The sequence below is a fragment of the Homo sapiens genome, chromosome 1 (assembly GCF_000001405.40).
Source record: "Homo sapiens chromosome 1, GRCh38.p14 Primary Assembly".
Classification (NCBI taxonomy): Eukaryota; Metazoa; Chordata; class Mammalia; order Primates; family Hominidae; genus Homo; species Homo sapiens.
Genome location: NC_000001.11, coordinates 90,214,538 through 90,347,735, shown reverse-complemented (window position 1 = coordinate 90,347,735; position 133,198 = coordinate 90,214,538). Strand labels below are relative to the sequence as shown.

The 133,198-nt window shown below is 39.1% G+C and overlaps 2 long non-coding RNA genes and 1 pseudogene across 5 annotated transcripts, besides 2 other annotated features; 2 read left to right on the top strand and 1 right to left on the bottom strand.

Moving 5' to 3' along the window:
• The first annotated feature begins 46,828 nt into the window (after positions 1 to 46,828).
• On the top strand, positions 46,829 to 69,120 carry LOC107985088 (uncharacterized). 3 transcript variants are annotated; one of them, XR_001738146.3, is made up of 6 exons: positions 46,829 to 50,796; positions 60,474 to 60,648; positions 62,407 to 62,511; positions 65,300 to 65,613; positions 65,887 to 66,114; positions 69,032 to 69,120. It is a non-coding gene; the product is annotated as an uncharacterized LOC107985088 (long non-coding RNA). The 3 variants fall into 3 exon arrangements; XR_001738143.3 differs by having other exon boundaries at positions 46,829 to 60,648; positions 69,032 to 69,108; XR_007066217.1 differs by lacking the exons at positions 62,407 to 62,511; positions 69,032 to 69,120 and having other exon boundaries at positions 46,829 to 60,648; positions 65,887 to 66,052.
• On the bottom strand, positions 62,506 to 128,311 carry LOC105378849 (uncharacterized). 2 transcript variants are annotated; one of them, XR_947588.4, is made up of 5 exons: positions 127,878 to 128,120; positions 83,002 to 83,054; positions 66,046 to 66,175; positions 65,389 to 65,516; positions 62,506 to 63,930 (listed from the first exon to the last, which is right to left on the bottom strand). It is a non-coding gene; the product is annotated as an uncharacterized LOC105378849 (long non-coding RNA). The 2 variants fall into 2 exon arrangements; XR_007066216.1 differs by lacking the exon at positions 65,389 to 65,516 and having other exon boundaries at positions 127,878 to 128,311.
• Positions 71,427 to 72,001: an enhancer, noted in NCBI's record as "NANOG hESC enhancer chr1:90741293-90741867 (GRCh37/hg19 assembly coordinates)". NCBI's record gives its function as "activates a minimal SCP1, AML or CMV promoter by ChIP-STARR-seq in naive H9 embryonic stem cells {active_cell/tissue: H9 hESC(naive)}" and the evidence as "EXISTENCE:reporter gene assay evidence [ECO:0000049][PMID:30033119]".
• Positions 73,420 to 73,921: an enhancer, noted in NCBI's record as "NANOG hESC enhancer chr1:90739373-90739874 (GRCh37/hg19 assembly coordinates)". NCBI's record gives its function as "activates a minimal SCP1, AML or CMV promoter by ChIP-STARR-seq in primed H9 embryonic stem cells {active_cell/tissue: H9 hESC(primed)}" and the evidence as "EXISTENCE:reporter gene assay evidence [ECO:0000049][PMID:30033119]".
• On the top strand, positions 94,177 to 94,280 carry RNU6-695P (RNA, U6 small nuclear 695, pseudogene; annotated as a pseudogene).
• Positions 128,312 to 133,198: the final 4,887 nt, after the last annotated feature.

Sequence of the window (133,198 nt, the reverse complement as noted above, 5' to 3'; positions counted from 1 at the left end):
ATATTTTCCCTCTAAGCACTCCCATATTTATCTAAGTATTATAAGTGAATGTTCCACAGACATTTGTTGAATGAATGAAGAGTGAATGCTCTTGAGCTCTTTCTTTCGGCCTAATAAAACACCACTGGGTGGGGCTGAGAGTGTGTTGCACAACCCAGAGTGAGATATCTGTGCACCTTGAGTTGTTCTCAAGGATGGTGGCCTTGCAAACAGGAAGTCACTGAAATCACTTTAATACCCTATTGCATAAGACAGGAGAAAGTAAACTAAGTGAAAAAGAAAGAGCTTGGCATCTGGCAAAATCAGTGTGTGATTAACAAAAGAAGAACTGCTCTGTGGTTGATTGGAGAATTGGAGTTATTCCTAGTTGTCTGCTATGAAAGAGCCTTTCTGTGGAGACAATGGAGTAATAAAATATTTTTATTTCTGGGCCAATATTCTGGTCTGAAAAAATATATTCGGGAAAAAATGTTATATTGGTACATTTGAGTACCTATCATCTATATAGTCCCAATATGTAACACATTAAATTTTAATAGGATTTTATATTTTTATTATTTCCAAGCATTTCACTTTGATTATTTTGCAGCAACTCTCAAGAGTAGACAGGCAAGTACAGGGGTGGTAGCCACCAATCACATTGTCTGCCCAACCTCCTTGACCTCTTTTGGGGATTTGTTCTCTCTTATGTTATAGAATATCCCTGGCACCCAATCTTAAGATTTGAGAGGGTTTCCCAAACATAGAACTTCATCTCCCTGGCCACAAAAGGGCACATAATACAAGATGGGCCAGTCAAAGCTCGTCTGTAGGTTGGCTCCCGTGGAAATAAGAAAAGAGAGAAATTTTCTATCTGGTGGTAGAGCTGGAATAAAGAAGCACTGGATTTGCCTGTGGTTATGTATCTCATCTCATGGGGCACTCCACTTGGAGAGAAGGAAGCCAACATATTGAGAGAAGCCAAGGCAAGCAATGTTTTGAAGATTCAGCTCTCTTTTGGTTGTAAGCTACAGAACCTCAACTTACTTTAAACAGCTTAGGAAAATACGGGAGCTCATTGGCTTATTTTACAAACTGCAGAAAAGTTTTTGGTATAATTGAGTTTTAGAAATGACTGAAACTGTTAGGACTGTCTATTTCCCAGATATAACTACTGAGGCTCAGAGAAGTTAAATGTGTTATTCCAGTTAGAAAAGAGGAAGTGGAAATTACAGTTTATGAACACTTACTATATGCCAGGCAATAGATTTTATGCTTTATATATTTTCTTATCTTACACTGGAAATAGAAGTCACATAGCTAATACTGGCAGAGCTGGAATTTGAACCCAAGCCTGTCTGGCCCCAAAGGCTATGATTTATCCCTGTACCAGAATGTCTGTGTGTGCCTTGTTAAGAAGTAACAAAGCCAAATATTTTAAGTGTTGAGCAAGTCTTCTTTCCACCATATTATGCTGCCTATCCTCAGATCTTTGAGGCAAAAGTCTAGAAGGAGATTCATAATTTACCTATGTGTTAAAACATATTATCTAACCTTCATCCTTTTTTATAATACAAGAATATACTTTGTTCTTCTGTAATCAGTCCTTACCTGTCTAAATACTTTCCTGACTAACAGGACTACATGTCATATTCCTGAATCAGGGATTGGCTGCAAGTGGTGTTGATTCTTGAATAGAAACCAAACTTGCCATTCCTGTGCGCTGTCAAATATGATAAAAATGTAATATCACTAAAAGCTTGATTTTGCACCTTGGCTAAGCCTTCAGCAGAAGTGCTGTGAGACCACATGTTCCCTGAGGAAGTCTTCTAGTGTAAACAAACCAGCAAGAAGGGAAGAATGAGGAGTGAAAGAGAACCCCAAAGGAAAAGACAGATCAACATGAAGAATAGAAGTAACAATGTGAAGAAGAATGGCCAAAAGAGGTTATGATCCAAGCAGTAAGTGAAATAAACAGAGGATACGGGCATGAAGAATGGACAACTGGAACAAAGGAGGGGCTGAACAAAACCAGGGATAACTCTAAAGAAGAAGAGGAAAGGTGAGCAGACAGAAGAGTCCAAGAATAGTGAAATATGGAGCCAATCACTGGTACTCACCAACAGAGAAGAAAATCCTAAAGAGAAGACAATGACCAAATCATTTGCACACTGCTTTGGAATGCAGTTTTCCCTTGGAGAAGAGGATTCTGGGAAAGCTGATAGACACTCCAATGTGCTTCATTGTGCTTGCATTTCCCAGCACATAGGGCCAGGTGGAGGCAGGAAGTGGGACACACTTCACAGAATTACTTCTGATTACATTCCAGTGACTCCACAAAGTTGATAAAGAATCTGCAGAAAACTTACCATGAGCTATACAAAGAAGGTAAACAAAATATTTCTCAAGTAGGTTGTGAATGAGTACATAAAAATGGAAGAAAAATGGAGAATAATATCTAAGAAAACAAAGTAAGAACCATGAGAGAAAATAAAATGAAGGAAATACAAAGAGATATTTAGCAACTGAAGGTGAGCTTTGTAAGTGAGAATTGAAACGAAACCCTTTTGGGGTATGAAAGTCTGAAAACAGGAAAGCCCCATGAACTGGAATTGGGCCCCACAAAAAGATAGGGGCAGACCAGGCAGAACCCCAAAGTCACTGTTAAGGATTTTAATGCACAGTCTAAGATCAGTAGAAAACTATTACTAATCCTAGGGGAAGGGAGGAATAATGAGAAGAAGGGGTAACATAACCACATTTGCATTTTGAAGATTGCTCTAGCTAGAATGTGGGGAACGGATTGGAAGAGGGCTAGATTAGATGCCAGGAGACCAGAGAAAAGGTTATCTCAAACGGTCTAGATAAGAGATCATGGCAAGTTAGGCTAAATTGATGCTAGTGACGATGGAGGGAAGTGGGAAGATTTGAGAAATGATTTAAGCAATGAAATTAGACAAGGCTTCACAGGGCATTAGACATGGAGAGTGAGAGAGAAGAAGGTGGCAAAGATGAAATATCAATAAGACTTTATTAGAATAGTTTTGTCATCCTGTATTAATCAGGACTCTTTAGGTTACAATGGACAGAGTCCAACTTAAACTTGCTTATACATAGCTAATACTGGCAGAGCTGGAATTTGAATCCAAGCCTGTCTGGCCCCAAAGGCTATGATTTATCCCTGTACCAGAATGTCTGCGTGTGCCTTGCTAATAAGTAACAAAGCACACAAATGTTTAAAGAAACATTTGTTTCTTTAACTGAAAAGTCCAGAGGTGGATCTAAATTCATGTGCCACTTGATCTGGGGGCTCAAATAATGTTACAGGATCCCACCTTTTCCTAGTTCTTGTCTCTGCTCCCCTCCACATCAGCTTCATTCTCAGAAACCCCATGTGGTGGCAAAGTGGCTGTCAGTAGTTCCATATCGACAAGTCCAAAGACAAAGAGAAAGGTTCTCTTCACAGGAGATCCCACATAGGCCTGGATCAACAGGAAAAGTGTTGCAGGAGAGAGGATGGGAGTCTTTATTCCTTTATTTCCTTTGAGAATTTCTCAAAGGAAATTCAGGATACTACCATCAAAGCGAGGAGAAACAGATGCTGGTGGCCAAAACACAGTGGCCACTCATGACACATTTCCAGTAAGGCCATAGCAGTCTAGACAGATGCTTCCCTCTTTGAAATCACAAATTAAGTTATAAACATGCACATGTTCTCTTGACTAAAAACTGATACAGTTTATAGCCAGGTCAATGCATCACATAATACAAGACTACTTAACATTTTCAAACTGTCTGACATTGTGAAATTATTGGTGGATTTAATCACTTGCTCAGAACCAAAGTATAATCTTGTAATCTATTTGTAGCTCTGAATAAGTAAAATCTTTTGTGTGGTAGACACACCTGATAGCAATAACTTAAGCGTACTCTGAGAATGACCCTGTATTGCAAACATACCTGAATGCATGTTCTGAGCTAGGGAATCCAGAAGTGGCCAATCCAGAGATTAGTTACTTGTCTATAAAGAACACCTGAGCCTCTCTCCCATCCCATGAAATACAGGGGAGCAAGGCCCTGAGTTTGGGGTTGAATGAGAGTTACCAGGTGGAGATTGTTAGGGAAAGCATGCTAAGTGAAAATGCTACATAAATTCATACCTTTTGCAAATGGTTGTGGTTCTCCTGCAGCCTGCTGCCCCTGGACTATATGTAAAGTAAGTCTCCTGTCCAGTCTGCTATACTGGACTCTCTCTCCTGTGTATGTAAACCCCCAATAAAACCCCATGACTTATTTGCTGGCTCTGGGTCTCTTCTTCAGCTTCTCGAATCTCGTGCCATTTCCACTGAAGTTGATGGGGGTTTGGCACAACATCTGGGAAATGATTTTGAGGCATCACTTTATTCTTGGTAAGAAATAGTTACAAAACAAACGCAAAGTATGTTTGCTCCTTAAAATATTTGGTAGTTGTAGTGTGGGACTATGCAGGCAAAAAAGCTGAGAACAAAGGATTCATGTAGTCAGTAAGCAGACCTGTTTTAGATCATAGCTAGGTTGTTGATTACTTATGGCTGTTGGTTCCTTACAGATTATAGGTTGATTGCAGACAACAGATAACAACTGTTGATTACTTACAACACATGTTTTCATTGCGTAGTGGTAGCAGTGCAGGCTGCCTGGCTCACATCTTGCTTTTGACACTCACTGGCTGTGTGACCTAGATCAGGTAATTTAACCTCTCTGTGCTTCAGTTTCCTTATCTGTAAAATAGAAATAACAATAGTACTGCTTTAAATGGTTATTATCAAGATGAAATGAATTTACTTATTGTAAAATGCTTACAACAGTGCCTGGTACATAATAGCTGCTATATATGTATTTGTTTAATAAACTTGAGAGTTTTTATTTCACCTTTCTGAGTCTCGATTTCCTGATCCACAAAATAAACATCATACTACCTGCAACTTCTCAAGATTGCTCTGTGGTTTAAATGAGATAATTGTACATGAAGTTCCTCATACAGAGTTTTCCACAAAGCATTCAATAAATACAGTCTCCTTTCCCCTTTCAAACACTAGAAAACTCTTTATATTAATAAGCATTCAAATGGATCTAAGCCTCAACCCTACCTAGTTATTCTCTATTTCTGCACCCTTCCATATTTCTTCATGGCCCTCCCACTAGACGATAAACTCCAGAGGCAATTAGCATGCCTGAATTGTGCACAGTGTTCACAATGGATGTGCACATCGATAGGCACATGGCAGATGCTCAGTAAACAGTTACTAAACAAATGCATGATTATTCATTGCTTCATTTCAATGCACTTTGTCCACTTATTAGTTGTACTCAGATACTTGAAGACAGACTCAGCAAAATGAACAACTCATGATCCAGACCTTTTTTTTTCTTGCTGTGTAAAAATTCCATCTATATAAAAATAACTGTGCAGGGCTGTAACCAGCTGTCACTTCATGTAGACATGTGCAAGCACAAAGCCCTGTGTGATGGGCATAGTTCTTGAGTTGTGCCGTGTTACACTCCGTCAGATGGAATATGTTAGGGAAGCAAGCGTTAGTCCATAACTTTAAAATTAGGAGGAGGTATTTTGCAGATAGAAAAATAAGGAATTTGAGAGATGTGTACTTAACAAACAAACAACTATTTGCTTCCAAAGTTTTAACTTAAGATAGGCCTGATCTTAGTCCAAAACATTGTAATAGAAGAAACTTCAGGATGGTTTCTCATCATTTGGATCCTTTTCCATTATTTCTATTGTCCTGGGCAATAAATTTCAGTATTTGATCAAATAATGGCAGATTCCATGCAATCCCATTCAGGTATCCCCAGTTTATCTATAATGATTTTCCTCTTGTCAGCTCATTTCTTAAATCTTTGTTGAATCTGGTTTCAATGGTACTATAAACAATCATCATTGCATTGTAAAACTAGAAACCCTCCACTAAAATAGTGTTTTGATCTGGGTTGCCATAGTAATAAGTGTATGCTCCCCTCTTTGGAGGCCTTGTTATATGAAGTATCTGTGATTTGCTCAGAATGGCCCCAGTTCATCTGTCAAAATGGGTTTTTCCTTTTTTAAAATAATGATCTAGAAAATCCCACAGTGGCCACAAATATTTCACAACCATAACGAGGAGCATTGGAGTAGTCAAGCTTTATAAATCTATGCCATTATTACATTAGAATAAATCATGTTTCTTAGGTATGTTACATAGGCCTTTGTAAGCCTAATTTTAGATCGGCTGTTCAACAAAGGTGCGGTTGTTTATTATGAAAAGAGAATTATTAAGTGTGACTTCAAAAATGCATCATATGTCAGTTCATGTAGAGGGACCCTGGAGCAAAAAAATGGAAATTACTTCTTATTTCTATCAAAATACTGCAAATAGCTATTCAGGTTCAAACTTAGTTACAATTAGAATGTGATGAACAATGATTTTTTATAACAGCATGAAATCATACATTCCATTCACGTTTGGGTTCAAGTTATTCATTGGTAGGAGGGGATAAAATGAGAAATACTGCAAATTTATCAGTGTCACCATGAAGAAAATAATGATGTACATTATTTAAAATAAAAATGTTCTAGTCAGTTACAGTAATTTGATACAAGAACTATGATATTTTTTCCTGCAGGAATGAGAGTAAACAAACACTATATCAACAAACCAGCAATAGAATCCACAAAGGGGTGGAAGATTATTTTTCATCTAAGACAAATGGTGAAGTTGGTTACTTTCTGTAAGTCACTATCAGCTACAGGGTTATTTTGTATACTGCTGGCTACTGCCTCATAATATCTGATGTGGGAATATTAACAATATCAGTGGGCAAAAGAACAGGAAGAATCCATCTGTATTCAATGAATTCTAATTAAAAAGTAATTACGGCACAATGAGGTTGCTGCCAGTTTTATTGCCTCTTCCTGACCGCAAACCACACACATGAAGTGTTAGTCTTCTGCTATTTGTATCCTGCTAAACAACCAGAAAGGCAGGCAGGAACCAGACCCACATTTCCTTCCATTTTTCAGGTGACTTAGTTTTAAATAACTGCAGCCCCAGAAGACATTCAGGGGCAAGAGGTGGTGCACATCTTCTGTTATAATTGACCTGGGCTTTGAGATTTCTCTGTCATGATGTATCCCAGAATGTTGCATGATGGGAAGACCCTTGTTATTCCTCCACCAGCCGAGCCAAACGGACAAGATCAAGTAGGCCTGGGACTTGGGAAAAAAGGGAAGAAATATTGACAGATAAGTAACCACTCCAGGAAATGACAGGCAGCTGGAGCAGTGTGGGTACTCTTCGGATTCAGATGTAATCCTTTAACCTCATGCTCAAACTCTGTAATCTTTCAATGAGATGGAAGAGAAAAAGGAAAAAAGCAAATTGCTTAATCAAAGCCCTTAATGTGTGACCAGGATTAGTAACTAAGTCAGAATGACAACCTGCAGGTATAAAAAGTCTTCATAAGATGGCCTCAGTACTAATGAAGTCGTATCTGCAGGGCTGAAAATAAAGAAGAATAAGCTGGCATTTCAGTTGGCATAGACAATTTTCTCTACCTGAAAACAGGCATACAAAACTGATTTCCTGATCAGCAATTTTTCTTTAACCACTACAAGGAAGGGCTACAGCCTGCATTCTTTCTGGTTGGCAAACTTCCCACTTCACCCACATTCTATAAAATTGTCTTTATCTAATAGACAACATAACAGGTGTCAGTTGGGTTTCTGTTTAAAGAGGAAGAATAGACTCTGGCATAAGTCATTTGCTGCTGAGGGCACTAAAAGACGTCGGGGTTCTTTCTTGGAAAGGAAGTGCTAACAGACTAAAGTGGCTGTCAATTCACATTAAAAATGGAAAGTGATAGCCCACTAGATTTATACAGCATCCTTTGAGGCAACCATCCATGTTATACTGAGTTTTTGTGTCAACCCTCAGAAATGGTGGGAAGTGCGCATTAGTTACCCTGTCCTACAACAGGCCGTTCTGAGGTCCTGATGAGCGATTCATTATCACCATGATAGTAGTTATGTTGCAAGAGCAGTCTTATCAAGAACAACGTATTTCAGCCATTTGGCCCACCTTCTCCCCAATCCATTACCAATCTTCCACAAAATAAACAATCACGAATGCTTTATGCCTCTGTAACAGTCTGGTCTGGCTTAGCCCATGGAAGAGTAAGTCTGTGGGGTCTACAATTGTCCCCCATTGCCTCTTCTCTAGTTTTGTATCAGTTTTCTATTGCTGTATAACAAATATCTCCAAAACTTAGCTGCTTAAAACAATAAGATTTTGTTATCTCACAGTGTCTGAGTGTCACAAATCTGAGAATGACTTACTTGGGTGGACCTGGTTCAGAGTCTCTCGTGAGGCTGTATCACCGAAAGTTACACTATATAACTGAAAATCTGCAGTACATACTCTGGTGAAGCTAAAATAATTTAAGTGACACGACCCCTGTCTCATCAAAGCCACATATGCAAGGAACAACCTAGCAGATACCCTGGGTTCATTGAATTCATTGCTGAACCAGTTTTCAATATATCCATGTCTTTGTCTCTGACTCTCTGCTTTATAACCCTACTATATATCAATCACTTTTCTCCTCTTCTGCCCCACAATGAGCAGACTTCTGAGGTTTTACCCCATCTGTTCTACTTTTTAGACTTTGACTAAGACTTTCTCCTTCCTGGTGTAGCACCTACTTGGAGAGATATCATTGGAGCAGATCTTCTTAGAATGGCCTGTTTGTGAGCTAGATTAATAGATCACTAATGAAAGAACCATATTCCAGTCTTCTTTTTACCTCCAATGCCTAGTACAGCCTCTGGCATATAGAAAGCCCTTAGTAAATGTTTGAATTGAGTTGAATCATTGCTCTAGTCTTAGCTTGTCACAAACACCATTTAACACTGAAGCACAGCCTTAACAGGAAATTTTTACTAATATCCTAACTATAGATTGGTGAAGAAATCACTCATTTCTTAAGTATTCAATTTGAGCACCTACTATTTAACTATTGAAAGACTACTAGTGGCAATGCACTACACGTTAATTTTGCAGTGATGTGCAAACCCACAGGACATTTGATCTCATGAAACTTAGAATCTAGTTTATTCAATAGGTGCTTAGTAAATGTTGGTAGCTGATAGAGTAATATATGATAGTGACCTTCAAATATGTAAAGGACTGTCTCATAAGGAAGAGGCTAAACTGGCCAGGCACGGTGGCTCACACCTGTAATCCCAGCACTTTGGCAGGCCGAGGCAGGTGGATCACTTGAGATCAGGAGTTCGAGACCAGCCTGGCCAACATGGTGAAACCCCCATCTCTACTAAAAATACAAAAATTTGGGTTCCATGAGTTACCAGGATGTGAATTTCAACTGAATTTAAATAATGACATTCTAGTACAGGAGTTGTTGAACACTGGGGAGGAATAGCCTTTGGGATTAAGGAGCGTCCCAGCACTAAGAGGCTAGATGAGCATCAATTAGGGGATACTGCATTAACAATGATAACAGCAATAATAATAGAGGCTAACATTGATAAGGTGCTTACTATATGCCAGGCATTGTGCAACACTCTATAAAGGAGGTGCCACTACCATCATCATTTTGTAGATGAAGAAAGTGAGGCCCAAATAGGTCCAGAAATCAAATACAGGTAGTCCGACTCCAAAGCCTGTGTGCTTAGCACTTACTCCTCCCACTCGCTAATGAAAGAATCCTCCAGCAAGTGGAAAGTAGGCAACACTGAGATTTTTCTGTTGCTGTATTTCTCTCTATGGGCACCTATGAAACCAGGACCCAGGATTTGTGGTTGCATTGAATAATGGCAGAGATATGAAGAAAGCCCTACTGCAATTCTCCCTCTCTCCCCAACTCAGGAGAAGCACCAACAGACTGGTTTCTGCAGTCTACCTACACGAGACCATGACTTTTTAAATTAAACTAAAACCTTTGTTTAATCACAAAGCCTTGGGCCGGATCATACTTTAAGCTGGTGAAAGGTCAAGAAACTGTATCACAGAAGGAAATGTTGAAAGAACTGGATCTGCTTTGGCTAAAAGACAAAAGAAAAGGAGAGATATGTCTTTAAATATTTGAAGAATTGTCACTTAGAGAAGGAAGTCGACTTATTTTTGTTTTTGTCAAAGGCCCAATGGGAATCAGTAGTGAAAGGTGTCCCATGACTGCTTTCTCTATGACATTAAGAAAGAACTTCCTAATGGTTAGCACTGCCCAATAATGGAATGGACTTCCTTGGGATGTTGTGAGTACCCCTTTATTAGAAGATTTTTGCAGGGATACTGAAGAAGAGATTCCTCTACTTTTAAGAGTTTTCAATCCTAAATTACATACCTCTTTGGTTAGTAATCTATACTTTTGTACAGGCATTAATAGCTATATTTCTGTGATTTCAAAAATTTATTTAAAAATATTAAAAATACAACATAAAGTAAAAATCATCCATAATCTCACGACTTAAAGGATAATCAAGGAAAGAGGCAAAGACTTCAGCAACTCTAATTCTCCCCGCCATTGTTCACAGCTTGACTAAATTCAAGACAAAAGAATTCAATTGCTAATATTAATGAGAGTTAATAATTAATAATTAAGTAGGTGACATGGTATGGGTTGACATATATGTGTGTGTATGTGTATATACTTTTGTCCTAAATATATGCATTTACATATATACACAAATACATTTTTAGGGTTGACTTATTAAAATTGTGCTTTGAACTGCATTTGAGCCGGCTTTAAGGATGGAAATTGGCTTTTAAAACTAAAGCTTTATTTTTATTTCTTTCTTCACCTAAAGGCTAAATATTGTTGAGGGTTTTCCAGTCTGGGGATTGTCTTGTTTTCTCTGGCTTCAAAGTAAAATGAGGCAGAGTGTGTGTGCATGCGAGTGCACCCACTGCGGAGGAGTCAGTGGTGCGTTTACCCCCAGGACACACGGGGGAGCTGCAAGAGTGCTCCCAGAGGTATTTTTCCCTATAAGCCTGTTCGTCTTGTCTTCCTTTATCTCAGAAAAAGGTGCTGTCCACTCATCTGTGCAGGCCAAAAACATAGGAGTTGGCCTAAATTTATCTCTTTCCCTCACTCTCTACTTCCAGCCCATCAGCAAGTCCTGCCTCCAAATTTATCCCAAATCTGACCACCTCACTATCCTTACCCAAGCAACTGGCAGTCCTACTTGGGATTCTTTTAGAGTGCCCCTGCTTCTAGTCTTGTTCTCTATAATCCTTCTGCACATAGCATCCAGAGGGACTTCTTTATTAAACATAAATTCATCCTCTGCTTAAAACTCTCCAGTGGCTTCCCATCACATTTAGGAGACATTCAAACTCTTTACTCTGACCATAAAGCCTCACTGACCTGACCCTGCCTACTTCTTCTGTGGCTTCTCCAGACCTTTGGTCTGGTCCTCATAGATACCATACTTGTGCCCACCAGGGAGCCTCCATAGCAGTGGCCCTCTGAGGAGTGTCACTCCCCCCTAACTTTGCATGTCCATCTCTGTTTGATTCAGAGCTCAGCTCAGATATCACCTCATGGACAGGTGTCCCCTGACCCCCTCATCTGTCAAAGTAACTTTACATCGCATGGCCGTCTTTTAATTCTCTGTGTACCTCTTACAAGCTTGGGTTTATTTCTATCTCTTGTCTTTCCCATTTTCTCTCTCTTTTAATTTCTTGTCTGTCTCCCTGACCAAAACACAAGATCCCCTTGTTAACTGCTAAATCCTCAGCTCCTAGAACAAAGCCTGATGTCCAATAAGTATCCAGTAAATATTTGTTGAATAAACAAAAGTGCGACTGATTAATGGTGCCAGACAATGAACATCCATTCCACTGATTGTTTTTTCTCTTGTACCTCAGCTCTCCTGTTAGTAACTGGATAATGTTAGGCTTTTCATGCCGTGGTAATGAGACCAGCTCTGAGGTCTCGTAGCCTCTGAATGAAAAGCCCAACTCTTGGGACACATTTGTGAACATGTGTGAAATCAAGCATGAAAAAGAATCCAAGGCATTCTTATGTGGTTCTAACTTGTGAAGATAACTGCTAAAAAACTAAAAAAGGTTGGAAGGAAACTTCAGGATCAGGCAATTCCCCATTTGCTCTCAACACCATTAGCTCTCTGTCCATTAAAGCATTGTCACTGATAGAGGCAGCCAGAGTCAGAAAACTTGGGTTCAACTTTTGTAAATTAACACTGTGAGTGCCTTATGTTCTTGTGGTGGTCATGACTTGTAATGGTCATGACCTCCACATTGATTGGCACCTGGTTAGAAGGATGAATTGATCTTTTTTCCCCTGAAGTCACTGTCCTGAATAAAACTCCAAAATAATTCTTATTGAATCAAATCTTCCAGTGAACTGTTTATTAAGTATCTACAATACACACACAAATTCCAGTTCTATGAATGCCTAACTCTATGTCTGCATGTGTGTGGTGCATATATATATATACACACACACGCATACATTCATACATTCATTCCACTGACTGTATATAAATATATGCACAATATGTATATATGTGTATATACAATTATATACAACATATACACAATATGTATATACAACATATACACAATATGTATATATAATATATGCACTATATATACACAATATGTGTATATATAATATATGCATATATACAACAGGTATATAAATATATACATAATATGTATATATAATGTATACATAATATGTATGTATAATATACACATACTGTGTATATATTATTGTATATATTATGTATACATATTATACATTTTATATATAATTATATGCAATAATATATATTAATGATGTATACAATTATATATTACATAATATGTAATTATTTGTGTATAATATATACATATTATGTAATATATACACGTACAATACGTGTATATAACATATATTGTATATATACAATATGTATGACCACTACGTGTGTGTATATATATGTATGTGTATATATATATGTATGTGTGTATATATATGTATGTATGTGTGTGTATATATATATTTATATATATATATGCAAACACACATATACACACATACAGCTGGGCATTCACAGAATTGGAATTCAAACCTGGCCTCTTAGCTATTAAGTTTTCACTTCCCTTGCGTTTTTCCCATTCACAATCATTAAGCAACCAGTAGGGTGTAATTCTCAGTGTAAACGACTCATTTTGCATTCTGTTGTGGACAGCAACCTCTGGAGTGTCTGGTCAGTGGAGAGTAACCCCAAGAAATCAATCACTTCCAAGGACAATGATGCTTAGGAACTTCTGGACAGACAAAGCTGAAGACCAGGCCTCCTGATGCTTCCTTCCCACAGGTGCCCTGCCCTAGTGGCCCCCTAGCCTTCTGAGGTGACAAAACCCGCATTGCAGACTGGTTTTCACTGCTAAGCCACTCGCACCACTTCTCACCCCGGCAGTCAATGAATGTCTGCTCTTACGAAGAAACCTTCACTCATCTTTTCTTCTTAAACCAGTTCCACAGTTAAAAAAAAAACAAAAATGAGGAAGTGTTTTTAAAATATAACTTGCCAAATATTATTATTATTATTTTCTCAATGCCTCTTCCTTTTGAGACTAAGGTAGTGTCCTCTGTTAGACAGGAGAGAGGGGGTAAAGAGAGGAGAGAGTCCTGTGGGTCAGGCATCTGGTACTGTGACAGGGCCTGAGAACAGGAGACCTACCGATGCGGCTGCACCTTCCCAGGCCCACCATCCCCACAGTCCCCCAGAGAAGACAGTGAGTGTAAAGTATGTACAGAAGAGAAGGGCTCGAATGTTCTTAACATTATTTTATTAATTTTATCCTGTATCAACACACACTCCACGTGGACCTTTGGCAGTTGGCAGAAACTGCTTTTTTTTTTTTTTTTTTTTTGAGATGGAGTCTCGCCCTGTTACCAGGCTGGAGTGCAGTGGCATGATCTCGGCTCACTGCAACCTCTGACTCCCTGGTTCAAGTGATTCTCCTGCCTCAGCCTCCCGAGTATCTGGGATTACCAGCACACGCCACCATGCCCAGCTAAATTTTGTATTTTTAGTAGAGATGGGGTTTCACTTCGTTGGCCAGGATGGTCTTGATCTCCTGACCTCGTGATCTGCCCACCTTGGCCTCCCAAAGTGCTGGGATTACAGGCATGAGCCACCGCGCACAACCTGAAACTGCATTTTTAAAAGTAGACTTTTCCCACAACGGCAGACAAAAGCCCATCACCTTCCATACAACAGAGGAAAAAATAATCTCCTGTTCACAATTATGGAAATATCAATGAGCTCAAAGGCAGTTTTACAGTTCATTCAAACACTGATAAGTCATAATAGTTTTAAAAATTGATGACCATGGAGAGAGGATTTTAATGACAGGAAATATTGTTAAATGAAAGGGTTTTAATTGTGCAACACAAATTATTCCTTAAGATTTTTTTATATGAATCATCAAGCTGTATTCACTAAAGCATTTTAATAGAAAAGGTCATACTTTTTACTTCTTGGCTAAAGTTTTAAGCTTTCATTACCTAAAATAAAATGGCCAAGTTCTATACAGAATTGATTTTAAAGATAAGTTAATTCAACAAAGTGTGTTGTAGTTAGCATAAGGCACTTAGATGTAACAGTTGATTTTAACAAACACTCTGTAAAAAGCCAATAATTTAACTGGCTCTATCTTCTATTTTAAAACGTTTTCTCATTTTTAATTTTTGCGGGTACATAGTAGCTGCATATATTTATGGGGTACATTAAATATTTTGATACAGGCCTACAAAGCATAATAATCACATCAGGGTAAACAGGGTATCCATCACCTCAAGCACTTAACCTTTCTTTGTGTTACAAACTATCCAATTATAGCCTTTTAGTTATTTTTAAATATTCAGTAAATTATTATTGACCGTAATCAACCTGTTGTGCTACTAAATACTAGATATTATTCCTCTTATTAAACTGTATTTTTGTACCCATTAACAATCCGCATTTCCTCCACCCTCCACACTATCCTTCACAGCCTCGGTAGCCATCATTCTACTCTCTATCTCCCTGAGTTCAACTGTTTTGATTTTTTGGCTCCCATAAATAAGTAAGAACATGCAAAGTTTCTCTTTCTGTGCCTGACTTATTTCACTTAACATAGTGACCTCCAGTTCCATCCATGTTGTTGCAAATGACAGAGTCTCATTCTTTTTTTATGCCTCAATAGTACTCCATTGTATATATGTACCACATGTTCTTTATCCATTCATCTGTTGATGAACACTTAGGTTGCTTCCAAATCTTGGCTATTGTGAATAGTACTGCAATAAACATGGGAGGGCAGATATATCTTCAATATGTTGCTTTCTTTACTTTTAGGTATATACCCAGTAGTGGGATTGCTGGATCGTATGGTAGCTCTATTTTTAGTTTCGTGAGGAACCTCCAAACTGTTCTCCAAAGTAGTTGCACTAATTAACATTCCCATCGACAGTATATGAGGGTTCCCTTTTCTCCACATCCTTGCCAGCATTTGTGATTGCCTGTCTTTGGCAAAAAGTTAAAAAGCTATTTTAACTGGGGTAAGTTGACATCTTATTGTAGTTTTGATTTGAATTTATCTGCTAATCCATGATATTAAACATCTTTTCATACATCTGTTTTCCATTTGCAAGTTTTCTTTTGAGAAATGTCTATTCAGTTCTTTTTCCCACTTTAAAAATCAGAGTTCTAGATTTTCCCCCATCGTGTTTGAGCTACTTCTATGTGCTGGTTATTAATCCCTTATTGGATGGGTAGTTTGCAAATATTTTCTCCCATTCTGTGTGTTGTCTCTTTACTTTGTTGATTGCTTCCTTTGCTGTGCAGAAGATGTTTAACTTGATGTGATCCCATTTGTCCATTTTTGCTTTGGTTGCCTCTGCTTGTGGGGTATTACTCAAGAAATCTTTGCCCACTCCAATGTCCTGGAGAGTTTCCTGAATGTTTTCTTTTAGGGGCTTCAGAGTTTGAGGTCTTAGACTTAAGTCTTTAATCCATTTTGCTTTGATTTTTGTATATAACAAGATACGGGGTCTAGTTTTATTTGTCTGCATATGGATATCCAGTTTTCCCAGCATCATTTATTGAAGACACTGTGCTTTCCCCAGTGTACGTTCTTGCACCTTTGTTGAAAATGAGTTCACTGTAGATTTACGGATTTGCTTCTGGGTTCTCTATTCTGTGCCATTGGTCTATGTATCTGTTGTTATGCCAGTACCATGCTGTTTTGGTTACTATAGCTGTAGTATAATTTGAAGCCAGGTAGTCTTATGCCTCCAGTTTTGTTCTTTTTGCTCAGGACAGCTTTGTGGGTCTATATAAATTTCAGAATCTTTTTTTATTTCTGTGAAGAATGTCATTGGTATTTTGATAGAGATTGCATTGAATCTGTACATTGCTTGAAGTAGTAAGATCATTTTAACAATATTGAGTCTTCTAATCTGTAAACATGGAATATCTTTCCATTTTTTGTGTTCCCTTCCATTTTTTACATCACTATTTTATAGTTTTCATTATAGAGGTCTTTTGTTTCTTTGGAAAGTTTATTTCTACATATTTTATTTTATTTATAGTACATGGGATTACTTTCTTGATTTTTTTTCAGATTGTTCACTATTGGCACATAGAAATACTACTGATTTTTGCATGCTGATTTTGTATACTTCTACTTTTTATAGTACATGTTGTACATGGGATTACTTTCTTGATTTTTTTTTCAGATTGTTCACTGTTGGCATATAGAAGTGCTACTGATTTTTGCATGCTGATTTTGTATACTTTGCCTTTAATGAATGTGTTTATCAACTCTAATAGTTTTTTTCTGGAAGCTTTAGGTTTTTCCAAGTGTATGATTATATCATCTACAAACAAGGATAATTTGACTTCTTCCTTTCCAATTTGGATGCCATTTGTTTCCTTCTCTTTTCTGATTGCTCTAGCTAGGACTTCCAGTACTATGATTAATAACAGTGGAAAAGTGGGCATTCTTATCTTATTCCAGATCTTAGAGGAAAGTCTTTCAGTTTTTCCCCATTTAGTATTATACTAACTATGGGTCTATCATATGCGGTTTTTATTGTGTTGCCGTATGTTCCTTCTATACTCAGTTTTTTTCAGGATTTTCTCCTGAAGGGTTGTTAAATTTTATCCAATGTTTTTCAGCGTCAATTGAAATGATCATATGGTTTTTGTCCTTCATTCTGTTGATATGATGTATCACATTAGTTGATTTGCATATGTTGAATCATCCTTGCATCCCTGGGAAAAATCCCACTTGGTCAAAGTGAATAGTCTTTCTAATGTGTTGTTTAATTCAGTTTGTTAGTATTTCATTGAGGATTTTTGCATCAATGTCCATCAGGGATATCGGCCAGCAGTTTTCTTTTTTTGATGTGTCTTTGTCTGCTTATATTATGCCATTCTTGCATTGCTATAAATACTTGAGACTAGGTAATTTATAAGAAAAGAAGTTTAACTGGCTCACTGTTCTGCAGGCTGTACAGGAAGCATAGCTCTCGCATCTGCTTCTGTGGAGGCCTCAGGAAGCTTTTACTCAGACTGAAGACAAAGCAGGGACAGGCATATCACATGGCCAGGGCAGGAGCAAAAGAGAGAGTTGGGGAGGAGGTGCCACACACTTTTAAACAACCAGATCTCATGAGAACTCACTCACTATTGTGAAGAAGGCACCAGGACATGAGAAATCCACCCTCATGACCCAAACATTTCCCATCAGCCCCCACCTCCAGCATTGAGGATTACAATTCAACATGAGATGTGGGTGGGGACAACTGTACAAACCACATCAACAGCTATTTTGAATTCTGTGTATGAAAGATCACATATCTTTTTTCCTTCGGGATTGATCCTTGGTCTCTGGTGCCTTGTTTAGTTCATTTGGTGAGGTCATGATTTCCTGGATGGTGTTGATGTTTGTGCATGTTTGCTGTTATTGGGCACTGGAGAGTTAGTTATTTATTGTAGTCTTTGCAGTCTGAGCTTGTTTGTACCCATCCTTCTCAGAAAGTCTTTCTGGGTACTCACAGGGACTTGGACATTATATTAGTCTCTAGAGGGACCAAACTAGTAGTATAGATGTATATATAAAGGGGAGTTTATTAAGGAATACTGACTCACACGATCACAAGGTGAAGTCCCACAATAGGCTGTCTGCAAGCTGAGGAGTAAGGAAGCCAGTTGAGTCCCCAAACCTCAAAAGTAGGGAAGCCGTCAGTGCAGCCTTCAGTCTGTAGCTGAAGGCCTGACAGCCCCTGGCAAACCACTGGTGTAGGTCCAGGAGTCCAAAAGTTGAAGAACTTGGAGTCCAATGTTCAAGGGCAGGAAGCATCCAGCACGGGAGAAAGACTAAGGCCAGAACACTCAGCAGCAAGTCAAGTCCTTACACGTTCTCCTGGCTGATTTAGTCTAGCTGTGCTGGCAGCTGATTAGATGGTGCCCACCCATATTGAGGATGCGTCTGCCTCTCCCAGTCCACTGACTCAAATGTTCATCTGCTTTGGCAACCCCCTCACAGACACACCCAGGAACAATACTTTGCATCCTTCAATCAAGTTGACGCTCAATATTAACCATCACAGGTATTTTGATCTAAGTCTCAATTACTGCAGCCATATCTGCTTTAGGGGGCACCCCAAGCCCGGTAATCCCATGGTTTTTGCATACTCATAGAGGTATCTTCTTGGTGGTCTTGGGTAAGGTCTGGAAGAATTCCCTGGAGTAACAGGCAGAGACCCTTGTTCTCGTCCCTTACTTACTCCCAAACAAGTAGAGTCCCTCTCTCTGTGCTGAGCTGCCTGGAGGGGGGACACAAGCACCCCTGCAGCCACCACCACTGGGACTGTGCGAGGGTCAGACCCAAAGCTGGCACAGCACTGAGTCTTGCCCAAGATCCACAATGACCACTGCCTGGCTATTGCCTATGTTCACTCAAGGCCCAAGGGCTCTACAATCAGCAGGCAGCAAACCCAGCCAGGCTTATGTCCTTCCCTTCAGGACAGTGAGCTCCCCTGGCCTTGGGCAGGTCTAGGGATGCCATCCAGGAGCCAGGGCCTGGAGTTGAAAACCTCAGGCATCTATCTGGTGCTCCATTCTACTGCAGCTGAGCTGGCACCCAAGCCAAAAGACAAAGGCCTTTCTACTCTTCCAATCCCTTTTCTCAAGCAGAGGAGTCTCCCCCAAAGGCCACCACCACCCCAGGCCTGCATGAGAACTGCCTGGCTATCACCAATGTTCACTCAAGGCCCAAGGCTCTTCAGTCAGCTTGTGGTGAATGCTGACAGGCCTGAATCTCTCTCTTCAGAGCCACAGGCTCCATTCTGACCTATGGCAGGTCCAGAAATGCCATCCAGGAGCCAAGGCCTGGAAATGGGGACTGTAGGAAGTTTGCTTGAGTTTGCTTGGTGCTCTACCCCTTGTGGCCAAGCTGGTACCCAAGCTACAAGACAAAGCCTACTTTACTCTTCCTCTCCTTTCCTCAAGCATAAGGGGTGTCCCTCCACAGCCACCACAGCCGAGAATGTGCTGGGTCACACCTGAAGCCAATACAGCTCAGTCTTACCCAACACCCATGGCAAGTACTGCCTGGCTGCCACTGCTTATTATTTAGGGCTCAAGGGTTCCTTAGTCAACCAGTGATGAATTCTGCCAGATCTGGGTCCTTCTTTTCAAGGCAACAGGTTCCCTTCTGGCCCAGGGTGTGTCTAGAAATGCCATCCAGGAGGTTCCAACCACTGGGATGGGTGCTTCTCCTTTGACTAGGGCTGGTCTAAATGCTTTCTCCATGGGCGTTGGCAAAGTTCTTCCCTATATTGCTTTCAACAGTGACAGGACAGCACTGAGTTCCAATGCAAAGTCCCACAATCACTGCATTCTCCCTCCCTCAAGCACACGGATTCTCTTTCCATACCACATGGCTGCTGCCAGGAATGAGGGAGGGGTGGTGTAGGCAATTCGAGACTGTCTTTTCTATCCTCATCAGTGCCTCTTTCTTTAATATGATGTTAAAACTGGGTATTCTGGTTGCTCAACTGATGTTGGTGTTTTGTTTTGTTTTTTTGAGACACAGTCTCACTGGTCTCCCTCAGTCTGGGTTGCAGTGGTGCGATCTCAGCTCACCACAACCTCAACCTCCCAGGTTCAAATGATCCTGGTGCATCAGCCCCCCAAGTAGCTGGGACTACAGGCGTGCACCAGCACGCCCAGCTAATTTTTGTATTTTTTGTAGAGACAGGGTTTTGCCATGATGCCCAGGCTGGTCTCAAATTCTGGGCTCAAGAGATCCGCCCACCTTGGCCTCCCAAAGTGCTAGGACTACAGGCATGAGCCACCACACCCGGTCTGATTTTTGGTTCTTGTGAAGGTGCTTTTTTATATGGATAGTTGTTCAATTTGGGGTTCCTGCAGGGAGGACACTTGCTAGAGGCTTCTATTTGGCAATCCTTCTCTACCTCCCAGCGCATTGTCTGTTTTTAAAAATAGTAAGAATCAAGCTCGTGAATTCTGCTGTCCCCCAGGAAGGGGTGGTGTTTGATTTTCATCAGGTAGAACACAGATGAGGGGAATAAGTTCAGTATCATCTCCTCCAACAGAAATTCATATAAGCTGGCTTATAAAAGGAATCACTTCAAATTGCTCATTGGATTTCACAAAACCCATCTGTTGGCCCCTACTATTTTCCAGAGTATCCAGGAAAACAGACAGAAAATGGACATGGAGAAAATGATCCCAGGACATTACTGAAGGCATTGCTTCTTGTTTGAGTCCAACGCTGGTTTCCTTCTAGTGCTATCCAAGCCAGTTACAAAATCAAAATTTGTTTAAAATAAAGAAGTACAGAAAGAAAATAATGAGCAAGGTACTGATTGAATGGAGTAGAAATTAACAATGCAAAATGTTTTTGAAACTAGAGGGAGGAAATAAGCCTTAAACAGGGTGTTTCTGTTGCAAACAAACTTGCTTAAAAGTGTTAGCATTTAAATGGTCACACCTCAGTTTTGAACTTAACACTCCATTAAGCGGCTGAGGGAGCTCACACCTCTGTCTGTGGCACCTTTCACTCTTGTTGAAGCCCACGGAAGGAGAAGGGGAGAAGAGAGAAGGGTAAGGAAGAAGAGTAGCTACAAATGGAGCAATGACAAAGGTGACAGTCCTGGTTAAGCCTGCTGCCCTGGTGCAATTAATTATTAACATTGCTTTCACTCCCCAAAGTGTCCTGATTTGGATGATAAATTATGTGGCCACTCAAATAAGGTATAGGATGTCTGAATGGTAGTGACAAGGTAATAGTCATTTACTTTCGTAAATAAAAATGGAAATAACATTTGTTCCTTGGAAGCGACACTTTGGTTTAGAAAATTCTGTGACATTTCACATGCTAAGGCTAAGTGTTCATGACTGCAAGATTAAAAATCAAAGAATTAAAGTATCTTAGAGACTCAAGAGGATCTATTGTTGTAATTTTGAAAATGAGAAACTGAGACTCAAAGAGATTGACTTGCCTAAGGCCAAGTTAATGGAGAAGTTGGGAATAGGACCCAAGTCTCCTAAATGTAAATTATATATTTTTAATGTGTCAAAATCTTAAGAAATGTAAATAATGTTCTCAAGAATGGAGAAATAAAGTACAGCCGTTGTGATGAATCGTGCAGCTGCCTTCACTAGGTCAGTGGGCTCAGAGATCAGTGGGAGGGGTCGGGGGACACAGCGCAAGTACTCTCTTGAGGTAAAGTTTCTGATGTTCACTGATGATTTCATCTGATGATTTCTGACATTCACTGATGATTTCAGCTGAATTCAGGAGACCAAGAATTTTCTCAGGATAAGCAAAATCCAGGAATCCAATTGGTTTATGGTCTTAAAATTTAATAGCTGAATGACCTTGGCCAAAGTTATTGAATGTCTTTAAAACTCCCATTTCCTCATCTATAAAATGAGAATAAAATTAATATTCATCTCAGATGACTGTTGCAAAGATTAAATAGGAGCGTATATGCAAAGCCCTGGCCCAATGCATGGCACATAGCTATATGTTCAGCAAACATTAGCTATCATCATTATCACCATCATCTTCATCATTAGCAACAGGAACAGCAGCATTTTTCCTTCTCCACTCCTAACATGACCTGCTTTGGATAGTCAGCCGATTTCACAATGCATTTCACCCTTTTTGCTTATAGAATGTCTTCTCTAAATCTCATTTAGTTCCACGTAGCTCATAGAGATAAATATTATAGTTCCTTTTTTAACAGATCAGGAAACAGACTCAGACGGATTAAGTAATTTGTTCAAGGTCACATAACCAGTAAGTGAAAAAAGCAGAACTCAAATCTAATTCTTCTTGTTTTTTTCAATCTGTCTGTCTCTGATGAGAAATTACAGGGCAGGGTGCTGAGATGAGAGTAAGAAGGGGAGAATGACAACTGGAAGTTGGCCCTGCCTAGAGGTGGGTGAGTTGGTTGGGAAGGTGACTGTGTGAGGAGCATTCTTTACTGCACTGTTCTGCAGATGTTGCCCACATACAATTGAGTTATCCTCTACATAGTCAATCAAGTGATGTGAGCTTAAGTTCTGGAGGGAGCTTTGTCTCAGCATTCAGAATCAGAAGAAATGCTATTTGTCTCCTCAACAGAAAGCCCTGATGAGACCCAAAAAAGAAAGTCAAGCTGAGACAAAATCCCCAGTGTCCCTGGAGTCAGTACCTATACAGAAGATAGGACTCAACCAAGTAAGGAGACTTGGGCAGCGAGAAGTCCCTGGTACACTCTGCTCTTTCCAAACTCTTCACTTGGATGGAAACCACGTCAGGGATGCAACTTCTCTGTGGTTCATGTTTCTTTGTCATTTATTGAGATATTCAGGATTAATTTGGTCACCATTATGACCCCTCCTGTGAAATGATCTTTTGTGTCATCACAATTCATTGATTTGGAGTTATTTCTAATCACACAATTTGGACTTTCAGTGAGGAGCAAAGAAATTCTACTAGGAAAAACAAATTAGTAAACACACAAGCCAAATAGAGGCTAAACAAAGTGACAGAGATCCTTCTGTATTCCCACACCTCAGAATACTCATAATGGATTGACCGAGAGTCTTCACACTCCTGGGAACCCCCTTCCTGCAGAGTTCTCTGGTTGTGGCTTCATATGACTGTGACTTCCAGTAATTCAGCAATTACGAGGGCATGCTTTGAAGTCAAACTTGAGTTTGAAGTTTGTCCCCACCTACCTCTTCCAACCTGTGACACCATACAGGTAATTTAATTTCTCTAACTCATTATTTCCTCACATATAAAATGGTGATGGTAATACTAACCTCATAATGTACATAATGCACTTAGTTCTTCCTGGTATGTAATACATGTCCAGCAAGTGGCAGCCATCCTATTCTGCTAACATCCTTGCTGAGAAGTGACAGAGTATACCTCTTCATAATTCTCTCATTCCTTGTGGCCACATCCCTCTTTGGGGTATAGCTAATGACTTAGCCCTTGGCTCCTTGTAGCTTTAGGATTAGTAAGCAGGTAACATCCTCACTCTTCCTACTACCCTGAAGCTCCTTTCCTTGACCCTATCCGGATTGTCAGTTGTATCAATTAAGTCTTGGAAACTGTTCATCAAATCTGCAAAGTATACCAAGCCAAGAGAAATGGCAAACACGTTCAATGAAAGAATTTGGACCAAAAAACCTCCACAGGTTTTCAGAATGAATAGAATCTAATATGATACAATGAGTATAGGAAGAAGTATAAGGTCCTTCATTTGAGTTCAAATGAATACCAGGTGCAAGGGGGTCACACTATTCTGAGAAAAAAACAGACAAAAAACAAACAAAAAAAACCCCATGGACTTTCTATTTGAAGGTAGACTCAATTTCATTCAAAATATAATATTTCTACCAGAAGAATGGAAGTACATATGCCTAATATGTAGATACATGGCCTGGAGCCTAGAATTTAGTCTGCCTGCTATGGTTTGGATATGGCTAGTTTGGTCCAGCAAGTCTTGTGTTAAAATATGATCCCCTGAGGTCAGGAGATCGAGACCATCCTGGCCAATATGGTGAAACCCCGTCTCTACTAAAAATACAAAAATTAGTCAGGCGTGGTTGCACATGCCTGTAATCCCAGCTACTCGGGAGGCTGAGGCTGGAGAATCGCTTGAACCCGGGAGGCGGAGGTTGCAGTGAGCTAAGATGGCGCCTCTGCACTCCAGCCTGGTGACAGAGCGAGACTCCGTCTCAAAAAAAAAAAAAAAAAAATACTGTGATCCCCAGTGTTGGAGGTGGGGCCTGGTAGGAGGTGTTTGGATTGTGATGGCTGATCCCTCACGAATGGCTTGGTGCCATTCTTGCAGGAGTGGATTCTCACTCTTAGTTCCCACAAGAACTGGTTGTTGAGAAGAGCCTGGCACCTCCTCCTCTCTGTCTTTCTCTCCTGCCATGTGACCTGCACACGCTGACTCCCCTTCAACTTCCACCATGAATTAAAGCACCCTGAGTCCCTTGCCAGAAGCAGATGCTGACACCATACTTCTTGAATAGCCTACAAAACCATGAGCCAAATAAACTTCTTTATAAAGTACCCAGCCTCAGGTATTCCTCTATAGCAACACAAAACAGATGAAGACATTGTTTATTTGGTATTGTTTGATGAAGCAGACAACAGGATCTGGCACAAAGTGACATATTTTAGCCTTTTATCCCTCTGTCAAGAATGAAAGGAGATACTATATTCCATAGCACTAGGGTTGTGCAAGCATTAGATGAATGAATATATGGTTGGGCCATTCTCTGTTAAGGAGACTCAAGTATCAGATGAATGTTTGTATCAGGTGCCATTAAGTTCTCTTTAAACCAGAAAGCATATTCCTGGTAGTTTGTACCATGTCATAGGGCCATGAATCTTATCGGAGCACACATTCAATCTTTTTATATAATTTCTAAAGAAAGTAAGAAAATAGATAAAAGGACATAGATTTAGGTTTCTTTGTAATTTTGAGTATCAAGCTTTCCTGAACCTGACTACTCCCATTACCACGAGTTAGTTCCCAAGAGGAGGTATGAGCTGGCTTCTCTAGACCCTGCACCAATCTTAGTCATTTCTTCCTGTGGGCCTGTGGTCAGCGACCCCTGCCCTTTAGAATGTCCCACCATCTTCTCTCTACCAATCCATCATCTCCTTCAAAATCTGGCTCCATGCTAGCCTCCTTCTAAGAAGTCTTCCTGGCTTCTCATATTCTTCTAAGCTCCTCAAGGGCTCTCTGTAGCACACCCACACTTGCTTACATATTGCTTGCAAATCATTCTCCCGTTGTTTCATGTTTCTGTGACTCTCCAAGTTAACTCTAAACTCCTAAAGGGCAGTGAATCTCTGCCAGTGGAGATGAAAAGGAGAAGAGCTCTGGATTTTCCTAATGATTATACAACACTGGGCACAAAGCAACCACTGGGGGCCTAGGACCCATCAAACCGCAGTGAAATTCTACTAGGATTAAGGTTAGATGGGGCAATCCAAGTTTTGGAAGATCAGAGACATTTACATTCTGTTCTTAGTAGTTCAACAGTCCTTCCAAATCACCAGGACTGCAGACATAAAAGTTTCATCTAGCCACCAGCTCTAGCTGAACATATCCCAGGTTACTTAAAGTGCAATTTATTTTTAATAGAAAAATTGATTCTGGAATGAAACATGAAGTAGCCTCTTTTTTTCTTTTTTTGGTAGTCGACTAACCTTTTAAAGAATAGCATTCTTGCCCTAGAGAGGGGCATAAAAGTTTAAAAGGTTATTTTCCACATTACACGTAACCCGCATGCTCACCTTTCCTATCTCTTTGCTGGATCTGCGCACAGGGTGCCTGTGGCGTTAACTCACTGAAAATATCGGCTCCATTAATGCATGATTTACTTCTCTTTACTTGGCAAAGTACAGACCTCATATTTCAAAGCAAATTCTAGCTTTTGTAATTCATTATCTACTCCATGAGATGTGATGGCATGAAATTTTCTCTCTTCAAAACTCAAAAGAGCAAAGCAAATGCTGAAGAGAAGTCTTCCCTGACCCACCCAGAGTTAGCTGCTCCCTGATGTGAGTTCCTATGGCACTTTTAACTTATTGCTCTCGTTAAACTTATCATAGTTAATCATAACTATTTGTTTACATGTCTGTCTCTCCAACTGCCAACTCCCAAGGAGCAGAAATTCTGTCCTATTCATCCCTTTGCAGCCTCATGTTGTGGGTGCCATAATGCACAACCCAGATCCTTTTCAGAACAAGTATCCCATTTCCCCAGCTGCTAGAATTGCTGCCTGCTGTCAGCTCACAGCTGAATCTCTTTATTGAAATTTCACACAGCTAAGGGCAAGTGTTATCCCTCTTCCAATGACTGGCCAATGCAAGGGTATAAAGGCTCAGCCCCTTTGCCTCAATTCAGGATAGCTCTGAAGGGCCATCCCAGCTCCAGATCTCTGTGCTATCAGCTGAGTCCACATTTGCAACTGCAGTGCAGCTTAGCTTCCCTTCGGTCCAGCTCTGCTTCTCCCACTGTCTCCCAGGTGTTTCTGGGAGGTGATAGCCCTCTCCAACAAATCTCCTGCACACAAGTCTCCATCTCAAAGTGTGTTTCCCAGGGAAACCAACTTAAGACACTCCAGACCCTAGTATGGTTCTAGTTCATACTAGATATGTCATTAATATTTGGTAAAAGAATGAGTGAATAAAGTACACAGGAAATTAATAAATAAAAACAATTAAACAATTGGAATATCCAATATTTTACTTCCACTGCTCTCCCCACCCCTTCCTCTTAGGGTTGTGGTCCTTAGCTGTCAACATAGACAAATATTAACTGAGCTTCTATTTGTTAGGCAGTGTGCTAAGCTCTAGGGAATCAGAAACAACTCTCCTTGTCAGCACCTGTAGCTGGAAGGAGATTGTTTCACACACAGCACAGCCAGGTTCCGTGTTCCTTGCAGACATTGTAGTAGTGATTCCATTTACATCTGAGATATAGAATTGCATCCCTAAACATTTTATCTGTACTTCTAGCTTTGCCTAGACATCATCTCATGGATACTTTGAGACTTGGAGAATGGAATGACGATGATACTTCACTTTAGAACTGGATAATTGATCCTAATTAGCACTTTAGCAAATGACTTTTTAAGAAGGGGAGAGGCCAACATAGTAGTCTAAGAAAGGAGACTACATTTGGCACACAGAGAAGCAGGGTAAGCTATTCCAGAGCTTCCAGGGATAATGTGACCCTATTAGAGTCAGGGACTAGAAAAATACAAAAATCCAAATATCATAGTTGAGAAGTGCTAAATGTAGAAGACAGAGTATTTGGGGACTAAAGCAGGCCCCAAAGTCCCAAAAAGTCTAACCAAGGCATAACTAAGGATGAAAAAAGGTTTGCTTAATCAATGATGTTAACACACATGAAATAAAAATATGAAAACAAGAGGGGAAAAGTCTGCACTGAAACAAGAGTCAGTGAACTGGAAAACAGAACAATAGAAATTACTCAATCACTACAACAGAGAGAGAATTGACTGAAAACAAAGGAACAGTGCCTCAGGGACATGTGGGATAATAACAAAAAAATCTAACAGTTGTGTCATCAGAGTCCCAGAAGCAGACTCTTTTTAGAGTCTAACAACTTCGATGAAATGGGCCAATTCCTCCAAAAACAAACACAAAATAATGTCAAATAAATCTTTGAATAGCCCTGTAACTGTTAAGAAAATTAAATTCATAATTTAAAAACTCTCAAAAAAATGAATTTTCAAACCCAGATAATTTCACTGTATAATTTAACCAAATATTTAAAGGAGGACTAATACCAATTCTATGTAATCTCTTCCAGAAAATGGAAGAGGAAGGAAGACTTCCCAAATCATTTTATGAAATTAGTATTACCCCCATACTAAAACCAGACAAAAAGTATTTAAAAAGAAAACTCTAGAGTAATATCCCTCATGAATATAGGCTAAAAAACCCTTCACAAAAAAAATTAGTAAGTAAAATTCAGCAATACTTATCATAAAAAGAGTTATAAACCATGACCAATGGAGTTTATTCTAGGGATGCAAGGCTGGTTCAGCATTTGAAACTCAATCAATGTAAACTAGTATATTAACAGTCTAGAGAAAAAAATAACATGATGATATCAACTGGTACAGAAAAAGCATTTGACAAAATTCCACACCCTTTCATAATAAAAACTCTCAGAAAAATAGGAATAGATAGAAACTTCCTCAACTTGCAAAGAAGAATCTATAAAAACTTTAGAGCTAACATTATACTCAATGGTGAAAGGCTGCATGCTTTCCCTCTATGATCAAGAACAAGAATGTTCATCTCACTGCTTTTGTTTAAAATATTGGTGGAAAGTGCAATAAGTCTAAAGTGCAATAAGTGAAAAAAAAGAAATCGTAGGCATATGTGTCAGAAAGGAAGAAATAAAACTGTTCATATTTGCAGATGGCACGGTGTCTTCCTAAAAAATCCCAAAGAATCTATCAAAAAAGAAAACTCCTAGGACTGATAAGTTCAGCAAAACTGCAGGCCACAAAATAAGCATACAAAAGTCAATTGCACTCCTATATACTAGCAAAGACCGTGTGTACAAGATTAAAAGTACAATACCATTTATGTTCACTCAAAAAAATTGAAATACTTAGATGCAAATTTAACATGCACGGTATTTGTATGCAAAAAAACTACAAAATGCTCATTGAAGAAATCAAAGGAGATTAAAATACATGGAGATATGCTTTTCTTCATGAGTTAAAAGACTCAACATGGTAAAGATATCAATTTTCCCCAAAATGATATACAAGTTTAACTGAATTTTTATAAAAATACCAGCAAGAGTTTTTCTAGTCACAGACAAGATTATTCTAAAATTTATGTTTAAAGGCAAAAAAAAAAAAACCTTGAATACGCAAAACTATTTTTTAAAAAAATAAAGTGGGAGCAATCATCCATACTCGATTCCAAGACTCATTGTAGAGCTACAGTAATCAGTTTTATGGTTCTGGCAGAGAGACAGACACAGACTCATGAGACAGAACAGAAGACTTAAAGTAGACTCATCCACAAAAATATGTCCACTGATATTTGAGAACTATGCAAAAAGAATTCAATAGAGAAAGAAGATTGTCTTTTCAAAAAATGGTACTGGATCAATTAGACGTCCATAAGCAAAAAAAAAAAAAAACGCCTCAAACTGAGTCTCGGACTTTACACAAAAATCAACTAACATGGATTATTGACTTAAATGTAAAATTTTAAACTATAAAACTCTTAGAAAAAATAGAATATTTTCAGAAACTAGGGCTAGGCAAAGAGTTCTTAGACTTAATACCAAAAGTGTGATTCTTAAAAGGAAATGATAAATTTAACTTCATTGATATTAAAAATGTTTGCTCGGTGGAAGATCCTGTTAAGTGGATGAAAAGACAAGCTATACATTGGAAGAAGATATTTGCAAACCACATATCCAACAAAGGACTAGTACCTAGCATATACTGTAGAAGGCACTCTGGAAATCAAAAGTAAAAATAAATAAATAAATAAATTCAAATAGAAAATGGACAAAAGACATGCACAGATATTTCACTGAAGCTGATATATATATGGCAAATAAGCACGTGAAATGATGTTAAATATCATTAGCCAGGTGGGAAATACAAATTAAATTCACAATGAGGTATTACTGCACACCTATCTGGGTGGTTATAAATGTTGGCAAGTATGAGGAGATATTGGATTAATCATACATTGCCAATAGGAAAGCAAAATAGTACAGGCTTCGGGCAATGTTTTAAAATGCTAGACATGCAGTTATCATATGATGCAACAATCACACTCCTTGGCATTTATCCCAGAGAAATAAAAACTTATGTTCACACAAACCTGTACATTAATATGTATAACAGCTCATAATCATCAGAGCGAAAAACTGGAACCAACTCAGATTTCCTTCAGCGGATGAATGGTTAATGAACCTAGCACAGACATACCATGGAACAAAACTCAGCAATAAAAAAATCAACTAATAATATATGCCATAACTGGGACTGATATTCAGAGAATTATGCTGAGTGGCAAAAGCCAATCCCCAAAATTATATACTGTATGATTGACTTTATATAATCTTCTTGAAAGGACAAAAATAGAAAGGGAGAATGGATTAGTGGTTGCCAAGGACTGAGGAGGGGTAGGTGTAGGAGGAAACTGGGTGTGGCTATAAAAGGGCAACAGTGGGGAACCTCATGCTGGTAGAAACGCTCTGCATCTTTACTGTATCAATGCCGATATCCTGATTGTGTATTGTACTACAGTTTAGCAAGATGTTGCCATTGGGGGAAAACACTGGATCCCTCTACTATTTTTTTATTCTATTTTACTTTAAGTTCTGGGATACACGTGCAGAATGTGCAGATTTTTTACATAGGTATATATTTGCCATGGTGGTTTGCTTCATCTATCAATCTGTCATCTTGGTTTTAAGCCCTACATGCATTAGGTATTTGTCCTAATGCTCTCCCTCCCCTAGCCCCCAACCTCCAGACAGGCCCCAGTGTGTGATGTTCCCCTCCCCATGTCCATGTGTTCTCATTGTTCAACTCCCACTTATGAATGAGAACATGCAGTGTTTGGTTTTCTGTTCCTGTGTTAGTTTGCTGAGAATCATGGCTTCCAGCTTCATCCATGTCCCTGCAAAGGACACGAACTCATTCTTTTTATGGCTGCATAGTATTCCATGGTGTATATGTGCCACATTTTCTTTATCCAGTCTATCATTGATGGGCATTTGGGTTGGTTCCAAGTCTTTGCTATTTAAATAGTGCTGCAATAAATATACGTGTGCATGTGTCTTTATAGTAGAGTGATTTATCTGATTAAACTAAAGAGGTTCTGCAAGGCAAAAGAAACTATCATCAGAGTGAACAGGCAACCTACAGAATGGGAGAAAATTTTTGCAATCTACCCATCTGACAAAGGGCTAATATCCAGAATCGATCTATAAGGAACTTAAACAAATTTACAAGAAAAAAACAACCCCATCAAAAAGTGGGTGAAGGATATGAACAGACACTTCTCAAAAGAAGACATTTATGTGGCCAACAAACATACAAAAAAAAGCTAATCATCACTGGTTATTAGAGAAATGCAAATCAAAACCACAATGGGATACCATTTCATGCCAGTTAGAATGCCGATCATTAAAAAGTCAGGAAACAACAGATGCTGGCAAGGCTGTGGAGAAATAGGAACGCTTTTACACTGTTGGGGGGAGAGTAAATTAGTTCAACCATTGTGGAAGACAGTGTGGCGATTCCTCAAGGATCTAGAACCAGAAATACCATTTGACCCAACAATCCCATTACTGGGTGTATACCCAAAGGATTATAAACCTCTCTACTATTTTTTATAACTGTGTGTGAACCTACAATTATGTGACATTAAAATGTTTAATTGTTAAAAAGGAGGATATGATTGGATTTGGCAATAATTTCTTGGATACAACACCAAACGGATAGGCAACAAAAGAAAAAATAGACAAATTACACTTCATGGAAAGTTAAAAATTGTATGCATCAAAAGACACTATCAACATAGTGAAAGGGCAACTCACAGAATGGGAGAAAATATTTGCAAATTACATATCTGATAAGGGACTAATATGCAGAATATATAGCGAACTCCTGAAACTCGTCAGCCAAAAAGCAAGCAACCTGATTCAAAGATGAGTGAAGAACCTGAACAGACATTTCTCCAAAGAAGATATGTAAAATGGACAATAAGCTCAACATTACTAGTCATCAGGGAAATACAAAACAAAACTATGAGACACCACTTCACATCCATTAGAATGGCTACTGTTAAAAAAAAAAAAATACACACACAGCATTTGGAGCCCTTGTGCACTATTGATGGGAATGTAAATGGTACAGCTACTGTAGAAAACAGTATGGCCATCTCCCAAGAAACTAAAAATAGAATTAGCGTATGATTCAGCAAATCCACTTCTGGGTATATACACAAAAGAATTGAAAGCAGGATCTTGTACACCCACATTCATAGCAACAATATTCACAATAGCCAGAATGTGAAAGCAATCCAGGTGTTCCCTCAAAATTCCTGTTGAAATCCTAACCCCCAGTGTGATGGGTATTAGGAGATGGGGTCTTTGGGAGGTGATTTGGTCATGAGGGTTCCACACTCATGAACGAGATTAGTGCCCTTATAAAAGGGATCCTAGAGAGCTCTCTCACTCTCTTTCTGCCATGTGAGGGTACAATGAGAAGTCGGCAGTCTGCAACCTGGAAGAAGAACTGAACCATGCTGGCATCCTGAGCTTGGACTTGCAAGGCCCCTAAAACTGTGAGAAATCAATTTCTGTTTATAAGCCACCCAGTCCATGGTACTTGTTACAGCAGTCTGAACTGACTAAGACCAATGGTAAACTTTATGTTACATGTATTTTACCACAATTAAAAAAAAAAGTTTGAAAAAAGTAGGCAAAAGGGTGGGGGCAACCACAGACTTTATTAGTGCTTAATCAGAGCTATCCAGACATGGAAGAAAAGAAAAAATGTACTAGCATATACTTGATTAAAACTGGGATATGTTGCCAGGCTTTTCCAGAGTCTTAGTGAATTGCCCTGCAAGACCATCCCACTTCCTTTGCTCTCCATCTACGCTCACCATGCAGCTTTCTGATGTTCATTGGACCCTCAGCTGCACTGTCCACAGGGAGGAGAATCTGCGGAGACCAGAGTGGTCTAGGTTTGTTAGCATTTCTGAGTTCGTTGCAAGTAAATATCGGGCACTGTAGTTCACACAGCAGCCCCTGTGAGCACAGCTGAAGCCCCATTGTGCCCGCTGCCTCCCAGGTGCCCGGTGGAGCTAGGGTGCAGAGCCAAAGCAGAGGCCTGGCCTGGACTGCTGCACCTTCACCACGTGCTGCCACCCCATGTTCCTCTGCACAGCCTGCCAGCCTCGCTCCCTGCCATTCCATCCTGGCATTTGGCTTCAACTGAGACAAAACTGAGGAAGGCTGGCTCTGAGGGAGCACTGCAGCCTATGTCCTTTATCCCAAAAACAGAGAAATCTGCCTTTGAGATAAGAGCTCACAGTCCATGGCCTGCCTATTCATGATTTGTGAATTCTTTACCGCAGTTACCGCTTTTCCCTTCTAGGTTGCCTGGCAGCCAACATTATGTCTAACATATACACATGCATCTATTATATATACCAATATAACATATTTTCTTATTTCTTTCTTTTTCTCTTTCCACCTATTCCTGACACATAAAGATTCTTCATCCAATTCTGCTCACATCTTGCCAATTAAGACTCTTCCTGTGTCATTCATTGCTCTCCCAGTCTATATGTTACTTTAAGTTCAAACCTGGCAACCCTCCTCCTTGACACTACTGATGGGTAAGTGGCTCACATGGCACCAGGGAGAAAGGTGGGTTTCCCAGTGGCACAGGCATTTAATCCTACCCCACCCAGGAGCATGGGCTAGGCAGGCACTCCAGGGCCTGGGGACTGACTCACAGACCAAGGCCTTCTGGGATTTTAGAATTTTCTTACCCAGAAAATAGGATCAACACCACTGCCATCATGAATTATTCAACACCTGCCAGGGCTATTCCTTCATGAACAATGAAATAATGGAAGCTGACAAAATTGATTTCTGGTGAATTTTTAGTGACGTCAAGTTCATAGCAAGTGAGCAGGGGCTGGCAAAGCTCAGAGGAACTTGACCACAAGAACGGTCAGCCTGCAGTTTCCCTGGGAACATTGCCATTTGGTCAACAGTGCGGCTGAGCTGGGTGTCCTTTGTGAGGGTCCTTTTCCTCTCAGGGTTTGAGGGACATAAATGTACTGAAAAAACATAGTCACTTGGGCTTACCAAGCCAGTTCCCAGCCAGGAGGATGGGAGAGACTCTTGAAGCATTTCATGAAGCATTTGAATTGCTAGATAATTAGAAGATCAATAACATAATTTCAGCTGCTTAGCAGAGCGCTAAGAAAGAAAGGCTTCAACTCAGCATATTTTGAATTTTGCATTAGGGTTTCACTAATTAAAAGGAAAAAAATATTGGCAGCATGTCTAATCCTTCCATTAATCTCCCTCAACATATATTCTGCTGCTTGTTATTGTATAATCATTAAATGTAAAATATTAAACTGGACATTTGACTTTATTGATCACTTTATGGACTAAAGATACAGCAAGTAATTATCTGCCATGACAGATTTATTGATTGAGCTGTCATTGGAACAGCTGAAATTGACACATAGTTGATTATTATTCTAGTATGCTGTTTCCATCAATAATTTTGTCTCATTCTCTTTCTCATCAAGAATTGTATATTTATAGTTAATTTCTATTTAAGAACTCAAAAGAAGACTTTTTACCCTAAATAATGTGTGGTTAGTGTGTGGTTTTCTAGGTAGATCAGAAACACTGCAGTCTCAGCGTATAGACTTAGTTTTGTATACTTGGGTATTTTATCAATTCTGATGCAAGGTAACTTTTAACTGGCATTTATCTCTCTAAGCCTGCTTTTCCTACTTGAAAAATAATCTTATCTCTTCTGAATATTTTTTTCCTTCCTTACTCTGCTTGTTCTCTCAGCATTTACAATTCAGTTCAGTTTGCTAAAGAGGAGTAGGGCCTTTCCAATGTCCTGAACACCATTCAGGATGCTGGGGATACCAAGGTGGGGAAGGCAGAGTCCCTGCCCTCAGGGGAGTTTACAGCCTAGTGAAGGAGACTGGCCTGGACCCCAATAAAGCATGTAGAAGAGTCTGAGGAGGCAAAAGCTGAGTGTGGACAATATTTAGAACTAAGCAGCCTCCGGTTTCATTGTGACATAGGATTTTGTTTCCAAATCCTGTGCTAGCAACAAAGTCAAAGTCACCTACCAGATCCTGGGTATAGAGAATGGGATGGAAGGAGAAATTATTTTTAAATCTCATCCTGGAACATGCAAGAAGCTGTTCTTAGAGTTCATCATTTTCAGATTTAGCAGACTTCATGGATGATCTTTAACATACAGAGTTTCATGGAATTCCTTTCTTGGAATAGATTTGTAAAGAAGTCCTAATAAGGTGTTTTGCCTGTCTTCTTTATGTTTAGGTCATAAATACATAGTTGTACAATATATCTTCCTACATATAGTTCTTTCCATGGTTACTTTTATATTCTATATGTGCAGAGACCATGACTTGCAGGTTTTGTCTGTTTTTTTTTAACTTTCTTCCCATCCTTTTGTGTTTCTGCATTCAGTAGGTACTTAATAAATGATCATCGAAGCTTCTTTTGAGGTAGTTGTAGGGTAGTGACCCACTTAGAACAACCCAGTTTCCAAGAAGCTGAGTTCTAAATTTCAATTAAAAATTTGAATTTTGGCACAGAGTAGGTGTGCTTTAAACTTTTTTCAGGATACGTGGGACTAAGGAACTCAAGTCACCTTAAATGGTGGGGGCATGATGGCTCATAGCATGAATGAATGCAGTTGAAATCTATCTTACTTCAGCATCTCCAGAACACAGCCTGGAGTCATGGAAACAACATTGCACCCATGTTAGGAAGCCTAGGTTAAGGTTTCAGTGGCCCTGGGAAGTGACCCAACACTTTGGGTCTCATTTCTCGTTTGTTAAATAAGGTGATTGGGCCAGATACTCAGGAAAGGCATTTAGCACTCTGAAATTCCACTGTGCTATTTTGCTTTGAGTTAGGGTGCAGCCTCTGTGGCCTCTTACTTCACATATCTGGATAAAGAAAGATTGATTTGCTATTAAGTTGTTATTATTTCAGCTTTGGAAAGTACTTGTGAGTGAGCACAGTTATCTTTGAATTTCCAAGTAAATCTGCAGTATGTTTTCTTATACCTGTAGAGAACTGTAGGACAGTCTTTAGGACTAGAACTCAACATATTTTTAGGGTAGAGGTTCTCAATCTTATTTTTCTTCTCCTTTTTAATTTTTTTTAGAAATCTGATGAAAACTGCAATCCCTTTTCTAGAACAGTGATGGAACTCATAAGTACAGCATTTTGCCTATTATTTCATGGTGGTAAGAGGGAGCATTTCTATGCTGTTTCCAGGTTGGGAATCCCCCTCTAGGCCTATTGTAGGGGCAGGTTTTGCTCTGATGTGAATATTTTTGTTCTTTAACCCTCTGAGCTTTGCTACCTGCTAGCTACGTGACCACCAACAAATTGCTTAACCTTTCTGACTCCCTTTGGAAACACAGGAATAATAACACCAACTTGCAACTAGTTGGGAGCAGTAGCATTATGAGCTAAGGTAAGTAAAGCACCTAGTATCGTCCCTGATGTACAGCACTAGCTACTCACTCATAAAATGTTTTCCTAACCTTCCTCACTTTTTGAAAAATCTCAGTGCTAGCCATAGTGGCTCATGCCTGTGGCCCCAGAGCTTTGGGAGGCTGAGGCAAGGGGATTGCTTGAGGCCACAAGTTTAAGACCAGCCTGAGTAGCACAGCAAGACTGCATCTCTAGAAAAAAAAAAAAGAAAGAAAGATGAAAGAAACGAAGGAAGGAAGGAAGGAAGGAAGGAAGGAAGGAAGGAAGGAAGGAAGGAAGGAAAGAAGAAGGAAGAAAATTAAAAAAATTTTTAAACAGTATCAGTCAAACCTGTGTGACTATAAACCTTCCTTTTGCAGTGTGGAGTCCCAATTCTTTTTTGTATTATCCACACCCCTTTAACTACCACCCCCCAATTTTCTACTTTAACAATATTTGTATTGTTCACTCTTATACAACACACTTGTATTTCTACCTTTTTGTTTAAGAAATTTCTACTATTTAGAAATAGCACTATTGTGCTCCTTTTGCCAAAATGAAGTTCATTTTTAATTCTCCAGATTTTGCTACTTCTAAGGTAAAGCCTTAGTTACATTAGCATGGCCCAGAATTTCCTATTTTAAATCTTTCCTGGGGCTGAAAATTAATCTTTCCTTAGGCAGTATCTAAAGGGTATGCGTATTGAGTGATCTAAAGATCAATTAAACACTAACAGAGCTTCAGTAAAGAAACCGTTTCTTCACACGAAAAGAGGTAATAGTGATGCAAGTAGAATGCAGGAACATTGAGTTTAGTTTTCCTAGACACCTTAAGGAACACAGGGATAACTGCGGAAGCTAGTGGATTCCAAACTCTGCAGGTAACCTCACGCCTCCAGAGTCCAAGAGATACGGCAGAAAACTAACATTTATTGAGCAACAGTTACATGCCTGGTGGAAGTCAGAGGCTACAATACGATGGCCTACAGCCCACACACAACCCACCGATGTGGGTTTTCTTGGTTTTACTCTCACAGTCCTTTAACAAACTATAAACCTATCTTTTAAAGTGTATATTTTATATGTATTATACACACATTCACACGCATACACACAAGGATCTCATGGCTTCTCCTGAAAAATTAGAATATTCACCAACACTGAACTCAGATTCTTACACGGCAACAATACAGAGCAGCAGACACAGTCATTAGAGGGGTGCAAGCTCTTGATTCACCACAGTTCTTACCGTGCACTCACTGTATGAGTGCGTGCATATCACACATGGTGCCCTTGCTTCCCATTCACCCAACTTTGGTAGGCTCTCTCTCCGTATATATACAGATATGTGTGTGGTATGTGCATATTTGTGTGGTATGTGCATAATTAAGCTAGATAGAATCTAGCTTAATTTCTTTGATGTAGATTGTATTGGCTCTGTGTTACAAATGAGAAAATGTGCAGACCCTCAACTTACTTAGGGCACAGTTGAGAGGAGGCAGTAAAGAGTATCACCTGAACGTGCCTACCCAATGTAGTCCTAAAGGAATCACTTTCAGCATGGGCAGTTTTGTTCCTAGAGAACATTTGCCAATGTATGGAGGACATTTTTGGCGGTTATACATGGGAAAGGGGCATTTAGTGGATAGAGGCCAAAGATGCTGCTAAGCATCCTACAATGTGCAGGATCATTTACTGTAACAAAAAATTATCTGGTCCAAAATGTCAAAATGTTAATAGTGCTGAGGTTGAGAAACTCTTTGTGGTGCTTAATTTTAGGTGTTGACTGGATTAAGGAATACCTAGAGAAACCTGGTAAACCACTATTTTGGATGTGTCTGTGAGGGTGTTTCCAGAGGAGATGAGCATGTGAGTCTAAGTGGGCTAGGTGAAGATCCACGCTCAGTGGGGGTGGGCAACCATCTAATCGGCCAGGGGCCCAGAGAGAACAAATACAGAAGGCAAATTGATCTCTCTTGAAGAGCTGGGATAGACTCTTCCTCTGATGCTTTGGATGTCAGAACTTGAGAGTCGCCAGCTTCTGGATGCCAGGACTTACACCAGTGCCCCCAACCCAAGTTCTCAGGCTGTCATCCTCAGACTCAGAATTGCATCATTGGCTTCCCTGGTTCTGAGGCCTTCTGACTTGGACTGAACCACTGCCAGCATCTCAGGGGTTTCCAGCTTGCAGATGGCATGCTGTGGGACTTCTCAGCCTCCATAATCTCAAGAGCCAATTCCCCAATTGCTCTCCTCTCATATATCTATATCTATAACTATATGTATCTATAAATATATATCTATAAATATAGATATATATCCTGTTGGTTTTGTCTCTCTGGAGAACACTGACTAATGCAAATTTTGACATTAGAGAAACAGAATTTTAAGGTTAAATTTTCATAATTGGTTTTAGGTTTCCTGGAATTGGCTGTTTAATCTGATTAGACCTAAAAATGCTAAGGACTGTACTTCTAATAGTACAGACAGCACTGATAGCCCATGATGTGAACTGTTTATAGAGATACACAAAATAAATGCATTTGATATTCCAAATTCTTATAAGAGACAAAAAAATTTGTGACTCTATACATGATACTTTTGAACAGTTGTGGAAAACCAAAGAATATAAAGACATTTGCTGGCTGCTCCTAGTGTTGCTGGATGAAGTGATGAAAGAAAAGGATGAGCTCAGGGATTCTCTTTCTTGGATCAAGCTTGCATAAATGATCTGTGCCAGCAAGTAAGTGCAAAGAGATCACATGGTGAGACAGGAAGCAAGAGAGAGAGAAACCGAGGAAGCCAGAGTCTGTTCAACAACCTGCTCTGGCAGAAGCAAATGCATCCCTGTGGGAGCAAGAATTCACTTCTAATGTAATTCCAAAAGGACATTAATCTAGTCATGAAGGATCTGCCCCCATGACTCAAACACCTCCCACTAGACCCCACCTCCCAACACTGCCACATTGGGAATCAAATTCCAACGTGAATTTTGGCAAGGACAAACCACATTCAAACAATAGCAGCGTCTCTGTGGTAAAAAGAAGTAAGCATTTGTTCATCTAAAATCCTTTGCTTTTGTTTATATAGCACTGACTTAATTTACAACCCTTTTATGAGACCCACTTACAAAATTCAAATCCATGCTCCCATTTACTGACAGGCTCCAACAACCTGTCAGAAGACAGAATGGTTTGTTTTTAAGGTAAATTTGATAAGAAAAGAGTTTTTACAGTACTAAACTAATTATTAATTTATTGACAAGTTCAAGCTGTGGAAAGAAGGAAAATCTATCTTAACCAAGAAATGTTTCCTTACTCTAATTTTACTTGCAGTGATACATAACATGGTCAATATAAGCTGAACATCTTTAACATATTTATATTCTGTCACTTGTGTATTATTTGTTACACATCAAAACGAAATGCTTGAGGAAAAAGACATATCATAAGGAGTAACTGTTTACAACTGACCATAGGTGTTAAATTTGTCTTTAACTGGTTATTTTTTTTTCTTGTTAAAACACACATAAACCTAGGGAAGCTTCTATATTTTCTATATTCCTAACCCCAAATCTATGAGTATGTTGCTGGCATTGGACTGAAGTTTGCATTTACACTATCCGGGAAAAGATTTGCTGAGTTGTTTTATAGTATAAATAGATTACTGGGCATAAGTAAATGTGTTTTTAAAAAACAAACATAAAGAATTATGGTATTTGTCTTACTCCATTTTGTGTTGCTACAACAGAATACCACAGACTGGGTAATTTATAAGAAAAGAAATGTATTTCTCACAGTTCTGGAGACTAGGAAGTCCAATATCGAGGGGCCAGCATCTGGCAAGGGCCTCCTTGTCACATCATCCCATGGCCAAGGGCAGAAGGGCAAGAGAGCAGGAAAGAGTGAAAGGAGCTGAATTCATCCTTTGATCAGGAACCCACTCCCGCAACAACATTAATCCTTCATGGGGCAAAGCCCTCATGACCTAATCACCTCTTAAAGGTCCTACCTCTCAACACTGTTGCATTAGGGATTGACTTTCCAACACATGATCTTTGGAGAACACATTCAAACCATAGCAGTACTAATCATATTTATATCAATAATTAATATGATTATTATAAATGAACATCAATTTATAAACACAGAAATGAAGATTTATATTAATTCATTCATTCATCCAAGCATTTGTTTTTCATTTCTTTATTCAACACAGATGGGTCAGAAGCTGTCTAGGTACAAACTGAAAATTGTGCCAGAGCTTCATTGTTGGCTTAGATTACATCACGAACTTTTTTCTCATGAGGATTTCCAAGGAACCTGGCAAAATGTTAGGTCAAAAACAGTGTTTTCATGATGGGCTGTGGGCCTCTCATGACAGAATTTTTTGGCATGTCCATAAAAATGCAGATTCCTGGGCCATACTCCAGCTCTCTATTAAGAAAGCTCTGTGTGAGGTCTATAGACATTTACAGTTAATGGATTCTTCAGATGATTCTCAAAGATCTCAAGTTTGAACCTCACTCTTTGAGATTCTCTTACTCTTCATGCCATCCCTTCTGACCCCCTTTGCTTCAGTATTTTTTCTCCATTTTCTACACTACCTTATTAATTTCAACAGTCTTTAACTTTCCTGACCCAACCTAAATCCAAGGGATGGAAATTAGTAGTTGAAGACGTAAAACAACAACAAAGAGGATGAATATTAACACCAAGAAAGACCCTACGTCATGAAATAGGACCTCAATCCTCACGTGTCCTTTTTCCTCTTTTATTCTGTTTCTTATAGTTGAAAGGTAATGACTTTGGTCATTGTACTCTTGAAATTACCTATGAGTTACAGCAGAGTGAGTGATTCTTCGCTAGGCTGTGCATCAAAATCACCTGTATTCCATAGGTTCATCAAGCTGGAAGAAATAGTACAACTTATCTAGAGTTACAGAGAATATATATATATATGTATATCCAAAATTGAACCACAAGAGATGAAAACCACCATATCTGAGATGAAAAATACTCAAGATAGAATTAACAACAAAAGAATTATTTTTTAAAAGATTAGTAAACTTGAAGACATGACAATAGTAACTATCCAAAATGAAACACACAGAAAATTAAATGTTTAAAAAATCAATAAGCTGTGGGACAGCTTCAAGTTACCTAATACATATGCAACTGAAGTTCCCAAAGGAAAGAATACAACACCAAAACCATGCTGTGTAAAAGAACAAATTGATAAATAGAAAGTTAAAATTGCAAGCTTCTGCTCTTCAAAGACTCTGTTAGGAGAATAAAAAAACAAGCCTTAGACTGGGAGAAAATATCTGCAAATTATATGTTTGGTAAAATACTTATATCCAGAATATATAAATAACTCTTTAAAATTGAATAGTAAGGAAACAACTAAATAGGTCAAAGGTTTGAACAGATAACTTCCATTCAAAGATTTATTGTTGGCAAATGAGCACATGAAAAAATGCTTGATATCCTTAATCACTAGGGAAGTGCTACTACATATCTCTTAGAATGCTGGAAAATAAAAAGACCAACCATACCAAGTGCTGGTGAGAGATATGGAGATTTTACATTGCCACATTGCTAGTGAGAATATAAAATAGTACAACCATTTTGGAAAACAGCTTGGCAGTTTCTTGAAAACATGCATACACACATATACAATGATCTACCCATCCCACTTCTAGATATGCACCCAAGAGAAATGTAAAATCATATGTTCACACAAAAACTTGTATACAAATGTACATAGCAGCCTTGTTTGCAATAGCCAAAAAATCAGATACATCCTAAATGTCCGTCAACAAGTGAAGAGATAAACAGAAGATATTATATGCATATAATAGAATACTACCCAGCAATAAAAAGGAATGAACTAGTGATATACACAACATGTATGAATCTCTAGGTAATTATACTAACTGAAAGAAGCCAGACAAAGAAATATACATCCTGTATGAACCCACGTATTTAAATTCTGTAAAACACAAACAGATGTTCAGTGACAGAAAAGAGGTCAGTGGTTGCCTGGGGACAAGAGGTGGGTGGAGGAGGAGCAGGAGAGAGAAAATACAAAGGCGCACAAGGAAACATTTGGAGTGATATGTTCATTATGTCATTCTGGTGATGATTTCACAGATGTATACATAGGTCAAAACTCATCAAATTATGAACTTTATGTGCAATTTATTATATATCAATTATAAGTCAATAAAGCTGTTAAAAATTCAATGACGGGAAGAGAGCATGATGCATTAGACTAATAAGTGATCATTATTAATAACCTCTGGGACCTGAAACAAAAGATTAAGAGGGAAAGCTTTTGTTGCTCATGCCAAATGGTGCTGTATATCAGTCTTCACATTAAAAAAAAATCATACTATAAGAACTGCGGCTAAAGTATATTTGTCCTCTTTTGATTCCACTGCTATCCAAACAGTGGGCATGTAGTACTTTGTAATACTTGAAAGTTTTAAAGATTGTCTACATTGTGCTCCTCTTCTTTTTCTCTCTCAGTCTGGAAGTCCTCCAGCCACACACATTAATGATGGAATGTAAAGCGATCTTTACCTGGGAAGCTCAAGAAAACCTGTAATGCTCTCAAAGATCTCCAATTATTTAAGCCTGGTCAAGCTCTGAAAATAACAGAGGATGTGATGTGGTATTAAAACAAGTTATTTTACTATTGGCAACACCTATATGGATTGTAGTGATGTCTAACCAGCCTGTTCTCACTCGCATGCTCCAAATGGGGACAAGAAGTTTCTCTAGTGCAGCTTCCACACTCTTCTTGGCTCTCTCTGTCTCCTTAATGGGACCTCCCACTGAAGTCAACATAAAAAGACTCAAATGTCCCCCTACCCATCTTTGCCATCACCCAGATCCTTTGATTGTCAAAATTGAGTTCCATTTTAACGACTATTACTTGTGGAATTATTTCATTCATGTAACAAATATTTATTGTACACTTACTATGTTTTCACATGTTGAATGAAACATACAAATTCTCTGACCTCATGATGTTGCAGGGGCAGAGAGGCTGAAGGTAAACCAACGTGGAATGAACAGATTCATAGAATTTGAAGCATTGCATTGAACAGGCAGGACTCTGAGAGATCAAAGCAGAAAATTTTCTTCCCTTTACCCTTCTTCAACTCTAGAATGCAGTCATGATGGCGAAAGCCTTAAGCAGACATGTGAGACCATGAGAAGAAAGCCCTGTGTCAAAGATGGTGGAGTAACTTGATAGGAAGAGTCACAGACAAGTCCAGGCCTGGACTGTTTACTTCTTGACTTTGTTTACCCAGGAGAAAATAAATACTTCTCCTGCTTAAGCCATTATTTTGGGGTTTCTGCCTCTCACAGCCAAATTATATGTGTTCCCGAGGTTGGGAGTTTGAGACCAGCCTGGCCAACATGGTGAAACCTCATCTCTACTAAAAATACAAAAATTAGCTGGGCGTGGTGGCACATGCCTATAGTTCCAGCTACTTGGGAAGCCGAGGCAGGATAATTGCTTGAACCCAGGAGGCGGAGGTTGCAGTGAACTGAGATTGAGCCACTGCACTCCAGCCTAGGTGACAGAGCAAGACTCCATTTCAGAAAAAAAAAAAAAAATTCCTTCTCTGAACATTCACAATACTTTAGCAATAATTTAACCTCTTCCTACTCTTTATTACGATGACTTAAAAGCTCACTTCGTATTCCTATTCTTTCAACTTTTAGAGGGCAGTGTAGTTGACATATTTTCTTGATCTTTAGGTCCTCCAGGCCACCTCAGGCGCTGGTAGGTGTTTGCTGGATTGCTTCTGCACTGATAGAAGTGAGCAATAGCTCATTAAACATGCTCAAAAGTAACTTCAAATCCATATTCATGGTTCTGCCTAGCCCAGAGTTGGGACCAATCACTATAGGTGGCACTGCTTTGTCTAATTTACTCCCAGTTGTTAATAAACAAGAAAGCATATAGACAAACATCTGGGGACATTGATGTTGCAGCTCTCACAGCTGAGGCTTAGAGCTGAGTTAGCCCACTCAGGCGGGACTTCGGTGCCAGCTTTATCCCACAGAAACCGTGCTTGTTTCTTCTAGTTGTTAAACAAAGTAAAAACCCACCTGCTCAGCCTGAGCAACTGTTTTCAATCAATAATTAAGTAACTTTAAGGTCCCGATCTATACAAATTCATCAATATTTTCACTGAAAAGGGATCAATATAGAAAGAGGGAAACATCCAAGTAAACCCTTTTAATGGCCATGTTTTGGCTGTGGGAAGTAAATGAATTGATTAAATGAGTGGCCAATATTGGCCCACCAATGCAATTCTCTTCTGATTTTCATAAACATTCCCACCAAACTAGTTTAACCCTCTCCCTTCGTGTTACGTTACTTTGATAAAGTTCTGTTCTAAGTGTTCTACTCAAGATGGGGCATATGCTCACATTAAATGTAAGAGAGTTTCTGAGTTAATCATTATTGAGAACCGACTATATCCAGGCATAGTGCTAGTGCTTCACATGAATCATTGAATGCTGACTAAATTCAGTGAGATAGGTGTCATTATTAATTTCCATTTTGCAGATGAAGGAACAAAGGCTTTAGGAAAGTGAAATACTTGTCTCCAAATCACAATAATGAGTAAGAGTTGGAGCCAGTACTTTCACCTTGTTCTAGTATCCCCTGCCCTATTCAGCATTCCACACTGCATCCTTACATTATCCAACCTGCCCTCCCACCACTGTGGGCCCCACTGCTGATGCTCAACTCTTACACAGAGTATGATGATGAAGTTTTGGCTCTTAGTAGGTACAGCCATAATGTAAAATGAGTAATCCCTTTAGCCTCCATTCACTTCTTTCATTTTGGCCAACTGTTGCCATCACTCAGAACATTTCTGGAGATGTGTCCTCAGAGCCCATAGAAGCCCATAGAAGCCACCAGCTCTGTAATCTGAATGAGTTTGGGTTAAGATCCCAGCTCCACTATTTCCTGGCTGTATCATCTTGGACAAGTTATTGTCAGTTTGTGTGTTTTCATATTGGGGATAATAATAGGGTTGTTGTGAGGATTAAGTGAGATTATGCACATAGAGCACGTGTGGCATGTTTGTATTATTATATTTTGAGAGCAAATTTTATTCCGCAAAAGTTACTTGGAAACAGGTGTAATGAAGTAAAAAGGAATATGTTAGTCCGTTTGTGCTTCTATAACAAAATATACAGACTAGGTAATTTGTAAACCATAGAAATTTATTTCCCACAGTTCTGAAGGTTCAAGGTCTCAGCAGGTTCAGCGTCTGGTGAAAGAGCACAGCCTCTGCTTCCAACATGGTGCCCTGTTGCTGCATCCTTCAGAGGAGAGGAATGCCATTTCCTGATATGGTGGAGGGGACAAAAGGGCAAAAAGGAGCAAACTCCCTCCATCAAGCCCTTTTATAAGAGCCCTTTTATAATTTTTCAAACCCCTATTTCAAGCCCTTGTATAATTCATGAGGGCAGAAACCTCCTGATTTATTCACAACCTAAAGATAAAACCTCCCAACACTGTTGAATTGGAAATTAAGTTTCAACATGAATTTTGGAGGGGACAAAAACATTCAACCCATAGCAAGGATGATCCAGTTTAGGTTGGAGTCAAAAATTAAGTGTGACTCCAAAACACTCTGACATGTGTGCTTGACTGTCTTGCCTACTGCTGCACAAAGATTCTGAAGTGGGTTTCCAGACCTTCCAGATCATTGCCACAGCCTTGGCTTAAGTGTGAAGCCTCCCAATGTGACCATTCCACAGGCAAATACATATTTGAATATTTAATTTTAGAGAGACCTTTTCTAAAAAATTATATCGCATATGCAGTAAAATAGATAAATCTCATAGACATAAATGTCGAATGAGAAAAAAACAGAAAAATAAGAGTATATACTGTATGATTCTACTTCTGTGAAGTTCAGCAACAAGCCAAACTAATCTCTGGTGACAGAAATCAGAATAGTGGCCTCTTTCTGGGAAGTGGTACTAAGGCAGAAGGAGGACGAGGGAACCTTCCAGGGTCCTTGAAATAGTCTATATCTTAAATTGGGCATGGTCATGAGCATGTACGTATGTGAAAATTTATCAAGACGGACACTTAAGATTAGGCGCTTCACTGTATTTACGTCATGCCTAAATTTTGTTTTAACTGTCATACTTTATAATCTAACTGAGTGGGCTTCTCTCAGTCTCACCACCCACCCTCACCCCCACCCACCCACTGCACCCCTGAGATTGAACTGAGCTCATCATGAGACAACAGAAAAAGAGGCTAATGGGAAATACCCAGTTTGAGCTGAAAAACTATATGGGACCTGCCACAGAAGACGTTTATCCAGTCTATTGGCTTCTAACAATAATACCAACCCTCACATTCAGAATTTATTTTTAGATCAGATTTCAAATATGCAAAACGGAAGTGAACATATCTTTTTCAAACCCAATTTCAAGATCATAAATGCAGTGCGTGTGTATGTGTGTGTGTGTGTATGCGTGTGCACTCCTTTCTGTGCATGTGGACATAGGACATATAGACCGGTCTTCTTTTGCACTTTGGAAGAAGCTTTTTCTAAATATGTATGTCCTCAGCATTTATCAGTGAGACCACAGTATAAAAGGATGGATCTTCATGTTTAACATGTAACTAACAAAAAATCAGAGGCCATCGAGTTGGAAGAAATCTTCGCAGTAGAGGTCATTGGCTCATCCTTCCACCCTGTCAGGACTCTTTTCAGTGGCAGCCCTGATGGAGGATCCAGATATCCCCATGAAGTTTAGTTAAGACACCTAGAGGATTTCTGTCTTGTTTGCCACTGGGCCATCTGAGGATGCGAGAGGCTGAAGTAAGGGTGTGAGCCAAAAAAGGAGAAGAGCCGCCAAATAGCTTTTATGTGTAATCAATACAGAACAATTCAATGGCAATAAGAATTACTACATCTCCCCTTGGGCCCTCTGCCTTGTCTTCTAAAGCCAGCCACATTAAGTTTAGAGCGATTCAGTGCTTAGATTGTTGGAAATAGGCATGTCAGAGAAATGCAAAAGTTGCACTGGCATTTGAGATTTGCTCTGCCCTTCAGCAGGGATGGAAATCTTACCTCCCATTACATCTGTCCAGGTCATCCAGGAGTCTTCAGCCGCCCTCAGCTGTTGGGAGCCATTGTACACACTTTCTTTCTTTGTAAATATTTTTTCAAATTTTTTTTTAAAGAATTAATACACATTCTCATCTGTAAAGGTTGAAACTCTCGTCTGCCATCTCTCCCTGCCCTTCATGGAATTGCCTCTCCCTTATGGAGCACAGCTGAGAAGTGTTCACTTATGCTGTATAGAAAAGGATTTCCATGTGACAGATGGAAAATTTCAAACTACAAAAGTGACCTGAAAATTGCACAGAGCACTTACTAACCGCTGATGGGTCTCAGCCATGAATAATTATTGATCTGTGGGTCTGGAAATTGGGTAGTTAATGCTAGGAAGGGTGCAAAATACACATTTTAGGAGAAAGTAGATAATTTTTGTGTTTCCAATCTATGTGGTCACATTTTAAGTATTTGCCACTGTATGTTTCTTTTAAAAAGAAAACAACGTAGTTACTTTTTATATGTCAAAAGATAACAATTGATAATGTGCATCAGTTTTAAGAAAATCTCCTATTTTGTCCTTGTTACACCATTGGCTAGAGCAGCCACTAGAAAAATAGAGAGCTAACTAAATTTTTAGAGAGAAACCAGCGTTGAGATGTATATTAAGGTAGAGAAGCCCCTTTCCCTTAAATTGTATATGAAATACTTGCCTGGAACTTTTCATCACTCTCCCCATGTTTAATGGAATATTCAGTACCCAAAAGCACTAAAAACATATCATCTATTGTTTCTGTGTCTAGTGATATGAATATAATAAGAATGAAACCCAACTAATCATATAGCATAGAAGAAGGAAAACCAGCATTTCCCATGTACCTACTATGCATGAGGCATCATGCTAGGATAAGAGTAACTCCAAGCCTGCTGTGAGGAGTAAATCAAACAATGGGTATAAAGAACATAGAACAACAACATATGTTTAGCAGAGATTTAATACATTTTACTTATTTATATCAGGTAATGCGTGTTTCTTTTCTTTTCTTTTTTAAAGTTACAACAACTTTGTTATTTAATACTGAAACATGTTTCTCATTCCCTGTTAATACAGTAATTAGCCCAAAATTCAAACATTACAGAAAGAAAAAAGGGAAAAAGCAAATGTCTCCCAAAACCAGCCACCATCAGCATTTTGTTGACGATTCTTGCATACCCATCTCTTCCTCTACACTCACGCATATATAAGTTTACATAGTGGCATCTTACTTCTTATGCATTTTGTTATCTGACTTTTGAATTCAACAGCATGTCCTGGTGTTTGCAAGGTAGACATCATTATTTTCATTCAGGGGAGTTGAGAAATTTAAGGCTCAGAGAGGTTGTGCACACCTTCCCAAGGTCAGTCATTTTGCTACCAAGGGAGAAAAGCTAAAATTTGAATTTTAATCTAACTAATCCAAACCCATGCTCTTTCCACACAAAGAAGTAACATAGAGTAATTGCAAATTTCCCTTAAGAAAAATTCAATTGTACACAAATTTACTTATATAAACCTTTTTAGCAACTTGTTTCCAGTACATATGAATGGCAAGCTAGTCCTGTTGGGAGTAATTTTAAAAAGAGAAACTGGGGTTTGGGAATAGAAAGGGGAGGTAAAACAGATGGCAAAAAAAGGAGAAGATTTTGCACTGTGGCCTTGGGAAAGATAAGGGAAGATGAAGGGAAATCATTCCAACCTTAGAACTGTGCCTTTCTCTGAGGAGGGAGCCACAACGTGTTGAGGAGGGCAAAGCCGCAACAGGAGCCTAGGCGAGAAGTTAACATTTGCAGACCTAAGCAATCTATTTCCAGGGGCGTTTCGGGAGAGAAGAGCACTAAATACTTCCTCGGCAGAGAACAATTGAGGGTCTCCAATGCCTTTCCCATCTCAGGCAGTCAAGTCTCTGCTTCTGACTCCACTGAAAAGACTGGAAGGAGCATCAAAGAAGAGGAGCTCCAGCCATAAAATCAAAAAAGCATGAAACATTTGGTTGGAGGATGAGAAAGACACATAAAAATTCTTGTTAGCATGCATATTACCTTTAATTAATATTTATCTCTACCTTTAAACATGCTTATTAGCATGCATATTGGAGTACAACAAATTGGCAACCACCAGTTTTCAGGAGAGCTATCTTGAAAAGTTTCAATTAAGCTAAACATGGCAAGGGAAATAAATGTACATGTATTATTACTAATTTAGTGTGAGAAAAGTCACCAACTGACTATATTTGGTGTTTATTTCTGCAGTTAAATTTTCCTTTTAGAAATATATTTATAGGAGATTTTATATGAATATTTCTGACCTTTGTCTTCATTCTATTTTCCCCCTTAAGGTCTTCATTTCCTCAAAAGTGAATTCTCTCACCGCAGGAGTTTTCCAGATCCTTTCTCACTTCCCTGTATTAGCCAGCCACTTACACTGAAATAATGACATGGAAGGACAGGAAAAGATGGGACAACCTATTTTCCTTTCAGCCCTTCCTTACTCATTAGTAAGCCAAAGGTAGAAAGCACTAATAAAATGTGCTCATATTAAGAAGTGAAAGAAGATAAAACAGTTGACCTAATTCAGTGCTAGGTTTCCACTGTTCTGGTTAGAACAAAATATATATGTATGCATGAACTAACAAATACAATCTGTGAAGTTTTAGTGATTCTGCACACATGTTAAATGTTCTTATATTTAATTTAAAATGGGCATTGCACACTTGATTTTCAATCTAAGATATTCTATCGCTAGTTTATTACTTTGGGCAAGTTATCTAAAAATCTGTGATCCTATATTCTGTCTTTAAAATGAAAGTAATAATATTTACTTTCCAGTGTTTCAGTGTGAATAACTGAGATACTCTAAGTAGTAGTTATTGATCTCAACAATCATTTATTTGGCTTCTAATATATGCCAGAGCATTTGAAATTCAAAATAAAATATAGTTTCTGACCTCAAGAAATTCATCATTCAATGGAAGAGACAAGATTATATACATATAATTAGAATGAGATGTAGAAGTGCCAATAGAGGTAGGTGCAAAACACTAGGGAAAAAAGAAAAGCATCATTCTGGTGGATGGGTGAGGTTTCTCCAGGTAGACAAGATGGGTAGTTGTTCCCATCAGCAGGAAGGGCGGTGAAAAGACATGATGTGGTGCAGCAACATGGCTCGCTGAACAGCCAAGAGGAGGTGGAAGAGGCAACAAGAAATGGGCTCCAGGGCCTGATCACATTCACCTGGTAAGAAATTTGAATTTCTATTGCAGTTTGTCTCTTAAATATGATCTTTCTCTGATACACCATGATCAACTGGTTTGCAAAATAAGAACTTTGTATCACCCAACTGAATTTTCCTGGTGGACAGATTTTCCAGATTTCTAAAGAATGGGTGTTTGACCATAAAGTAGCTGGTATCCTCTGTATTGTCATCAACCCTGACACAGAAATTCACAAGGAATAACAGCATCTAGAATTTTCTGTTCAGGCTATTTATAGAACAAAACCAGAGCAGTTATAGGAGTTATGTTATTCACCCAGGATGACATCCCAATTCATTCATTCACTCATCTTGCAAAGGTTGCCTGGCCCTGCTCAGGCTGCAGGGTGGGGCTGACATGCCCCCACCTCCAGATGTCGAGCTGCTTCATAATCACCGCAGTGGCACCTCACACTGTCCCATTAGAGAGGCGCGTGCAGCCCGCTTGTTGGGCATGTTGATGCAAGCTTGGGAAGGAAAACATAATTCACTTTTGCCAGTGACAGAAATGTTAACACTTACTTGAAATAGCTGATAATCTGACACAGGAGAGTTAAAGGATTACTGTATTTCATTTGGCTAATAAGAAAAGCTGTTTAAAAGCCATGTTAAAAAGACTTAATGTATGGTGACTGAGCATTGCTTTAATGTATTCTGTGTCATCAACTATTAGAATGATTTTCCCCTCTTATATTGCCATAGATTTTAGCCTCTTTTCTCTGGGAAGAAATAATAGAAAGCAGCATCCATTCAACAGAGACTTTCCAAAGAAACATTCATTCTATAAGTATTTCTTGAGCACCTACTGTGTGCCATTCACCACACTAGGCATTTGGGGTTCAAGGTCTCAGACTTCTCAACAAGGGCATGTTTTTTGGAAAGAATTGATGGGGGAAGACAGTGGACAAAAGATATTGAAAAATCCTGTTTGGGATTTAGTTGATATATGAAATAATCTTATTTAACTCTCATTTACTAGATGAGGAAACTGAGGCCTAGATGCCAAGTGACTTAGGGACGGGGCATGGCTAATTAGTGGGAAACCCTGGCCTGGATCCATGATCTTTTGCTTCTCATTTTGATGCTGGAGCACAATCTCCTGCAGTCACAAGAAAGAACTATGAAAGGATGTGTTTGCAGCAGGGCAAGAAGCCCAGTAAAGCAAAATCCCACGGGGCTCCAGAGTCCCTCAGCATCCACAAGGAGCACTACAGTCCATGACAAAGATGCCTTCAGTTCTGTCCACACTACTCAAGAACAGGCTGCTTCACCCTCTTGCACTGGAGGGTTGCCCTCTTTCTGGTGGTTTCTCCTGGCCCAGTGCCCCTTCTTGCTATCCAGGGCACTTTCAGCACAGAAGACATTATCAGGAAATAGATACATTCCCCCACCCCCACCTCACCAGTCAGCAAAATTGCTCTTTCTACAGCTGAAATACTCAGGTCTAAAGCCAAGCAACTTCCTTCCTTCCTTCCTTTCTCTCTCTCACTTGCTCTTTCTTTCTTTCCTTCTTTCTTTCTTTCTTTCTTCCTTCCTTCTTTCCTTCCTTCCTTTCTTTCTTTCATTCTTTCTTTCTATTTCTCCTTCTTACCTTTTAGTGTGTGCCTCATATTCAAGGTACCAGGTACCATTCCTCCTTCTCAGGACTTGGAGCTCCCTATCTCCCTGAGGTCTTGAGATCCAAAGGCAACATGACTCCATTCTCAGATAAGACAGAAAAACTTCTCCCCAAACCCTTGGGATCCTTACTCCCCCACAATGGCAGGGTTGTGTGTTCCTTCGCCAAAAGATTACTATTGCAGGGGTTAAAACTGACAAGGGAACCTGGAAACTAATGCAAATGCTTAGTGGTTCCCCCTTCTGCCTGCCCTAATTTTTAGGTGAGTGTGGCCCACCTTGGTGACAACAAGGAGCAGGAAGCAATTGATGTGGTTAATGCATTAGAGCCACCTCAAATCAGCGTTCTTTCATACAGAGGTGATCACAAGCAGTGGCCACACAGGTTAAGCCATGTGGATCTACAGACACCTCATTTACTTTTACTACAATGTCAGAAATTCCTGAGATTATGGGCTCAGTAAATTGATCTAAATAATTCAAGATTATTATTCCCGTAATTCTATTCTTCACCTGCTGCATAAACTAAATTCTTCTTTACATCCTCCCCTAAATTGGACCTAACCATCCCCTAAATTGGACATTAAAAACCACGTGTTTTCCCACCCTTAATTTTTGTTTGCTGCATTTACAAAAGGCATTCTTTGTTGTAATTTCATTGACATAAGGAGTTTCATTACCTTCACCACTCCATGTATCTGGCACAGCTTCCTTTTGGATCAGCTTTGCCCTTGACCCACCTCACTCCTGAGGTCCCAAAAAGGCAAACACACTCGTGTCTCCCACTCATTGCGTTGTCTGTCACACCCACTGCCTCACATAAATTCACTAACTTAGCATATCATGTTCCTGTGAAACAAATTAATACATTTCCCCCCTCCCACAAAAGAGGTTTACTTCTAATCAATCTTAAGAAATACTAATAATCTTAACACTATAAAATCTCTATCGTTTATGATGTACTTACCATGGGCCAGGCCTGGTGCTAAATGCCTTATATGTATTACCATGGTTAATTCTCACAATAATAATAATAAAATGAAATAATTATTTTTATTTCACAAATGAGGCTCAATGAGGTTGGGTAAATTATCCAAAGTTATTCCAGTTATAATTATTTACACCGATCTTCAAATCTAGGTCCTTGTGACTCAAAGCCCACTGGTTTATCAGTTCCCCCTAGCTTAACTTCTAATTTGTTCTCCTGGAGCACTGCACAGAAGTCAAAATACTTGGTTCTGAGTGGTGAGCCTTGGTCATTAACCCTGATTCTCAGAGAAGTTGACATTTTCCAGATTCTACAGTCTCTGTGCCTTTGCAGCCCGCCTTCCTGGGAAAGAGAATGTTTAGTTCTCAGAATTTTTGTTCCAATTAAGTAAAGCCATGGTTGTGTCTTTTAGAAATTGAAAAACAAAACAAAATTCTATCTATAGTATTTGGATGAACCAGCTAAGTTGAAGGTACATTTTATCCTGGAAAGAGAGGGATAGAGTTGGCGTTAGAAGACTTTCATTCATTTACCAGCTCCACCATTGAGTATTTTTGTGATCTTGATCTTTCTGACCTCAATTTCCTCATCTGTGGAAGGGGAGAATATTGCCCTTCTCCAAGAATCCTCAGGAGGATTTAAGGAGACCCTGCTTGAGAAGGCTCTGGGCACAGTGCCTGGCATGTCATCTGATGATGTTCTTGTTGGTTTCGTTTGAGTCTTAATTTATCTGAATTTCCCTGGGATATCTATTTAAGAGCAAGTAAAATCTGAAATCAGATCCTGATCTCTTTACATGTTCTTCCCTAGGCTTCATAAATTAATAAAATGTTACATTTATCAGCATTCTTTAAACCCCTACATCTGTATTACATGCATATCACAAAGTATGTGGTTAAAAAAAAAAAGATGTCTCCCCTCCTTATCCTTTGGGTCTTCTCCTTGAATTAACCCCTGTTTGAAAATACTGGAAGCTAAATGTGAATAAAAAATACAAAGTTCACCAAACTAGAACTCAGGTCAGTGTTCAGGAAACAAAATCTTGCTTTATTGATACCTACAGAAAATTCCTGGGATATTCACAGCTATTCTCAGTGCTTGCTACATCACAGAAATGCCTGTGATCCTCTGACCTTTTGATCAATTGCTCGCCTATCATCTAACATCTTCTGCTAAGTGAAGAGCAGGGTATCCCTAAGAGTAGGTATTAATTATTAATATGTATTAATAATACATTGCATTACCCTTTCACTGGAGTGGAGGCTTTTGGATCTAGTCAAGTTTTATAAATTTTTGTCAATTTGAATAGGCATGGCATTTTTCAATAAATCATTGCAGTCTGGATCAGTTTACCCCATGCAACCTCCAGTCAATTGCCCAGGAAAGAGAAATGCCTGAGTGGAGATATAATGTTTTTGTTCATTTCAAATCTATTCCATCTATTTTTTTCTAAAAACAGCACTCAAGTTTTGCTGGAAGTTCTGCCTGAGCTTAGCCTATCCACGTGGATCAATTAAACAAACTGATTCTTCCTCTGTCCTCAGAGGTGGGCATTTGACCCAGAACTAGCCAATTAGCATGCAGCATTCCACTGGTTCAGTGATGGGCATGTGACCCAATCAGAACCAATCAGAACTAATCCCAAGACCTCCCCCTGAGCTTGGTTCCTCATCTGAGAGAAAGAGAGTGAGAGAGAGAGAGAGTGTGTGTGTGTGCGTGCGCGTGTGTGTATGTGTGTGTGTGTGTGTGTGAAGGGATGTTGACAGAGGGGGACACATTTTATGTGGGCCCATGTTAGAAAGATTGGGAAGGAAGAAAATAATGAGCGTGATCCTTTCCTTAAAATTATGAAGAATTATTTCTTGAAAGATCATTGCTACCATTTATGGAAGACTTTAATCTGTGCTAGGCAGCTGTACTAAATACTTTATATCAATTATCTCATTTAATTCTCACAACTGCGTGAGCTAGATTGTACTATTATTATGCACATTTTAACATTTTATGCAATAAGCAACTTGCCCAAAGTCACACAGCAAGGAAGTGAGAGAGTCAGGATTTAAACCTAGATCTGTCCTTCACTAACGCCCAGCTCTTCCTCTGAATAAATCGGTTACTTGCCAATCTAATTGACAGTGTACAAAGGGCTCCTAAATTTCCCATGATGTGGACTTGTTAAATCAAGTTTATGTTAGATGAGAAGGGAAACAATGTTTGTCACTTTATTCTCATGGGAACTGAAATATTTTGATCATTGTACTTTCACAATGGGCGTTTGAAAGAAACAAATATGCAGATCAAGGCCTGTGTTCCTTCTAGCCAAACTGGCTTCAGACCTATGTGGAATTTAGGCAATGGTGCCCTTCCAATGGTAATAGGAAATCTAGTGTTAGCAGGTGCACTTCCCTTCATTGATAAAAATCCTTTGGAATTATGTAATTCAAAATTACCTTGAGATGTAACTTTGAATTTAGAGACATAGAATTGAAAAAAAAAAAGTGATGGATAATTTCTGGTGACATGAATGGACCTATGAAATATGTATTTCTTTTCTCCCCATCTTGCATCAACTCATTTGATATTTCAGTTTGTGTAATAGTTAAAACTCCTGGCAGAGCAGAGGCAGTAATTGCAAACAGCTGTAAAGTATTACTCATCTTGCTGATCAAAATGACTTCCCGCTAAATAAACCATGAAAAAAGCTTTTCCACCCACAGAGAAGTGAAGTGTAAATGATATATAGACTCTACCATGAAGAGATCAACAGATTGCATTTTCCTATAACTATGGTTTTATATGGCTACAGTTACTTTCAAAAATGGCTTATAAACTCAGCTAGTCCAGGAAAAAGAACTTGGATAATAACATTAAGAGATGGCAGTGGGGATCCTGGGAAGTGTTTGAAGTTACAAAGCTTTTGGAGAGCCATCTTGATTCCTCTCAGGCTTTCCAACCGATGAAAACAACTTCAAATGTGGTTTTATTCATGCTTATTTTGGATATCACACCAGCTCTCTTGCCCTTCAGAGACATTGCGTCTCAGGAACATTAGCTGCACATCCATGTCTTGGTCTTTCTATCATGGTTTTGAAGGGTGATGGACCCATGGTGGTGGTAGTGTCAATACATTGATGCTCCTGCCATGGGCATCTGACTGTGAGCTTCAGCTCCTGACAAAAGAATAATCTGGTGCTGGAGTCACAGAGCTGACCTCTGATGTCACTCCAGCTACTTGCCCACACTACACTGCCAGCTCCTTGTGATTCTCCTAAACTAAGAAATTCACTGGGCAATATTCACCAAAAGACAATAAAAACTTCTCTTCGCACTCAGACATAAATCTCTCTCCCCTACCTATCTCCTTTCCCTAAATCAAGAGTCATCTATAAATTGATACTAAACCTATCTTTTCAGTCTTACTGCTTTTTTCATTTTTACTTGAAATGTAATTGTACCTATTTATAGGATACAGAGTGACATCTCAATGTATGTATATAATATATGTATTTCTATATATATAATGATCAAATCAGAGTAACTAACATATCCATTACATCAAACTATCATTTCTTCATGTTGTAAACATTCAAAATATTCTCTCTTAGCTTTTTCAAAATATACACTAAATTACTGCTAACCATCTTTACCCTACAGTGCTGTAGACACTAGAACTCATTTCTCCTATCTAGCTGTAAGTTTGTATTTGTTAACTAACCTCTCTCTGTCCCCTCCTCCCTGCTGCTCTCCCCGGCCTGTAATAACCAGAATTCTACTCTCCACTTCCATGAGCTCGGGTTTTTTTTTTTAACTCCCACATATGAGTGAGAACATGCAGTATTTATCTTTCTGTGCCTAGCTTATTTCACTTAACATAGTCTTCCAGGTTCATCCATGTTGCAGCCAAGGACAGGATTTCATTATTTTTATGGCTAAATAGTACTCCACTGTGAATATATACTACCTTTTTAATCTATTTATCTGTTTTTGGACATTTAGGTTGAGTCTAATCTTGGCTACTGTAAATAGTGCTGCTATAAACATGAGGGTGCAGGTATCTCCTAAATATGCTGATTTCCTTTCCTGTAGATAAATGCCCCATAGTGGGACTGCTGGAAAAAAAAATTCTTTTTCTTTAAACCTGATCATGTCTGTCCTTATACATGCATGTTAAACCCATCTCTCACCATCAATGCAAGCCCACCCCGAGCAGTTGTTCCCTCTTCTCTTCCCTCATTTTCTGCACCCCGTGTGGCTCCATACCCCAGCCTCAGGCCTTTCTATACCATTTCCTATTTGGGACACTTAGTTTTTATTCAACTCTGGTACTGTCCTTTGAGAATTTGCAACGTGGTTTGGCTATGGCACTTTTTATTAAGATGTCACATCAGGGTTGATAAATTCAAAGTAATATCATTCTTTTTCCTGACAAATTCAGCTCCTCCTTTCCACTGCACTTTCTTGCCAATGCCACCACTCTTTCTTCTGTTGTGTAGGGAGAACACAGGTCACCTCCTTGGCATGAAATGTGTAGGTGCTCAATAAAGACTTGCTGAATACATGAATGAAAGTTCTTAGAGTACACCCTTGTAATTAGACTGATCATTACATAGGGGTAAGTTTTATTCTCTAAAAGGGGTGAGTGGGAGTTTATGCTAAGGTTGTAAGCATTTCTCAGAGCAGACTTTGGATGTATATTACAGAACTGCTGAACATGTGGAATGTGCATATTTAATACTGAAAATATTTAATGCTACATGTGTAAGACTTTTGCCAACTGGAATCTGAACATCAACAACTTCGAAGGCCTTATTCTACCTTCTCAGCACAAAAATGCTTTTTATGAATGCACATATTTATGTGCAAAAGTATAGAAAATTGACTTTAAAATATACAACAAATTCATTTTAGCAATTGTCCCTGGGGACCTAGAAGGAGAATGAGATTGGGGTGGCAGGAGTGGAACATTAGCTAATAATGCTTTATTTTATTAAAAATAATTACTGAAAACCAATACAATAAAATATTAACAAGTTAATTGAGGGGGTTGGGAGTCTAGCGCTTATATTCTTCTTTGCATGTTCTTAATATCTTTAAAATTCCCTTTTTTGCTTTTGTTAAGGAAGTCACAGTTTAATTGGCAGTATATCTATAATGGTACATGAAATAATGTCTGATTTCTAAACATTGACATCCTACATTAGATGAAATATATTAACTATCAAGCTTTGATATTACACTATAAAATTAATTGGAGAAAGTCACCCCTCTTTGTTTCTTTTTTTTTGTTGTTATTAGGTGCCCCATATGATCTGCAGGAATTTTTTTTCTAGGCTTTGATCATTTTAAATGAAATCAGAATTTGTTAAAGTTCAGTTAACACTCAGCTGTGAACCCTACGGTACTGGGATCTTTTTCAATGGGAGATCTTTAAGCATTATTCCAAACCATTCTATGCTAATTTGTCTATTGATAATTTATGATTTATTATTAAATACATTAAATTTCTTAAAAAGAAAAATCAAAGAAATAAAGGAATTAGCAGTTGAAAGCAAGAAAACCTATTCTGAGCATCATCCATACTTCTTGGCAACCAAAACAATGAAATCAATGCCTTGGGTTAAACAGTTCCCAATTGTCCACCATGTTACCAGGAGAAAAAAACCCTTTATCATAGGGTTAAACTTTGGGAAGGATTTTCCATAAGAATCCTAATATAAAGGTTCTTGAATGACATGATGTACAAGGTCTTTGATAGCAATGTGACCCAAAGTGCAAAGATGTTTTACTAGTCCTGTTGGTGCCCCAAATTGGCTCCAGGTAAGTAATCTGGACATACTGTGAAATTATAATTCCGTATAGACAGTTCAACTTAAGGGGTTAGAGTGATGCAATTCAAATAGATGGCTTTCTTCTGATCTGGCTTAACGTAAATCTTGAAAAATCTGGATGAGTAAATGTTTAATATATCCTCAGTTCTCAACCACTCTTCTTCCCACAACAGACAATATCATAGGGCAGGACATCCTCCCAAGGGTACACTCAATATTATGTACAGTTCCCACACAAGAAAGCACATCATAATCTTAGTGAGAATGATGTTCTCATAAGGTCAGTTATACTCAGTGTGCATAGTTGTCCTAGTGTGAGTATGAAACCAAATCATTCACAAGTACCACTAGTCTGATTATTAGTAATAATCCACTTGTGATATAGCTTTTCTTTACTGACACAAAATATTGTTTGACACCATGGTTGAAACATTGGTCTTAGGCCAACACTCTCCATTATCTGTTGTTGCCAAGCCTTTGAGAGGTGTTTTATGTGGGCAAAAGGTCCCTTCCTATCTCTTTGGTCAAAGCAAAGGAGGAGTACAGATGACTGAGAGAGTGATCACGCTACTGTGCCCACCTACGAGGTAGAACTTGTTCCTGGGTTGGGAGATGTTTTATGACCAGGGTGCAGTAGAAAGAGCATACAGCTAGCAGTAAAGAGAAGTGGTCCTGATTGCAGCTCTGCCTCTAACTTCCTGAGTAACCTCAGGCTAGTCACCCAGTGACTGCTCCCCACATTCCTTTTTGTAAGCTGCCATGACTGAATCAGACAATAGCATCTAAGTTTCTTCTGAACTCTCATACTCAGGGAAGCCAATGATGTTGGCAGGATGAGCTACATAGTTAGTAGGACCCAGCGCAAAATGAAAATATAGGGATCCTTGATAAAAAATTAAGAATTTCAAGATGCAACAGCAGAGCATTGTAAACTAAGCGCACAACCCTTCTGAGATCAAGGCTTTCTGCAACTGCACAGGTCATAGCCCTTGAAGCCAGCCTGGTGTCAGCTTCCCATTATGAAGCTGGTCTGTCATTCAGGGCTCAGAAGTTGGATCTTCCAGGCTGAAAGTGGAAGGAGAGCACATGTTGTGCTAGTCACAGCCAGAGATAATGCAAAGAGGACTTAACAAGGGCCCAGGCACAACACAAATTGTTATGAAGAAGAGAAGAGGGCCACCTAGGGACTTAACACAAAAATGATCCTCTGTCCACATCTCCTCTCCAGGTTTCAGTCATGGTAAGGACTGTCCCAGATTTCAGAGCCTTCAAAGAAGATCTTAACTCTAAAACCTGGGCAAAGTCTGGGATAGCAGTTTGTGTGCCACCTCACTCTCCTGTCTCTTTCTCTCTGAATAAACATCTTTTATCAGGAAGCCCAGCAGAACACAGTCAAGAAGAAGGTAGGTGACTGGTATTCCCATCTTGCTGAAATCGCAGCCACTTGGGGTCAGTGTGATAGCAGTGGTGGCTCACGTCTTGAACATAAGAGAATAGACTGTATTGTCAAGGTACTGATGCAACACACTTCTGCCCTACTTGGTGCATTGTCTCAGGTCTCAGCACTCACAATGGATGCTCTTAATTCTACACAGAATCCCCAAATGTCAATGAGGATCACTGGCCAGCCATACCTTAGTTCATGGAGGGTAGTAGGGATATCAACAAAGGCCCCACCTTCCACCACCCAAGTGCTTCCAATCAGAAGGATGAGCTTGGGTAATTTTGTGATGCGTGACAGGATGGTGTCAGCAGACAGGCCAAATCCACATTCAGTATTTCCCATCATGAGATCTTTGGTGTCAGGTAACATTAAAGAATGAGAGTGGTGAAGAAACACCTCTGGTGAACCACTTTCCAATAGGCTGAGAATGCAGCTTTCAAATCACTTCCAATACTTGGCTTAAAGAAACTGGAAAGCTAAGTGAAAGAGAGAGCACAGAGCAGGTCAGAGTACCTGAGATCCTGCTCTCAATTCCCACTTACAGGCTGAATGACCAACGGAAAGTCATTTGTCCTCCTGTATTTCTGTTTTCCCGTTGAAAAATGGCAATAATAAGTAATAATGCTTGCTTTGTGGGGACCCTGTGACCAGAAAATGAGGCAACCTATAAAACACACATTTAAATAGAACATCACTGCAGGACTTGGTGGCTCATTCCTGTAATCCCAGCACTTTGGGAGGCCTAGGAGGGTGGATCACCTGAGGTCAAGAATTCAAGACCAGCCTGGACAACATGATGAAACCCCATCTCCACTAAAAATACAAAAAATTAGCTGGGTGTGGTGGTGGGCTCCTGTAATCCCAGCTACTCAGGAGGCTGAGGCAGGAGAATTGCTTGAACCCGGGAGGTGGAGGTTGCAGTGAGCCGAGATCCTGCCACTCCACTCCAGCCTAGGTGACAGAGCAAGACTCCATCTCAAAATAAATAAATAAAAATAAAATCACTCTGCAACTAGTGGGTACAACCTGAATTTCTTTTTTTTTTTTTTTTTTTTTTTTTTTTTGTCTGTTGCCCAGGCCATTACCCAGGCTGGTGCAATCTCAGCTCACTGCAACCTCCACCTCCCAGGATCAAGTGATTCTCCCGCCTCAGCCTCCTGAGTAGCTGGGATTACAGGGGCCCACTACCATGCCCAGCTAATTTTTGTGTTTTTAGTAGAGACAGGGTTTCACCATGTTGGCCAGGCTGATCTTGAACTTAAGACCTCATAAGCCTCATAGATTCAATAAAATCAGTCATGATAATAATAATAATCATCATCATCTTTAGAGGTTCCCGTAAGGTACAAACTGCTATTATTTCAATCACCCAAAATGCCTTGTGGGGCCCTAAGGTTATCTGTAGAATCTAAAAAGAGACACATACTCAAATTAGCGAAGTCACATCAAAATTTGGAGAAGAAAAAAAGAAAAGAAAAGAAAGGAGGTTTAAGAGATTTACTCCACCAATCTCTTAGTAATTTTCATGCTCATTATCAGTAAGCTGTGTTTTTCTTACAAAAGAGCTACTTGGGCGTGCAGTGACTTGAGATAATTAAGAATGCATTTACATTTTATGGAGCCACTAATGCCCTCAGCATTCCAGGATCCTGCATTAGATTTGCTCATGGTACTTTCCTCCAATCAGTGAATATTAACATATTTAACCTGTATTCAGGCAGTAACCTCTCAAGACACTAAGACTTGATTCAGTGATGTCAAGAAGTCAAAAGGGGGTTTGTCAACAGAGAAAAGCCATAGCTACCCTCCAAATTCTGCTTCTGTGAGTATTTTTTCTACTCTTTTAATTGCTTGAAGGATCTCATTAAAATTTCCCAGTTAAAGTGAAAATTGGAAGGACCACAGAGCAACTGTGAAAGAATGGCTTTTAACACAATTTCCAAATGACAACACAAAAAAGGGATGTTGCCAACCATTGGTCCTCTAAAAAATGAGAATTCCAAGGAAGTGGGAAATTTGACCTGATGATCTTCTGAAGTCCCTTCCTACCCTAAGTTCTATGTAATGTACAAAGACCAGGATTTGCAATTGCCCCATGTCCTAGTCTTCTGAGGCACCTGGAAAACAAAGATCCAGACTCTACTCAGTGCATGGAAATGTCCCTGAACCTTACCTGGAAAGAAAACAGCCCTGCCAGGTAGCCCCTGAAAGATGTGTTTTGCAATGGCAGCAGATGGAAACTGTCCCCCACACCCCTTTGCAAATCTAGCAAGCCATCCTGCAAACTGACATATGAACCAGGGAGTGAGATGGGCTGAATTGTAAGCATGCCACTGCATTGCCACACCTCTTATTTGGGCAGATGCACATAAATAATTGAGCAAAATAAATTGAAGGCCAACACAATCAACACAGCATCAGGGAGTCAAAACCACCTGGGACTAGGTATGTGAAGAAGAGGGTATAAAAACAGAGTATTTAGAAGTCTTATCTGTCTGTGGTTCTAATTTTCAAAGTCAGAAGAGACGTGTCCCCTAGGAGGCTGGACCCTGCTTAGGAAGACATTTGGACTAGGCAATAAAATAATATGAAAATACCAAAAAATAAAAATAAGGAAGAGCAATAGGTATGTAACTTTACTCCGGGACTCCTGTGGTATCTCACAACACCATGCTTCATGAACCCCAAAGAAAGCAAAAAATCTAGCTAGTGTTATAAATCCTGGTCAGCTGAATTATTTCACATGTTGCAGCCTGACTTAAGTTATTCATCGCAGAGGCTAGCAGCTCCCTGATGCATCCTTCCATGTCACTGGACAGGGTAAAAATAATAAATTGGCCATTGTGAGACACTCTGAGTTTTGTGGGGTTGAGCAGAGCATATTTTATATTCTTCTCTTGCAACTGCCTCTTGTTGGTAGTAAATGGTTGCCAGCGCTGCTGTTTCTCAATAGACAAGTCCTAGAAGTAAAGATAATTCCATTTTCATTCACTCTTAGCTCTTCTGCTACCGGTGTTCTTCTTTGACACCGACAGGGCTGTACCTGTCTTCCTGGCCTGACGTAGCTCTTGTATGGTTTGCCACTTGCCAGAAAATCCACGAGCCACTCTAAAAACCTTTTGCCCCATAGAGACCACTCCAGTGAGTACAAATTGTCCAGTGGTATTTTTAGACGGTCTTCCTCCTTAGCTCATTTCTCTCCAAGAACAAACATATCGAGGTGTTGATTTGGCAGCAGCTCCTGAAAGACAATCCAGCTTGCTTTAAATTTTAAAGATTTTCAGTGTAATAGAAGATATAATAGCAACAGTAGCATCCTCTGTTACATTGAAATTAAACTACTACACTTTCACTGTTGGGGTGGCAAGTATAATTTCTATCACTTCTTTGGAAAGCAATACAACTAACTAAAGATAGCCAAAATGTCTATACTTTTTGGAACCAATAACCTCACTGAAAACAATTTATTCCAAGAGTATGATTCAACAGAAGAAAACAAACAACAAGTAATATATATGTGCTTGTTTCTTCCTGTGAAAACAACAACACAGAATTTATTAAACAAGTTTTGAAACAGTTGGCTATGTGGTAACATGGAACAACATTCTTCTATAATGTTAAAGAATAAAAGCTTAGAGAATAGTATATATTCTGTGACTCCAACTATGAAAGAAAACATAGATCTACATAGGGACAAAGATGATAAACATGCAAAAACAGGTGTTGAGTTCATGGATTATGTGTATTTTTCCTGCATTCAAATTTATCTTTATTATTGCTTTTTTATGTTCCCCCCTCCTCCCCCAAAAAATCTTAAAGGTCTTGAATATGCCCCTATCAGTATTTAACATTTCTTCTGAAACTGGGTCTAGATGACTCAATCTGCTGCAGTGTTTTGAACAAGATGTATAGCAAGGTTATTCTTTCCATTGTGTGTGTGTGTGTTTTTTTTTAACAGCCAGACACAGGTCTTTAATGGTACAGCTGGCTTCTTTGTTTGGGATACGTTACTTTCAATCATTTTCATGATCCTCTGCATGATTTACAGAAGCCGAGTGGTATGCTTTAGCATTTCCATGGTCCTTCTTCTCCACGGTCATGAGATTCTTAGGCGAAATTCTTTTAGTGCCATTATTCTCCATTTACAAAAGCAGAATACAGTGGCAGGAGCTGGGACTCTGGGAAACCAACAGCCAAGAATTCAAACTACAGCATACTGCAAAACACTCAGATAAGATGTCCCCATCATATTCTATCATTGGGCAAAATAAAATGTAAACCACATACTCAAAACAGCAAATATTGTGGGTGACAGTGACACTGGTATTCGGAAAGATGAATAAATGCAATTAAGAAGCCAGGCAAAGAAGTAAACATGCCATGTAGCTTACAAAAGACCAGCCACATTGTGTTTATTTTAATATTGTTTAACGGTAACACCTAATAAAGAGAGCATCATGATTGTGTGAACTAAATTTTCAGTCATAATGAATGCTACAAACTTAACCTCCCAAGTTTAAATAGGCCACAACGTCTTGGGAAAAATGCAAGAAGAATTATTTGATAAAGGTGACGCTTTTTCACACCTGAAAATAATGTTTTTCTTCCAGCCTATCTTGATCAACAGCCAGCAGCAACACATTGCAGATATAATCTCAAGACCTTGTGGCATGTACTTGTCACTACATGCATAACTTACTATGGACAGAGGATCACGGAGATTTTGAACATAATTTCCCACACGACAGGAGATTAAATAGACCACATTGGAAGAAGGCAAGAAGAAGCTAGGTCTCTGGAGTACCAAAAAGTAAACTTCAGCCAGTTCTGGAAGCAGATAAACAGCAGGAAATATACTTTCAGATGGGCTACTTTCTCAATAGTTCTTGCTTGCAAGAGCTCTAGGGAAAGTATGAGTTACTGGGTAAGAATGTAATAGGAAAGGGGCCAGCCTTGGGAAAATTTGCAATGGAAGAAAATCAGTGTCTCCTCATTTACTTCTTTCTTTCTCCTCTTCCTTTGTAATGCTACCTTTCTTGGGGTGTTCCTTCCCCTAGAATACCCTGCCTGTCACCCCACGAGAACCTGCTCTTGAGACTGCATTTCTAATACCTATAATGAGATGTTAGGTAAATGCCTTATCTCTCAGTGTATATACATATTAAGCTTTCTCTCTATGCTGTGTTTTCTTGTGCAGGAATATCAGACATTAATGAACCAATAGAGAAGATACTGGGGTGCAGAAGAGCTTTCCCAGTGTCCTGGGAGCCATTCTACACAGCACCCTGCAGCATGACTTTGGATCTGCTGTGCTTAGTTTCTTTACTTGTGAAAACAGAGTAATAGTAGCACCTACCTCACAGGATTGTTCTGAAGATTAGAGGGATTCTTTCATGGAAAGCTCTAGAGCAGTGCTTGAGAGATGGTAAGTGCTCCACATGTGTTAATCATTATTATCGTTATCAATATTTGATGTAAAAGCCTTTCTGAAAGAAATCACACAAGAATATGATCAGTTAAAAAATATACATGAATGAAAGTATGTTTGGCGCTGTCACAACACAGAGTGGCATAATGGTTAAGAACATAGGCTTTGGAAGTCAACCATCTGTGCTCAAAGCCTTGTGTCACCACATGGCCATTGTAGGGCACTGGGCCTCAGATTTATAGCCTGAAAAATGGGGGAACAATGTCTGTCATATAAAGTTGCTGTAAAGATCAAATCAGCTAAGAAATGTAAAATACTGAACAGTGCCTGACACAAAATAAACACCCAATTAATGGTAGCAGGAAGAAAAGAGTACTCTTCAACCAAAATTTTACCTTTAGAAATTGGTTAAGAAGGAATGAGTGCTTGGGAATCTTACTGCCAGAGCTGGGGAACACAAATAACCCCAAGATATGACCCAACTGAGAAATTAGACACCAGAGTTAGCAGGTCTCAGGACTCGAGAACATGTCATAGATCTGGGGGCCAAGTGGACTTCCCAATTCCCCAGTCCTGAATTAGGCAGATGCGCCCTTCAGTCCTTGGCTGAGCTGGACTGAGGCGTCCTCCAAAGGGAGAAATAAATTTGCATCCTGACAAGAGCTAACTCTGAAAGAGAGAGAAAGCCACAGAGGCTGAGTTTCACCAGCACAACTACTTCCAAGCACATTCCTCAGGTAAGTCATTTCTCTTCCCAAGGGGAGGACTGAATGAGCTTATGGTGAGAGGTTGAAAGTTTTTTCCTTTATTTTCCCCTCATGGGAGAGGAGTGGAAGTGCTATCCTCTCTGTGGGAACCTTCAGACTATGGAAGTTTCCCCCAACACTTGGCATTGACTGATTCATCTGCATGTTTCTATATCCACATCTTCTATATGAAGAATCTAAGTGGGAATAGCCTCCAAAGTAATCTGATAGACACATTATAAGTATAAATATTGTTTATTCTCCTTGTGGTAGTTTGTCCTCAAGATGACCACCATCAATTTCTCCCCTCCTTCTATACACACTGTTCCTCCATCTGGAGGTGGAGTATGTTTCTTCACCCTATTGAATCTGTGCTAGCCTGTGACTGCTGTGACTGGTAGAATACAGCAGACTGATGCTGCCTGGACTCCAGGGCCGGATCACAGGTGTCTTCCAACCTCTGCCTGGCTCTTGTGGAATGCTTGCTCTAGGAGGTATCAACCCCCTTGTAAAAATCAAACTGTCTTGAAACCTCCATGCTGTGAGAAAACCCAAGCTAGCCATGTGGAGAGAGAGAGAGAGATGCCCAGCCAGCAACCAGCTGCTCCAGCCATCTCAACTGAGGCATCAGCCGTGAGAATAAAGAATCCATCTTAGATTTCCAACTCAGTCAGTTCAGATAACTCCAGCCCCAGCTGAAAACTCACAAGAAATTCCAAGTTAAAACCACACAGCTGAGCCCAGTCAACCCAAAGAACCATGAGAGATAACAATAATTGATAATAATTTCGGTGACTAAATTTTGGGGCTTAGTTATGCAGCAAAAGATAACCAAACACTCCCCTTATAGACTTTACCAAATTTTTCACTAGGCCTGCTTCTTCTTGTGGTTGTCTTTTAAATCTAACTCAAATGGTGCTTGAACAACTAAGACTAATTTTTATTCAGAGGACTTTAACATTCAAGATAGATGATGGTTGGCATTTGTTTTGGTGTTATCCGAACAAAACAAAAACTCTCCTTCTGCAATCCTCACTAAGGATTGTTCTTTAATCCTCAATTAAAATGCTTTATAAAAACAAATAAAATTGGGTTCCTTCTAGCAGCCTAAATGTCATATCTCTAATGCAAATAATAGATTGGATAACAGAGAGAATGAATATTTACCATGAAACTAATTTCCTATAATTTGATGCCAATTAAGATTGTAATTGCTTCCTCAGTATCACCAGATCATTCACAGTTTCAGGAAGTACGAGTATATTTGGTTACATTTGTTTAACTTGTGTAAACTCTTCTGTGATTTGTTATTTCCAGAGAAAAATGGAACTTGAAACCAGGAACAATTCTGAACTAATTTTCTGTAATGGTAGACCTTAAAATCAGATAAATTAGTTAAGCCAGTAATGCAAATGAATCCATGCTCATAACCCTGATGTTCAAAGAAATTAAAAAAGAAAACCAAAGGTATATTCAGGTGGTCATTAATTAGTCCTCCTTGCCTATAGTTCACTGATAGATTTGATGGAATTTTTTTGTGAAATGCATTCTCTGAAAGTAAGTTGGGGCACCAACAGATCAAAATGCCCATGATTGGGACATGATGTAGATACTGATTTATATAGAGGAGGACAGTCACATATTTGCCTGCTAGGAACATTTTTCTGAAGGCTAAAGATATTCTGTCTGCAAGACTGTGCTTATTTTTCTGGCCCAGGAAACCAGGATACATGAGACTTACAATCTTTCAACTCCCTGGCACTCAGGGTTAGCCTCTTTATTTCTCTGAGCTTCTCTTAGGGCAAAAAAAAAAAAAAAAAAAAAAAAGAAGGATGTGTGGAATTTAGGAATCAGGCACATGAACTAATTCATGTAAAAGTGACCTGCTTGATCTCTGACTTTTATAGCAAATGATATATACATAGGAACACATGAAGAGGGGAACTCTCCAATTCCCCAAAGCCCAGGCCACTCTGTTGAGCACTTTGAGCACCCTGGAGGCAGCTTATGTTAACTCTTATAGACAACAAGTAAATTGCTATATTGGTATAGCTTCCACCCAAGAGAATCTTGCTAGGATCTGACCTGTGTTCAGGGCTAGTGTTGGTGTTTCTGTCCCAGAGGCATTTCTGCTGTTTTAACCAAACTATTTCACCTGCTAATCCTAGTATTCCAGATCATCTCAACCCACTATCCAACCAAACATGGAGAGCAGAGCAGCCCCATCTCAGTTATGGTAGCAGATGAAGCAACTCAGGCAAGTAAATGACATCCTTTCCATCTTGGGCCTTATAACCAGGAAGTGTGTAGTCTTTTTGCCACCTACTCTGGGGATGTTGTTGAGTCTCAGGATAAAAGGTACTGAGTGTAGATGCAGCAAGTGAAATATTGGGCTTTGGTGAAGGCCCACGAGTCATTGTCGTTGGTTCTGAAGCATGAAACTTGGTTGGTTTTCCCAGCCCTGAAATACTTGGAACTCCTTTTGGACCCATCCTACAAATTCAGAACCACATAAAGGAAATGGTAGTGGTAGGAGAGAAGGGAGAATGCAGATGGAGGAGGAACTATAGACAGGGCTGTCGAAGAGGTAGTCTCTGAGGAATTGTTCTCCAAGGATATGGAATGAAAGGCTTTTATTTGGACATATCTTTACATGATTGCTTTTACCGAAAATAGAAGTCAGTCATAGACTGAGAGAATTGGATTCACATTTTTTAAATCTGTGTTGCAAGCAATTCTAAAGTCAACACATGATAATATGAACACATAAGTCCTTTCAGGAAAGCAAACATGACGTAAGTCAGGTAGGTATGATATCAGTGGTAGAGGCACCCCAACGTGATCATAGCTTTCTTTGTTTTCATTCTCTACATTGATGGGAAATTTGTGATTTTTCATCCAGTAACGAAATCAATAGAACTGTGACTTATATTTCACAATTTAAATCGATGATTTTATACACTTTAAAAGTTCAATAATATTTCCTACCATTATAAGTTTTTTTCTTTTTTTGGAAAATTTCAAGGGGACATACCTCAACCTTTCCCCAGTGCTTTGTGAATATTGTCATCTCTAACGATATTTCTCCAATTTCTTGGAGGAGCTGTGATAACATCTAGGCTTTACCTTACATTGACTTTGAACAAATGGAACTCAAAAGGCTAAATGAAACATAGATTAGTCAGAAATCTGAAATACTGTAAAGGGTTGTGGCAGATAATTTAAATGAAAGTTATTTTGATTGTCACTAAAAGTAACAATTGAGTGTCATGCTGACATGCATGATACAATAAGCCCCTGGCAGTTGTGGATTTAACATTCATCATTTTGAATGTTCTTAAATGACCCTGAAAGTCCATAAGATGGAGTAATTTGTAATTTTGATGAGGCACAAATTTCAATTGCCTGAACTGGGAGGCAGGCATGAGTCATTTAACTGGATATCATGACTTTAATTCTCTACTTGTTTCCTTGTAGTTTTGTGGATTTGGGAATTTCCAAAGTTCTCAGAGATTTCTTCACAAACATTTGTATAATTAATACAGTGTTAGAAACACTTAACAATGGTAGTAAAGGGGTAAATGGTACAAATACATAGAAATATTTGAAGAATTATAACCAGCATAGAACACTGACATGTTGAGAAAACTCAATGAATACTTATTTGTACTGATTTATTACTAAATGGAATAATGTATGTTAAGCATCTAACACAATGTCTGACACATGGTGGGGTGTTCTTTAAGTCTGAATTTCCTTTTCTTTGCTTCTTGTTTGCTGTTGAAACATTTATATGGTAGCTTCCACTTACAGATAATTTTTTTTAATTAGATAAAGGAAGAAAATACCAGAGACTATCACTGTTTTTTGTTGTTGTTGTTTTTAATTTTCCAGGATTTCAGCAATGTTTAGTGCAAAATCTGCTTAGGATAAGGAGTCTCTGTTGTAAAGCCCACACTTGATTTAGCAGTCTATATTTATGTATAGCGACAGAGGCATTGATTATACATTCTCTTAATCTGCAGCATCACAGTGTGACAGGATTAGGAATCTGGTCCCATATGCAGATGTTAGGGTGTGTGGCAAAATTGAGACACTTCAATAAATTTGCTTTTGAAGATTAGAAATGGGTGCTTGATACACCCATTTGGCTTTTCTCGGTGTCTGAACACAGAATCTCAGTAATCCTTCTGATGGCAATCTCATTAATGTGTCTTTCAGATCACATTACATTTACACACATATCATGTCTGCTTAAAAATCAGATAAGCCTAGGTTTCATTAAGATGGTCTTTTTTAAATGAGTGAATATTTCAATAAATGACACTTATTAAATAACTTTTCTCAAAGATTTGGTAATTTACATATTTTGCAGATATTCAAATGAAAACTGGTCCAAAATACAGCCATTATTGCTCTAAAACTCAGGAAGCTGAGTGTTTTTTGACACATCCCTGTAACAGATTTTCATAATGAGAGGATCCTAAGATTTTGTCTTTGTGTTTGGACATTTTTGGGGGGAGGAGTGTTGTTAATAACATCTTGCTCCCACCTGGGTTTCTAAAGTACTATAGTTTCACAGGAGTGACAAACAATAGAAATCAGCCAATTGTTTGGTCATCAAAATATGAATATGGTAATTCACACCAACCGCTACTGTTCCTTCACTCAAAATAATGAGAAGCCAGTTATACATTTGCATGAAAATTGAAATTTAGGGTGGCATTACAGTTGTAATCTGCTCTTCCACCCCCTCCCCCTTTAACTGCCTTAGGTTTGCAAACTGCTTCAGCAACCATCAGCCAAGAAATGTGCATGTCATCTGCAAATCACAGATCACAGATCTTGAGTGATTGTAGCGGGAGAAGTGCTCAAGGGTTCACAGTGGCCAGAACAAGACTTAAAAGTGATGCAAAATAGGGAGCAAAGAGGGCTGCAATTGCCTTGGAGCCTAAAATAGACTGAGCTTCAATGCCACCGAAAAAATCACCAGCCTCTCCATCATTTCTTTAAAGGTCAAAATTTTTGTAGGTGGACTGGGAGAGCAGCAGATTGCAGATGCGTTTAACAGCAGGGTATTTTCTGCTGCCATGACCAGTTAAGGAAAATTTTCAAAAACACACTAGCTGGTAAACAGTTTGGCCCTACTCTGGGTCATCTGCCTTCTACGGTCTCCTTGCTGCCTGGATTCTTACCTGGGTAGAGTCCCAAACCTCACATCAGTCAAAGTTAGGCTTTCAGCACAGTCTATTATGGTTTTTAGAGAGGTACCTCAGTGGCTTTCAGGGAGGTTTTATGGTGTGGGGCTGCTTCTTTAGAAATGCATGAAGCACACGCATGAGGCATACAGGCCCAGAGCATGAACTCACACCATTTCTTCTTCATGCTGCTGGTCAACAGGTGGGCACCTTGGCCAAACGCACATTGCCAAGTACCTCATGCAAGCCAGCTATGCTCAGTAACTCCCTCTGTTGAACTGCCCAACGGAACTGGAGGGGACCAGCTATTTGGTTGCCTCTTAGGGAGGTCACCCAATGGTCTACCATGTTATACTCACCTGTTACCTGTTATAAAACCAGTAAGTTATTTGGCAAACCCATCCTGAACCCATGGTCAGAGTCAGATTGAGGATGGAAAATCTTCCACATCTGCCCACATTTTTCACACCAGTCTGCAAGGGCACACATCAAAAATGATAAAGATCCAGGAGCTCTTTCAAGCTCTTCCAGATCTCACAGGTTTCCATAGACAGCAGATTTCCAGGTGTGAATAGAGGAAGACAAGACCCCAGTGTAGCTAAATTCTTTTTTTTTACTGCAACCTCCACCTCCCAGGTTCAAGTGATTCTCCTATCTCAGCCTCCCGAGTAGCTGGGATTACAGGTGCCCACCACCACACCCGGCTAATTTTTGTATTTTTAGTAGAGATGTGGCATGAGCCACCACGCCCGGCCTGTAGCTAAATTCTTAATGTTTTTCCTCTGAGCGACAAACATGCTGGAAACCACCTATTCCACAAATTTTCTCTGTCCCAAATACCTTGGATTGAAATGAAAGCTCAACGTCAGTTAGAAATTACACCTTATCTAACATTCCTGCCTGCAGCAACCAGTAAGTAATACACTGGCACATGTGGATGAAGGAGGCCACAAGTGGGCCCCTAGGAAGAACGTGTGTGCTAGCAGCTTACTGTTCAAAACCGTCTTAAAGATACTATTCATAGTATTAATGGAGCCATGCATTCACATTGGGTTGGCAAAGTATTTAGTGTGACCTATCCTGGGCGTGGGGCTTCCTGAGGATGACTCATATTTTCCAAAAGGACATTATCCGGCAGGAGATCCTGATGATCTTTCCACTTGGAAGGGACACAGGATGTTCTCCCTCTAACACTTCTCAGCACCTACTTTTCCATTTGACAAAGAAACGGCAGGCATTAACATTAACTTTTTGTATTCAATCCTTTATGGTTATCACAAGCAGAAGAGAGTGGTAACTGAGGCAGGGACATGGTTGTATAAACTTAAGTTACTTTAGCTATCTGTGCCTCAGTCCCTCACCTAAAATAAAAGAATAATAGCATGAATCCATAGGGTTGTTGTGAAGATTACACAAGTTAATATATAAAAATTGCTTAGAATGGTGCCTGGTACATAGTAAGTACTCAGACATAAATTCAGTTTAAAAGACTGTGCTGCTGCTGTTGCTGCTGCTGTTGTTATATCTTTGCAGCACCTTATCCACCATCTTTCACTGTATGGAGCCAAGGGAGAGAGAAGCAAGGAAGACTGGTGAAAAAGTGAGATGAGGGAGCAGGCTATAGCAGTCATGGCAGATCAACAGAGTCCATGGGGTTTCATTCATTTGCAAATGTTGTTTGTATCTTCCGCTCTAGTTTTTATTTTATCTTTTCAACTCCTGTAGCTCACTTTCTGTCTTCATGTACATCTAGGTCTTTCATAGGGACAAAATAAGATACTTTCAAGAGTTTTCAGAAGTCAGTGCAGACATAAGAATGAGTAAAGCCAGGACACACCCATGTAAGAACCAATGTGGGTACTGGAAATGTGGGTACCGGAAGGGAAGGTGGCAATATAGTGCTTAGAGTCCCAGTATTTATCCTTACACCACAGTAATTCTGGTGAATGAGAACACAACAAAGGAAAGGGAGGAATTTCATTTGGAATCATTAATCCACTCATGCCACTTTCTTAGCCCTTAATCATTAAGGGATCCAAGCAAAGAAGCTTTCATCCAGCCTGGGAGATGCAGAGCAGTATGCTGCTTGTGCCAGCACTGCCTCTGCCTGCTGCTTTAAAAATGCCCAGAGCCCAAACCTGGGAGGAAAGCAAGTGGTAGTTTATGCTAAAATGCTAAAGCCATTTGAAAGCAAATGCATATAATAGAAAGAATTTAAGCAGCTGGTGGATGTCATTACATTCATTTCTCAAGGAGGCCTGTCTTCTGGTGACACCAATCAAAGAACTAGGTCATCTCTCAACAGTAATTTTCTTGGAGGCCATGAAATTCTTGCATTGATTTCATCTCCCTTTGGCTGAACATGCACTGAGAACAGCCAAGCTGGTGAGGGCTCAGGCAGCCCATGGGGCTGTCATCAACTCCATCTGAAGGGTTTATATCCTTAATGGGATCAGAGGTCTTATCGGCGATTCTTCATAAGTGCAACAGAGAAACTATCTTTCTTTCACCACTGATTCCACACCTGACAATTCTCCTATTTATCAGTTAACAATTATTGTCTGAGAGCAAGTCAATTACAAGAGAAATTTATGAAGTCCTTAGCAACTAAGAAGAAACTTGATGGAATCTTATCTATTCTGTTCAGAAAATGAAATGTGAACTGTCTGAAGACAGTACTGACTTCACATATATTAGCACCACATCATAATACATATCATTAGGACATTAATTCTTGTGCTTCTGTATATATCAAACAAGTTGTAACTATATGAGGGGGAATTAGAAGCTACGGTTGCTGTAAAAGGAGGGCATTAGTCCTGGCCCCCTTCTTTGTGAACCCTTCCCAGCACCCTAGGAAGAGTTGCACTCTCAACAAATTCATGTCATGACTCAGGATTTGTGGTGGTGTCATTTATCTCTTTACTCTTTGCTAACAGTAATGGATCCCTCTTTGAGAAAAGGAGCCACATTTTATTCAACCTACTCCCCCCAGTGTCTAGCATAAGCATGGCACATAGAAGGGGCTTGAGGACATTGTTCTGATGTGTTAGAATAGTGCCTGGTACATAGTAAGCCTCTAATGTTTCTCTTCAGCCTACAGACATTAGCATCGTTAAAGAAAAAATTGTCCAATGACGCTTATTAAAGAACAGTAAGGCAGAATTTAATTCAAGGGGAGGATTCATGGTAAGTAGAGGGACCACTGCAATAGGGTCTTGCAGGGAGAGATTGAGCTCAACTCCAACTCCCTCAAGGACAAGTGGGGATTTATAGCCAAGGAGAAGGGTAAGAGTCAGCGAATGTAAAATACTGAGAAGAAACATCAGGGGTAGGTGGGACTCTTGCTAGACCAACTCAATGGAATTCTTGCTGAAGATGGACCAACATAATAAGATGTGGAGAGGGGTCAGATACCAACAGTGGGAAAGTTAGTCAGTTCACTAAACTGACATACTAGGATTATTGCTCAAATTAAATACTACAAGGACAGAGGGAAGCCCAAGTCCAGGCCTAGTCAAGCAGAGGTCTCAGAGGAGCCTGATTAAAGTTAGTTCAAGAAGAGAGTCTTTTTCAGCATTTTGAAGGGCTTCCCCTCTCATTCTCTAAAGCTCTGGCTAACAAATATTCATGAAATTCCTAATCACCATTCTAGACACCAGGGTCCATTTTGTACCCTGAATTCAGAGAACCTAAGGACAGCTACAGAAGGAGACCTTTCTGCAAAGAAAGTATGCACTTCCAATTTCATTGTATTGTGTTGTAGATGCTCTGACCTCCACCTTTCAGTCATGGAAAGGAAGGAGATATTTTGAATAGTTCTTTTTAAGGAATATCTGCCGTTCCATCTCCCCGCCTTGTTCTGACCATTGTGGCAACCACCAACTGGCACCTGACAGCAGCTTGATTCAGTTGCTACATATAATCTGGCTTTCTGTCCTGGAATTTTTTCTGCCACCAGAGACACCCACTCAGCCATCCCTGGGCATGCTGGAGAGGTTCATACTCCCTGAAGGCCACTCTTTTCCAGTGGCATATGAGAGCCAATAGATGATTATGGCTGTCTGACAGTTCTAAGGCACATTCACAAGGCTTTCCAGGCTGTCCCCAAGAAGAAGGACCCCCAGTTTCCTACAGTGGTAATCAGTGCAATAACACACCCGGGAACTGGTCTTTCTTCTACCTTTCAGTCTTCTCAGTTGTCTCACTTTTGTCTCTTGAACTACTTCCCAAAAGAAACCACCTTCTCGCAAGCCCTTGTCACAGGCCTCACTCTTTGGGAAAAAGCAGGCAAAGTCCAAGCCATGGTGTGACTAAACCATCCAAATAGCCTATTTAAGTGAGTATTTTGACTAGGTTCAGGTTTGATTATGATGACAAATAAAATGAAGGAGTGTAATGCCTTAGTCTACATTCTCATAAAATGCAAAGTGTGTATAAACAATTCTATAATTAAGTATATAAAATTAACCATTCCACAAATTTTAACTATTCTTTAGTAATTTCTATTCTTCTTTTGGATTTATACAAGAAATCAAGCGAATAACACATTTTCCTATGCACCTATCTATAAAGGTCAATGAATAGCTACTTCCCAAGAAGCAATGAACTTAAATGTTGCTGTATCTCTGGAGACAGAAATAGATTTGTCCAGACTAAAGTAAAATCGATGTTGACTTTGCCTGGGTTTTTCTCCATATCTACTTCCCTTTTAATGATGTTCATCGTGTTTGAGATTATTTGCTTATTGTTTGTTGTTCCACTAGGCTGAAGCACTGTGATGTTGAGTCTGTGTTTGCTTCCTTTAAAAGTATATCCTTAGTATTAAGAAAATGTGGCACATATACACCATGGAATACTATGCAGCCATAAAAAATGATGCATTCATGTCCTTTGTAGGGACATGGATGAAGCTGGAAACCATCATTCTCAGCAAACTATCGCAAGGACAAAAAACCAAACACTGCTGTTCTCACTTGTAGGTGGGAATTGAACAATGAGAACACTTGGACACAGGAAGGGGAACATCACACACCGGGGCCTGTTGTGGGGTGGGGGCAGCGGGGAGGGATAGCATTGGGAGATATAACTAATGTAAATGACGAGTTAATGGGTGCAGCACACCAAGATGGCACATGTATAGATATGTAACAAACCGGCGCGTTGTGCATATGTACCCTAGAACTTAAAGTATAATTTAAAAATATATATATACATATATAAAGTATATCCTTAGCACTTGATTGTGCGTCTGGCACACAGTGGGTCTTCAATGAGGTTTACTGAATTTAATGGAGTGAAATCAAATTTAACTCTACAAGATATAAAATGCCTGACAAAATCTGAACCACTCGTGTGATTACTTAAAGACCATCCCACATAGAATCAGTCACCTGTGTTCATGTTAGTTAAGGAAGGCTCTGGTTTAATTGAGCCACAAGCCCCTTAGAGAGTAGAAACACAGCAAAGGTGCACGCTCATCAGGAGAGAACCTGGGATAAAGAAGTCTGATTTTGCTTACACTCAAATAGGAACTCTAATATTAACTCTCTCTTTCTAGCAAAGTCACTCCATTTCTCTGAGTTATCTTTGCCATTAGTAAAATGAGAATAATATTAAATCTTGAATTCCTCGAGCTGAAAAGCAAAGTCAGTCAAGTAGCCAATGAACCTACCTAGAATACATAGCTGAGGATTGGTTGTCACTTTAATTTCAAAAAGTATATGACCAAGATACTTGTCCATAATCTTTTACAGTATTAAAAAACTATTCAAAATTTCTTCTTTATGTTCAAATAAAATCTTTCCTGTTAAATTTTATCTTTGATGGAAAAGGAGAACAAATGGAGCCTTCCCATAAAAACTCTTTCTCCTCTTTTCTTCCCCACACAAAGTAACTCTATTTTTTTTTTTTTTTTTTTTTTTTTTTGAGATGCAGTTTTGCTCTTGTTGCCCAGGCTGGAGTGCAATGGCGTGATCTTGGCTCGCCGCAACCTCTGCCTCCTGGGTTCAAGTAATTTTCCTGCCTCAGCCTCCCGAATAGCCGGGATTACAGGTGCCCACCACCACGCCCGGCTAATTTTTTTTTTTTTTGTATTTTTAGTAGAAATGGGGTTTCACCATGTTGGCCAGGCTGGTCTCGAACTCCTGACCTCAGGTGATCCACCCATTTCGGCCTCCCAAAGTGCTGGGACCTAGAGAGAGCTTGCACAAGGCTCAGTTTGTAGCTTGTATATATCTTCCTTCAGTCCTTTCCCCTGACTGTCAGATTGGGAAAACAATAAGAACAAAATCTTGTCTTTATCTCTATACAAGAACCAAATCATGTCCAATTAATGACCACTTGTATTATTTACAAGCTCAAGGTAAGGAGACACTGGTGCCATTGTCTTTGGGTCATGGAATGCATTTTGAAATTTCATGGGGGAGGTAAAAGTTAGAATATAGGGGATAAAATATATTCTGCAAATAGTGATGATATATCACCAAACCCAATACACATCTTGGAAATGATCACAATATCAAGGCCTGTAATTTAAAATGATAATATGTCAGATTTTAAGTGGACCCCACCTTAGTCACATAACCACCTCACTCTTTCCTTAAAGAATGACCAAGACACGGGAAGAATCTATACTGTGATTCCCCAAATTGTCCTGAAGATAGATACACTGAGGCCACAAAGTTTCAGTCACAGAAATTTAGAAAGACATTAATTAGGTATCTGAGGGCACTTCTTCTAATGGGAAAACAATGATTTGCTTCTAATTTATAGATCTATTTTAAAGAAATTCAAAGCTGTTCATCAGAAACCAGGATTTTTTAAACTTTCACTCAATAGTTATAAAAGAATAATAATTTGAATAATCTTTCCTTCTCAAGTTAATCCTTTAGCATAGGTGTGTAGATCTATTTGCTGCCAAGTTAAGCTCCAAGACATTACTTCCTATCTAGATGCCATTAATAATGTATTGTCTAATAAGTGAAGAACTTCACAAATGACTCAAAAACAAACAAATGGGGAGCGGGAATTTTCTCCAACAACTTCTTGCATTCTAGAAATGATTGATGGTTTCAGAAATGTATTGTTGAACTGACAGATGATCAAATTAATTCATTTTTAAAACGATTTAGGAATAGAATTTAGAATTATAACAATTCTAAATCTTCTGAGGTTGAAATCACTGCCATTAATAAAGTTATTCTGATATGTTTTCCCAAGCCTTATCTGTTCTTTTCCAATATAAATGATAAATACTCTTTAAAGGTTATTTTTATGAAATATTTTAGACACAAAAAATATAGAGGAAAATACAACAAATATTTCAGTCCTTGCCACCAGGTGTAAGAAATAAAACATCATAACTACAATTGAAGAACTTCTGTGTACCTTTTCTTATTCCATTCCCTTCTTTCTTCCTACCACCAAACACTCATCTGTGCATGTTTTTACATCCTACACTTGAATGAATCCCCAAAACAGACACTACTCTTTTATGTACACCAAAACTTTATGCAAATGGCATCACACTCTGTGTCAACAACTTGCTTTTACTAATATAATATTGTATGTAAAATTTATCCACATTGATATATGTAGTTTGTTTATTTATTTAAACTGCTAGATAGTATGAATTTACCTCAATTTTTTATCCATTCTATTCCTGATTAATATTTAAGATTTTTTTCTAATTTTCACTTTTACAATGTCACAATGAGTATTCTTATATATGCAACTTGTGCAAGACTTTCTCTATGGTAGAATTTCTAGAACATTTAGTTGATAAGTATTATCAAATTGTTCTCTAAAGTATAAATTGCCCCAATTTACACTCCTACCAGCAAGATATAATCCCCACTGACCCACTTTCTTGCATGACTTGGTATGTTCAACATTTTCATATTTGCCATTCTAATAAGTGTGAAGTGATATTTTACTAGATTTTAATTTGCATTTCTCCAACTCTTATCTTTGTGAGAATACAGGCCCAAGCATAAGATAATCGGAAAATGTTGTCTCCACTATCTCACTCCTCACCCCTCATTCTGCTGGGAAACTCAGAGAACTTGCATATCAGAGGACCCTACTGTTGTTTCCCTCCATGTGGAGGTGTGACAATCATGACCTCCTCCTCCCAGTGTTAAGTCAGAAACTATGAAGGGTCTGAGATTTTACCTACTTGGAAGCTAACAAGTTAGCCTGCCATAGTTTTATATACATATACTGACAGAAGACACAAGACCCCTGGGTCAGAGAAACAGACCATTTATTACTCACAGCATGACTCCTGTCTCATAGAATTACTTGGTAAGTCGTATACACAAGACTGAACTAAGCTACCCACCATCACCTCTTGTTCCTTCATACTTGGGATAAATGACCAGTATTGCAATCCTCATTTGCCTTCTGAGGCAACAGAGGAAATCCACTATCCTGAAACCCTTTTTATTTCTACAGTAGCCATGCATATCAACAGAGAAAATTTTTGATATCGTATTTTTAGTCCTTTGTTTTTAGTTTAACCTATTACAAGCTTGGCACTGTGGCATAGACTCCAGTAAGACACTATTTCACCTATTTTTGAATACCAGTTTTGCCATTTAATAGCTGAGTGACCTTAAGCAAGTTTCTTAATTTCTCTGAGATTCTATGTCCCCATCTGTAAAATGATGATAATAGTGCTTATGTCAAAGGGTTGACAGACTCGGATGAGCTAATACAGGTAAAGTACATGATACGTAATAAAGACCTTGGTGTTAACAGCTATTTTTACTTCAAAAGGCAACCTTCCCTTTTGTGGAAGAATGTTAATTCCCCAAATTTTGCAACAACTACTGCCCTGATGCTATTCCAATTATTGGTTTCAGGGATGCTTCAGATTTGGCAGATAATAACGACTGCCAGTTATTGAGTACCTACACACTACGTGTTTTCTTCAAGATAGAAATTGTACAGGTGAGGATATAGGACAAAAGAGATTAAGAAACTTGCCTACAGTCATATGGCCAGTAAATAGCAGAGTCAGGATTTGGATTCTCAACTGTTTACCTCTGAATGCTGAGCTTTTGATTATTCTTTTCTATCAACACAAAGAAGGATGTATACATTTCAACAAAGAATCCAGATACAAGAGTATCCCACTCATTTTACTCATCCATGAATGTGAATATGATGATAAACACATATCACAGGGTATGGGATAGAAAACATGCCAAATTATCTTGTGATCTTCATTATCAGGGAAGTCTGTCTCTACCAGGCATACACACACACACACACACACACACACACACACACGTACACACACAGTGTTTAAGCTTCTTCTTTTTTTTTTTTTTTTTTTTTGTGAGACGGAGTCTTGATCTGTTGCCCAGGCTGGAGTGCAATGGCACAGTCTCTGCTCACTGCAACCTCCGCCTCCAGGGTTCAAGCAATTCTCCCGCCTCAGCCTCCCAACTAGCTGGGGTTACAGGCATGCACCACCACGCCCGGCTAATTTTTGTATTTTTAGTAGAGACGGGGTTTCACCATGATGGCCAGGCTGGCCTGGAACTCCTGACCTCAGGTGATCTGCCTTCCTTGGCCTCCCAAACTGCTGGGATTACAGGCATGAGCCACCGCACCCAGCCCCTCAAGCTTCTTCTTTATTTTAACTTTCATATTAGGTTCAGGGTATGTGTGCAGGTTTGTTATATAGATAAATTGCATGTCACAGGGGTTTGGTGTACAGATTATTTTGTCATCCAGGTAATAAGCACAGTACCCAATAAGTAGTTTTTCCATCTTCATCCTCCTCCTACACTCCACCCTCAAATAGAACCCAGTATCTGTTGTTCCCTTCTTTGTGTCCATGTGTACTCAATGTATAGCTCCTACTTATAAGTGAAAACATGCAGTATTTGGTTTTCTATTCCTGCATTAGTTTACTTAGGATAATGGACTCCAGCTCCATCCATATTGCAGCAAAGGACGTGATCTCATTCATTTTTTTTTCTTTGAGACGGAGTCTCGCTCTGTCGCCAGGCTGGAGTACAGTGGCGCGATCTCGGCTCACTGCAACCTTCGCCTCCTGGGTTCAAGCAATTCTCCTGCCTCAGCCTCCCGAGTAGCTGGGACTACAGGTGCACACCACCACGCCCAGCTAATTTTTTGTATTTTAGTAGAAATGGGGTTCCGACATGTTGGCCAGGATGGTCTCAATCTCTTGACCTCATGATCTGCCCGCCTCGGCCTCCCAAAGTGCTAGGATTACAGGCATGAGCCACTGTGCTCAGCCAATCTCATTCTTTTTTATGACTATGTAGTATTCCATAGTGTATATGTACCACATTTTCTTTATCTAGTCTACTGCTGATGGGCATTTAGATTGATTCCATGTTTTTGCTATTGTGAATAGTGCTGTGATGAACATACACGTGCATGTGTCTTTATAATAGAACAATTTGTGTTTTGGGGGGTATATACCCAATAATGGGATTGCTGGGTCAAACGGTAGCTCTGTTTTAAGTTCTTTGAGCAATCACCAAACTACTTTCCACAATGGCTGGACTAATTTGCATTCCCATCAGCAGTGTATAAGCATTCTCTTTTCCTGCAACCACACAGGCATTTGTTATTTTTTTACTTTTTATTAATAGCCATTCTGACTGGTGTGAGATGGTAGCTCATTGTGGTTTTGATTTGCATTTCTCTAATGATTAGTAATGAGGAGCATTTTTAATACCATTAAGTGTTTAAGCTTCTTAAGTAAGTTTGATAGTTAGCAGAGGCTCTTGAGAAAATAATATTCAAAAATCAGTAATAGTTTAAAGATACTTCCTTTTTTCTGCTTAACTGAGAGTATCTGGAAAACCCAGCAACAATTCTAGGAAGCTTCTCTGACACAGAAAACAATCCCAGGCCAGAGACATTTGAACTTGGGCACTTTACAATCTACTTACTTTTTATTTTTCATTTTTACAATCCTTCTGCTGAGCAGCAAAATGAGTGAGACCTATAAAGGAATATTAGAATTTTTAGTGTTTTCAGATTCAGTCAGAAGGCTTTCTGATCTGAGTGATGCTTTAACTATGTTAACACAGAAATACAGCATCAATGTCAGTGGCTTAGACTTAAAGAACTATGCTTAGTATTGAATGGCATGTTTAACTTCTGCCTTTTTCATAATCTAAAGACTTATTTGAAGTTATACAATAAAAAAGATCAATGTTTAAACTCTAAAAGACTGTTAAGTTAAAAAATCTACCCCCTAAAGTCTTTCATCTTTCACTGGGTCACTATCTTAATATGTGATTAAAGCACTGTAATGCCACATGTGATGATGTGAGACTTTCTGCAGGATTAGTCCACCCACATTCAGCCTTCTGTCCTTCACTTCTTGGTTGAGCAGAATTCTACAGTATCAGCCATCATTGCCTGTCTGTTCCTCTAATTATTTAAAGTTAATTTCAAAATAAATAATTATTAGAACCTATCTATCTGTGTCATATCCATGCTATACTTTTACTTCTTTCAAAAATCATCTTCTCCCTCGTTCCTCAGATAGCTCTGCAGAAAACCTCCAATCAAATGCTTAGGAATAGAAGCTCCCTGAACTTCTATTTGGCATACTCAGTCCATAGATACTGGACTACCTATGGATACATTAAGATGCAACTCATTTCCCTGGCTATTTAAGGTATATATGAAGACTAAAATAGTTACTCTTTTTCGCTTTAGGAAGATTCTTAGTTTAACTTTTAATTACTTCCTAGGAATGACTGCCCCCACCCGATTCACTTAAGCAGATGTAACTACAACTGCAAAAACACTGTTGACTGATGTTCTCTAGAGACCTGTTCATTACCTGTCATTAAATGTTTTAAAAAGTTTGCATAATTGATCCAGCCAATAAGTCATCATTGATTTATGGGGTTCTGTGCTGAAGAGTTGCTCTTTAAAAATTCATCACACCAGTATGTGTCTTTACAATCCATTAGCTGTTTACGTACCCACAGTCTTAGCATTGATTGACCTTGGACTGAGATTCTCATGGACTTCTTTTTTTTGCAAGTCCTCAGTATAGAAAAGCAATACTTCAGCCTTATCCCTTGACAGCTATACTTTGATTTTTTCCCCTCCATCAAAATGAAAACTTTACTTGAAATGATGAATAAATAAAGCATATTCCATAAACAGCTCTTCACTATTATTTAAGCTTATGGGCTGCGTGTGTGAATCTCCTTTCCCCACCATCAGATTCAAGTGTGTAAATGTTCTAAAAGGCTTTGAAAGTTTTATGATGATTTCAGGGGATGGTGGAGTAATAGCTGAAGAGTGAAGCTATTAGTTTTAATATTTATATTGAGTGCTCTGAAACATTAATGTGACAGGATGTAAGATCAGTGCAGTGGGATATATTTACTTCACAACCACTGCCACGTGGCAAAAGGAAAAAAACTCTGTGTGTGCATTTATTTTCTAAAACTTTGAGGCCAAGTTTCAAATGTTTGTGGGGTTTTGTTTTGTTTTGTTTTGTTTTCCTTTTCACAAGATTTAAAGTTTCAGCTGACAGATAGATTTGCTTTTCTTGAACTTGAGCTACTCTTAGGAGGCAGGAATGTACTGCCAGACAAAGCTTGGCACATGGGTTTGTTAGTTTATATGAGTCTGCATTCAAATATCCTCTGAGCCTGCCATGGTAAATACTATCCACCAGATAAGTAACACTTGGTTATGCCAACTGTGTCTTGGGAAAATTTAAAGAATGATGGTTGTAAATCTGGATTGAGAAACCTTCATGGACAGCTCCTCTTAGGAACTTCGTATGGAGAAGTAAGGCAAAACATTTCCGATTCTGGACTCTGACAGCTCTGGGTTGCAGTCTCAGCTCCACCCTGACAGGCTGTGTGAACTCGTGAATGTTCCTTCACATCTTCAAGTATTGGTTATTGATTTTTTAAATGATAATTGTACCAACAACATAGTTCTTGTGATGATTAAATGAGATAATCTCTTTAAAGACCTGTCACAAATGGCATAAATATTTCCTATTATCATCACCAAAATCAAATAAGCAAATACCTTGGGAGTGCCTGTAGTGTGCAAGGCACTGCATTTGTACCTATAATCAGATTATGGGGTTCTCATTCTCAAGTAATTAATGTACTTATTAATCTTATTATTTTGTTATAATTTACTTATTAATCTTATTATTTTGTTATTAATTTACTTATTAAACTTACTAATTTATTTATTAATCTTATTATTTTGAATACTTCAGAGATATTGCAGATTTGGTTCCAGATCAACACAATAAAGCAAATCACACACAAATTTTTTGGTTTTCTGGTACGTATAAAAGTTATGTTCCCATCATACTGTATTCTATTAAGTGTGTAATAGCATTATGTCTAAAAAAAAGTTTTAAAAATGCTAACAATCATCTGAGTCATTAGCAAGTTGCAATCTTTTTGCTGGTGAAGGGTCTTACCTCAATGTTGATGGCTGCTAACTGGTCAGGTGGCAGTTGCTGAAGGTTGGGGTGGCTGTGGCAATTTATTAAAATAAGACAACAATACAACAATGAAGTATGCCACATTGATTCACTTCCTTTCATGAACAACTCCACAGTAGCATGCAATGTTGTTTGATAGCATTTTACCCACAGTAGAACTTCTTTCAAAATTGGAGTCAATCTTCTCAAATCCTACTGCTTTATCAACTATTTATGTAATATTCTAAATACTTTGCTGTCATTTTAACAATGTTCACTACATCTTCACCAAGAATAGACACTATCTCAAGAAACCTCTTCCTTTGCTTATCCATAAGAAACAATTTCTCCTCTGTTCAATTTTTATCATGAGATCCCAGCAATTCAGTCAGATTTTCAGGATCTACTTCTAATTCTAGTTCTTTTGCTATTTTCACCATGTCTACAGTTTATTCCTCCACTGAAGTCTTGACCCCCTCAAAGTCATCCATGAGAATTGGAATCAACTTCTTCCAAACTCCTGTTAATGTTTATATTTTGACTTCCTCCCATGAATCATGAATGTTCTTAATGACATCTAGAATGCTGAATCCTTCCCAGAAGGTTTTCAATTTACTTTGCCCAAATCCATTAGAGTAATCACTATCTATGGTAGCTATAGCTTCATGAAATGTATTTCTTAATAAGACTTGAAAGTTGAAATTACTCTTTGATCTTTGTTTTGCAGAAGGATGTGAAAACAACATTCATCTCCTTGTACATCTCCATCTGAGTTCTTGGTTGACTAGGTACATTGTCAATGAACAGTAATATTGTGAAAGGAATCTTTTTTTCTGAACAGTAGGTCTCAACTCTGGGCTTAGAATATTCAGTAAACCATGCTGTAAACAGATGTGCTGTCATCCAAGATTTGTTGTTCCATGTATAGAGCACAGGCAGAGTAGATTAAGTATAATTCTAAAGGGCCCTAGGATTTTTAGAATGGTAAATGGCCTCAACTTTAAGTCACCAGCTGCATTAGCCCCTAACAAGAGAGTCAGCCTGTTCTTTGAAGCTTTAAAGCCAGGCATTGACTTCTCTCCAGCTAAGAAAGTCTTAGACACATCTTCTTCCAATAGAAAGCTGATTTGACTACGTTGAAAATCTGTTGTTTAGTGTAGCCACCTTCATCAATGAGTTTAGCTAGATCTCTGGATAACTTGCTGCAGCTGCTACATCAGCACTGCTGCTTCATCAGGCACTTTTATGTTACACAGATGGCTCCTTTTCCTTAAACCTCATGAACTAACCTCTGCTAGCTTCAAACTTTCTTCTACAGTTTCCTCACCTCTCTCACCATTCACAAAATTGAAGATAGTTAGGACCTTGCTCTGGATTAGGCTTTGACTTAAGGGAATGCTGTGGTTGGTTGGTTTGATTTTTGGATTTTCCTTCTTTTTTTTTTTTTTTTTTTTTTTTTGAGATAGAGTCTAACTCTGTCACCAGGCTGGAGTGCAGTGGCATGATCTTGGCTGACTGCAATCTCTGCCTCCCGGGTTCAAGTGATTCCCCTGCCTCAGCCTCTTGAGTAGCTGGGACTACAGGCACGCACCACCACGCCCAGCTAATTTTTTGTATTTTAGTAGAGACGGGGTTTCACCATGTTGGCCAGGATGATCTCGAACTCCTGACCTCATGATCCGCCCCGCTCAGCCTCCAAAAGTGCTGGGATTACAGGCGTGAGCCACTGCGCCTGGCCGGTTGGTTTGCTTTTCCGTCCAATCACTAAAACTTTCTTCATATCAACAGTGAGCCTGTTTGGTTTTCTTAACATTCCTGTGTTCCCTGGAATAGCACTTTTAATTTCCTTCAAGAACTTTCCTTTTGCATTCACAACTTGGCTAACTGTTTGGTTCAAGAGAGCTAGCTTTTGGCCTATCTCAATTTTCAACATGCCTTCCTCACTGAGCTTAATCATTGCTAGCTTTTGATTGAAAGTGAGAAACATGTGACTCTTCCTTTCACTGGAACACTTAGAGGCCTTTGTAGGATTATTAACTGTATTAACTGGCTTAATTTCAATATTCCTGTGTCTCGGGGAATAGGGAGGCCTGAGGAGAGTGAGAGAGAAAGAGGAACAGCTGCTTGGTGGAGCAGTCAGAACACACACACTTACCAATTAGGTTTGCCATCTTACGTGGTCCCCCCAAAAAATTACAACAGTAACATAAAAGATCACTGATTACAGATCACTATAACACAGGTAGTAAGCATAAAAAGTTTGAAATATTGCAAGAATTACCAAAATGTGACACAAAGACTCAAAGTGAGCACAGGATTTTGGGAAAATGGCACCAATAGATGACAAAGCAGGTTTGCCACAAACCTTCAGTTTGTAAAAAACACAGTATCTGCAAAGCACAGTGAAGTGAAGCACAATAAAATGAGGTATGCCTCTGTTGGGAAAACAAAAACATTTGCCCACTTAAATCTCAAAATTATTTATTCTGTTATTCTGGTATTATTCTGGTGTTATTCTGGTATTAAAGCAGACTCCTAAGACCTGGGTTCAAGTCCCAGCTCTGCCTTTTGCTGCCTGGACAATACCACACTTGTCACATGATCACTCTGGGACTCTTTCTTCATATGTAAAATGAAGATATTAATAGTTACCCCACATAGTTACTGTGAAGATTAAAGAAGATAATGTTAATACTGTTTGTGATAAAAAAAAAAAAACTAAGCTGTTAAAAATGTGCTATTTTCAGACAATCTCAGGTTTGAGGAGTTAGGCAAACCTTAGTGGTCACATGAGTTACCAGCTATCTTTAGATGTCAATAACAATGAAAACATTCATTATGAAATAAGTGAGACAAGGAGTAAGTTGTGGTAAAGGTCAGCTATGGAAGAGCTTGCTTTTATGCTAGTATAATCATGACAAGGTTGGATTGCAGCTGGACATTTAATAATGATTTCAGCATCAGTAAACAGATATGAGTAATTAAATATGAGTGAATTTGAAGTGGGATAACTACTATGAACAAAAGTGAAGGGAAGGAGCCTAGGTGTGTGGGATGGTAGAGGTGTGGGGTGGGCATGGCTTGAACACTGAACCCTGGGAGATGAAGTCAGGCAGGTAAGCTAGGGAAGGAGGGCAGCCTTGAGCACAGGCTAAAAAGATGTTATTTGATCCTGCAGTCCAGTTTAAAATACGTTCAAAGCTTAAAGCAGCAGTCTAAACTTTGAATGTACATCAGAACCACTTGGGAAGCTTTTACAAATCTAATACCAAGGCTTCACCCCAGGCTATTTAAAACAGGATCTTTGGAGGAGAGACCCAGACATCAGTATTTTTAAAGCTCCCAGGTGATTCTGGTGCAGCCAAGGTTGAGAACCACTAGTTTGAAATGACTAGAGAGAGATTGAGATTTTGAAGACTGCAATCCAGAGGCATAGATTCAAGTTGGTCTGAATACATACTCCTCCCATATTCTAAATTCATAACTTCTATCTTCTGTTTTCCATTATTAGTCTCTTCCTTTTATTTTGGAATCTTTCCTCAGATGTGTGAGATTCTGCATGTGAATGCTTGTTCAACAACGAGTTACTAAAAAGATTACAGAAAATTCCTTTACATGGATTTTGTATGAATTTGAAATTTTTTTCCCCAATTGTTGGGCTTTACTGTCAGTGTGTAAGTGATGAGCTGGCTTTTTTGTTGAAAGATTCACAAATGTCAATACTCATAGGTCTTTTCTTTGGGATTCTTTGGATTCTGAAAAGAGGCCTCCAAACTCCTCCTTGGACACTATATAGGACTGGGTACATCTAATCTGTGAGCAGGGCAGGGAAAGGATGCCAAGATCCCTACCAGTCAATATACCATCACTCAATACCCCTGTCTTCTGACTCTGCACCTCATCTTTTGCCCTCCCGTGTGGCCATATGCCCCACCCCAGAGCCTCCCTGGTTACACTTTTCCAGAGATTAAATCCCTGCCCTCTGTGGTGAATAGAGGCGGTGGAGGGAGGAAAAAGAGACAGTGTAGACCTGGGCTGTATTGGACTGGGCAGGGGGTCTAGGGGTCCAAATGCTCCATGTACTAAGCTTCCAGGAATTCTCCTGATTTCTGCTTCATCTGATTTTTTCACCCCATTATGTGACAGCTGGTGTCCAATTCTGATTTTTTCTAGGGTTTTGTCGGATAAATTCACTCATTTGTTGTTAATACTGTTAGCACTTGTGCTTTAACTTCCTCTGCCCTGCTGAATCATTCACCCCCTCCACTGACTTCCTATCTTCCAGAAATGTCTTAGCCTCCTCTTGTCTGCTTGTTTCTCCCTTCCTGCTTCTTTGTCCCCGTGGGTTTATGAAATTTTGTTTTTGTTCTTTGCATATTTTATTAATAGAGAAATTCAAGTGGAAGAGAAGAGAAATACATATGGTCAATCTGCCATGTTTAAACAGAAGTCCCAAAGTTTGGGGGCAGGGGTGATTGTTGTTTTTATAAATATTGTGCAGAACTATGAAAAATAAACAGATGAAAGTGGAGTCGCGAGGAGTGCAGAAGTTAGAGAGCTTCTCCTCAGCTTTCACTTTTTCCTCTAAACCCAGACCAACTCTGAGAACACAAATATAAGAAAGCGGTGGTGGTCTCTAATTGCGGTCTCCAATTCCTGCCTTTCTAGATCCTTCTGCCAAAATGTAGAGTGACCAAGGAGCCATGAAGAAGTTGTCTTGCTTCCTATTTGGATGACATGTTTCTTTTATAGATTCTGTCACTCAGCAAAAGCTCCTTATGTGCCTTCTTCCTAAAGATGCTTAATGTTGTGTGGGGGATGCAAAGATCAACAAAATAGTGTATGCTCAAGAAATGTAGAAGCTAGTGGGGAAGCTGGTAGGGGAAAAACTGTCATGTCATATGCCCATTCAAAGGTGCTCTGTCTTACCTTACAAGTCTTCTAGAAGTGAGTAACCCTCCTACCATTGCCCAACCTCATCTCTTCAGTATCAAAAAACACTGGTTTCATGATGGAGGTTCTGCTTGTGAATGCTCAAAGAGGGCAAAACTAAATGGCAAACAGGTGAGCATTTCCACTACAATCTAAACTGTTCCGATTCCAACTCCCCTCTTCAACTTCCCAGCCTCAGCAGAGATCTTCAAGAAAGAAAGCTCTTGGCCAATGCTAATGCATATTTTCATACTGAATAAGTATTGCCTGGGCCCAAATTCAAAGCAGGAAATATATATCAGCAGATGAAAGTCTTGATGTGAACATTCTAATTTGTATCTTCTCATCTTTCGTCTCCTCTCTCTCTTCCCCTACATTCCTCCCTTGTTCTTTTTCCATTTAAAAAATTGACTTTGAGCAACATCCCAAATGCTCACATGGAGACAAGTAAATATGCTCTTTGTTTGTCCCTACCTATGGGTCCTTTAATGTAAAGGTTACATGGCAAATATTTTCTATCCCAAATGTCAAAACAACCATGGACTTCCCTGAGGGGACTGTTTTTCCAAAACTCCGTGAAATCAGGTTGGCAGGCCAGGACAGACATAATGCTGCAGCTACACATATCCCTTGAAAAACCACAGGAAATAGCACACTCAGAGTCCGCACAGTACCACATGGGAACAGCCCAAGATGGGGCTCCTGGGGTGACCACCAGGCATCATGAGCGGCAGGTACAACTACCTACTCACCCACAGTCAAGACCATGGCCCCTCTCACTGGCTGCTCCTTTTTCCTGACAAAGAAAATTTCCAGATGTACACACCTCACTCAAAGGGAATAATTAGGCTTTTAAAATCTTCTGTGGGGAGGCACTCACACACCCTTGCAGGCTTATTCTCCAGGGATGCCAAGCTTTACCATGCACATATAATAGTAACAGCAGCTTCCCTGTGAATGTGCTTCCCTCTGTGGGATTCCAAAGTGCCGTACACACCATGGGGAAAATCTGGCAAAAGAATTCAGATTAGTAGATAGCCTTTTCATAATCCTTTCTCTACCTTCCTAATAAGGGGAAAAGAGGAACGCAGAGAGGAGAAGAGAAGGCAAGATGTTTTCACAACTTGCCTCCTTCTTCTGCCTGTCTCAGAGGTTTTGGGTCTTGCCTGTTTACCTGATCTCCATTCCCTAGTGTTCTGAGAAAAGGAGAGGTAGAAGTTATACCGGAAGAATCTACAGAGAAAATCAATAAGAATAAAAGAAACCATATGATGCCCCAAGGGGCTGTATGGTGAAGGAAATGTGGCATATTGGGAGGCATTGTGCAGGAGGGGGAGCCTGGAGAAAAGAGGTGGCAAAAGGACTAATGTAGGGGCAAAAGGAAAGTATTTTTTTGGACTAAGTGAGAAATTTCTGCAAGTTTTTTTTGGGCAAAACAATGGAAGACAATGGGTGATATTACCATACCTTGCATTGGTCTATGTACTTGAACTTATTTCAATGACTGAAATATACAAGAGAAGCTTTGAATTTTTATTGGAACCATAATCTTTTAACTAGACTACTGCTCTGGTATGGGACCACATTGCGGAAGCTTTCTAGGCCTACCTAGAGAGTGGTTCCATACTTATTTGTGCTACCTATCCATCTTTTCTGCAATCCCCAAAGATATTTTGTTCCATTCAACTACCTCCTAAGAATCAGCCTTCTAGGCTCTTTTCCTCTGGAAATGCACACTTGACCTTGGGTGGTCTCCATCCAGAGTACTCACCAAAATGAGGTTTAGCCAGTGAGTGGAGAATAATGTTTAAACTAATGAAAAGGTAAGGACTCTTTGATTAATGTACTGTCACTTGCCTACCCTTCCAGATACACCCTTCTGCACTCTGTTCTAGGTCCCAGGGCTGACCTGTGGGGTTTGATGGAGGACAAGAATCCTTTGTCCTCTAACTTGTGGTTGAATTTGGTCAATGGGGAATACTAGAAGGAGATCTGGAGATAGGATCTGGTGATAGGATCTGGTTATTTACTCCCAAACTCATTTCCTGCTCTATAGGAGTGTCCCTCAACCACTGGCACAGCCTCAATTAAAAGGCCTCTCTACACAGCTCTCTCTCCTTCCCTGGGTTTTGCTAACCACTTTCTTCCTCACTCATTGAGACCTGAGGTTCCCTAGCTCTGGAGTCTGGCATTATCCCTTGTGAGTTCTCCCTGCTCCTCATCCACATCCTTGTAAATAGTCTTTTTATTAGAGTGTCTTTCAAATTACCAAATTGGAGTGTACCATCTGTTTCCAGCTGGAACCCTGACTGACACAGTTGGTAGAATGAAAGTTACCAAAGCAAAATGCCTAGCCTACCCAGAGGGCAAAAATAAAACAAGGGTGCTATTTATTAAGCAGTCATAAAAATAAACATAAGCTGAAGAAAAATCTTGTCAGACTTAGATTACATAAGAAAGCATTAAATTGAAACAAACCATATTGTAATACAGATTCCTATAGGAAGACTATGATTCCTATCACTGTATTATAAGAAAGACTGTAAAAAGTTGTTTACAATCATTTTCCTTTTAAAATTTATTTAAAAATTAAGAAATAACCTAAAACACTACTTTCAATAAAGCAGTTAACCCTAAAAGACTAAGATGAAAAGGATCTGGCTTGGATCATGAAGATTCTAAAGAAATTAAAGGCAAAGTAGAAGAAGTAAGATCTGCATTAGAAGCAGTAAAGAGCAGAATTGCCACTGAATAAAATCAAGTCATTGGTTGTGAGGAATTCACTTGAGGGACTCCATCACACACAGAAGAAATGTATAAAAAACATCAGCTGAAAATAAGCTGAGCACTAAGTGAAGTTACTAAATAGCCTACATACAAGATGGACATTCAATAAGCAAAGCTTTCTAATATATCAGAATAGCTATGTAGAAACCATAACAGGAAAAGATACCATTAATCTTAGAAACAATAATTATATACTTTACTTAATATATTTTTATATTAACAACAAATTAATTTATAGAGTAGTATGAGGAAAACTATAGAGCTTTATTGAGTTATAAAAAATAAATGGAATGGCATGTTATATTATTGACTAAGAAGATTCACTACTGTAAAAATATCAATTATGCACAAATTAATATAGGGGTTTTAATGCAATAATAATCAAAATTCTAGTGGGACTTATGTTTGGTCTGCAGTGGAAAGAGCAAGAACTTGACAAAATGATTTTGAATTTATGTAAGAAAATGTGCAAAAAATAGCAAAGAAAAACAAGTTCAAAGAAAAAAAATTGACCTACCAAACTACAGTATTAAGTTACAATAATTAAAGCATTTTATTAGTTGTACAATTATGAAAAAAGCTAATACATGCAAGAGAATGATATTTTTAAAATAATAATTTTATAAGTACATAGTGAGACATCATAAATCCATGAAGAAAAGAGATTATTCAATAATTGATGTTAAAACATGAGGTAAAATTTTTGAAAAAAATGTGTGCCACTTCACCTCATATTACACCAAAACCAATTCCAAATGAATTAAAGAACTATAATTGTTAAATTATACCATAAATTATACCAAAAAAAGCTAGACAAATTGATACATACTTATAAGATCTTGGATTGAGGAAGAATTTTCCACATAAAAGTAACACAAAATATCATAAAGAAATAGTTTATTAGTTTTTTTTAAAAAAGCTAGTGCTGTCTTCGGCAGCACATATACTGAAATTAGAACAACAAAGAGATTAGTACATCCCCTGCACAAGGATGAGACGCACATTTGTGAAGTATTCTACATATACATGTATATATACTTTAAGTTCTGGGATACATGTGCAGAACGCACGTGTTTGTTACATCAGTATTCAAGTGCCACGGTGGTTTGCTGCACCCATCAAACCGTCATCTACATTAGGCATTTCTCCTAATGCTGTCCCTAATGCTATCCCTCCCCTACCACTCCAGCCCCCCACAGGTCCCAGTGTGTGATGTTCTCCTCCCTGTGCCCGTATATTCTGGTTGTTCAACTCACACTTATGAGTGAGAACATGCGGTGTTTGGCTTTCTGTTCCTGTGTTAATTTGCTGAGAATGATGGTTTCCAGCTTCATCCATGTCCCTGCAAAGGACATGAACTCAGCCTTTTTTTTTTTTGAGACGGAGTCTGGCTCTGTCGCCCAGGCGGCAGTGCAGTGGCGCGATCTCCGCTCACTGCAAGCTCCGCCTCCCGGGTTCACGCAATTCTCCTGCCTCAGCCTCCGGAGTAGCAGGGACTACAGGCACCCGCCACCATGCCCGGCTAATTTTTTGTATTTTTAGTAGAGATGGGGTTTCACTGTGTTAGCCAGGATGGTCTCGATCTCCTGACCTCGTGATCTGCCCAGCTCAGCCTCCCAAAGTGCTGGGATTACAGGCGTGAGCCATCGCGCCGGGCCGAACTCATTCTTTTTTATGGCTGCATAGTATTCCATGGTATATATATGCCACATTTTCTTTATCCAGTCTATCATTGATAGGCATTTTGGTTGGTTCCAAGTCTTTGCTATTGTGAACAGCACTGCAATGAACATACATGTGCATGTGTCTTTATAGTAGAATGATTTATAATCCTTTGGGTATAAACCCAGTAATAGGATTGCTGGGTCAAATGGTATTTCTGGTTCTAGATTCTTGAGGAATCGCCACACTGTCTTCCACAATGGCTGAACTAATTTACACCCCCACCAACAGTGTAAAAGCATTCCTATTTCTCCACATCCTCTCCAGCATCTGTTGTTTCCTGACTTTTTAATGATCACCATTCCATTCTAACTGGCATGAGATGGTATCTCACTGCGGTTTTGATTTGCATTTCCCTAATGACCAGTGATGATTAGCTTTTTTCATACGTTTTTTGGCCACATAAATGCCTTCTTTTGAGAAGTGTCTGTTCATATCCTTCACCACTTTTTGATGGGGTTGTTTTTTTCTTGCAAATTTGTTTAAGTTCCTTGTAGATTCTGGATATTAGCCCTTTGTCAGATGGGTAGATTGCAAAAATTTTCTCCCATTCTTTAGGTTGCCTGTTCACTCTGATGGTAGTTTCTTTTTCTGTGCAGAAGCTCTTTAGTTTAATTAGATCTCATTTGTCCATTTTGGCTTTTGTTGCCATTGCTTTTGGTGTTTTAGTCATGAAGTCACTGCCCATGCCTGTGTCCTGAATGGTATTGCCTAGGTTTTATCCTAGGGTTTTTACAGTTTTAGGTCTAACATTTAAGTCTTTAATCCATCTTGAATTAATTTTTGTGTAGGTGTAAGGAAGGGTTCCAGTTTCAGCTTTCTACATATGGCTAGCCAGTTTTCCCAGCACCATTTATTAAATAGGGAATCCTTTCCCCATTTCTTGTTTTTGTCAGGTTTGTCAAAGATCAGATGGTTGTAGATGTGTGTTGTTATTTCTGAGGCCTCTGTTCTGTTCCGTTGGTCTATGTATCTGTTTTGGTACAAGTACCATGCTGTTTTAGTTACTGTGGACTTGCAGTATAGTTTGCAGTCAGGTAGCATGATGTCTCCAGCTTTGTTCTTTTTGCTTAGGATTGTATTGGCTATACATGCTCTTTTTTGGTTCCATATGAAATTTAAAGTAGTTCTTTCTAATTCTGTGAAGAAAGTCAATGGTAGTTTGATAGGGATGGCACTGAATCTATAAATTACTTTGGGCAGTATGGCCTTTTTCACGATATTGATTCTCCTACCCATGAGCATGGAATGTTTTTCCATTTGTTTGTATCCTCTCTTATTTCCTTGAGCAGTGGTTTGTAGTTATCCTTGAAGAGGTCCTTCACATCTCTTGTAAGTTGGATTCCTAGGTATTTTATTCTCTTTGTAGCAATTGTGAATGGGAGTTCACTCATGATTTGGCTCTCTGTCTCTTATTGGTGTATACGAATGCTTGTGATTTTTGCACATTGATTTTGTATCCTGAGACTTTGCTGAAGTTGCTTATCAGCTTAAGGAGATTTTGGGCTGAGATGATGCAGTTTTCTAAATATACGATCATGTCATCTGCAAACAGGCATAATTTGACTTCCTCTTTTTCTAATTGAATACCCTTTATTTCTTTTTTTTTGCCTGATTGCCATGGCTGGAACATCCAACACTATGTTGAATAGGAGTGGTGAGAGAGGGCATCCCTGTCTTGTGCCAGTTTTCAAAGGGAATGCTTCCAGTTTTTGCCCATTCAGTATGATATTGGCTGTGGGTTTTCATAAATAGCTCTTATTATTTTGAGATACATTCCATCAGTGCTTAGTTTATTGAGAGTTTTTAGCATGAAGGGATGTTGAATTTTGTCAAAGGCCTTTTCTGCATCTATTGAGATAATCATGTGGTTTTTGTCATTGGTTCTGTTTATGCGATGGATTACGTTTATTGCTTTGTATATGTTGAATCAGCCTTGCATCCCAGGGATGAAGCCAACTTGATATTGGTGGATAAGCTTTTTGATGTGTTGCTGGATTCAGTTTGCCTGTATTTTACTGAGGATTTTCGCGTCAATGCTCATCAGGAATATTGGTCTAAAATTCTCTTTTTTTTGGTTGTGTCTCTGCCAACCTTTGGTATCAGGATGATGCTGGCCTCATAAAATGAGGTAGGGAGGATTTCCTCTTTTTCTATTTATTGGAATAGTTTCCGAAGGAATAGTACCAGCTCCTCTTTGTACCTCTGGTAGAATTTTGCTGTGAATCCATCTGGTCCTGGGCTTTTTTTGGTTGGTAGGCTATTAATTATTACCTCAATTTCAGAGCCTGTTATTGGCCTATTCAGAGATTCAACTTCTTCCTGGTTTAGTCTTGGGAGGGTGTATGTTTCCAGGAATTTATCCATTTCTTCTAGATTTTCTAGTTTATTTGTGTAGAGGTGTTTATAGTGTTCTCTGATGGTAGTTTATATTTCTGTGGGATCGGTGATGATATCCCCTTTATCATTTTTTATTGCATCTATTTGATTCTTCTCTCTTTTTTTCTTTATTAATCTTGCTAGTGGTCTATCAATTTTGTTGATCTTTTCAAAAAACCAGCTCCTGGATTCAGTGATTTTTTGAAGGGTTTTTTGTTTATGTCTCTATCTCCTTTACTTCTGCTCCGATCTTAGTTATTTCTTGTCTTCTGCTAGCTTTTGAATTTGTTTGCCCTTGCTTCTCTAGTTCTCTTAATTGTGAAATTAGGGTGTCGATTTTAGATATTCCTGCTTTCTCTTGTGGGCATTTAGTGCTATAAATTTCCCTCTACACACTGCTTTAAATATGTCCCAGAGATTCCGGTATGTTATGTCTTTGTTCTCACTGGTTTCAAATAATATCTTTATTTCTCCCTTTAATTTGTTATTTACCCAGTAGCCATTCAGGAGCAGGTTGTTCACGTTCCATGTAGTTGTGCAGTTTTGAGTGAGTTTCTTAATCCTGAGTTCTAATTTCATTGCACTGTGGTCTGAGAGACAGTTTGTTGTGATTTCTGTTCTTTGACATTTGCTGAGGAGTGCTTTACTTTCAACTATGTGGTCAGTTTTGGAATAAGCGCAATGTGGTGCTGAGAAAAATGTATACTCTGTTGATTTGGGGTGGAGAGTTCTGTAGATGCCTATTAGGTCTGCTATTGGGGCAGAGCTGAGTTCAAGTCCTGGATATCCTTGTTAACCTTCTGTCTCACTGATCTGTCTAATATTGACAGTGGGGTGTTAAAGTCTCCCATTATTATTGTGTGGGAGTCTAAGTCTCTTTGTAGGTCTCTAAGGACTTGCTTTATGAATCTGGGTGCTCCTGTATTGGGTGTATACATATTCAGGATAGTTAACTCTTCTTGTTGAATGGATCCCTTTACCATTATGTAATGACCTTCTTTGTCTCTTTTGATCTTTGTTGGTTTAAAGTCTGTTTTATCAGAGACTAAGATTAAAACCCCTGCTTTTTTTTGCTTTCCATTTGCTTGGTAGATCTTCCTCCATCCCTTTATTTTGAGCCTATGTGTGTCTCTGCACGTGAGATGGGTCTCCTGAATTCAGCACACTGATGGGTCTTGACGCTTTATCCAATTTGCCAGTCTGTGTCTTTTAATTGGGGAGTTTAACCCATTTACATTTAAGGTTAATATTGTTATGTGTGAATTTGATCCTGTCATTATGATGTTAGCTGGTTATTTTGCTCGTTAGTTGATGCAGTTTCTTCACAGCATTGATGGTCTTTACAATTTGGCATTTTTTTTGCAGCGGCTGGTACCGGTTGTTTCTTTCCATGTTTAGTGCTTCCTTCAGGAGCTCTTGTAAGGCAGGCCTGTGGTGACAAAATCTCTCAGCATTTGCTTGTCTGTAAAGGATTTTATTTCTCATTCACTTATAAAGCTTAGTTTGGCTGGATATGAAATTCTGGGTTGAAAATTCTTTGCTTTAAGAATGTTGAATATTGGTCCCCATTCTCTTCTGGCTTGTAGGGCTTCTGCCAAGACATCCGCTGTTAGTCTGATGGGCTTCCCTTTGTGGGTAACCCAACCTTTCTCTCTGGCTGCCCTTAACATTTTTTCCTTCATTTCAACCTTTGTGAATCTGACAATTATGTGTCTTGGGGTTACTCTTCTCAAGGAGTATCTTTGTGGCATTCTCTGTATTTCCTGAATTTGAATGTTGGCCTGCCTTGCTAGGTTGGGGAAGTTCTCCCGGACAATATCCTGAAGAGTGTTTTCCAACTTGGTTCCATTCTCCCCGTCACTTTCAGGTACACCAATCAAACATAGATTTGTTTTTTTCACATAGTCCCATATTTCTTGGAGGCTTTGTTCATTTCTTTTTGCTCTTTTTTCTCTAAACTTCTCTTCTTGCTCTTTTTCATTAATTTGATCTTCAATTGCTGATATCCTTTCTTCCGCTTGATCAGATCGGCTATTGAAGCTTGTGCGTGCGTCACAAAGTTCTTGTGCCATGGTTTTCAGCTCCATCAGGTCATTTATGGTCTTCTCTACACTGTTTATTCTTGTTAGCCATTCTTCAACTTTTTTCAAGGTTTTTAGTTTCCTAGCGAAGGGTTAGGACATGCTCCTTTAGCTCGGAGAAGTTTGTTATTACCAGTCTTCTGAAGCCTACTTGTGTCAACTCATCAAACTCATTCTCCGTCCAGTTGTGTTCTATTCCTGGCAAGGAGCTGCGATCCTTAGGAGGAGAAGAGGTGCTCTGGTTTTTAGAATTTTCAGCTTTTCTGCTCTGGTTTCTCCCCATCTTTTTGGTTTTATCTACCTTTGGTCTTTGATGTTGGTGACCTACAGATGGGGTTTTGGTGTGGATGTCCTTTTTGTTGATGTTGATGCTATTCCTTTCTGTTTGCTAGTTTTCCTTCTAACAGTCAGGTCCCTCAGCTGCAGGTCAGTTGGAGTTTGCTGGAGGTCCATTCCAGACCCTGTTTGCCTGGGTATCACCAGCAGAGGCTGCAGAACAGCAAATATTGCAGAACAGCAAATATTGCTGCCTGATCCTTCCTCTGGAAGCTTCGTCTCAGAGGGGCACCCAGCTGCATGAGGTGTCAGTCGGCCCCTACTGAGAGGTGTCTCCCAGTTAGGCTACACGGGGGTCAGGGACCCACTTGAGGAGGCAGTCTGTCCATTCTCAGAGCTCAAATCCTGTGCTGGGAGAACCACTGCTCTTTTCAGAGCTCAGTTGGAAATGCAAAAATCACCCATCTTCTGCATCGATCATGCTGGGAGCTGCAGACCACAGCTGTTCCTATTCAGCCATCTTGGAATGAGCCCATTCTATATTTTTTTAAAAAAAAGAAAGAAAAAAAAAAAGCTAACCTCTGTTTGACAAAAGACATTAGGGTAAATATAGGCTACTGTAACAAAGTGTCAACAACATGATAGTGTCTTAGTCCACTCTTGCTGCTCTAACAGAATATCATAAACTGTATGGCTTGTATACAACAGAAGTTTATTTCTTACTTTTATAGAAGCTTGGAAGTCCAAGAGTAAGGAGCTGGCAGATTTGGTGGCTGGTGAAGGCCCACTTTTCTAGTTCACAGGCAGTTATCTTCTCGCTGTAACCTCACATGGGTAGAAGAGGCAAGGAAGCTCTCTCTGGGACTTCTTTTATCAAGGCATTAATCTTATTTATGAGGGTTCTACCCTCATAACCCATTCACTTACCAAAGGCCTTACCTCTCAACACCATTAAAGGTTAGGATTTCAACATATGAATTTCAAGAGAACACATTAGTCTATAGCAGATGGTTTAAAGAACAAGCAGTTTATGTGCTCTTACCCAAGAGTCTAGGGTGTGCCATTTACGATCACCCAGGTTCTTTCCAATTTCTTGCTCTGCTATCTCCTAGGGCACTCTTTTTGCCTATATGGTCAAAGCTGGGCCAGTACCTCCTCTGGGTTTCCAGCTGGTAAAAGTGCAGAAGGAAGAGTATGAAGTAAGCACTTCTACTCCACTGATCTAGTCAGAAAATGGTAGCCATTACTTCTGCTTACATTGCATTGCCAAAACATTGCATGGCTCCATTTAACTACAAGAAGGGTTGGAACAGGTTGTCCCTAGTTAGGTAGCCACATGCTTAGCTATAATTAACTATAGGAAAAAGAGAACAAATTTAGGTAGAAAATAGCAATATCTACCACACTACTCTAAAAACAATGGAAAGGCAGAGAGCTAACTGGGGAACCATACTTGCAGCAAATATGGAAAACTGTTGTCCTCTTATAACATAAAATTTATCTTATAACAAGAAAAAAAACACCAATGCACCAAAAAATAAGCAGAGGACACAAACAAGCAATATAAATGTCCTATAAAGATGAAAATTATACACCATTGCTTGTAATAAAAGAAATATAAGTTAAAACAATTAAATGCCATTATTTATTGATCTCTTTGTTGAAATCTTCCTTAATTGTTATTCTCAGTGCTGGCACAGTGTGGTAACACCACTTTGGTTGAGTATGAATCAGTGTTGCACCATTGTGAAATACACTTCCGTAGTATACACAAGAGCCTTTACTCTGCTCTTCTCATGGAACCCTGAGTCCACATTAGAAGCCTACCCTAAGTAAATAATCCAAGATGTGATCAAAGAAGTATGTGCAAATATGTTCACTATAGTATAAACAATTGGAAATAACCTAAATGTCTGACAATAAAAAAACGGTTAAATAAATTATGGGTAGGGAGCAACACTATTGCTATCTCCATGCTCTCATTTCACCTTATAGCCCAGATTACTTCTGTTCATCTCCCCATTTGGGAAGTACTGGCAAGGAAAACATATTAAACAATTCCTTCACTCCTTATTTGTTCCTTTCCCAAAAAGAAATTTCAGAGACTGTCATATCTATTAGTCATGTGCCACATAGTTGGGTTGACAGGAAACATTTTCCATTCTTTCTTACACTCAGTTTCTTAGGAAAAGACCAGACTTCCTCTCTGTTTCTTTATGATACGTGTATGATCTATATCAGAATGAAGACCTGCACTCTCTCTGATTCTCCATTCTACCATTGATGGATTTATGAGGCAGGCCTACCTAAAACTTCCGTGCAGGTGCCTAGTTGAGCATCTTGAAATTCACCTTACAAACTCAGTTATTCCAACAGAAGCATCCAATACCAGGAAAATGGAAGGTCTCAGATCCCAGTCTCTCTCTTAAAGCTAACTTCTCCAGATACTTCTGAATTCTGGGACTTATAGGACCTAATTGATATGGTGCTTTGTTCCCTACGTGGCTACTTTTGCCTGTTTTCTACTGGAGGGACTAGCACATCAAACTTCTAATACTATGGGAAAGCTATAAGTGAAATAATAAGCAATTTTTTTAGAATCATGTTTATTTTATTTTATTTATATTTATTTATTTATTTTGAGACAGAGTCTCGCACTGTCACCCAGCCTGGAGTGCAGTGGTGTGATCTCGGCTCACTGCAAGCTCCGCCTCTTGGGTTCACGCTGTTCTTCTGCCTCAGTCTCCCGAGTAGCTGGGACTACAGGTGCCCGTCACCATGTCCAGCTAATTTTTTTGTATTTTTAGTAGAGATGGGGTTTCACCATTTCTTAGCCAGGATGGTCTTGATCTCCTAACCTTGTGATCCACCCGCCTCGGCCTCCCAAAGTGCTGGGATTACAGGTGAGAGCCACCGCACCTGGCTGAATTATGTTTATTTTTATGAGAAAAAGCTAATAATGTGATTGCTAATTGAAAATTCAGGAACTAAGACTTTCATTTCAATAATGTGTCAAAATCTTTCCAGAAAAAGGCACATAAAATGCTGTATAATTTTTTTAAATCTTTTCAAGTTACAGCTTAACTGAAAGGAAAATGAGTAAAATCCTCATAGGTCAGGTTGTATTTGCTAAGATAGGAAAGCACCTCCATGACCTTTGTAGCTTCGGCTTTAATAGGTTGTTTTTGGGTTAATGGAGGAAAAGCTTAGAACACATAAAAAGTAGGAGCTATATTGGCAACCTCCTTTCTCCAAGACCCATAGTGGGAAGAGGGGCCGTGATGAAGGAAAAGTCCACTGGCCTTCCACACAGTCTGCATTAGATGGAAATTGGAGCCCGATGTGCTCAGTGGAGGTTCCTAATCAGTCTCTTAATGGGAGGCAGGAACTACAGACCAAGGTCCACTAGTGAGGCCCTATGGCAGATCTGCAAGTTTGCTCAACTTTTGTTTTAGTCTCATTTATGCAAATCATCTCATGTAATTGGGCTCTACCAGAACCTGCTGAAAGATCCAAATAAGTTACTGAAGAAAATAAAATCTAACATAGATTGGGGTGGCCAAGAGCAATTTGAAACTCAAGCTAGGATTCTGGCAAGAGTCCAGTCACCACAACGACTAGGATATGTAAGGAGCTGAACAACAAAGTCCAAGTAGAGACAAACCTTCCTTCTCTAGAAATCCATATAATATCTTTAAAAAGAGTAATAATAACAGCAAATACCTACATGATGCTTACTTCAGGCCAGGCACTGTTCTAAGCTGTAATACAAACTCATTTAATCCTTTCAGTTGGGCAGTATTGTTAGCCCCAATACTTTAGATGAAGAGACATCTACTAAGATCACTATGTGGCAGAACCAGGTTCAAATACAGGCAGTTTGGGGCTGGGCGTGGTGGCTCACACCTGTAATCCCAGCAGTTTGGGAGGCAAAGGTGGGTAGATCACCTGAGGCCAGGAGTTGGAGACCATCCTGGCCAACATGGCGAACTCCCAACTCTACTAAAAATATAAAAAATCAGCCGGGCATGATGGCGCATGCCTGTAATCCCAGCTACTTGGGAAGCTGAGGCATGAGGATTGCTTGAGCCTGGGGGGATGTTGCAGTGAGCTGAGATCGCGCCACCGGCACTCCAGTCTGGGTGACAAAGTGAGACTCTGTCTCAAAAAAAAAAAAAAAAAAAAAATACAGGCAGTTTGGCTCCAGAGTCCGAGGTCTTAACCATTAGCTCTACAACCTCTTGCATACTGATCAGACATTCTTATTTAAGGGCTCTACAAAGGACTTTGATGACTAAAACATAATATGTGTCATATGTATTCCACATTAGTTAGAGTGCTCATAGAAAGTAAGAATTCCTGGAAGATAATTAACTTTGTTTCTCTAGAGTTCTACCTCTTTCTTTTCTATAAAATCCTCTTCCTCTATTCCTTTTGCCCTTTGGTCCTTTGGAAGTTGTTAGGATCAAAATGGAGTAATTTATGCCAAACATTAACAAAATGGAGTTGGGAGGTCACAAAGGAGGGGCTGTCACGTACCCACCTATGCTAAAACCTATTACAAGGACAATGAAAACCACAACCTTGCCCAAAAACCACTGCAACCTTACCGAAAGAATACTTCTGTGAGGACATCTGCCCAGCAACTGCCTATTCAACCTTGGACTGGTGCCACCATTGTTATTGATCTGTGTAGACAAGGGTAATTGTCTCAAAACAAATTATGTAACCTTCCTTATTTCGCCTTTAAAAGTTTCCTCTTGCTCCAGCCTCTCCAGATGCAACTATAATTAGTCACAGACTGCATATCCCAAATTATAATCCCCTGTCATTCATTCCGAAATAAACTCATTTATTTTGAGAACCACTCTCTCTGTTGTTATTTTAGGTTGACAGTCTTATAAACATTTCTAAGGTACACTCTTTTATTATAGTCATGTTATGCCCATGATTTCCAGCAAGGAGTAGCAGTAGAGCCCTTAAAATATAAAGAATGTATGGGCTTGTCTCTGATGGCACAAAAGGAAGGGGCACCAGGGAAAGTTGGCCAATGGATATGAGGAGGTAAGTGTGAAAATAATTAACCAGAGGTGTGAATTTTGGAAAGAAAGTGTACAATCTGTACATAGTGGGTGATAAAAGTGACAAAGGAGAGTGAAGCAACAGAGTCCCAAGACCCAATTGGAAAAAAAAGGTTTGGGTCTAGGAAGAGGCTTGGAGGCCTAGTGGCCTGGCAACCTTATAACTCTCCTACCCCTCCTTTCTCTGTCCCAGTTTTTCTATCTTTTCCACCTCTAAAACTCTTCTATTTTCTGATTAGAATAGGAATTTAGGACCAGATGTCAATATCCAGAAGTAGATTGACCCGTTTCTTAATATTCTTTTTAGCACTCAGAACCCCAATTTTACCATGAAGTTTGAGAGTTAAAATATAGTTCCTTCTTAGGAGAAATCTAATTGAAAACAGAAATATAGTCAGTCCACTAAGCTGAAATTGGACCTGACTCTGTTCCCTAATTCAAATCTACTCATTTAAATTACTATATACCTCATTTTCAAGTCATTTCTCAGTTAGTAGTCAATGAGAATTGTGTCTCACCATGCAAACTCTACTGACAGTGGATTTGAAGACAATGAATGTCATGTCAGAGAAATTAAGTTTCATCCCCACACTGCCTTTCTGGCTTCCCACAGAGAACAATGCTATGAATTCTAAATAACACCTGATAAGTTTACCCACTCCTTCTGTTGGTGGTCATGATCAATTTCAAATGAAGTCTTGATGTCTGTCTCATTACATTGGCCTCAGAGTACTGTCAAGTTTGTTTTCAGAGGAAATTTTTCAAAGTATGTAATAGATCCCAACAACAACAACAACAAAATGTTGGTAGCCACAAAGAGAAGCAAGGTGCATTACTACTGCATTGGCATCCTTCTTTAGAGATCAGGGGAAATAGGACAAGCGTGACTCCTATTATTGTTACAGCATATTGCATTCAGCTATGATGGAACAGAACTGGGAAAGTGTATCCCGAGGTATTTTCACTTCATGCATTTGGCATTGTTATTAGTTATTGCATTTAAGATAAATCAGTCTGTTTACTCCTCATGTTTCCTCACAGAGAAAATATCAACCGTGAAATAAGAATGTTTGATGTTACAAATTATCTGGCTTGCCAGTCTCATTTCCCTTTTAGTATGCAATTATTTGTTTAGCTTCCCTTAGCAAATGAAATTTCAAGGGCATTTCAAGGAATGTAAATAATATAAAAAGAAGTAGAGCCCCAAAGAATTTTTCTTTCCTCTTCTTTCGTTTTTTTTTTTTTTTTTTTTTTTTTTTTTTTTTTTTTTTTTTTGTGTGTGTGTGTGTGTGTGTGTGTGTGTGTGTGTGTCTGTATTCAGGAACTGCACTGAATCGTGCATATGTATGAATCAACAAAATCAGGTTAGCTAAGAAATTGGAAATTGCACTCCACTAGAACATTTGTCTTGCTCTAGAGATCTTTGTTGTGGATTTGAAGGACTAATAAAAAATCACCAGCGTGACTGGAACAGATGTTTTTTATGGACTTGGGTTGTTAATAGTCTTTTTAGCTTCTCCTAAGGACTTAAGCAGATTCCTCACTTGTCCCCAATACCTGAAATTATGTTAACATTGTCCAAAATGTACACTAACAAGCTACATTAAAAATGCCATAAATTGGAATAGGGATACTGAAGATTTCCAAAAAGTAGAATAAATTTTAAAAGCTGCACAGAGAGGCAGATGCTAGCTAGATAACAAGATCAATGAATAAATAGAAGATATGGAGAGATAAATATAGACTTTATACAGATCAACAAAAGCATGAAATAAACATAAAATAAGCAAAATAATAAAATAATTAGCTAATCCTCATTTTCTACTTAAGGGAAGAGATAACCCCTTTCCTCAACAGAAATTACCAGGATCACAAGAAGCACAGAACAGAAAATAAACTCAGAATGCTGCTCCTATGTTTACCTTGATGGTGTGCCTGGAAGTGTTTTCTCTGAGAATTCATATGCAATATTCTTTCCTTCTAAGCCCTTGCAAGTTGCTCCCAGTGGAGACCAAAATTGATCAATTTTGCAGAGACCAAAATAGGTAAGAAACAGCAGCTAACAAGCTTCCTGGTGTCACTAGGAAGGCTGTTTGTTGCCATCTTCTTAAACTGTATGAGTAGGTGAAAATGGGGCACCTGCCCCAGCCTTGCCCTCTCTCTTCCCATCTCAGTTGGAGTACTCCCCTGCTGGGCATGCCCCATCCCATTCAGCTCAAGGCCATCTTGCCATCTGCTTCTTCAATTCCTGGTATTGCCCACAGTTTATTTTACTCTCATTAATGAATGATGATACAGGATGAGAGGAAGAATCAAGCCCACCAATGTAAGACAATGCTGTGCACTTTCTCCTTTCCCCTTTATCATACAGAGATATGCCAGTTTCAATTCCAGCTCCTCACTTGTGAACTATGTAAACCTGAGCAAGTTTGGTGAGCTCTGAGCCTTAGGTTGCTCCTCTATAAAATTAAAGTATACATTATTTATTTTCAAGACTGTTGTGAGCTAGAGATTACTAATTCACATGAAAGTAGCTAAAATAGTATGTAGCACATGGTAAGCCATCAATAAATGGTCATTACTGTCATTCATTTTCTCATTAATTCTACAAAGATATTTTGAGCTTTCCCCATGCATATGTTATGTGAAGTTATGAGGATATAGAAAAATAATACAAGCCCCTGATTTCTCAAAAGCTCTATCCTAGCTGAAGAAACAGATATATAGATAAGTAATTATTCCCCACAAAACATAATTAAATGTGTCAAAAAAGGCATATGTGTAATTAGAGTTTGAAAATAAGAGGGGTGAGAGAAGGGACAAAAAACTATTTGAAAAAAAATGACCAAATTTTTTCAAAAATTTGATGAAAATCATAAACTCACTAAAGCAAGTAGAACCTCAACCAACCTTAAGCAGGGAAATACAAAGAAAACTATGCCAGTATACATTATAGTCAAATTGCAGAAAAAAACTGGTAAAATGAAAATCTTAAAATCATCTGGAAAAAAACCACATTACAGGAGAACAGCAATAAGAATAATTGCTGACTTCTGACTAGAAATAATCCAAGTCAGAAGATAGTGAATAACATCACTAAATTGCTGAGAGAAAATAAAATACTGTCAGCTTAGAATTCTATATCCAGTGGAAATATGTATATCAAAAGTAATGATGAAATAAAGATATTTCAGAGAAACAAAAGTGGAGGGAACTCATAGTCAGCAGATCTGTACTACAAGAAATGTAAAAAAAGTTCATGAAGCTGAAGAGAAATAATACCAGATGGAAGAACAAATACACAGGAGGAAATGAAAAACATAAAAAATGCTTAAATTGTGGGAAAATATAATGAATGATCTACTTTCTTCAATTTCTTTAAATAACAAAAATAATAACAAGGTATTATAGGGTTAATAACGTGTTAATAAATGTTAATACACCTCATATATATAACAGTTGCAGAAAGGAAAGGAGGGCAATAAATGAACATATACTGTTGTAAGTTTCTTAAACATGAAATGGTATAATATTAATTTAAGACAGATTACAATGAATTAAGGATACATTGTAATACCTAAGGTAATCACTAAAAATAAATAAAACAAAGTAGTGCATCTAAAAGTTGATAGAAAAGACAAAATGAAATAATAAAAATACCTGAGTGGTCCAAAAGAAGCTAGAAAAGGAGGAACAAAGAACAGAGGGAACAAGTAGAAAAGAAAGAGCAAAATGCTAGACTTGAACCCAGGAATAAGAATAATTATATTAAATGTATATTGGTACATAAAACAATTGAAAGTGACAGAATGTCAAACTAGATAATAGAGGGAAAAAGATACAACTGTAAAAGACACAGTTGAAGTATAAAGACACAGATAGTTGAAGGCAAAAGGATAGAACCAGATATACCATGCAAATGTAAAAAGGCAAAAGCTGATATGGCTATATTAGTATCAGATAAAATGGAATTCAAAACAACAGATATTACTTTATTAGAAATAAAGAAGGATATTTGATAGTGATAAATGGGTCAGCTCATTAATAGACATAACAATATTCAATGTATATGTATCTAACAACAGAGCTTCATAATAGAGCAAAACCTGGCTGAACTAAAAGAAGAAACCAATAAACACACAATTACAGTTGGAGACTCTAATAATTCTTTCTCAGTAACTGATAGAACAAATAGAAAAGAAAAGGCAAATATATGGAAATCTCAAACAACTCTATCAAACTTACCCTATATGACATTAACAGACTATGTCACACAACCAGAACCGAATAAACATTCTTCTTGAGTACATGAAAAACATCCACCGAAAGAAACCATATTCTGGGCCATAAAGTCAAATCTCTGTAAGCGTCAAAGAAAGAAAATTATATGTAGCATACTCTTTGATCACAGTGAAATACAAAGTAGAGAAAGAAGAGCAAAAGTTTTTTCTTTGAAATGATTAATAAAATTGATAAGGCCCTCACAAGAGAAAAAAATTAAAAAAAGGAAATGAGCTATCAAGCTACAAAAAGACATAAAGAAACCTTTAAATGCATATTGCTAAGTGAAAGAAGCCAATCTGAAAAAGGCTACATATTGTGTGCTTCCTATTATATGACATCCAGGAAAAGATAAAGCTATAAAGACAGTAGAAAGGCCTGTGGTTACCAAGAGCCTGGGAGGAGAAAAGTAGGCATAAGTAGGTAGAGTGCAGGGAATTTTTAGGAGAGTGAAATTGTTCAGTATGACACGGTAATGGTGGATACATATCATTATATATTTGTCAAAACCCATAAAATGTACAATACAGAGTGAACTCTAATGTAAACTATGAACTTTAGTCAATAAGAATGTATCAATATTGGCTCATTGCTGTAACAAATGAATGACATTAATGCAAGGTATTAGTAATAGGGGAAACTGATGTGAAGCAATAAGGGGGCATATGGGAACTCTATGTTTTCGGCTCAATTTTTTTGTAAACGTTTAAAACTGCTCCTCAAAAAAGTCCATTATAAAAAAACCACACACACAACCAATAACAGGGGAAAAAAGAAGAGATGTTATTATAGGTCTTTCAGATACTTAAAAGATAATAAGGGAATCTTATGAAAAGGTATGCCACTAAATGTGTTGGCATACATAAAATGGACAAATTCTTTGAAAGATACAACTTACTGAACAAGAAACAAAAAAACAAGAAACAAGAAAAAAATTGAAAATACATAAAAATTAAATACAAATACAAATCAATAGCCTTATACCTGTTAAAGAGCTTAGAGCCATAATTCAAAACATTTCCCGGTGGCTTTATTTGCATATTTAATCAAATATTTTTAAAATATAAAGATAGCCAATTTTATACAAAATCATTAAGAAAATAGAGAATGAAGAAATATTTCTTAACTTGTTTGTAAGTTCAGTATAACCCTGACCTTATAAGCTGACAAAGACATTAAAAGGAAAGAAAAATGAAATATTAGTAAATGAAATCCAATAATATTTGAAAAGAATGATACCACATGATCAATTGGGTTTTGTCCCAGGAATGTAAAGTTGGTTTAACTTTCAAAAACCAATTAAAGGCCAGGCGTGGTGGCTCACGCCTGTAATCCCAGCACTTTGGGAAGCAGAAGTGGGCAGATCACTTGAGGACAGGAGTTTGACAGCAGCCTGGCCAACATGGTGAAACCCCGTCTCTACTAAAAATACAAAAATTAGCTGGGCATAGTGGTGGGCACCTGTAATCCCAGCTACTTGGGAGGCTGAGGCACGAGAACTGCTTAAACTCAGGAGGCAGAGGCTGCAGTGAGCTGAGATCACACCACAGCACTCCAGCCTGGGAGACACAGCAAGGCTCAGTCTCAAAAAACAAAACAAAACAAAAAACCAATTAAGGGGTGCAGAGCAAGATGGCAGATAGAGGCCTACACCATTCATTGCCACCCCTTCCTGGACTACCAATTTTTAAGAACTATCTGCACACAGAAAACCACTGTCACAAGAACCAAAAAGCAAATGAGCAATCACAGTAACTGGTTTTAACTTCAGGTTCACTGAAAAAGGCATGTATGAAGGCGGCAAAGACAGTCTTGAATCATGGATGCCACTCCTGCCATCCCCCGGCAGAGGCGAGGTGGAGAGAGAATCTGTGCACTTTTGGGAGAGAGAGTGCAGTGGCTGGGGAAATTTACATTGAACTCGATGCTGCCCTGTCACAGCAGAGAATAAAGCTGTGCTGGGCTAAGCCAGTGCGCATGCACAGAGGGAGCATTTGGACTAGTCCTAGCCAGAGGGGAATTATCCATCCCAGTGGTCAGAACTTGAGCTTCTCAGAAAACCTCACCACCATAGACTGAAGTACTCTGGGATCCTAAGTAAACTTGAAAGGCAATCTAGAGCATGAGGACTGCAGTTCCTAGGTAAGTCCTAGTGCGAGGCTGGACTTAAAGCCCGTAGACTAGGGTGGCACATAACCAAGGGACACACCAGCTGGGGCAACTAAGGGAGTGCTTGCACCATCCCTCCTCCAACCCCAGGCAGTGCAGCTCACAGCAAAGAAAAGTGACTCCTTCTTTCTGCTTAAGGAGAGGAAAGTGAAGGGTAAAAAAGATTTATTCATGCATCTTGGATACTGCTCAGCTACAATAGGATAGGGCACCAAGAAGAATTGTGAGGTGCCCATTTCAGGTCCTAGCTCCTGGACAACATTTCTAGACACGCCCTGGGCCCAAAGGGAATTGCTTCCTAAATGGGAAGGACCCAGTCCTGGCAGGATTCATCACCTGCTGATTAAAGTGCCCTAGAGCCCTGAATAACCAGTAGTGATACCAAGGGGAGTACACCATGGGCCTTGGGCTCTAAGACTTACTGGCTTCAGGGGAAAGCCAGTGCATTCCCAGCTGTGCTGGCTATGGTGAAAGACTCCTTCTGTTTGAGAAAAGCAGAGGGAAAAGTAAAGGGTACTTTGTCTTGCACCTTAGATGCCAGCATGGCCACAAAAGGGTAACCTCAGGGTCTCTGTGTCCAGGCCTAGGCTCTTGGATAGAATTTCTGGACCTGACCTGGGCCAGAAGAGAGCTTACTGCCCTCAAGGGTGAGTTCCAGGGCTGGCAGCATTCATTTCAAGCTAATGGAAGAGCCCTTGGGCTTTAAGTGAAATCAGAGGTGGCCTGGCACATCCCTCGTGGACCAGTGGTGGTGGTGGCCACAGGGAGAGGCTCCTATGTCTGTGGAAAGTGGAGGGAAGAATAGGAAGGATTTTGTATTTTGGTATGAGTGCCAGCTTAGCCACAGTAGAATAGAACATCAGGTAAACTGCTAAGGTATTTGACTTTGATCCCTGGCTCCCAGACAGCATCTCTGGACATGAATGGGGCCTGGGAGAATTCACCATCCTTAAGGGAAGGGCCTTGTAAAAGACCCAGTGATGCACTGTTTTCAGGACTAACCTAGCACAGTCCCAGTGGTGGGGCCACAGTGGTGCTTGCATCACCACAGCGTCAACTTCAGGTGGCTTAGCACCTTAGAGTGATTCTATTCATTTGGGAGAAAGTAAGGAAAACGAACAAGAGTCTTTGCCTGGTAATCCAGAGGATTCTTCTGGATCTTATTCAAGACCACAAGGGTGGTTTTACAAATCTGCAAAAACCATAGTGCTGTTGGGCTGGGGCCCGAGTTCTTCAAACACCTGGAAAGCCTTCCTACCAAGGACAGGCACAAATAAACCCAGCCAATGAAGACTACAGTAAATATCTAACTCTTCCATGCCCAGACATTGACAAATGTTGCTTTGTAAGCATCAACTCCATCCAGGAAAACATGACCTCATCAAATGAACCAAATAAGACACTAGGGACCAATCCTGGAGAGACAGAGATATATCACCACTCAGAAATAGAATTCAAAATAGCTGTTTTAAGGAAACTCAAAAAAATTCACGATAATGGAGAGAAGGAATTCAGAATTTTATCAGATAAATTTAACAAACATATTGAAATGGTTAAAAAAATCAAGCAGAAATTCTAGAGTGAAAAACGCAATTGACATATTGAAGAATGCGTCAGAGTCTCTTAACAGCAGAACTGATCAAGCAGAAGAATTAGTGAACTTCAAGACAGGCCATTTGAAATTACACAGTCAGAGGAGACCAAAAAATGAAGAAAAAACAATAAAGTATGCTACAAGATCTAGAAAATGGCCTCAAAAAAGCAAATCTAAGAGTTATTGGCCTTAAAGAGGAGGTAGAGAAAGAGATAGGGGCAGAAAGTTTATCCAAAAGAATATCAGAGAACTTCCAAAGCCTATAGAAAGATATCAACATTTAAATGCAAGAAGGTTATAGAACACCAAACAGATCTAACTCAAAGAAGATTACCTCAAGACATTTAATAATCAAACTCCCAAAAGTCAAGAATAAAGAAAGAATTCTAAAAGCAGCAAGAGAAAAGAACAAAATAGCATACAATGGAACTCCAATATGCCTGGCAGAAGACTTTTCAGTGGGAACCTTACAGCCCAAAAGAGAGGCATGATATATTTAAAATGCTGAAGAAAAAAAGTTTTACCCTAGAATAGTATATCCAGAGAAAATATATTTCAAGCATGAAGAAGAAATAAAGGCCTTCCTGGACAAACAAAAGCTAAGGGGTTTCATCAACTTCAGATCTTTCCTACAAGAAATACTAAAGGGAGTTATTCAATCTGAAAGAAAAGGACCTTAATGAGCAAGAAGAGAGAGTGTGAAGGTACAAAACTCACTGGTAATAGTAAACACACAGAAAAACATTGACTAGTATAACACTGTAATGGTGGTGTACAAACTGCTCTTAAGTAGAAAGACTACATGATGAGCCAATAAAAAATAATAACTACAACGGCTTTTTAAGACATAGACTCTACAATAATACATAAAAAAAACAAAAAGTTTAAAGTGGTGAGACGAAGTTAAAGTGTAGAAATTTTACTAGTTTTCTTTTTGTTTCTTTGTTTGTATATGTAATCAGAGTTAAGTTGTCATCAGTTTAAAATAACGGGTTATAGGACAGTATTTGAAAGCCTCATGGTAACCTCAAATTGAAAAAACAGACAATAAATACACAAAAAATTGAAGGAAAGAAGTTAAAGCATACCACCAAAGAAAATCACTTCCACTAAAAGGAAGACAGGAAGGAAAGAAAGAAGGAAGAGAGGACTGCAAAACAACCAGAAATCAAACAAAAAGTGGCAGAGTTAAGTCCCTACTTATCAATAAAAACACTAACTGTAAATGGACTAAACTCTCCAATCAAAAGATGTAAAGTGGCTGAATTGAAGAAAAAACAAAACCCAATGATCTATTACTTATAAGAAACACACTTCACCTATAAAGATACATGAAGACTGAAAATAAAGGAATACAAAAAGATATTCCATGCCAATGTAAACCAAAAAAAAGAGCAATAGCAGCTATACTTATATCAGACAAAATAGATTTCAAGACAAAAACTGTAAGAAAAGACCAAAATAAAGTTCGTTATATAATGATAAAGGGGTTACTTCAGCAAGAAGATATAACAACTGTAAGTACATATGCATCCAACACTGGAACACCCAAATATATAAAGCAAATATTATTTGCGATAAAGAGGGAGATAGACCCCGATACAATAATATCTGTAGACTTCAGTACGCCACTTTCAGCATTGGACAGATCTCCCAGACAGATAATCAACAAAGAAATACAGGACTTAATCTGCGCTATAGAACAAACGGATCTAATAGATATTTACAGAACATTTCATCCAACGACTGAAGAATACACATTCTTCTCTTCAGCACATGGATCATTCTCAAAGATAAATCACATGTTAGGTCACAAAATAAGTCTCAAAACATTCAAAAAATTGAAATAATATCAAGCATCTTCTCTGACCACAATGGACTAAAACTAGAAATCAATAACAAGAGGAATTTTGGAAACTATAGAAACACATAGAAATTAAACAATATGCTCTTGAATGACCAGTAGGACAATGAAGAAATTAAGAAAGAAATTGAAAATTTTCTGGAAACAAATGAGAAAGGAAGCACAATATACCAAAACCCATGGCATACAGCAAAAGCAGTGCTAAGAGGGAAATATTTCTAGCTATAAGTACCTATATCAGAAAAGAAGAAAAACATCCAATAAATAACCTAATGATGCATCTTAAAGAATGAGAAAAGCAAGAACAAGCCAAACCCAAAATTAGGAGAAGAAAAGAAATAATAAGGATGAGAGCAGAAATAAATGAATTTGAAATGAAGAAACAATACAAAAATCAATGAAACAAAAACAAAAAGTTGGCCGGGCGCGGTGGCTCACGCCTGTAATCCCAGCACTTTGGGAGGCCGAGGCGGGTGGATCATGAGGTCAGGAGATCGAGACCATCCTGGCTAACAAGGTGAAACCCCGTCTCTACTAAAAATACAAAAAATTAGCCGGGCGCAGTGGCGGGTGCCTGTAGTCCCAGCTACTCGGGAGGCTGAGGCAGGAGAATGGCATGAACCCCGGAAGCGGAGCTTGCAGTGAGCCGAGATTGCGCCACTGCAGTCCGCAGTCCGGCCTGGGCGACAGAGCGAGACTCCGTCTCAAAACAAAAAAAAAAAAAAAAAAAAAGTTGTTTTTTTTTTTTTGAGAAGATAACAAAACTGATAAACTTGTAGCCAAACTAACTAAGAAAAGAAGAAAGACCCAAATAAATAAAATCAGGGATGAAAAAAGAGACACTACAGCTGATACTGCAGAAACTCAAAGGATCACTAGTGGCTACTATGAGCAACTATATGCCAATAAATTGGAAAATCTAGAAGAAATGAACAAATTCCTAGACATACACAACCTACCAAGATTAAACCATGAAGAAATCCAAAACCTGTATAGACCAATAACAAATAATGAGATCGAAGCCTGAACAAAAATCTCCCAGTAAAGAAAAACCCAGGACCCAATGGCTTCACTGCTGAATTCTAACAAACATTTAAAGAAGAACTAACAACAATCTTACTTAAATTGTTTCAAAAAATAGAGAAGAGTATCCTTCCAAACTCATTCTATGAGGCCAGTATTGCCCTGATACCAAAATCAGATAAACACACACCAAAGAAAAAACTACAGGCCCATGTCTCTGGTGAATATTAATGTAAAAATCTTCAACAAATATTAGCAAACCAAATTCAACAACACCTTAAAAAGATCAGTCATCATGAGCAAGTGGCATTTATCCTAGGAATGTGAGGATGATTCAACATATGCAAATTAATCAAGGTGATACATTACATCAACAGAATGAATGACAAAGATCATATATCACTTCAATTGATGCTGAAAAGGCATTTGATAAAGTTTAACATCACTTCATGATAAAAACCCTGTAAAAACTGGGTATGGAAGGAACATACCTAAACATAATAAAAGCTATATATGACAGACCCACAGCTAGTATATTGAATAGGGAAAAACTAAAAGCCTTTTCTCCAAAATCTAGAATATGAATATGACAAGAATGTCCATTTGTACCACTGTTATTCAACATAGTATTTGAAGTCCTATCTAGAGCAATCATACAAGAGAAAGAAATAAAGGGCATCCAAATTAGAAAGAAAGAAGTCAAACTGTCCTTGTTTGCAGATGATATGATCTTATATTTGGAAAAACCCTAAGGCTCTACCAAAAAAACTATTAAAACTGATAAGTGCAGTAAAGTTGTAGGATACAAAGTCCACATACAAAAGTCAGCATCATTTCTATAAGCCAACAGTGAACAATCTGAAAAAGAAATCAAGAGTAATCTCATTTATAATAACCACAAACAAAATTAAAGGTGAGGGATTAATTCAACCAAAGAAGTAAAAGATCTCTGCTATGAAAACTATAAATCATGATTAAAGAAACTGAAGAGGGCACACAAAAAAGGAAAAATATGTTCATGGATTATAAGCATCAATATTGTTAAAATTCCATGCTACCCAAAGCAATGTACATATTCAGTGCAATCTCTATCAAAATACCAATGATATTCTTCACAGAAATAGAAAAACCAATTCTAAAATGTATATGGAATCACAAAAGACTCAGAATAGCCAAAGCTATCCTGAGCAAAAAGAACAACTGCAGGAATCACATTTCCTGACTTCACATTATACTACCAAGCTATAGAAAGCTCTGTAGCTCTATAGTAAAACTGCATGCAGTACTGGCATAAAAACAGACACATAGACCAATGGAACAGAGTAGAGATCCCAGAAACAAATCCACACATCTACAGTGAACTTATTTTTTACAAAGGTGCCAAGAATATACATTGGGGAAAAGACAGTCTTTCAATAAATGGTGCTGGGAAAACTAGATATCCATATGCAGAAGCATGGAATTAGACCCTATCTCTCACTATATACAAAAAAAAAAAAAAAAAAAAACGGATTAAAGACTTAAATGTAAGACCTCAAACTATGAAACTACTAAAGGAAGGCATTGGGGAAACTCCCCAGGACATTGGCCTGGGCAAAATTTTTTTGGGTAATACCTCACAAGCACAGGCAACCAAAGCAAAAATGGAAAAATGGGATCACATCAACTTAAAAAGCTTCTGAACAGCAAATGAAACAATCAACAAAGTGGAGAGACAACCCACAGAAAGGGAGAAAATATTTGCAAACTACCCATCTGACAAGGGATTAATAACCAGAATGTATAAGGAGCTCAAACAACTCTATACGAAAATCTCTAACAATCCAATTTTAAAATGGGCAAAACATATGAATAGACATTTCTCAAAAGAAGATATACAAATGGCAAACAGGCATACAAAAAGGTGCTCAGCATCACTGATCATCAGAAAAATGCAAATCAAAACTACAATGAGATATCATTTCACCCCAGTTAAAATGGCTTTTATCCAAAAGTCAGGCAAAAGCAAATGCTAGCAAGGATGTCGAGTAAAGGAAAGTCTCATTGGCTGTTGGTGGGAATATAAATTAGTACAACCACTATGGAGAACAGTTCAGAGGTTACTCAAAAAACTAAAAATAGAGCTACCATATGACCCAGCAATCCCACTACTAGGTATAGCTCTAAAGAAAGGAAATTGGTATATCAAACAGATATCTGGCACCCCCATGTTTGTTGCAGCACTGTTCACAATAGCCAAGATTGGAAGCAACCTAAATGTCCCTCAACAGAAGAATGGATAAAGAAAATGTGATACTTACACACAATAGAGTACTATTCAGCCACAGAAAAGAATATTCTGTGATTTGCAACAAAATGGATGGAACTGGAGGTCATTATGTTAAGTGAGATAAGCCAGGCACATAAAGACAAACGTCACATGTTCTTACTTTTATTGTGGAATCTAAAAATCAAAACAATTGAATTCCTGGAGATAGAGAATACAAGGATGGTTATCAGAGGCTGGGAAGGGTAGTGAGGAGAGGGGTGAGGTGGGGATAGTTGATGAGTACAAAAAATAAAATAGGAATAATAAATAAGACCTAATATATTGCACAACAGGGTGAGTATAGTCAATAATAATAGTATATTTTAAAATAACTTAAAGTATAACAGTTGGACTCTTTGTAACAAAAAGATAAATGCTCAAGGAAACAAATATCCAATTTTCCATGGTCTGATTATATGCATGGCAAGCCTGTACCAAAATAACTCAGGTACTCCATAAATATATACACCTACTACATACCCACAAAAATTAAAATTAATAAAATATTTAACCAATCAATTCATTACATTAAGAAAATTAAGAGAAAGAAAACAAATAATTGTATCAATAGATTTTTTAAAAATAATTTGACGTAATTCAACATCGTTTATAATAAAAACCTCTGCAAAGTACTAATAGAAAGGAGATTCCTCAATCTAATAAAGGGCATCTATGAAAAACATGCAGCTATTTAGTGGTAAAAAATTGAATACATTTCCCCTAAGATCAGCAGAAAGGCAAGAATCATCAAAACTATTCCACATTGTACTGGAAGTCCTAACAAGTGCAGAAAGGCAAGAGGAAAAAAAGCAAAATAACAGATTGTAAACAACATCCGACAATGTTTATTCAAAGACAATATGATTATGTATGTAAAAAATCCAAAAGAAGGCACACACCAAAAATACACTATGAGAATAAGTGAATTTAGCAAGTATCAATTTACATCATCAACAGTCAAAAATTTATTGAATTTCTGTATACTAGTAACTAAGAATTGAATTTGAAAAAAATACTATCAATAGTAGCACCCAAAACATTAAACACAAATACTTACATATAAATTATTAAGGTGCAAGACCTGCACACTGAAAACTACAAAGAATTAAGAGAAGTTAAAGATAACTTAAATAAATAGAAAGATATATCATATTCAAATATTAAATACATAGAAAGATACACCATATTCAAAGATGAAAAGATTTAATATTGTTGAGATGTTGTTATGGGCTGAATTGTGTCCTCTAAGATTCATGTTAAGCTCCTAATTCCCATTATTTGAGAATGTGACTGTATTGGAAAATAACACCTTTAAAGAGGTAAATAAGATAAAATGAGGTCATATAGGCAGGCCATAGTCTGATAGGACTAGTGTCCTTATAAGGAGAGGAAATTAGTACACAGGCAACACACAGATTCAGGGGCAACCTTGTGAGGACACATCAAGAAGGCAGCCATCTGCAAGCCAAGTAAAGAGGCCTCAGAAGAAACCAAACCTGCTGACACCTTTATCTTGGACTTCTAGCCTCCAGAACTGTGAGACAATAAAGTTCTGTCATTTAAGCCACCACATCAGTGGTATTTTGTCATGGTAGTACTACCAAAATAATACAGATTTTAATCTCCCCAAGTTGATCAATAGATGCTATGCTATTGTAATCAAAGTCCAAACAGGCATTTTTGTAAAAATTGATAAATGGATCCTAAAATGTATATGAAATAAAGGAAACAAGTAAGTTATGTAAAAAACAAAATAATCTTGAAAGATAATACGGAAGATTTATACTACCTGATTTAAAGACATAATAAAACTACTGTAATCTAGGCAGTAAGGAATAGGAGAAGCAAACAGATCAAATGAACAGAATAAAGAATACATAAATAGACCCACATATATATCATCAATTGTTTACAGAGGCAATAAGGAATTCAGAGGGGAAAGGAAACTTTCTAACAAATAATTCTAGAAGAACTGGATAACTATATGACAAAAAAATAATTTCAACTCCTACCTCACACCATGAACAAAAATTAATTTTGGATGGCTCATAGATCCAATTACAAAAGTTGAAACTACAAAGCTTCTAGAAGAAAACATAAGAGAATATTTTCATGAACTTGAATAAGAAAAATTTTCTTAGGCAAGTCTTAAAGAGCATTAAAAAGAAAATTTTGAAAATGACTGGTGGACAAAATGTAAAGCTTCTGCTTGTCAAAACAAAAAAAGAAAATGAATAGGCAAAAAAAGTGAGAAAAAATATTCATAACACATCCCTCCAGCAAAGAACTTATGATCAGAATGTATAAAGAGCTCCGACTAATAGCAAAAAGACAGTGCATTGATAATATCAGCAACAGATTTGAACAGCCTCTCATAAAACAAGATATATGAATATATATGGCCAGAACCCAATGAAAAGGTATTCAACATCATTAGTTGCCAGGGAAAAGCAAATTAAACAACAACGATATCTCTATGTATTCAGTAAATGGCAAAAATTAGAAAGACAGATAAAACTAAATGCTGGAGAGAGTGTAGAGCAACTGGAACTGTCATACATTGCTGGTGAGAGTGTAAAGTTGAACAACTGTTTCAAAAAACCTTTTGTCAATTTTTTATAAAGTTACATACATATTTACCATATGGCCCATTACTCCCACTTTTAGGTATTTATCCAAGAGAAATTAAAGTACGTGTCTACACAAACTTGTAGAAGAAGGATCATAATACCTTTATTCTTAATATAGTCCTCAACTGGAAACAACCAAATTGTCTATCAAAAAATGACTAGGCAAATACATCATGGCACATTTATCCAATTGGGTGTGCATTAGTCCATTTTCACACTGCTGATAAAGACATACACAAGACTGGGAAATTTATAAAGAAAAAGAGGTTGAATGGACTCACAGTTCCACATGGCTGGAGAGGCCTAACAATCATGGCAGAAGGCAAAAGTCACAACTTACATGGTAGCAGGCAAGAGAGAATGAGAGCATGTGCAGGGGAACTCCCCTTTATAAAACCATCAGATCTCATGAGATTTATTCACTATCACAAGAACAACACAGGAAAGACTCACCCTCATGATTCAATTACCTCTCACTGGGTCTCTCACATGATGCATGGGAATTATGAGAACCACATTAGAGATTTGGGTGGGGACACAGCCAAACCATATAATTCCACCCCTGGCACCTCCCAAATCTCATGTCTTCACATTTCAAAACTAATCATGCCTTCCCAACAGTCCCATAAAGTCTTTTTTTTGAGACGGAGTCTTGTTCTGTCGACCAGGCTGGAGTGCAGTGGCGTGATCTCAGCTCACTGCAAGCTCTGCCTCCCAGGGTCACACCATTCTCCTGCCTCAGTCTCCTGAGTAGCTGGGACTACAGGCATCTGCCACCACACCCAGCTAACTTTTTGTCAGTCCCACAAAGTCTTAACTCATTTCAGCATTAACTCAAAAGTCCACAGTCTAAAGTCTCAGCTGAGACAAGGTAAATCCCTTTCACCTATGAGCCTGTAAAGTCAAAAGCAAGTTGGTTACTTCCTAGATACAATGGGGGTACAGGCATTGGATAAAGACACCCATTCCAAATGAAATAAATTGTCCAAAACAAAAGGGCTCCAGGCCCCAAGGAAGTCCAAAATGTAATAGAGCAGTAATTAACTCTTAAATGTCCAAGATGATCTCCTTGGACTCTATGCCTCACATCCAGGTCACTAATGCAAGAGGTGGGTTCCCATGGTCTTGGGCAACTCCACCCCTGTGGCTTTGCAGGGTACAGTCTCTCCCAGCTGCTTTCACAGGCTGGCTTTGAGTGTCTGTGGCTTTTCCAGGTGCATGGTGCAAGCTGTAGGTGGATCTACCATTCTGGGACCTGGAGGACACTGGCCCTCTTCTCACAGCTCCACTAGACAGTGCTCCAGTGGGGACTCTGTGTCAGGGCTCCAACCCCATATTTCCCTTTCGCATTGCCCTAGCACGGGTTCTCCATGAGGGCTCTGCTCCTGCAGCAAACTTCTGCCTGGACATCCAGGCATTTCCATACATCCTCTGAAATCTAGGCAGAGGTTCCCAAACCTCAATTCTTGACTTCTGTTCACCTGCAGGCTCAACACCACATGGAAGCTGCCAAGGCTTAGGGTTTGCACACTCTGAAGCCATGGCCTGAGCTGTACCTTGGCCCCTTTTAGCCATGGCTAGAGCAGCCAGAACACAGGGCACCAAGTCCCTAAGCTGCACACAGCAGTGGGGAGCCTGGGCCTGGCCCAAGAAACCATTTTTTCCTCTTAGGCCTCTGGGCCTATAAAGGGAGGGGCTGCCCTGAAGATCTCTGACATGGCCTAGAGACATTTTCTCCATTGTCTTGGTGATTAGCATTTGGTTCCTCATTACTTACGCAAATTTCTACAGCCAGCTTAAATTTCTCCCCAGAAAATGTTTTTTTCTTTTCTACTACATTGTGAGGCTGCAAATTTTCCAAACTTTTATGCTCTGTCACCTCTTGAATGCTTTTCCACTTGGAAGTTTCTTCCACCAGATACCCCAAATCATCTCTCTCAAGTTCAAAGTTCCACAGACCTCTAGGACAGGGGCAAAATGCCACCAGTCTATTTGTACAGCCAGAGTGACCTTTACTCCAGTTCCCAAAAAGTTCCTCATCTCCATCTGAGACCACCTCAGCCTGGACCTTATTGTTCATATCACTATCAGCATTTTGGTCAAAGCCATTCAACAAGTCTCTAGGAAGTTCTAAACTTTCCCACATTTTCCTGTCTTCTTCTGGGCCCTCCAAACTGTTCCAACCTCTGCCTGTTACCCAGTTCTAAAGTTGCTTTCACTTTTTCGGATATCTTTACAGTAGCGCCTCACTCCCAGTACCAGTTTACTGTATTAGTTCATTTTCATGCTGCTAATAAAGACATATCCCAGACTGGGTATTTTATAAAGAAAAAGAGGTTTAATGGATTCACAGTTCCACATGGCTGGAGAGGCCTCACAATCATGGTGGAAGGCAAAAGGCACATCTTACATCGCGGCAGGCAAGAGAGAATGAGAGCCAAGAAAAAGGGGAAACCTTTTATAAAACTATCTATAAAACTATCACATCTTATGAGACTTATTCACTGTCACAAGAAGAGCATGGGAAAGACCCAGCCTCATGATTCAATTACTTCCCATAGCGTCCCTCCCAGGACACGTGGGAATTATGGGAGCTACAATTCAAGATTTGGGTGGGCACACAGCCAAACCATATAAGGGAGCTACTCTGCAATAAAAACAAACAACTGGTGCACTTAAATCCTAGCACTTTGGGGGTTGAGGAGGGCGGATTGCCTGAGCTAAGGAGTTCAAAACCAGCCTGGGCAACGTGGTGAAACCCCGTCTCTACTAAAATAGAAACAAAATTAGCCAGGCGTATGGTGTGCACCTGTAGTCCCAGCTACTCAGGAGGCTGAGGCAGGAGAATTGTTTGAACCCAGGAGGCAGAGGTTGCAGTGAGCCAAGATCACACCATTGCACTCCAGCCTGGGTGACAGTGCGAGACTTTGTCTCTACAAAAAAAAAGAAAAAAGAAAAATCATGTACCTAACTATGTATACACTGTACCTCAATAATATTAAAATAGATATTATATCAGAAGTTGAGGCTTACTAAGAAGAAAAGTAAAGAAAAGAGAGGCAATGCAGTGTGCAATATACAGTCAGTTGCTATTTTAGATAGGGTAATTTGGGAAGTCCTCTGCTGGGTGGCATTTGAAGAAAAAACCTGAAGGAAGCGACTAATTGGGAGGAGAGTGCTCAAGGTAGAAATCAGAAAGAACAAGTGCCTCAAGGCAAGAGCACCCTTGGCTTGCTCAAGGAACAGCAAGGAGGTCAACATGGTTTAAGTGACATATTCAAGGGGGACTGTAATGTTGTGAAATGTATATGTATGTGTGTATGTGTATATATATATATATATATTCTTCCTCTAGTTTCCTGGCACACACTTCCTAAAGACTTTGGCATCTCTTCAGTGATAAATGCCTTTTTGTATGATCATGAGATGACTGGTGAATGGGGAATCCTAGACAGCTTCAAGAGGGAGGCTGGTTGCCAGGGGAACCAATCATGTGATGAGAGGGTTGAAGCTTTCAGTCCCACCACCCAACTTCCAGGGAGGGGAGAGAGAGTGAAGGTTGAGTTATTACCAATGGCCAATGATGTAATCAATCATGCCTGTGTAATAAAGCCTCCATGAAACCCCAAAAGGACAGAGTTCAGAGAATTTTTCCAAACAGCTGAACAGGTGAAGATTCCTGCAGGATGAGGTGCCCAGAGAGGACATGAAAGCTCTGGGCCCCTTCCCTGTTCCTTGCCCTATGCATTTTTTCATCTGACTGCTTGTTTGTATCCTTTGTAATATGCTTTATAATAAATGGGTCAATGTAAATAAAGTGTTTCCCTGAGTTCTGTGAGCTGCTCTAGCAAATTAATTGAACCCGGGGAAGGGGTTGTGGGAACTCTGATTCATATCTGATTGGTCAGAAATACAGGTCACAATTTGTGCTTGCAATTAGCATCTGAAGTGGGGGGAGGGCAGCCCTGTGGGACTGAGCCCTCAACCTGTGGGATCTGAAGCGATCTCCAGGTACTGTCAGAATTGAGGTAAATTATTCACAGTTGGTGTCCAATGGAGAATTGATTAGTTGTTGGTAGGGAGAAGTCCCCACACACATTTTGCTTACCAAAGTGAGGTGTTCTGTGTTGAGAGCGCGAGAGGGGAAGGAAAAAAACTATTTGTTTGTTAGTTTTCCCTTCAGGTAGTGTTAGGAGATGAGGGCCAAGAGGATGGGAATTCAGATCACACAGGTCTTGAAAGTCATTGTGAAGACTCCCAGTTTCAGTCTGAGATGGGAAGTCACAGGAAAAGTTGAGCAGAGGAGCGGCAGGACCCTTCACAGAGATTCACTCTGGCTGCTGTGATGAGAATAAACTCAGGTGGAGGCAAGGGGTTGAAACAAGGGCAAAAGCAGAGATATTAGTTGGGCGGCTACTTCAATGGCTTCAAACAGGAGTAGCGGCAATGGTGAAAAGTGGTTATCATCTGAATATATTTTGAAAGTAGGGCCAACGGGATTTGCTGGTGGACTGGATATGGGGTATGATGAAATAAAAGGAGTCAGGGATGATTCTGAGTTTTTAGGCTGAGCACTGTTAGAATTTGAATCCCAGCAGTGCAGCTCCAGAGCTAGCAAGGACTCAACCACTACAATTACTGCCTTCCTCCCTCAGAGCCTCACCCACAGCCACTGCTGACCCCTGTCCAATCCAGCTCAGCATGCCAGCAGGACCTGCACCTTTGGGAATCACCCAGGCCCCTGCCATCTTCCCTCCTGAGACTGCTTTTGCCACCTTACTGTCTGGTTAAATCCAGTTTCTGCTTTTCTGCCCATTCCCTTTGGATGTGGCAATCATTTGGACTGTCTGGTCCTCGGCCCCACCTTTGCCAGTAGACATTGCCTTTTTAAGTTCCCTTGCTCCATGCCTAAAGTCTTAGGTTACTGCTGACTTACACCTTTGCAACAAACCCCAGGCCTAACAAGAGACCTATGACAGCTTATATCGACCAAGAGAGAAGTTCAGAAATCATTTAAGTTTTCAAAGCAGACAATTAGGCAAAACCACACCCCACACAAGGTGCCCAGCCAAAGGGTCAAGCTGGGTTTGAAATCCAATTCATGCTCTTGTCTCCAAGATCTGAGCCTCAGTGCTAGACTGCATCCTAGAAGTACTATTATTTCCCAATTGGTCCACTCAAAAATGTCTTTTATGTCACCTTTTCCTAATTTGCCCAAAGGTATCATCTATACAAAAGAAGTCCCTATTTCAAAATCAGCCAAGCATGATTCAGATTCACAATGGTTGGGCTTTTTTTCACTACAGTGAGAACATTAACAGAGCCTGCTAAACTGCTGTCTCTCTTGCTTAGAACTTTTGTAAAATTTAAGTGAAAGAAGAGACCAAACTTCATTGATATCGGAATATCAGAAGGCAATTTTTCTGGTAGCATCCCTTGTCTTGTCCCACATCCGCACGTTACTGTTTCTCCTCCACTCCAGAAATGCAAACAGCTTTTGCTTATTTCTACTGAACATGGTTCCTTTTTCTCTGATGTTGTCTCGATTGAACCTGAGAAGCTGACATAATTGTGCAATTCATAGCTAGTGAAACTTGAACTTTGAACAGTAACTGGAGATCTGAGCAGATAAAGGCATCTGACAAGAGTTTGTACTTGACAACACCAGCATCCCTTCTCTTCTGAATAATAATATAACCAATTCAACATCCTCTATTTTCTTGCTGTTGCAACATTGAATTCAAGTGCTAGTATGACCTGACTGTTTATCGGGTAAGAACTCAATTAATTTGAGTCCAGACTCATTAATTGTGCTTAATTCACATTTGACCATTGTGTTTGGTCTCTGACCTCTGGTCCCACTTTTGCATGGAAATCTCCCTCTCAGCAGAAACACATCATGCTCTGGCACACAGCCACTCACTTCCTATTCTGATTGAGCCTCTTTCCTGTCACCACAGGTGCTGAATTTCCCCAGACATATCTCAATGATACATTCAGAGAGGCTAGTTTTTAAAAGATTCTGATAAGCTCTTTTCACATTATTATAATTCATGAAGGGAGGCTTGTGATGTGGTATAAAGAGTCCTGGACTAGATGCAATTCACACACTATGTATTTAGTGAATATTTGTTAAATGAGAGAATAGCCCTAGCTGTCCCAGGAACCAGCTTGTGATTTGAGTTAGGTCATGCCATCTCACAGGGCTTCACTCTCCTCATTTGTAATGTCCAGAGGCTGGAAAGGCGGATTCTGCGATCCAGAATAGAGGCTTGTCAAATTCCCATCTCTCCTATCACAGTTCTCCAAAGGGTTTTTCAGGCAAATTTTAAAAAGAGGCTGAAAAACAAGCTCCTGGAACTCAAATGGCCTTTGGGAGTTTCCTTTGAGACACTCTTCCTTAAGTGGACAACTTTGGAGACCAGTCATGGGGCCCTCGGGGGTTTTCTCAAGTAGCTAAAGCAATCTGGAGATGCAATAAACCCAGCCAATATTTTGAAACACATTCCACCCCTATACTTTTATTTTTACCTTTTCCTTTTAACTCCATATAATTTTTAGAAGAAAATTCACCTTAGGGTCTGGTTTGTTTTCCAGGAATTCACTTTATCCCTTGGTAATTCATTGGGGTATTATAAAAGCACTTCTTGGGGAAATCTTTAGGCTATTTAGTCTTTTTCTACCCTTTGAGTAAAATCACTGATCTTATCATGGCTAGGATATTGACACATTCAAAGAGACAAAAACTGTGTAAGTAGACACTTAAAACAAAATTGTTATAAACTCTACACTTAGAAAACATTCTCACACTCAATTTTAAAGTTTGTTTCTCTTTCATGGCCATTTTCATGGATAGTTTAGTTAAAATTGAAGAGGCAATTCTAAAGATTAGTCATAGACATATCACTAACCTAGGATTCAGAAGAACTGATCTCTACATCAGCTCTCCCTAGCACTATTTTGCTGAGACATTATCAAAAGTATTATGGAATCTGAAATTTGGGGAGAAATACAGAGGTCACTGAGAAATGAGGAGGGTTTTTTCAGAAGAAAGCCTCTCTTCTCCAGCCTATGTAAATATTTTCTGTGATTCAAAACAAAAGCTTACTATTTCCTGCCTATTTTCATTGCTGAAAAGGCATGGTAGAAAGATTTTTCTAACAACCACTTCCATCTTTGCTCCTAGTTCTACAAAGAAAATTAAGAATAGCTTACTTTTGAATATAGATTTGAGGAGCCAAGATGGCCGAATAGGAACGGCTCAGGTCTACAGCTCCCAGCCTGAAGGACGCAGAAGACGGGTGATTTCTGCATTTCCATCTGAGGTACCGGGTTCATCTCACTAGGGAGTGCCAGTCAGTGAGCGCAGGTCAGTGGGTGCGCGCACCGTGTGCGAGCCGAAGCAGGGCGAGGCATTGCCTCACTCGGGAAGCGCAAGGGGTCAGGGAGTTCCCTTTCTTAATCAAAGAAAGGGGTGATGGACAGCACCTGGAAACTCGGGTCACTCCCACCCGAATACTGCGCTTTTCTGACGGGCTTAAAAAACGGCGCACCACGAGATTATATCCCACACCTGGCTCAGAGGGTCCTACCCCACGGAGTCTCGCTGATTGCTAGCACAGCAGTCTGAGATCAAACTGCAAGGCGGCAGCGAGGCTGGGGGAGGGGCGCCCACTATTGCCCAGGCTTGCTTAGGTAAACAAAGCAGCCTGGAAGCTCGAACTGGGTGGAGCCCACCACAGCTCAAGGAGGCCTGCCTGCCTCTGTAGGCTCCACCTCTGGGGTCAGGGTACAAACAAAAAGACAGCAGTAACCTCTGCAGACTTAAATGTCCCTGTCTGACAGCTTTGAAGAGAGCAGTGGTTCTCCCAGTATGCAGCTGGAGATCTGAGAAGGGGCAGACTGCCTCCTCAAGTGGGTGCCTGACCCCTGACCCCTGAGCAGCCTAACTGGGAGGCACCCCCCAACAGGGGCACACTGACACCTCACACTGCAGGGTACTCCAACAGACCTGCAGCTGAGGGTCCTGTCTGTTAGAAGGAAAACTAACAAACAGAAAGGACATCCACACCAAAAACCCATCTGTACATCACCATCATCAAAGACCAAAAGTAGATAAAACCACAAACATGGGGAAAAAACAGAACAGAAAAACTGGAAACTCTAAAAATCAGAGCGCCTCTCCTCCTCCAAAGGAAGGCAGCTCCTCACCAGCAACGGAAAAAAGCTGGACAGAGAATGACTTTGACGAGCTGAGAGAAGGAGGCTTCAGACGATCAAATTACTCTGAGCTATGGGAGGACATCATAATGACAGGATCAAATTCACACATAACACTATTAACTTTAAATGCAAATGGACTAAATGCTCCAGTTAAAAGACACAGACTGGCAAATTGGATAAAGAGTCAAGACCCATCGGTGTGCTGTATTCAGGAAACCCATCTCACGTGCAGAGATACACATAGGCTCAAAATAAAAGGATGGAGGAAGATCTACCAAGCAAATGGAAAACAAAAAAAGGCAGGGGTTGCAATCCTAGTCTCTGATAAAACAGACTTTAAACCAACAAAGATAAAAAGAGACAAAGAAGGCCATTACATTATGGTAAAGGGATCAATTCAACAAGAAGAGCTAACTATCCTAAATATATATGCACCCAATACAGGAGCACCCAGATTCATAAGGCAAGTCCTAAGTGACTTACAAAGAGAGTTAGACTCCCACACATTAATAATGGGAGACTTTAACACCCCACTGTCAACATTAGACAGATCAACGAGACAGAAAGTCAACAAGGATACCCATGAATTGAACTCAGCTCTGCACCAAGTGGACCTAATAGACATCTACAGAACTCTCCACCCCAAATCAACAGAATATACATATTTTTCAGCACCACACCGCACCTATTCCAAAATTGACCACATACTTGGAAGTAAAGCTCTCCTCAGCAAATGTAAAAGAACAGATATTATAACAAACTGTCTCTCAGACCACAGTGCAATCAAACTAGAACTCAGGATTAAGAATCTCACTCAAAACCGCTCAACTACATGGAAACTGAACAACCTGCTCCTGAATGACTACTGGGTACATAACGAAATGAAGGCAGAAATAAAGATGTTCTTTGAAACCCACGAAAACAAAGACACAACATACCAGAATCTCTGGGACGCATTCAAAGCAGTGTGTAGAGGGAAATTTATAGCACTAAATGCCCACAAGAGAAAGCAGGAAAGATCCAAAATTGACACCCTAACATCACAATTAAAAGAACTAGAAAAGCAAGAGCAAACACATTCAAAAGCTAGCAGAAGGCAAGAAATAACTAAAATCGGAGCAGAACTGAAGGAAATAGAGACACAAAAAACCCTTCAAAAAATTAATGAATCCAGGAGCTGGTTTTTTGAAGGGATCAACAAAATTGATAGACCGCTAGCAAGACTAATAAAGAAAAAAAGAGAGAAGAATCAAATAGACGCAATAAAAAATGATAAAGGGGATATCACCACCGATCCCACAGAAATACAAACTACCATCAGAGAATACTATGAACACCTCTATGCAAATAAACTAGAAAATCTAGAAGAAATGGATAAATTCCTGGACACATACACTCTCCCAAGACTAAACCAGGAAGTTGAATCTCTGAATAGACCAATAACAGGATCTGAAATTGTGGCAATAATCAATAGCTTACCAACCAAAAAAAGTCCAGGACCAGATGAATTCACAGCCGAATTCTACCAGAGGTACAAGGAGGAACTGGTACCATTCCTTCTGAAACTATTCCAATCAATAGAAAAAGAGGGAATCCTCCCTAACTCATTTTATGAGGCCAGCATCATTCTGATACCAAAGCCGGGCAGAGACACAACCGAAAAAGAGAATTTTAGACCAATATCCTTGATGAACATTGATGCAAAAATCCTCAATAAAATACTGGCAAATCGAATCCAGCAGCACATCAAAAAGCTTATCCACCATGATCAAGTGGGCTTCATCCCTGGGATGCAAGGCTGGTTCAATATACGCAAATCAATAAATGTAATCCAGCATATAAACAGAGCCAAAGACAAAAACCACATGATTATCTCAATAGATGCAGAAAAGGCCTTTGACAAAATTCAACAACCCTTCATGCTAAAAACTCTCAATAAATTAGGTATTGATGGGACATATTTCAAAATAATAAGAGCTATCTATGACAAATCCACAGCCAATATCATACCAAATGGGCAAAAACTGGAAGCATTCCCTTTGAAAACTGGCACAAGACAGGGATGCCCTCTCTCACCACTCCTATTCAACATAGTGTTGGAAGTTCTGGCCAGGGCAATTAGGCAGGAGAAGGAAATAAAGGGTATTCAATTAGGAAAAGAGGAAGTCAAATTGTCCCTGTTTGCAGATGACATGATTGTATATCTAGAAAACCCCATTGTCTCAGCCCAAAATCTCCTTAAGCTGATAAGCGACTTCAGCAAAGTCTCAGGATACAAAATCAATGTACCAAAATCACAAGCACTCCTATACACCAACAACAGACAAACAGAGAGCCAAATCATGAGTGAAGTCCCATTCACAACTGCTTCAAAGAGAATAAAATACCTAGGAATCCAACTTACAAGGGATGTGAAGGACCTCTTCAAGGAGAACTACAAACCGCTGCTCAAGGAAATAAAAGAGGATACAAACAAATGGAAGAACATTCCATGCTCATGGGTAGGAAGAATCAATATCGTGAAAATGGCCATACTTCCCAAGGTAATTTACAGATTCAATGCCATCCCCATCAAGCTACCAAGGCCTTTCTTCACAGAATTGGAAAAAACTACTTTAAAGTTCATATGAAACCAAAAAAGAGCCCGCATCGCCAAGTCAATCCTAAGCCAAAAGAACAAAGCTGGAGGCATCACACTACCTGACTTCAAACTATACTACAAGGCTACAGTAACCAAAACAGCATGGTACTGGTACCAAAACAGAGATATAGATCAATGGAACAGAACAGAGTCCTCAGAAATTATGCCGCATATCTACAACTATCTGATCTTTGACAAACCTGAGAAAAACAAGCAATGGGGAAAGGATTCCCTATTTAATAAATGGTGCTGGGAAAACTGGCTAGCCATATGTAGAAAGCTGAAACTGGATCCTTCCTTACACCTTATACAAAAATCAATTCAATATGGATTAAAGACTTAAACATTAGACCTAAAACCATAAAAACCCTAGAAGAAAACCTAGGCATTACCATTCAGGACATAGGCATGGGCAAGGACTTCATGTCTAAAACACCAAAAGCAATGGCAACAAAAGACAAAATTGACAAATGGGATCTAATTAAACTAAAGAGCTTCTGCACAGCAAAAGAAACTACCATCAGAGTGAACAGGCAACCTACAAAATGGGAGAAAATTTTTGCAACCTACTCATCTGACAAAGGGCTAATATCCAGAATCCACAAAGAACTCAAACAAATTTACAAGAAAAAAACAAACAACCCCATCAAAAAGTGGGCGAAGGACATGAACAGACACTTCTCAAAAGAAGACATTTATGCAGCCAAAAAACACACGAAAAAATGCTCACCATCACTGGCCATCAGAGAAATGCAAATCAAAACCACAATGAGATACCATCTCACACCAGTTAGAATGGCAATCATTAAAAAGTCAGGAAACAACAGGTGCTGGAGAGGATGTGGAGAAATAGGAACACTTTTACACTGTTGGTGGGACTGTAAACTAGTTCAACCATTGTGGAAGTCAGTGTGGCGATTCCTCAGGGATCTAGAACTAGAAATACCATTTGACCCAGCCATCCCATTACTGGGTATATACCCAAAGGACTATAAATCATGCTGCTGTAAAGACACATGCACACGTATGTTTATTGCGGCATTATTCACAATAGCAAAGACTTGGAACCAACCCAAATGTCCATCAATGATAGACTGGATTAAGAAAATGTGGCACATATACACCATGGAATACTATGCAGCCATAAAAAATGATGAGTTCATGTCCTTTGTAGGAACATGGATGAAATTGGAAATCATCATTCTCAGTAAACTATCACAAGAACAAAAAACCAAACACCACATATTCTCACTCATAGGTGGGAATTGAACAATGAGAACACATGGACACAGGAAGGGGAACATCACACTCTGGGGACTGTTGTGGGGTGGGGGGAGGGGGGAGGGATAGCATTGGGAGATATACCTAATGCTAGATGACGAGTTAGTGGGTGCAGCACACCAGCATGGCACATGTATACGTATGTAACTAACCTGCACAATGTGCACATGTACCCTAAAACTTAAAGTATAATAAATAAATAAATAAATAAATAAATAAATAAAAAATAAAAAAAGAATAGCTTACTTTTTAAAACATTAATTATATGTACCATGACCTCATTTAAACCTCACAAGAGCTGCTACTTCTGACCAAAATGGAGTACTCGAAACTCCTGCATTAAACAGCTAGAAAAAATTAACAAAATACACAGAACAATGGGTTTTCTTCC